Source organism: Stegostoma tigrinum, chromosome 1 (assembly GCF_030684315.1).
Source record: "Stegostoma tigrinum isolate sSteTig4 chromosome 1, sSteTig4.hap1, whole genome shotgun sequence".
Lineage (NCBI taxonomy): Eukaryota > Metazoa > Chordata > Chondrichthyes > Orectolobiformes > Stegostomatidae > Stegostoma > Stegostoma tigrinum.
In genome coordinates, this window is record NC_081354.1 from 36,291 (window position 1) to 164,281 (window position 127,991).

At 43.7% G+C, this 127,991-nt stretch overlaps 1 protein-coding gene across 1 annotated transcript; it reads right to left on the minus strand.

Moving 5' to 3' along the window:
* Nucleotides 1-4,399: 4,399 nt before the first annotated feature.
* Nucleotides 4,400-116,788, minus strand: srp72 (signal recognition particle 72). The gene is made up of 19 exons (XM_059645511.1): nucleotides 116,589-116,788; nucleotides 116,166-116,286; nucleotides 111,235-111,358; nucleotides 88,559-88,702; nucleotides 76,286-76,397; nucleotides 72,672-72,703; nucleotides 67,286-67,410; nucleotides 67,118-67,175; nucleotides 65,038-65,169; nucleotides 58,377-58,505; nucleotides 54,128-54,200; nucleotides 53,129-53,193; nucleotides 45,904-45,999; nucleotides 43,115-43,218; nucleotides 38,435-38,512; nucleotides 37,803-37,940; nucleotides 22,799-22,836; nucleotides 11,238-11,397; nucleotides 4,400-4,858 (listed from the first exon to the last, which is right to left on the minus strand). The coding sequence occupies exons 1-19, from the start codon at nucleotides 116,683-116,685 to the stop codon at nucleotides 4,690-4,692; spliced, it is 1,995 nt and encodes a 664-aa protein (XP_059501494.1). The 5' UTR covers nucleotides 116,686-116,788; the 3' UTR covers nucleotides 4,400-4,689.
* Nucleotides 116,789-127,991: the final 11,203 nt, after the last annotated feature.

Here is a 127,991-nt window from a genome sequence, read left to right on the forward strand (position 1 = left end):
ATTCATATATAAAGAGCAAGAGGGTAACTAGAGAAAGGATTGGCCCACTTAAGGACAAAGAAGGAAAGTGATGTGCTGAGTCAGAGAAAATGGGTGACATTCTTAACGAGTACTTTGCATCAGTATTCACCAATGAGAGGGACACGACAGATGTTGAGGTTAGGGATAGATGTTTGATTACTCTAGGTTAAGTTGACATAAGGAAGGAGGAAGTGTTGGGTATCCTAAAAGGCATTAAGGTGGACAAATCCCCAGGTCCGGATGGGCTGTGTCCCAGGTTATTGAGGGATGCAAGACAGGAAATAGCCGGGGCCTTAACAGATATACTTGCAGCATCCTTCGATACGGGTGAGGTCCCAGAGGACTGGAGACTTGCTGACGTTGTTCCCTTGTTTAAGAAGGGTAGCAAGGATAATGCAGGTAATTATTGACCGGTGAGCCTGACATCAGTGGTTGGGAAGCTATTGGAGAAGATACTGAGGGATAGGATCTATTCCCATTTGGAAGAAAATGGCTGATCAATGATAGGCAACATGGTTTTGTGCAGGGAACGTCATGTCTTACCAACTTAATAGAATTCTTTGAGGACGTGACAAAGTTGATTGATGAGGGAAAGGCTGTAGATGTCATATACATGGACTTCAGTAAGGCGTTTGATAAGGTTCCCCATGGCAGGCTGATGGAGAAAGTGAAGTCACATGGGGTCCCGGGTGTGCTAGCTAGATGGATAAAAAAAACTGGCTAGGCAACAGGAGACAGTAGTAGTAGAAGGGAGTTTCTCAAATTGAAGACCTGTGACTAGTGGTGTTCCTCAGAGATCTGTGCTGGGACCACTGTTGTTTGTGATATACAATAATGATTTGGAGGAAGGTGTAGGTGGTCTGATCAGCAAGTTTGCACATGACACTAAGATTGGCAGAGTAGCAAATAGTGAAGGGGACTGTCAGATTACAGCAGAATATAGATAGACTGGAGTTGGGCAGATAAATGGCAGATGGAGTTCAATCCAGGCAAATGCGAGGTGATGCATTTTGGAAGATTCAAGGGCGAACTATACAGTAAATGGAAAAGTCCTAGGAAAAATTAATGAACAGAGATCTGGGTGTTCAGAACTTTTGTTCCCTGGAGGTGGCAATGCAGGTCAGTAGGGTGGTCAAGGCGGCATACGGCATGCTTTCCTTCATCGGATGGGGTATTGAGTACAAGAGTTGACAGGTCTTGTTACAGTTGTATAAGACTTTGGTTCGGCCACATTTAGAGTATTGTGTACAGTTCTGGTCGCCACATTACCAAAAGGATGTGGACATTTTGGAGAGGGTGCAGACGAGGTTCCACAGGATTTTGCCTGGTATGGAGGGTGCTAGCTATGAAGAGAGGTTGAGTAGATTCGGATTATTTTCATTAGAAAGACGGAGATTAAGGGGGGACCTATAGACAGGGTGGATAGCATGAAGCTTTTTCCCCCCCAGAGTGGGGGACTCAATTACTAGGGGTCATGAGTTCAAAGTGAGAGGAGGCAAGTTTAAGGGAGATATGCGTGGAAACATCTTTACGCAGAGTGTGGTGGGTGCCTGGAACGCATTGCCAGCGGAGGTGGTAGACGCATGTGTTAGCGTCTTTTAAGATACTTCTGGACAGGTACATGGATGGGCAGGGAGGAAATGGACACAGACCCTTAGAAAATAGATGACAGGTTAGACAGAGGATCTCGATCGGCACAGGCTTGGAGGGCCGAAGGGCCTGTTCCTGTGCTGTAATTTTCTTTGTTCTTTGATTCTGCTCTGCCAACAAGATGATAATTGATAAAAACTGAAAGAACTGTACATGCTGTAAATCAGGAACAGGAACAAAAAGAAAATTGCTCGAAAAACTCAGCAGGTCTGGCAGCATTCGTGAAGGAAAAAACAGTTAACATTTCGGGTCCAGAGACCCCTCCTCACAATGATAATTGATTTGATTGTAACTCCACACCTTGTATTCACACCTACCTGTGATAACTTTTCATACGCCTGGTTAACAAGATGTATCTGCTTCTGCCTTAAAAATATTCAAGGATTTTGCTTCCAAAGACTCATGACCCTCAGAAAAAAATTGCCTCATCTGTTTTGAGGGAATCCTAATTCTAGATTCACACTTAAGAGGAAACATCTCTTCACAGCCACCTTGTTCACAACTGCTGTTACAACACAGGGATAAGCAAGCCAAACCAAACCAGACTGACCAGCACAGATTCACACAGTGAACGTAAAACCTTCAGTGACCCTTAAAATTTTGTAATAATTTCTATCTGGACTTTATAAATTACAGAAACTAGACACCAAGTAACAATTTATTCTTTATCCTGTAATTTTAGCAGAGGAAAGTTAGACACGTTAACCTAATTACTGATAATAAAATGTGAGGCTGGATGAACACAGCAGGCCCAGCAGCATCTCAGGAGCACAAAAGCTGACGTTTCGGGCCTAGACCCTTCATCAGAGAGGGGGATGGGGTGAGGGTTCTGGAATAAATAGGGAGAGAGGGGTAGGCGGACCGAAGATGGAGAGAAAAGAAAATAGGTGGAGAGGAGAGTATAGGTAGGGAGGGGATAGGTCAGTCCAGGGAAGACGGACAGGTCGAGGAGGTGGGATGAGGTTAGTAGGTAGGAGATGGAGGTGCAGCTTGGGGTGGGAGGAAGGGATGGGTAAGAGGAAGAACAGGTTAGGGAGGCAGAGACAGGTTGGGCTGGTTTTGGGATGCAGTGGGTGGAGGGGAAGAGCTGGGCTGGTTGTGTGGTGCAGTGGGGGGAGGGGACGAACTGGGCTGGTTTTGGGGAGATTTTGAAGCTGGTGAAGTCCACATTGATACCATTGGGCTGCAGGGTTCCCAAGCAGAATATGAGTTGCTGTTCCTGCAACCTTCGGGTGGCATCATTGTGGCACTGCAGGAGGCCCATGATGGACATGTCATCTAAAGAACGGGAGGGGGAGTGGAAATGGTTTGCGACTGGGAGGTGCAGTTGTTTATTGCGAACTGAGCGGAGGTGTTCTGCAAAGCGGACCCCAAGCCTCCGCTTGGTTTCCCAAATGTAGAGGTAGCCACACCGGGTACAATGGATGCAGTATACCACATTGGCAGATGTGCAGGTGAACATCTGCTTAATATGGAATGTCATCTTGGGGCCTGGGATAGGGGTGAGGGAGGTGGTGTGGGGGCAAGTGTAGCATTTCCTGCGGTTGCAGGGGAAGGTGCCGGGTGTGGTGGGGTTGGAGGGCAGTGTGGAGCGAACAAGGGAGTCACAGAGAGAGTGGTCTCTCCGGAAAGCAGACAAGGGTGGGGATGGAAAAATGTCTTGGGTGGTGGGGTCGGATTGTAGATGGCGGAAGTGTCGGAGGATGATGCGTTGTATCCGGAGGTTGGTAGGGTGGTGTGAGAGAACGAGGGGGATCCTCTTTGGGCAGTTGTGGCGGGGGCGGGGTGTGAGAGATGTGTTGCAGGAGACGCGGTCAAGGGCGTTCTCGACCACTGTGGGGGGAAAGTTGCGGTCCTTGAAGAACTTGGACATCTGGGATGTGCGGGAGTGGATTGCCTCATCGTGGGAGCAGATACTGTCTGATTTAAACCAAGCGTCTTTGATTGTAACCCCCACTCGCACAGGCAGCCAGACAGAACTGAGGGATTAATTGAAAATAAGACTTGCAATTTGCCAGTTCGATAATCATTTCAACAACAAGCACCAGGTCTCTGTGGAATCCTTGATGCATTGTCGTCTCAGGATAAAAGACCGCATCTTTCCAAAGTCACTCATCAATACAAAGTTTCCAGCAGGCGCCAAGGAATATTCACAATTTTCATAAACTGGGTTTCTTTCCTAGAACATTCAACAATTCTTTAACTGAATATAAAACTAGGGAGAATAAAACAAACTCAGCACTCCAATCCTCAAGTTTCTAAGCAGATAGCCTTCTGTCCAAAAAATCCAAATAAACCTGGTTTGTTCTATGTTTTCTTTACGCTTTTTCAACGTTCGGTGCTTGGCTGGCCAGCACTGGCCTTTCCTTGATTGACCAATGCAACATTCAACCAGCTGCCAATCCTGAGCATAACACATGCTGATGTCAAAATATCTGCAGTATTCTTAGAATAATAATTAATGTGCAATTATCTTGCTGGGCCAGTTCCCATATGAAAACATCAGTTTGTTTGTTTGTTCTGTTTTTTGAACAAGGTGTTGGTCAAAGTTTGATTCTTAACTTCAGCTCCCAGTTCCAAACCAAAAATGAGGAAAGTAAAGAAATATCGATAGTCGCAATACCCCTCAGGATCTTCTATCTGTTGATCAACGGTGAATATTTACATTTCACCAGTTTTGAATAGTAACGAAACAGAACTTAACAACATGTTTAAACAAGCACAACAATTGCTTCACGTTAACTTTATTTTAGATTTTGGTAACAATTCTGCTAGACATTTCATTGTGTGACCACAAATCGAGCTAAGATAAAAATATACACTGATATCAATTACTTGCTTGGTTTTCAAACTAAAACTAATTGTCGTAACCAGAAGAGACTACATTTGGTATAAATTAAACAGTTAAATGAACTTCACATCAAATCCTTTATTATTAAGGTTTCCAACGTGTAGTACAATGATTAAGATTTAACAGTCTCTATACGCATATAGAATAGGTATTCCGCAATCTGAGCATCACCAGCCCCCTTTCCCACCTTTTTTCTTTTTTTGTTGCTGTTTTTTCTTGGAAGCAGCAGAAGGCTTCTGTTGCCGAGGTGGCACAATGTTGCTTGAAGATGCAACTGCTGCTGCAGTCCCAGGTCGTGGGGATGTGGGTGGGCTGTTCACAGTCTTGCTAGCATCGCTGGAGTAGACAGCAGAAAAGTCAGTAACGTAAGCTTTAAAGTACATTAACTGAATACATTCAATCATCTTGCCCGTACATTATAACATACTAAATTTACTAAACTTTTTTTAAGAGTTGTAATAATCTTGGGAAATCCCAATTTGCAACAATGCCAATACAAGGAAAACATTTACACTGTTTCAGAGATAAGTGCCAATTGGTTGGTATGAGATCAGTGATTGATAGAGGCATTAACATGCTGCAGTTAATAATTACTGACTATTAACTGCCAACAGTTAATAATATTTTAAACTAGGCAGGTTGACATGAGTGGTCAAGGAATTGCCCTGGTGGATGAACCAGTGAATGGTTGTCACCTGTTTCATTGAGTTGAAACAAGTGAAATGTACGCACAAGTTCTTTCATTTGCTGGACTTGGGTCAGGGCAACAAAGTGCTGGGTAATATGCACAACTTGGGTCATCTATGTATGTACAGGCTACCCAAGGTACACAAAACTGATGACCCTTTACACAAGACTTTATCTATAACTGGTTCTGCACAGCACTGTGACAATACAATGGCTTTAAGAGTTTTTTCTGAACAGCAGTTTTAAGACAGAAGTACTAAGCTGTCCATCCAGATCCAATAACGTAAACAGTTAGCAAGGCCTTGGATTTTTTTTCTTAAAAGTCGAAACAACAGAAGCAGCCTGAATGGGTGTGGTCAAGCTCATACAGAACCAGGATTCTTACCTTTCAGTAGTTGTTGCTAATGAGGTCTCAGCAGGGTTTGGAAGCTGCAGTATATCTCTCCCCGCTACACAGTTTCATGCAATTCCAGAAGCAGGAAAACACCAAGAAAAACAATCTATTTTTCTGAACTGGCTTTTTGCCAAGGGAGTGTTTATGGGATATTACTATATTGGAACAGTTATTGTTTACAGGAAGTTGTATGCACAGCCCAGACCATCAAGGAAGCCAACCTCCCATCCGAGGACTCCAAATGATATTTTTCATTGCTACAGAAAGGCTGCCATCATCATCCAAGACCTCTTCCACTGTTGATGCTCTGTTCGAAGCTTGAACACACACACCAACAGGTTTAAGAATGCTTCTTTCCTGACGTTATCAGACTACTGAATGAACCTCTCCAACTTCAAATAATGTTGATCTTGCCTTGTGGACCTCATGTGCAGCCACAACCTTTTATGCCTTGCTCTGTCAAAGCTCCCTATGATCGGTATATCCTTATTTACTATGATCTGGCTGGACTGCTCACAAAACATTTCACTACTTCGGTACATGTAACTACAATGAATCAAGCTAAGTTTTCCAAATACAGGCTTCTTTCTTCTGTCATATTTTAAGTATAGTGTACAAATAAAGTGCATTTTGCTTCAAATCTGGTAGTTTGACCAACTGAATTACATGCCAAATGCAACACCTTACACTACCTTCAAAATAAGAAAACTTGAACGACTAGACTATCTTCTGAATAAATTTTTAGGGGGGTAGTCTGGTCCATAACAACACGAACTGGTCAAATGTTGAGTAAATTGCTATAACAAATTTTATGCAAGTTTTCCACCTTTCTTAAAGATCATACAAATAGTGACCGTGTATTCATTTGACATTGCTAACCTATTTACTAACGTACTGAACATTGTAGAAAACAACACCATGTATGTCTGGAACAAAAACAGAAGTTGCTGGAAAAGCTCAGCAGGTCTGGCAGCGTCTGTGAAGGGAATAATCAGGAGTTAACGTTTCGGGTCCGGTGACCCTTCTGTTTTTATTTACCAACCCCCTCTAGGTCCTGCTGTCTCAAACATTTTTGTATAGATTCCAAACTAAACACATCTTCAATGGAATGGCACCTAATTTCCTATCCCTCGCATAGTTCCAATACGTAAATGTTTAAATCTGCAGCTGCATAGGAGAATTTTCTTTTATGTTTTAATGAGTTCCAACATGCACCATAACTTACATTTGGAATGGAACAGTCTAACAAGTTCTCTTTCCTCAAGGTCTTGTTGAGAAATCAGCCAGGGGATTCTCTACTACTGGCTACTGCAAACCTACCCTCAGTGGTCAGGATTGGGTTTATGGTTCCTAAACTTCCACATGAGCAACAGATGAAGCTAACTGTTTCACACTGTTACAGTGCAGTAGACATATGCATCATGTTCACAACTAATAGCATGCTGCTGTCAAGACAAAAAGACATTCTGACTATGAGAAACAGGAACAAAATTAAGATGTTTGACCCCTTAAGCCTACTCTGTCATTCAACTGGATCATGGCTGACATTCCTCACACCCACTTTCCTTGTTACCTTTGATTCCCCTACTGATCAATAATCTATCTCAGCCTTAAATATACAAAAGGACTCTGCCCCCACGGTTCTCTGTGGCAAGGAGTTCCAAAGAATCTAAAACCTTCAGAGAAGTAAATCCTCAGTATCTCAGTCTTATTTTGGAACCCCTTCATTCTGAGACCATTCCCTCTGGTCCTAGACTCTCCCATGAGAGGAAATATCTTCTCAGCAATTACCCTGTCAAGCCCCTTAAGAATCCTATATCTTTCAATGAGATTACCTTTCATTCATTCAAACTCCCATGAGAAAGTCCAAATCTGTTTAGCTTTTGCTCATAAGACAATCCCTCGAGACCAGGGATCGTCCTTGTGGACTTTCTCTGAACCATCTTCAATGAATAACCTCCTTCTTTCAATAAGGAGACCAAAGCTGCTCTCAGTATTCCAGATGTGGTCTCTCAAGCACCTTGTGCAGTTGCTGTAAGACTTGCTTATTCATATAATCCTTTGGTTAGACCGCACTTGGAATACTGCGTCTAGTTCTGGTCGCCCTATTATAGGAAAGATGTGGATGCTTTGGAGAGGGTTCAGAGGAGGTTTACCAGGATGCTGCCTGGACTGGAGGGCTTATTTTACGAAGAGAGGTTGACTGAGCTCAGACTCTTTTCACTGGAGAAAAGGAGGAGGAGAGGGGCCCTAATTGAGGTCTACAAGATAATGAGAGGCATAGATAGAGTTGATAGCCAGGGACTATTTCCCAGGGCAGAAAAGGCTAACACGAGGGGTCACAGTTTTAAGCTGGTTGGAGGAAAGTATAGAGGGGATGTCAGAGGCGGGTTCTTTACACAGAGAGTTGTGACAGCATGGAATGCGTTGCCAGCAGTTGTGAAAGCAAGGTCATTGGGGTCATTTAAGAGACTGCTGGACATGCATATGGTCACAGAAATTTGAGGGTGCATACATGAGGATCAATGGTCGGCACAACATCGTGGGCTGAAGGGCCTGTTCTGTGCTGTACTGTTCTATGTTCTATAATCCAACCCTCTTGATCTAAGGACGTGCCTTCCATCAGCCATCCTAATTATCTGCTGCACCCAAGTGCTCATTTTCTGCTTTTCATAATATGGACCCCCCAAGTCCCTTTGTATTGCAACTTTCTGCAGCTTTTCTCCATTTAAGTAATGTTCCCTCTTCAAAAATGAACAACTTCACATTTTCACAAAGTATACTCCATTCGCCAACTTTTTGCTCATTTAACCAATCAATATCCCTCTGTAAACTGTTTGTATCCCTCTGCATTAGGTATTGTTTCCTGGTGCTCCATGGTATATTGCTAATCAAGGAACATGCTTTCTTGGATCTGGTAATGGGCAATGAAGCAAGTTTAATAAATGACCTCAGAATAAAAGATGCCCTAGGAAGAAATGATCATAGCATGAAAGCATTTAATATTCAGTTTGAGTATGAAAAGCTTGGGTCAGAAACAACATACTTTAAAGGGAACTACAAGAAATTATAGAATTTTTCAAGGAAGTCTCAACCAGTGTGGATAGAGGGGAACCAGTAGATTTGTTGGGCTTAGACAAAAGGCATTCAACAAAGTAGCTCACAGCAAGTTAGTCATAAGAGGCCACAGTAGTGGAGGTAGCATATTGGCATGGTTAGAGAATTCATTAATGGGGAAGAAGCAGCAAGTGTGGGTAAATGGTTCTATTATAAGTTGATAATCTGTAACCAGTAGGTTCCACAGGAATCAGTGCTGGGTCTGCAACTGTTTACAATATATAGTGCAGGATTATAGGGAAAAAGGCAGGACTATGGCACAAAGTCATAAAGTTAAATTTTAGAGCCAATACGAACACTGATCACCTATTTTTTCTCTACAACTGTAGTCCTGCCAAAATAAACAAAATTAAATATTTAATTAATTTCTTATTTCCCTTCTGCAATTGTGTCTTAATTATTAGGTAAGAACTTAAGGCCTGTTTAAACTTTTACTTTATTTTTCTAAATTACAACATTTTACATTTCCTAAAGCAGTGACTCATGAACTGATCAACTTACAGCTTTCCTATGATGTGACTATTTTTCAAACTCAGCTTCTTCAGTGTTTTTTCAGCTCTGGGTCCACTCTCTCGTTTTAATGTTCGGGTCTAATTTCTCAATCTCTCTCTGTTTTCAGGCTTTTGTCCTTCTCTTTCTCACATTTTAAAGTTCTGGACCCACGCCCCCTCATGCAATTTTGAGGATGAGAATCCTCTCTAGCTTGCAATCTGTTTTAAGTCTCTGGGTCTGTTCTACATGTGTTGTTTTAAAGCTCAGGGGCAACACATGCTTGTGTTATATAAGAGCTCTGGGTGTCCTCTCCCTCCTGTGCTATTTTAAGGCTCTGGGTTCACTCTCCCACTCTCTGATTAAAGGTGCTGGGCTCTCCCAAATTGTGATCACGTTAGGTGGTTATTTTACTAATGGAATCAGCTCTCTCCAATTTTGCACAGTTCCTCAGATGTTACTCAGAAACACTTTTAAGGTCAACTGAGCAGTTGTGCCTTTCTGATGTCCTAGTCGAGTGCTTCGCCTGTTTTTCTTGATCAATGATTCTGGACTGGTTCAATAAAATTAGATAGCTAGCTAGGTAATTTCAGAGGGCAAGTAAGAGTCAATCATATTGTTTGACTATGGACTCTGACCTAGAAGTCATTCGTGGCCCAAATCCTCCAAATCCAGACCTTAATCCCAGATAATCTTGACCCACTTGCACTCATAGGGTGAATGTTAGGTGGAATAAGGGGCATCGGGGTATACTGCTCTGGGGCAGCATGGTGGGTCAGTGGTTAGCACTGCTATCTCACAGCACAGGGACTCGGGTTTGATTCCAGCCTTGCGTGACTGTCTGTGCGGAGTTTGCATGTTCTTCCTCCAGGTAGTCCAGCTCTCTCCCGCAGTCCAAAGATGTACAGGTTAAGTGGATTGGCCATGCTAAATTGCCCATAGTTGTCCAGGGATGTGTAATTTAGGTGGATTAGCCATGGGAAATTCAGGGTTACAGAGATCGAGTTGGGGGGTCACTTTGGGTGGGATGCCATTTGTAGGATTGGTGTGGAACTTTTGGGCCAAAAGGCCTGTTTCCACACTGCAGGGATTCATTCTTAATACTATGCTCCCTCAACTCCCCTTTAAAAGCCTAACTGTAACCCTAACCAAGCAGAGAATGGGGCTTGTACTCTTAAGTGCAACAAAAATCCTGCTCTCGAGAGCAGCTGGTCAATCTGTTTTGTTTGCAGTTCTAGTAGTCTCAACAGTGCCACTGTTCAGTAGGGGTTTTGTCGGGATGATAAGCAAGCCCACAGACGAGTGACAAGTCTGGGATCTTTTGGCAGGGACGAATCTGCAAGTCTAAGGAGTGCAGCAAGAGTGGTGATAAGGGCAGCTTTTGGAAGATAGATGGAGATGCACAGAAGAACAGAGTCCCCAAATTGCAAAAGGCATCATTGAATAGTGCACCCACTTCCTTTCTATTAACTCCGCATCCTTGCCCACCTGCAGCATGTTATTCGAATCAAGTGGATTGTTAACAAGCTCAATTATTTGGGAATCGTCATTGAAAACGGCAGGTGATAACTCCAGCACCCACTCACTCACTGGAAGCTGGTTGGCTCTTGCGCTTAAGTAGATTTGGAAATGTAAAATGTGGATCATGTCCCTTAATTACTGATCTGACTTGCTTAGACTTTCCAAATGGGGAGGTCTGGAAAGAGATTTGGTCTGACTTGGATTTATTACTTGGAAATTTGTGGAAACATGGATCTGAAGTTTCTGGGGCTGTGACAAGGCAAAAAACATGTATATCCCATAAGTTGTTCAAGCACTGGCTGTATTGTCTAAAACAGCTAAAAACAGATCATAGAGAAAGGTCAAAAATGCATGCTCCGAGAATCCTGGAATCTTAAAGCATAGGAAGATGTTCTATGCATCTGATGCAATCAGATTTCTTCCCTGTTCTTTGCCAAACACTCCGCAAATTTTTGATTATAGTATAGTTATTTTGTGCGTTAAAGTCATATCATGAGTAAGACTCACAGTTCTGCTGCTGCAGACAATGTTGCTCCTTGAGTTCCTTTCCCTATTGGTTCCTTCTTCTTCCCCTTCTTTCTCCCACGATAGTACGAACGTTCCCGCATGGGAAGCCATCGTTCTGGATCCGGAGGCACTTTAGGATCATAATTTTTGGGAAGCTTACCTACACAAAAGAAGATAAAGAATGATGTATGATGCGCTTTAATTTAATTCAATGAAGTGGTATCAATGTGAATATTTTCATCAGGTAATTTCACGTTGAACCAGGAGACTTCTCCAGATAGTTGCATGTCTACCAAAATTATTTAATTTTAAAACTCAAAAGCAGAAATAACCTTGGTGGCTAATGATAATAAGCAAAACCTGCTAATATTGAAGCAGTTCCTTCTACTGGTGAAGTTTGGCAAGACTATTACAACGCCAACAAATTTTCACACGATAAGTTCAACCATATCGTATTTGTTCAGGGGTCGGGTGAGATAGTAATTAAGCAGAAGAATGCAGTACTTGAACTTTTTTGGAATCAGTACAGATGCAAGGGGAGAAAAAGAAAGTTTCAATTAGCAGCATAATTGAGATTAGCTTTGTTGTTGTCTTCACATCTCTGCTGTTTTGAGAAGTGGCTGAGCTGAAACCAACTGTCACAAATGGAAGAGGAGACGTGGAAAACAAATAGAGTTGGTTGAGGGCTGGAGGACAAGTGGACAGGGAAGAATGGGCAGGTGATTGGAGGAAAGGGAAAGCTGCCTTGCTAACTGTATAGAAGGATAGACAAGGCAGATGAGCTCAGAGCATGGACAGGCTCCGAGGACTGTGATATTATAACCATAACAGAACCATGGCTGAGAGAAGGGCAGGACTGGCGGCTCAATGTTCCAGGATACAGAAGCTACAGGTGTGGCAGAAGTACAAGTAAGTGAGGAGGGGAGTTGTTCTTTTGATAGGGGAGAACATAACAGTGCTTAGAGAGGATATTCTGAAGGGGTCATCATGTGAGACCATTTGGTTAGAACTTAGAAACAAGAAGTGGATGGTCACTCTGGAGGGACTGTACTACAGACCCACAAATAGCCAGCAGGTGGCAGTGGAGCAAATGTGTGGATAGACTGCAGTTACCATTACGAACAATACAGTAGTATTGCTTGGAGATTTTAATTTCTCTTGTATTGACTGAGCCACCCACAGCATAAAAGGCCCAGACGAAGTGATATTTCTCAGATGTGCCCAAGAAAGTTTCCTAAATCAATACGTAGTGGGGCCTATCCGGGAAGGTGCAACACTGGACCTCCTTTTCGGAAATTAGGCCAGGCAGGTGACAAGTGTCAGTCAGAGAGCACTTTGGCTCCAGTGAGCATAACTCTCTAAGTTTTACCATAGTTACGGAGAATAATAGGACAGGTCCACAGGTTAAGGGGCTGAACAGGAGCAGGGCCAACCTTGGGACCATGAGGCAGGATTTCACAGAGGTCGAACACACAAGTCTGTTTGGAGAAAAAGGAACAACTGCCAAACTGGAGGTTTTCAGAAAGTGTGATATCAAGATTCCAGGCATTTTGAGGCTCTGGTCAGGAAAAAGAACAAGGCACACACTGCGTTTAAGCTATCGGGCTCAAGTGGATCCTTAGATGACTCTAAAGAGTATAGGAGTACACTTAAGAGGGAAATCAGAAGAACAAAAAGTAGGTAAGAGATGGACCAGGGAGATAAGGTGAAAGATAATGCCAACAGGTCCTACAGCTATATCATAGAACGTAGAACAATACAGCACAAAACAGGCCCTTCGGCCCACGATGTTGTGCCAACTGGTGAACTAATCTAAGCCCATCCCCCTACACTATCCCATCATCCTCGATATGCTTATCCAAGGACTGTTTAAATGCCCCTAATGTGGCTCAGTTAACTACATTGGCAGGCAGGGCATTCCACACCCTTACCACTTTCTGAGTAAAGAACCTGCCTCTGACATCTGTCTTAAATCTATCACCCCTCAATTTGCAGCTATGCCCCCTCATACAAGCCGACGTCATCATCCTAAGAAAAAGACTCTCACTGTCCATCCTATCTAATCCTCTGATCATCTTGTATGTCTCCATTAAATCACCTCTTAGCTTTCTTCTCTCCAATGAGAACAGACCCAAGTCCCTCAGCCTTTTCTCATAAGACCTTCGCTCCAGATCAGGCAACATCCTGGTAAATCTCCTCTGCACCTTTTCAAATGCTTCCACATCTTTCTTGTAATGGGGCGACCAGAACTGCACACAATATTCCAAGTGAGGCCGCACAAGCGATTTGTACAATTGCAGAATGACATCACGGCTCCGGAACTCAAACCTTCTACCAATAAAACCTAACACACTGTAAGCCTTCTTAACAGCACAATCAGCCTGGGTGGCAACTTTCAGGGATCTATGCACATGGACACCAAGATCCCTCTGCACATCCACACTGCCAAGAATCTTTCCATTGACCCAGTATTCTGCCTTCCTATTATTCTTCCCAAAATTGAATCACCTCACATTTATCCGTATTAAACTCCATTTGCCACCTTTCGGCCCAATTCTGCAGTTTATCTAAGTCTCCCTGCAACCTGCAACATTCTTCCACACTGTCCACCACTCCACCGATTTGTGTCATCTGCAAACTTACTAACCCATCCACCTATGACTGTGTCCATGTCATTTATAAAAATGACAAACAGCTGTGGTCCCAAAACAGATCTTTGAGGCACACCGCTAGTAACCTGACTCCAGGCTGAATATTTTCCATCAACCACCACTCGTTGCCTTCTTACAGAAAGCCAGTTTCTAATCCAAACTGCTAAATCTCCCTCAATCCCTTGCCTCCGCATTTACTCTATTAGCCTACCATGTGGAACCTTATCAAAGGCTTTACTGAAGCCCATGTACACCACGTCAACTGCCCTACCCTCATCCACATGCTTGGTCACCTTCTCAAAAAACTCAATGAGGTTTGAGAGACACAACCTGCCCTTGATGAATCCGTGTCGACTATCTCCAGTCAAATTGTTGCTTGCTAGACGATTATAAATCCTATTTCTTATAATCCTTTCCAAAACGTTTCCTACAACAGACATAAGGCTCACTGGTCTATAATTACTTGGGTCATCTCTACTGCCCTTCTTGGACAAGGGCACAACATTTGCAATCCTCCAGTCCTGTGGTACTAAACCTGTTGACAATGATGACTCAAAGATCACGGCTAAAGATTCCGCCATCTCCTTCCTAGCTTCCCACAGAATCCTCGGAAAAATCCCGTCCAGCCCAGGGGATTTATCTACCTTCACACCTGCTAGAAATGATAACACCTCCTCCGTACTAACCTCAATCCTTTCAATTCTAATAGCCTGTAACTCAGTCTTCTCCTCTACAATATTCTCCTTTTCCTGAGTGAAAACAGATGAGAAATATTCTCTGATCTCCACAGGGTCCACACACAACTTCCCACTTCTGTCTTTGACTGGCCCTCTCCTTAGCCTAGTCATCCTTTTATTCCTCAAATACCTGTAGAAATCTGTAGGGTTCTCCTTTATTCTACCTGTTAACGACTGCACGTCCCCTCTTTGCTCTTCTTAACTCTCTCTTTGAATCCTTCTGAGCTAATCTGTAGACTTTCCATTGCCTCATCTGAAACATCTCATCTCAACGTCACATAAGCGTCCCTCTTCTGCCTAACAAGAGATACAATTTCTTTAGTAAACCGCGGTTCCCTTACTTTATCACTTCCTCCTTGCCTGACAGGGACATATCTATCAAGGACATGCAATATCTGTTCCTTAAACCAGCTCCATGTTTCAAGTGTCCCCACCCCCTGCATTTTACTACCCCATTCTATGCCTCCTAAGTCTTGCCTAATCGCATTATAATTGCCCTTCCCCCATCTATAACTCTTGCCCTGTGCCATGTTCCAATCCCTTTCCATCGCTAAACTAAACGTAACTGAATTATGGTCACTCTCTCCAAAGTGCTCACCTACCACTAAATCAAACACCTGGCCTGGTTCATTACCAAGTACCAGATCCAATGTGGCCTCCCCTCTTGTCAGCCCTTCGACATACTGTGTCGGGAAACACTCCTGCACACATTGGACAAAAACTGATCTATCCGACGTACTAGAGTAATAGCATTTCCAGTCAATGTTGGGGAAGTTAAAGTCTCCCATAATGACCACCCTGTTCCTTTCAATCCTGCCCAGAATTGTTTTGCCAATCCGCTCCTCCACATCCCTGGAACTTTGCGGAGGCCTACAAAAAAACTCGCAGCAGTGTGGCCTCTCCTCTCCTGTTTCTGACCTCAGCCCATACCACCTAAGTAGACGAGTTCTCATCAAAAGTTCTTTCAGCCACCGTTATACCGTCCTTGACTAACAAAGCCACACCTCCCCCTCTTTTACTACCTTCCCTGATCTTTATGAAAGATCTAAACCCTGGAACCTGCAACATCCATTCCTGACCTTGCTCTATCCATGTCTCCGAAATGGCCACAACATCGAAGTCCCAGGTACCTATCCATGCTAAAAGCTCACCTACCTTATTCCAAATATTCCTGGCGTTGAAGTAGACACACTTCAAACTAGCTTGCTGTCTGCCAGCACACCCTGTGACAGTGAAATCCTGTCCATGTCCTCCCTACTCTCATCCTCCTGTGTACTGGAACTACACCACAGGTTCCCATCCCCCTGCTGAGCTAGTTTAAATCCACTCGAATAGCACTAGCAAATTTCTCACCCAGGATCTTAGTACCGCTCTGGTTCAAGTGAAGACCATCCTGTTTGTACAGGTCCCACCTTCCCCAGAATGAGCCCCAATTATCCATATACCTGAAACCCTCCCTCTTGTAGCTTCCGTGCAGCCACATGTTCAGCTGATATCTCTCCTTGTTCTTCGCCTCGCTATCACGTGGCACAGGTAACAAACCAGAGATAACAACTCTGTTTGTTCTAGCTCTCAGCTTCCACCCTAGCTTCCTGAAATCCTGCCTTACATTCCTATCCCTCTTTCTACCTATGTCGTTGGTAACTATGTGGACCACAACTTGCGGCTGGTCACCCTCTCCCTTCAGGACCCCAAAGACACGATCCGAGACATCAATGGCCCTGGCACCTGGAAGGTAACACACCAACCGTGAGTCTCTTTCGTTCCCAACAAACCTTCTATCTGACCCTCTAACTATTGAATCCCCAATGACTAACACTGTCCTCCTTTCCCCCGTTCCCTTCTGTGCAAGACAGACAGACAGACTCTGTGCCAACGACGTGCAGCCCAGCGCATGCCCCTGGTAAATCATTACCCCCAACAGTATCCAAAACAGTGTAATGAAATGTGAGGCTGGATGAACACAGCAGGCCCAGCAGCATCTCAGGAGCACAAAAGCTGACGTTTCGGGCCTAGACCCTTCATCAGAGAGGGGGATGGGGTGAGGGTTCTGGAATAAATAGGGAGAGAGGGGGAAGCAGACCGAAGATGGAGAGAAAAGAAGATAGGTGGAGAGGAGAGTATAGGTGGGGAGGTAGGGAGGGGATAGGTCAGTCTAGGAAAGACGGACAGGTCAAGGAGGTGGGATGAGGTTAGTAGGTAGGAGATGGAGGTGCGGCTTGGGGTGAGAGGAAGGGATGGGTGAGAGGAAGAACAGGTTAGGGAGGCAGCCCAGTTCGTCCCCTCCCCCCACTGTACCAAACAACCAGCCCAGCTCTTCCCCTCCACCCACTGCATCCCAAAACCAGTCCAACCTGTCTCTGCCTCCCTAACCTGTTCCTCCTCTCACCCCAAGCCGCACCTCCATCTCCTACCTACTAACCTCATCCCACCTCCTTGACCTGTCCGTCTTCCCTGGACTGACTTATCCCCTCCCCACCTATACTCTCCTCTCCACCTATCTTCTTTTCTCTCCATCTTCGGTCCGCCTCTCCTTCTCTCCCTATTTATTCCAGAACCCTCACCCCATCCCCCTGTCTGATCAAGGGTCTAGGCCCGAAACCTCAGCTTTTGTGCTCCTGAGATGCTGCTGGGCCTGCTGTGTTCATCCAGCCTCACATTTCATTATCTTGGATTCTCCAGCATCTGCAGTTCCCATTATCACTGATACAATCCAAAACAGTGTAGTTGTTTTTCAGGGGAACGACCACAGGGGGTCCCCGCACTGACTGTTTCTCCCCCCTTCTAAAGGTTACCCAGCTGTCTTCGTGCCTCGAAGTAACTACTTTCCTGTAACTCTTATTTATCACAGACTCTGCCTCCCAAATGGTCCGAAGTTCATCCAGCTCCCGCTCCAGTTCCCTAACGCAGTATTGGAGGAGCAAGATTTGGGTGCACTTCCTGCAGATGCATATCGAGGTGGCTAGGGAGAGAATAGGTCCACTTTAAAGATCAGCATGGCCGACTATCTGTGGAGCCACAGGAAGCAGGGGAGATTTTTAATGGATATCTCTCCTCCGTAAATACTGAGAGAATGATGGATGCTAAGGAAGAGGGGAACAAGTGGGGCTGTTTTGGACCGCACAGATTTACCAGACAGGAGGCGTTTCCAGCCTTAAAAAGTGCACTAAGTTGGATAAATTTCCTGATCCATCCTTGGACTTTGTGGGAGGCTAGGGAAGGAACAATTGAAATGTTTTGCTTCAGCTTTAGCCACTCGTGAAGTTCTGGAAGACTGGAAGGTTGCTAATGTTGTTCCACTGTTTAAGAAAGATAGCAAAGACACGCAAGGAACAACAGGCCAGTGAGCCTGCCATAATAGTAGGCAGGTTATTGGAGAGGATACTGAGTGACAGAATCAACCAGCATTTGGATAGTCCAGGTCTGGTTAGGGATAGTCAGCACGGATTTGTGCACAAGAAGTCATGTCAGACAAACTTTTAGAGATTTTTCATGAAGGTAACTAAGAGGATAGATGAAGATAAGGCAATGAATATTGTCCATATAGAGTTTACAAAGGCCTCTGATACGGTTGTCCACAGCAGGCTAGTCACAAGGGTTAGGGTGCATGGGATCCAGGGAGAGTGTGCTAATTGGATTCAAAATTGGCTCGAAGTAAAGGGTGATGGTTAAAAGCTGATTCTCGGACTGGAGGCCTGTGACTAGTGGTGTGCCACAGGGGTCAGTGCTGGGACCTTTGTTATTTGCTATTTACATAAATGATCTGGATGTGAATGTACAAGGCATGATTAGTATGTTTGCAGATGATACAAAATTAGGAGGTATCATTGATAACGAGGGAGGTTATCAAAAATTACAGAGGGACCTTGAACAGATGGGGAAGTGGGCTGTGGATTGGCAAATGCCAACTGGGGCGGGCAATGGCCTAATGGTATTATCGCTGGGCAGTTAATCCAGAGACCCAGATAACGTTCTGGGGACCCAGGTTCGAATGTCACCACGGCAGATGGTGGATTTGAATTCAGTAAAATATCTGGAATTAAGAATCTAATGATGACTGTGAATCCATTGTTGATTGTTGAAAAAAACCTATCTGGCTCTGACTCCAGACCCACAACAATGTGACTGACTCTTAACTGCGCTCTGAGCAATTAGGGATGGGCAATAAATGCACCCTAGCTAGCGACACCCTCCTCACATAAACGAATAAAGAAAAAAATGGAATTCAATACAGGTAAGTCTGAAGTGTTACACTTTGGAAAGTTAAACCAAGATAGGTTATACAATAAATGCTAAGGTCCTGGGGAGTGTTGTGGAACAAAGGGACCTAGGAATACAAGTTTGTTGTTCGTTGAAAGGGGACGTCACAGGTAGATAAGGTGGTGAAGAAGGCATTTAGCGTGCTGGCCTTCATCGGTCAAGGCAATGAGTACAAGAGTTGGGATGTTATGTTACAACTGTATAAGTCATTAGCGAAGCCACACTTGGAGTACTGTGTACAGTTTTGTTCACCCTGTTACAGGAAAGACATAGTTAAACTGGAAAGTGTGCAAAGAAAGTTTGAGGATGGTACGAGTACTAGTCAGCCTCAGTTAAAGACACAGGTTGGCCAGGATGTGACTTTATTCCTTGGGACATAGGAGAATGAGGGGTGACCTTATTTAGGTTTATAAAATCATGAGGGGCTTAAATAGGATAAATGCATACAGTCTTTTTTCCATGGATGGGGAATTGAAAACTAGAGGGGATAGGTTTAAGGTGAGAAGGGAAAGGTTTAAGAGGGGCCTGTCGGGCAGCTTCTTCATGTAGAAAGTGACTGTGTATATGGTACGGGCTGCCAGAGAAAGTGATTGAGACAGGTACAATAGCAATATTTAAAAAACATTTTGATAGGAGCATGGATGAGAATCGTTTAGAGGTATATGGACCAAATGGGGGCAACTGCAACTGGTTAAGTGGGCACCATGGTCAGCATGCACCAGTTCGGACGAAGGGCCTGTTTCCATGCCGTATTACTCTATGACAGAGGGACACTAGGAGTGTAATGTAACATAGGAGGTAGGGGATCAATAAGGAATACAGAGGTGAAAGAGAACAAAGAAGGATAAGGAAACTTTTCATTATTTTCAACATCAAATAGTTTTGCAAAAGTGCTACCTCTGAACAGTGCCTATGGTTACGGTAAGAGCATGTTGCGATTGAGGCAGGAGCTACTCTACCCAAAATAAGATATCCTATATTACAGACTATAAGAAATGGGGGTAAAAGTCAGCCATTCAGCCCATTGAGTCTGCTCTACCATTCAAGGAATCACGGCTGATTGGATAATCCTCAAATTATTTATAAAAGGGATCTGGGTGCCTGTGCATGAATGACAAAAAGTTGGTGTGGGGGTGCAGCAAATACCAATAAAGACAAACGGAGTTCTGACATTTATTGCAAAAGGACTGGATTATAAAAGTAAAGAACTTATGCTATAATTATATTAGGCATGGATGAGACCACACTTGGAATACTGTGTCCTGTTTTGGTCTCCTGACTTGAGGAAAGATGTGGCAGCACTAGAGGTAGTTCAGAGGAAATTCACCAGGTTGGTTCCAGGGAAGAATGGGCTGTTGTACAAGGAGCGATTGAAAAGCTTCGGTTGTACTTATAGTTCAGACGAATGAGAAGGTGGTATGAAATTGGGTAGAGTATTCGTGGACTGTAAAGTAGGCCGTTACAATTTGGTGTTTGTAAAATGCTCAGGGGAAAGATGTGTGTGATCCCTTTAAAAGATGATGTGCTTTTTCTATGCCTAGAGTTTAAAAAAGAATGTTTATGGGCAGCAGCTTGTGGGTTTTCAGGTGCACAGACAGCACTTGAATTGAAATGTTTGTATCAAAAGGCTGAGGCCTGTTGAGGAAGGGCCACCAGGCCCAAAACATTAACGCTGATTCTTTTCTTCACAGATGCTGCCAGACCTGCTGAGCTTTTCCAGCAACTTTGTTTTTCTTCCTGATTTACAGCATCTGCAGTTTTTTTTTTTCGGTTTTTATTTTGAAAGGTCACACAATCTGGAGTGAGAGGATGTAGGTTCAAAATTGAGGCAAGGAGAAACTACCTCTCTCGGAGGGTTGTGAATCTGTGGAACTCCCAGCCCCAGAGTGCAGTGGCAATAGATTCAATGAACAGATTCCAGAAAGAAATAGATATGCTTCTGTGGAAAAGCAGGATAAAGGACTACAGCAGCAAAGTAGAACATAGAACACAGAACGCAGAACAATACAGCACACAACAGGGCCTTCGGCCCTCGATGTTGCGCCGACCTGTGAACTAATCTAAGCCGCTCCCCCTACACTATCCCATCATTATCCATATGCTTATCCAAGGACTGTTTAAATGCCCCTAATGTGGCTCAGTTAACTACCTTGGCAGACAGGGCGTTCCATGCCCTTACCACTCAGTAAAGAACCTGCCTCTGACATCTGTCTTAAATCTATCACCCCTCAATTGGTAGCCATGCCCCTTGTACAAGCTGAAGTCATCATCCTCAGAAAAAGACTCTCTGTCCACCCTATCTAATCCTCTGAGACCCAGATAAGATCAGCGATGATCGTGTGAAATGGTGGAGTGGCTTTGAAGGACTGAATTGCCTGCTCCCACACCTGATTCCTGTGTTATGTTCATAGAACATAACAGCACAGTACAGGCCCTTCGGCCCTTGATGTTGTGCCGACCTGCCATACCAATCTGAAGCCCATCTAACCTACACTATTCCATGTACGTCCGTATGCTTGTCCAGTAACAAGAAACTGATATAGTGCTTTCAAAGAAACAAAGAAACCTACAGCAGAGGAACAGGACTTTCGGCCCTCCAAGCCTGCGCCGATCAAGATCCTCTGTCTAACCTGTCATCTAACTTCTAACGGTCTGTGTCCATTTGCTTCCTGCCCATCCATATACCTGTCCAAATATATCTTAAAAGACGCTAACGTGTCTGCGTCTACCACCTCCACTGGCAACCCATTCCAGGCACCCACCACCCTCTGTGTAAAGAACTTTCCACGCATATCTCCCTTAAACTTTCCTCCTCTCACTTTGAACTCATGACCCCTAGTAATTGAGTCCCCCACTCTGGGGAAAAAGCTTTTTGCTATCCACCCTGTCTATACCCCTCATGATTTTGTAGACCTCAATCAGGTCCCCCCTCAATCGCCATCTTTCTAATGAAAATAATCCTAATCTACTCAACCTCTCTTCATAGCTAGCACCCTCCATACCAGGCAACATCCTGGTGAACCTCCTCTGCACCCTCTCCAAAGCATCCACATACATTTGGTAATGTGGCGACCAGAACTGTACACAGTACTCCAAATGTGGTCGAACCAAAGTCCTATACAACTGCAACATGACCTGCCAACTCTTGTACTCAATACCCCATCCAATGAAGGAAAGCATGCCATGTGCCTTCTTGACCACCCTATTGACCTGCGTTGTCACCTTCAGGGAACAATGGACCTGAACACCCAGATCTCTCTGTTCATCAATTTTCCCTAGGACTGTTCCATTTACTTTACAGTTCGCCCTTGAATTTCAACTAATAAAATGTCCCAAGAACCATTTTAAAACAAAACTTGATACTGAGGAAAAATTACTTGATACATAAGGAAAATTTAGATTAGAAAACTTCGGCCAAAGAGGCATGTATTAAACACTATATTAAACTTGGAAACTGAAGCAGAGTGGGAGCTAATTTCACAGCTTGCGGCATAAGCAACTTGGAGCATGACCCCTATGATGAAGCAAATATAATTTGTGACACACAAGAGGACAGAATTAGGAAGTGGATATCTTGGAAATGTGTTGGGTTGCAGCAACTTATAGTTGAGAAGGGACAAAGCCATAGACGGATTTAAAATCAAGGCTGAGAATTCTTAAGTCAAAATGCTGCTGAGTGACACAGAGGTATTAGTTGAGACGTAGCAAGTTAAAACATGGTTTGTTGAGTTTGAGGGGTGACCTCAAGCTTAACAACAGTAGAATTGGGAGGCCAGCTTTGTACTGGGAATGCACAAGTCTGGAAGTAGGTCAGGTCAATAAAATGTTCAACACAGCTTGTCATAAAGCACACAAGAGAGGTTATTTCAAAATGATTACTGGGAGAGAGTAGAGGGTATTATAAATTTAAAACCTTTCTTTTTCTTCTTTTTTTTCTTTGTGTCTCCTTGTCTGGAAAAGAAAAGAAAGTAGAGTAATACTTTGAATAGTGCATGCCAAAGAGAATAGATTAAGCTTCTTAGCTTTGCATGTTTCCAGTTAAAGGAGCAAAGTAAAAATGTATTACCGTGGAAACTTCAAAGAAATGAAGTTTTATATACTAGATAATAAAATGCGAGGCTGGATGAACACAGCAGGCCCAGCAGCATCTCAGGAGCACAAAAGCTAACGTTTCGGGCCTAGACCCTTCATCAGAGAGGGGGATGGGGTGAGGGTTCTGGAATAAATAGGGAGAGAGGGGGAGGCAGACCGAAGGAGAGAAAAGAAGATAGGTGGAGAGGAGAGTATAGGTGGGGAGGTAGGGAGGGGATAGGTCAGTCCAGGGAAGACGGACAGGTAGGAAGGTGATGTGGCTGTGGTACCTGGTTTGGTTCAGGACATAGTCAAGCAGTTTCAAGGCTGAAGAGATTACAAGAGAGTTGCAGTGGGAGAGAGATTCCCTGAGGTTGGTCCGGAAGGAGGAGGGTAACTTCTTCAGGTTAGGCATCCCTGGTAGGGGCTTCGCAGTGAGGTTAAAATTGTATCAGTGATAATACTGAAGCAAACCAGGTACCACAGCCACATCACCTTCCTACCTGTCCGTCTTCCTTGGACTGACCTATCCCCTCCCTACCTCCCCACCGATCTTCTTTTCTCTCCATCTTCGGTCCGCCTTCCCCCCTCTCCCTATTTATTCCAGAACCCTCACCCCATCCCCCTCTCTGAAGAAGGGTCTAGGCCCGAAACGTCAGCTTTTGTGCTCCTGAGATGCCGCTGGGCCTGCTGTGTTCATCCAGCCTCACATTTTATTATCTTGGATTCTCCAGCATCTGCAGTTCCCGTTATCACTGATACAAGTTTTATATACTACAGCATTCAGTGACATTCTCAAAACCACGCAATATCAAATCAAAGTCAGATATAAAAGAAGTCCAACCATTACCCAGTAGTCACAAATCTTTCTAGCAGAGCACAATACTCACAAGGAATGTAGTTTACGAAACTGAAGGAATTCACAGCAGTGACTTTCTGCTCATTAATTATACTTAACGGTTAACAACAGGCAACTGTAAAACATTGAAATGCACACCATACAAATACAATTTGCTAATGAAGTCATCCATAAATATATAAATAAATAAGTTTGCTCGCTGAGCTGGAAGGTTAGTTTTCAGACGTTTCGTCACCATTCTAGGTAACATCATCAGTGAGCCTCCGACGAAGCGCTGGTGTTATGTCCCGCTTTCTATTTATCTGGTTAGGTTTCCTTGGGTTGGTGATGTCATTTCCTGTTCTTTTTCTCAGGGGATGGTAGATTGGCTCCAAGTCAATGTGTTTGTTGATGGAATTCTGGTTGGAATGCCATGCTTCCAGGAATTCTCGTGCATGTCTCTGTTTGGCTTGTCCTAGGATGGATGTGTTGTCCCAATCAAAGTGGTGTCCTTCCTTATCTGTATGTCAGGATACGAGTGATAGTGGGTCATGTCATTTTGTGGCTAGTTGATGTTCATGTATCCTGGTGGCTAGCTTTCTGCCAGTTTGTCCAATGTAGTGTTTGTCACAGTTCTTGCAAGGTATTTTGTAAATGACGTTCGTTTTATTTGTTGTCTGTATAGGGTCTTTTAAGTTCATTAGCTGCTGTTTTAGTGTGTTGGTGGGTCTGTGGGCTACCCTGATGCCAACGGATCCGAGTAGTCTGGCAGTCATTTCGGAAATGTCTTTGATGTAGGGGAGAGTGGTTATGGTATAACAAAACGTCAGGAAACTAACGTTCCAGCTCAGCGAGCAAACTCACATCCAGAACCTCAACCTGAGCTACAAATCTTCTCAAAACTCGCTCTAAGTAAATAAGTCTTTGCATATGACTAGCAGTATGTCTGTACAGTTCAGCACTCTCACAAATTCAGTATTCATTCGAACCAAACTGCTTTAGTGTCAGCGAGTTTTGAGAAGAATGCTTTAGTGTCAATTCTCATGACCCAAGCTAGAAAGTATGCAGTCTTTCAAGTCTCATGACATCACAAGTCACAATATGAAAATCAAAATACTTGTCTTGCAATTACCAGAACGACCAAATAAATACCTTTTCTGCATCACATTTTAAACAAAGATCTATCAAGATGATTTTTTTTAATAAACACAGTTATGGCCTTAAATAGAACACAGAATAATACAGCACACTACAGGCCCTTTGGCCTGCGATGGTGTGCCAACCGGTGAACTAATCTAAGCCCATCATCATCCATATGCTTATCCGAGGACTGTTTAAATGCCCCTAATGTGGCTCAGTTAACTACATTGGCAGGCAGGGCATTCCACACCCTTACCACTTTCCGAGTAAAGAACCTGCCTCTGACATCTGTCTTAAATCTATCACCCCTCAATTAATAGCCATGCTCCCTTGTACAAGCTGAAGTCATCATCCTAGGAAAAAGACACTCACTGTCCATCCTATCTAATCCTCTGATCATCTTGTATGACTCCATTAAACCACCTCTTAGCTTTCTTCTCTCCAATGAGAACAGACCCAAGTCCCTCAGCCTTTTCTCATAAGACCTTCGCTCTTGATCAGGCAACATCCTGGTAAATCTCCTCTGCACCTTTTCAAATGCTTCGATATCCTTCCTGTAATGGGGCAACCAGAACTATACACAATATTCCAAGTGAGGCCGCACTCGCGTTTTGTACAATTGCAGAATGACATCACGGCTCCAGAACTCAATCCCTCTACCAATAAAATCTAACACACGGTAAGCGGCCTTAACTGCACTATCAACCTGGTTGGCAACTTTCAGGGATCTATGTACATGGACACCAAGATCCCTCTGCACATCCACACTACCAAGAATCTTTCCATTGACCCAGTATTCTGCCTTCCTATTATTCTTCCCAAAAGTGAATCACCTCACATTTATCTGCATTGAACTCCACTTGCCACCTTTCGGCCTAATCCTGCAGTTTATCTAAGTCTCCCTGCAACCTGCAACATTCTTCCACACTGTCCACCACTCCACCGATTTTTGTGTCATCTGCAAACTTACTAACCCATCCACCTATGACTGTGTCCATGTCATTTATAAAAATGACAAACAGCTGTGGTCCCAAAACAGATCTTTGAGGCACACCACTAGTAACCGAACTCCAGGCTGAATATTTTCCATCAACCACCACTCGTTGCCTTCTTACAGAAAGCCAGTTTCTAATCCAAACTGCTAAATCTCCCTCAATCCCTTGCCTCCGCATTATCTCTAATAGCCTACCATGTGGAACCTTATCAAAGGCTTTACTGAAGCCCATGTACACCACATCAACTGCCCTACCCTCATCCACATGCTTGGTCACCTTCTCAAAAAACTCAATGAGGTTTGAGAGACACAACCTGCCCTTGACGAATCCGTGTCGACTATCTCCAATCAAACTGTTGCTTGCTAGACGATTATAAATCCTATCTCGTATAATCCTTTCCAAAACTTTTCCTACAACAGACATAAGGCTCACTGGTCTATAATTACTTGGGTCATCTCTACTGCCCTTCTTGGACAAGGGCACAACATTTGCAATCCTCCAGTCCTGTGGTACTAAACCTGTAGACAATGATGACTCAAAGATCACGGCTAAAGATTCCGCCATCTCCTTCCTAGCTTCCCACAGAATCCTCGGAAAAATCCCGTCCAGCCCAGGGGATTTATCTACCTTCACACCTTCTAGAAATGATAACACCTCCTCCTTACTAACCTCAATCCTTTCAATTCTAATAGCCTGAAACTCAGTCTTCTCCTCTACAATATTCTCCTTTTCCTGAGTGAAAACAGATGAGAAATATTTTCCGATCTCCACAGGGTCCACACACAACTTCCCACTTCTGTCTTTGACTGGCCCTATCCTTACCCTAGTCATCATTTTATTCCTCACATACCTGTAGAAATCTGTAGGGTTCTCCTTTATTCTACCTGTTAACGACTGCTCATGTCCCCTCTTTGCTCTTCTTAACTCTCTCTTTGAATCCGTCTGAACTAATCTGTAGACTTTCCATTGCCTCATCTGAAACATCTCATCTCAACGTCACATAAGCCTCCCTCTTCTGCCTAACAAGAGATACAATTTCTTTAGTAAACCGTGGTTCCCTTACCTTATCACTTCCCTCCTGCCTGACAGGGACATATCTATCAAGGACACGCAATATCTGTTCCTTAAGCCGGCTCCATGTTCGAGTGTCCCCACCCCCTGCATTTTACTACCCCATTCTATGCCTCCTAAGTCTTGCCTAATCGCATTATAATTGCCCTTCCCCCATCTATAACTCTTGCCCTGTGCCATGTTCCAATCCCTTTCCATCGCTAAACTAAACGTAACTGAATTGTGGTCACTCTCTCCAAAGTGCTCACCTACCACTAAATCAAACACCTGGCCTGGTTCATTACCAAGTACCAGATCCAATGTGGCCTCCCCTCTTGTCAGCCCTTCGACATACTGTGTCGGGAAACACTCCTGCACACATTGGACAAAAACTGATCTATCCGACGTACTAGAGTAATAGCATTTCCAGTCAATTTTGGGGAAGTTAAAGTCTCCCATAATGACCACCCTGTACCTTTCACTCCTGCCCAGAATTGTTTTGCCAATCCGCTCCTCCACATCCCTGGAACTTTGCGGAGGCCTACAAAAAAACTCGCAGCAGTGACCTCTCCTCTCCTGTTTCTGACCTCAGCCCCTACCACCGAAGGAGACGAATTCTCATCAAAAGTTCTTTCAGCCACCGTTATACCGTCCTTGACTAACAAAGCCACACCTCCCCCTCTTTTACCACCTTCCCTGATCTTTATGAAAGATCTAAGCCCTGGAACCTGCAACATCCATTCCTGACCTTGCTCTATCCTTGTCTCCGAAATGGCCACAACATCGAAGTCCCAAAGAAAAATTTATTCAATAAAGATGCAACAGAAGTTCATTACTGTAAATATCACCAAAATAGGCATGTAAAAACACTCTCCAGGAAAATAGAAAAAGGCAGATTTCTCTGCAGAGGTGGGCTTTCTGAACATACACTTTAACCAATGGATAATTCTTGAAGGCAAAAGGATAAGTGTAGGATGCTCTGGACTCTGTTGCTTTGATGTTTTGGCACATGTGGTCAAGTCACCAAGCTTGCATAATTCCTTCCAAATTCTTGCAGATGCAGCTCCCTTAGCCAATACAATCAATCATACTTTCAAAAGAACAGATAAGTTTCACAATGTAGAGGGTCATCTTTTCAAAACTGGAAGAGATTGTAGGATAGCTCATCCACAGCAAGCTTCAGTTTCCTGCTCCTTTGATGCTGCCTGACCTGCTGTGTTCCTCCAGCTCCACACACTATCCCAAATTCTCCTAGCATGTGACTGCAGGCCCACAGCAACATGGTTGACTTTTAACTGCCCTCTGGGCAATTAGGGATGGGCAATAAATGCTGGCCTATCCAGTGACTCCCACATTCCATGAATGAGTAAAGAAATAAAAATTCCAGTTCAGCTTGTCCTTAGCAGGCTTCCCTCCAACACGCACTGATCTGACACTTAGCTCTACTTCTTCGAACAGGAATTCTCTTCCCACCTCATGGACCCATTCACGCGCCTCCAATACCTCTCCTCCACCTGGACGCTCCTCCCTGGCCTTTTACCACTTCACTGCGAACTGCAGATGTGATACTGGCCACTTAATTTCTCCGCTCCACTCACCCACGTCTCCCTCTGAACTTGCTAAACTCCATTCCCTCGAGTCTAAATCCAATCCGATAAGGCGGTTGCTGTTGTCATCTGGCATGATGACCTCTACCAGGTGGATGCTGAGCACAAATACTCAGACACTTATTCATATCTCATCCTGGGTCTTGACCCTGCTGTTTAGCTGGTTGTAGTTTCGATGACTCTCACAGGCCTCATCTCTTTTGGAGATCTCCTGTCCCACAGCTTCCCACTTCATAGTCCCTCAGCCCCGAACAGCCTACTTCTAACTCCTTCCTAAAATCCACAAATAAGACTATCATGGCAAACCCATTTTTTTCAGGCTGTTTCCTCCCACTGAATGTACCTCCTAATACCTTCATTATATGTTTTCCCCACCTTGCTCAGCCTCTAAGTCAAAGGTATGGCTAAGTATGCTCCTTTGTGGGGTTTCTGGCTCATAGAACATAGAAAAGTACAGCGCAGAACAGGCCCTTTGGCCCACAATGTTGTGCCGTGGAATAATCCTAATCCAAAAATAAAATAACCTAACCTACATTCCCCTCAATTCACTGCTGTCCATGTGCATGTCCAGCAGTTGCTTAAATGTCACTAATGACTCCACTTCCACGACTACCACTGGTAAACTATTCCATGCGCTCACAACTCTCTGGGTGAAGAACATCCCTCTGACATCTCCTCTATACCTTCCTCCTAACACCTGAAAACTATGACCCCTCGTGGCAGTCAATCCTGCCCTGGGGAAAAGTCTCTGGCTATCGACTCTATCCATGCCTCTCATTACCTCGTACACCTCTATCAGGTCACCTCTCTTCCTCCTTCTCTCCAGAGAGAAAAGTCCGAGCTCAGTCAACCTCTCCTCGTAAGACAAGCCCTCCAGTCCAGGCAGCATCCTGGTAAACCTCCTTTGCACCGTCTCCAAAGCCTCCACATCTTTCCTATAATAGGGCAACCAGAACTGGACACAATATTCCAAGTATTCCAAGCTCCTTCTTTGTTCCAATCCTACTGAGAGTCACAACAGATTCAAAATGTTAACTTTGTTTCTCCCTCCATAGATGCTGCCAGACCTGCTGAGTTTCTCCAGCGTTCTGTGTTTGTTCCCTTCATCTCAGTTTGCTCGAAGCAAGCTTCTCACTAACTGAAACAGATAAAACAAAAACTCTCCAACCCAGCCACTGTTCAAAACAGGCCTAGCAGGATCTACAGCCAACAAAGTTATTACTAGTCATTTAATTTCCAAGAAATCTTATTTAAAGAAAACCTCATGTCCACAGTGAACTTTCGATGATATCTTTGAAAATAAAACACTCCAGATATGTACATAAAACTTGCAGATGCATATTCTTTCCTCCTCAAACCTTCAAAACTTAAGCTCTCCAAGCAATATTAAATAGTGTTTCTTTGTAGTACAATGCTAAACTTGGGAAGACGAAATATTTATCAAGGTCCAAGCTAACTGTAAAGTGAAGGAATAATTGACTCCTGTTTCCACAGAGATCCACGCTCCTTCATTCTAGGTATTATAAGGTCTGGCTGTGAATCTGGATTTGGACTGCACTTACATTATATTCTCACCAGAGTGATACAATCACAAGAACAATAAAGCGTTTTCATACCAGTGGCCCAATTCTAGTGTGAATGCAACTTAGTTATACAACTACTGGCATGTTACCTATAACAAAAGCTGAATTTAATATTGTTATCACCTCAGCTGATATTAAAACTGGTCAAGTCAAAATCTAGAATAAAATCAAGGTTTGCTGGGCCATAAAGTTTTAATTCTTTTAAAAATTAGTTAACGTGGTGGTTAGTTATTGAAATATTTACAAAAGACTGCAAATTTATTTTAACCAACTAAACTTAAATTACACCAAAGTAAACAAATTGAAGTTTCAACTCATTTCTCAACACAATCCATTGGAGACTCAGGTCCATAAAACTAGACACCCATCTCACTCAGTTTCTAATGAACTAAATTCTTCCAGTTACTTTCTTAAACTATAGAGACAATATTACAAATCCTTTCCAATTCTAGTGAGATATGTTTTCTCAATTCTAACAACATTAAGGTTTCCATCCCAAACACTCCTAGATTGGAAACTTGACAAAGTAGAAATCACTCTTGAAATGACTAGTTCCTTTGAACTGAACCGAACAAGCTCCTGACAAGAGAAAACCTTTTCCCTATTGAATTACAGTCTGGCTTTCTTCTGCATTGAAATCAACACAAAACTAAATGGCTTTTTATGATTATGCTGCCCATCATACAACCCATAGTAGAAACATAATTTCCATTAAGACTTCAAGGGTTTACAGGAACTTTACTGCGGTTGTATGACTTCTTGAAACTAGTGCATTTAGGGCACTGTTCCAAAATGACATTCTGACCTATAAAAATAAGAAAAAATAGAAATATCTATGACACATCTTTCATCACAATATAGTATAATTAACATAATGGCTGGTCAAGACTGGAATCCTTGAACCCGTAGGCTATCGTACCAGTGATGTAGAAAGATGAATCAGTATGCATCTGCAACAAATTTAAGGTCACTATTAATCTGGCACTGTGTGCTGAGCACTATCTTCAATCAATGACCTATTTGTTGGACTGGCTGTAAGTCAGCTTTTTAGTAATATTGACCTGAGTAAAGCCTACCTCCAGGTGAATCCAGGTCCTGAGTCACTGAAATACTTGACAATTGTAACACAAAGGGCTATTCAAATACAAGTGACTTCCATTCAGAACCACATCTGTACTTGTGTTTTTCCAATGTGCCATGGATCAGATTTTAAGTGGATTGGAAGCAGTCCGGCATTACCTGGATGATATTTTAGTCAGACAGAAATGGAAGACCATCCCCACAGGTCAGATGCTACATCTGCTGAGATGTCAAGATTATGGCCTAAGAATGTGAAAGACAAATGTGAATTTTTTTGTTTTAAATCCTCCATCATTTTGGTCATGTCGTTGATGCTAAAGGACTACACAAATCACCCTCAAAAGTAAAAGCCATAACTGAGGAACAGTGCCATCAAAAGAGAAAAAGATTATCCTAAGAAGCCAAGAGACAAGATACCATCTTGTGATCACAAGCAAAAGCAAATTGCTGAAAGCCTTAGCAGGTCTGGCTGCATCTGTGGAGAATTAACACTTTGGGTCCAGTGGCCCTTCTTCGATGTCTTCTTGTGATTATTTGTTCAGGCCTGCAGGTGAAGACGACAAGAAGAAAAACCTCGATATTCCTGAATAACTCCTCAGAATTCTTTAAAAGCTACCCTGAAAGTTGGAAGACAATGTCTAGCAACAAAAAGGCTAAATTTGAAGAACCGGTTAAAGTCGGTAATGCACATTATGACCGAGGACTGAAAAATTATGTGCCATATAAAGGTAAGAATTCATAATAAACTGAGAAGGAATACAACCAATAGATTATAAAAGGTTGTGATAATGGGAACTGCAGATGCTGGAGAATCCAAGACAATAAAATGTGAGGCTGGATGAACACAGAAGGCCCAGCAGCATCTCAGGAGCACAAAATTATAAAAGGTTCCTAGCTTTACACATCAGTAACTCTTTACTATTTGGCCTCCCTCTGAATACTCCTTGTTTTGCTCAGAACACTGACCAATGATCAAAACTGAATGTCCTGCCTACTGACTGGTAAGTGAAGAATGCATTAAGTGAATTAGCAACTGAAGGAGGCACATGATAAGGATGCTGTTGGACACTGTGCCAAATGCAAGGTGATAGTGCAAAGCTGCCCCCCGGTAAGGAGTTGTATCATGACAATGACAATTGATGTATACGATAATGATCAAACTGTACATTTGCCACAGCTTAATTGTTTACTAAATAAAAAAATGAAAGAGCTGTGGATACTGTAAATCACCAACAAAAACAGAAGTTGCTGGAAAAGTTCACCAGGTTTGGCAGCTTCTATGAAGAGAAATGTTCTGAGTGTGGTGCCCCTTCTGAGGGTCCTGCACATTCACCCATGTCTGTGTGGGTTTCAGCTAGGCGCTCCCATAGTCCAAGGATGTGCAGGTTAGGTTAACTGGCCACGCTAAATTGTATGGTTACAGGGAAAGGATAGGGAGATGGGTCTGGCTAGGATGCACTTCACAGTGTTGGTGTGGACTTGTTGGGCTGAATGGCCTGTTTCCGCAGAGTGGGAATTCTGTGCTAAGGCAAAACCCAGCTTGAGTTTTCAACTGTACAGCATTTTTTTGTAATAGTCACACAACAGTAAGCGTTTTAAGCCTGCCTTGCTTGCAGGCAACATTGCTCAGTGTCTGTCCCATTTACTAGTATAGTTGTGCAATACACTTTTGCCTTCATACAGAATGATTAAAGAAATGGAGTAGCAAGATGGTAACCACCATGGGTAGTGCTCAGTTATTCTCAACATTAATTGAAAAGGAGGTAAACATCATTCAACGTTGATCTCCTGTGCCTATATGCATCATGCTACGGCACTCCCAAGAAATGTTGACAAGCAGACACCAAATCCAAAGGTGATAGTCAATGAGTCTGTCCATTTCAGTGAAATGTATATGTACTTTTAGTTACCACAAACATTTTCACCACAGGAACCTCTGATGTGAAGGGAAAGGAATATTGTCTACTTATGTACATAAAAGTCACCACAGTCCTGCCAGAACATGGGGTGCTCGCTCATTTGAGAGAAATGGCTGACGGCAATTAAACCTGAGTTTCACCACACCTCAGGAGAGTGGAGAGGTTGTGAAGGAAAGACCTTCATACTAACGTCAGCTGGTGTGGGAACCAAACCCATTCAGCCAACTCAGCTAAGTGAACACCTGAAGTATGTAAAAATGTATTCGACTTGATATCATGGGCCATTACTTGCACACACTGCCTTCTAAAGTGAGCACTTGCTCAATAAAAGCTCTTACGTAAGAGAAGTTGAAATGCCCATCAGCCATGATTAAATGGCAGAGTGGGCTCGATAGACTGAATGGCCTTACTTCCACCCCTATGTCTCACAATCTTATTCTTTCGAATGTTGCAGCCCCTAGTTGTTCTTAAAATCTTACAGACTTGGAGGTAAAGTTTACATTTGCTACAGTTACATACGAAGTGTGACTTTCTTGAGAGCTTTTTTCAAATCTTTGGTAGGGCGGAAATCTAATTGGAAGGATTAAACCTGAGAATTCCAGGAAGGCTTTACTAAAAGTCCAAGTAAACAATGTCTACAGCCTTTATATTCAGCCTAATCTTCAGAGAAGTTTTTTCTGAAGAAGGGTCTAGACTCGAAACATCAGCTTTCCTGCTCCTCTGATGCTGCTTCACCTGCTGTGTTCATCCAGCTCTACACCTTGTTATCTCAGATTCTCCAGCATCTGCAGTTCCTACTACCGCTTCTTCTGTAATGCGCACTGTTTTTAAAACATCAACATTTATTTCCCGAAGTTCTCTAGCCTCCATTTCTTTCTCCACAGTAAGAACTGAAAATATTCATTTCTCTCCCATCCCCTAGGATTCAACACAAAGCTGACTTCCTTGATCTTAAAAGGAGCTCTACCCTCTCTCTAGTTACCCTCTTACTCAATGCACTCGTAGAATCATTCTGGATTGTAGACCATAGAACAGTACAGGCCCTGAGCCCACGATGTTATGCCAACCTATTATCCTACTCTAAGATCAAACTAACCTGGCATACCTTACATTTTACTATCACCCATGTGCCCATCCAGAGTCACTTGACTGTCCCTAATGTATCTGACTCCACTACTACCACCGGCAGCACATTCCACACACCCACCACTTTCTGATATCCTCCCGTACCTTCCTCCAATTACCCTTAAAATTATGCCCCCTCACAATATTCATTTCCCCCCGGGAATAAGTCTTTGACTACCCACACTATCTCTCATTACCTTGTTGACCTTTATCAATTCACCTCTCATTCTTCTTCGCTCCAATGAAAAAAGCTCAAGCTCCCTCAACCTTTCCTCATAAGACCTACCCTCCAATCCAGACAGCATCCTGATAAATGTCCTCTGCAACCTCTCTAAAGCTTCCACATCCTTCCAATTATGAGGCGACCAGAACTGAGGGTTTTTTAGAGCTGCAGCATATCCTCGCAGCTCTTAGACTCAATTCTCCTGCCAATGAAAGCTAACACACCATACGCCTTCTTAACAACCCTATCAACTCAGGTAGCAACTCTGAGGGATCTATGGACCTCAAGATCCTTCTGTTCCTCCACATTGCCGAAAATCCTACCATTAACTCTCTATTCTGCATTCAAATTCGACCTTCCAAAATGAATCACTTCAAACTTTTCTGTGTTGAATTCCATCTGCCACTTCTTTACCAGGCTCTGCTTCCTGTCAAGGTCCCATTACAACCTACAACAGCCCTCCACGCTGTCTACAACTCCTCCAACCTTTGTGCTATCGGCAAACTTACTAACCCACCCTTCCACTTCCGCATCCAAGTAAGTTATAAAGATCACAAAGAGCAGAGGTCCAAGAACAGATTCCTGTGGAACACCATCGGTCACTGGGCTCCAAGCTGAATACTTTCCATCTACTACCACTCTCTCTTCTATTGGACAGCCAATTCTGTTTCCAGACAGCCAAATTTCCCTGAATCCTATGCTTCCTTACTTTCTGAATGAGCCTACCATGGGAAACGTTATCAAATGTCTTGCTAAAATCCATATACACCTCATCTACTGCTCGATTTTCAATGTGTTTTGTCACATCCTCAAAGAATTCAATAAGGCATGACCTTCCCCTCATAAAGCCATGCTGACTATTTCTAATCAAACTACTTTTCCAAATAATCATAAATACTATCTCTCAGAATCCTCTCCAATAATTTGCCCACTACAGGATTAAGACTGACTGGTCTGTAATTCCCAGGATTATCCCTATTCCCTTTCTTGAACAAGGGATTGACATTTGCCACCCTCCAATCATCTGGTACTACTCCAGTGGATAGTGAGGTTGCAAAGATCATTGCCAAAGACGCAGCAATCTCTTCCCTCGTTTCCCGTAGCAGCCTTGGGTACATCCTGTCTTGCCCAGGGGACCTATCTATCCTCATGTTTTTTAAACTTTCTAGCACATCCTCCTTCCTAACATCAATTTGTTCGAGCAGATTAGCCTGTTTCACACTGTCCTCCCAAACATCAAGGTCTCTCTCATTGGTGAATACTGAAGACAAGTATTCATTAAGGATCTCTCCTATCTCCTCCAACACAAGTTCCCTCCACTATCCCTGAGTGGTCCTATCCTCACTCTGGCCATTCTCTTCTTCCTCACAAAAATATAGATTGCCTTAGGGTTTTCGTTAATCCTACCCATCAAGGCTTTTTCATACACCCTTCTAGCTCTCCTAAGTCTATTCTTCAGTTCCATCCTGGCTACCCTGTAGCCCTGTCCGATCCTTGCTTCCTCAAACTTAAGTAAGCTTCTTTCTTCTTCTAGATTAACCTTACTTAACGTCATCTGCCAATTCTCTGATATTTCCTCTTTACCTTCCTGATTTCTTCATTAAGAATGCACTTACACTCTTGACATTGAATGAGAGATTCAATTAAGTCATGTTGTCTATATCTAAAATAAGATTCTCTTTTATTCTTGACTAGAACCTCAATGTCTTTAAACATCCATTGTTCCTTAATCTTCAAGCCTTACCCCTCACTCTTAACAAGAACATAACCTCTCTAAACTCTCATCATCACACTCAAAGCCTCCCATTTGTCAGACATTGATGGGAGTAGACTGTTGGCAGGTAAAACAACTTTTGAAAGCTCGTCTCATAACCATTAAAATTTGCTTTACTCCAACTAAAAAACTTTTATGGAAGGCTATCCTTTTCTATAACCATTTTGAAACTAATAGAATTATAATCTCTAGACCCAAAGGGTTCCCTTATTTTTACTTCAGGCATCTGCCCTGCCCAATTGCCCAAAAGGTGCTCAGGTTTTGCTCCTTCTCTAGTAGGAGCATCTACATCTTCACAAGAAAAAATTTTTGAATACATTTGACAAATTCATCACAATCCATACCTTTAACACTATGGTAGCCCCCCCCCCCGAGTCAATGTTTGGAAAATTAAAATCCCTCATTATTACAAACCTTACTTTGCTTACATACGTCTGAGATCTCCCTACATAGTTGTTCCGAAAACCGTCTGACTGCTGGGGAGGTGGAGCTATAGTACAATCCCATAATGATGATCTTTCCTTTCTTATTTCTAAGTTCTACCCATACGTTTTCACGGGATGAGTTTTCAGAAATATCTTCTCTGAAGTTTTGGCAAAGATCTGTAGATCGGATTGTGGCTGAGGTTGTTGACTTGCTCACCAAGCTGGCTTGTTTTTGTTCAGACATTTCTCCGATGATTATGTCACCTAGCATGGTGACGAAAAGTCTGAACAAAAACAAGCCAGTTTGGCAAGCAAGTCAACAACCTTGTATCTTCTCTAGTTACAGCAGTAATGTATCCTTTCATCAAAAACACTACTCTCTCCTCTCATGCCTCATTTTCAATCCTTCCTATAGCATTTAAAGCCCAGAACACGGAGCTGCCAATCCCGTCCATCTCTCAGCCAAGTTTCTGTAATAGCTAATTTTTAGTTAGCTAATCGTTATTTGGGAGGATGATTAAAAGATGATAATGTTCAAGGAGGTTAGGAGTCAGGTGGAGAGGTAAGGGTTCAGGTCAAGGTGTGATCTGGTGAAAAGTACCACACTGCCACCACGATGGCCTTGAGTTTCAATCAGGAGAAAGGTCTCATCACTCCTAAACCAGGTGTCTGTAAGACTTGATGTCGACATAATCGCCCACAGTAAGTTCATTGGCAAAGGTCTTGTTCACAAATGAAAGTGCATTTTGGAGGTTTGGTTTAGATGCATAGAGGATCAATGACAAATGATACGCTGGCAGAGTCTAGAAAGCCAGTAGGGTGGAGTGAGACAAAGAAAGCCCCCTGTGCATTACTGGGTGGGAATATCAACAACAAAGCACGTGGGTAAGCTGCAGTTATTGCAAATAATAAGCCAATCCCTAATAATTAAATAAGCTCATTAGAGGTTACCACGAATGGCACAAGAAGCAGCTAACCTTATAGGGAATTAAACGTGCTGCTTTTGATTTCAAGATGGTTCGTTCAAAATCAAAATTGCTACATAAAATAAGAAAAGTAAGCGTCTTTCCAATTCTTTTTCACATACCCATATTCTTTCAACTGACTTTCACCTGCCACCTTTGCGGCCTTCTTCCTTATATACGTGGCACCATGTGAATTTTCTAAGGCATCAATATCAACTTTGAAAGACATAGTATCAGGTGATGGCAAGTGCTTGCTCAATCTGGACACAGTGCGTTTAGGATTTAATCATTTCACTTTAGGTTCTTTAAGTTATTAATCTACCAACAGAAAATTCAATGACTTCTGCCTCCATTCATTTGGGAATCCTTTCAAACCACATTTCATTCTCAAGTCACTCAAGCTAAACTCTCATTTGGGTTGGCATTTGTTTCCCTCACTCAGAATGCTTTGTATTGGATTTTCTTTTAAAATTCATTCACGGGATGAAGGCATCGCCATCTAGCCCAGCATTGCCCCGGGGACAGTAAAGAGTCAACGACACTGTTATGGGTCTGGAGTCACATGTAGTCCAGACCAGCTAAGAAAGACAGTTTTCTTCCCTAAAGGACAATACTGAGCCAGATGGGTTTTTCCAACAATTGGTAATGGTTTCATGGTCATCATTCGACTCTTAATTCCAGATTTTTATTAACTTCCACCATCTGCGCACATGTGCTATATAAATGCAAATAGTTGTGTCATAAAAAAGGATACGTCTTGGCTTTTTCTGAATTCACCAATGAATATGCAGAAATGAGCTGTGCCAAAGTCCGAACATCCTCAGGATTTTGCCTGGAAAGACAAAACGAGCAGCGTTCTGGTGATTATCCCAAAGCGTTTTAGTTTCATTTTACCTTTTACCTTCATGAATGCAAACACCAAATATTCTGATCTTAATACTTAATACTCTTAAAATGGACTTAGTTAAAAAAGGCACAGGACTGTTTTCTATGCATTGTAGATGTTTTGTGCATTCATTTGCAGCACTCTAATTCACCGTATGTTTACAACTGGCAGAAATAGAAACATCAAAAATAGGAGCATGTGTAGGCTATTCAATCTTTCAAGCTTGCTCTGCCATTCAGTATGATCATGGCTGACCATCCAATTCAATATTCAGATCCTGCTTTCTCTCCACACCCTTAATTCCTTTTGGCCTAAGATTTGTATCATTGAATCTTCTTGAAAATGTTCAATGTTTTGGCCTCAACCACTTTCTGTGGCAGACAATTCCACAGGCACATCTTTCCCTGGGTGAAGAAATTTCTCGTCATCTCAGTCCTAAATGGCCTACCTCCCCGACACCTCGGTTCTAGATTCCCCAGTCACTGGAAACATCTTTCCTGCATTTAATCTGTCTGGTATTGTTATAATTTTATAGATTTCTATGAGATCCCCCACCACCCCCATTCTTCTAAATTCGAGTATTGTCCTAACCGATCCAATATCTCTTCGTATCTCAGACCTACCTTCCCAGGACTCAGTCTGGGTATTCTTCACTGCACTCTCTCCACAGCCACTACATTCCTCCTCAGTTAAGGAGGCCAACACGGCACATACTACCCTTGGTGTCATCTCACTAAAGCCCTGTACCATTGCAGCAAGAGAGCTCAGCTCCGATATGCAAATCCTCTTGCTATAACAGCCAACGTAGTACTTGCCTTCTTCACCAGCTGTTGCATCCGACTGCTTATTTTCAGTAACTGGTGCACAAAGACTCCCAAGGTCTTGCTGCACCTCACTCTTTCCTAATTGCCATTAAGTCAATAATCTGCTTTCCTGTTTTTGCTACCAAAATGGAAAACCTCTCAATTACCCACATTATACTTCATCTGCCATATCTTTACCCACACTGCAACTTATCCAAATCACATTGAAGTGCTTCTGCAACATCCTCACAGCATCCCTCCCACCCAGCTTTGTGTTGTTTGCAAACTGAGGTGTTGAAACGCGTAGAGCTGGATGAACACAGCAGACCAAACAAGTCATTCTGAAGAAGAGTCTAGGCCCGAAACATCAGCCTTCCTGCTTCTCTGATGCTGCTTGGCCTGCTGTGTTCATCCAGTTCTACACTTAGTAATCTCAGATTCTCCAGCATCTGCAGTTCCTACTATCCTGGAGGTATTACGTTTAGTTCCCTTGTCTAAATCATCAATTTGCGTTATGAATAGCTGGTTTCTAAGTACTGATACCTGCAGCACCCTACTCGTCACTGCCTGCCACTTAGAAAAGACCCATTTATTCCTAACCTGGGTTTCTTGGCTACTAACGAATTTACATTCCGTGTCATTAGACTAGCCCCAATTCCATACGCTTAAATGGTCAATATTCAAAAATTAATGTCTGAATACAATATGATGGAGCCCTTACAAACGGCAGAATAATGTCCTGAGTTACTCACCTACTGATTTTTCCTGTCTTTGCATTAAAGAAGAGTTTAAACTTTATTTGGTTAGTATCATACAGGCCAATAAATAGTTGTTATTTCAATTGCATAACAAATTAGACACTAGTGAACTCAAATGCCAGCCTGCTTCATTGCCCTGCATCATGCTTTGCAGTTTTATACCAAATTAACAAAATAACAAACAACTCTTTTCTCATGTGAAACACTTTTCAGGACTGATTATACAAATATGGAACCTCCTTCCAGCTCCTCACCGGAATTAAATAGGACGGCTTTTCACAAGAGAAAATTGAAATCTGCACAACCATCTTATCACATTTTATAATACCACAAATCAGTATACATATCCACTAATAACACGAAAAATCCACTTTCCAATGAAGATGATGCTGCTATTCACTTCATCTGTCCTTCAATCTATCACATACCTTCTGTTTCTTTTCCTCCCTTTCCCTCCATACAAAAAAAACCTCTATACCTCATGTCTGGCAAAATGATCAGAGTCGTGAAAATTCACTCTACCCCCTCTCCAAAGATGCGCCCACTTGCTGAGTATTTTCTGCATTTATTGTTTAGACAAAGAAATGCAAATCCTTTACACTCATTGATTCTTTAGGCTTGTCTGATTTATTTAAAATGGGCACAAAATCCAAAATTTTGCTGTTCACATCAGCATGAATGATCTTTTACTGTTTTAAAAGTGTTCTAATTTGTTCATGAGTGTTTAAGAGGGAACCGCATGTTAACATGTTGTATACTTTTATAAAATTATATAAATCTCTGAGCTTCATTTCCAACCAAAGCTCACAGCTATGCACTTCCTACCAATGCAGCACGAAGAACGATGAACTGAAGATCCCTTTAAAACCACCAGCTTCAATCAAGTTTATAAAGCATACCTCTTGGCCGAACATGATGGTTCTGTTTGGAAGTCCTTGTCCTTAAAAAGGAACAGTACATTCCAGCAGCATCACCCAATTGACTAGGAGCTGGAGTATGGCTGTAAAAGTGGACCAGATTTAGTTGAAGAGAATCATCTTCTCCCTAAGGGTTGTGATTCAGTGGAATTCCCTGCCCAGAGAAGCAGTTGAGGCCACCTCATTGCATGTTTTAATGCAAAGACAGATAGATTTTTTGAATAGTAAAGGAAACAAGGGTTATGGTGAGCAAGCAGGTAAGTGAAGCTGAGTCCATGAAATGATCAGCCATGATCTTATTGTACGGCAGAGCGGGCTCAACCGGCCAGATAGCCTACTCCTGCTCCTATTTCTTATTTAATGTAGTTCAGCATTTACCACTTTCTCAAGCTACAGTCCATTCTCTGTTTTATTTTCAACCTTTGTGTCAGCATATTACTTGCTGTTGGAGGGAACAATCACTACTTTTAGTGGACTTTCATCAGATAGTCCATTCAGTTGTTTAAAAAATGGCAAAGTGACTTTACCATTCATTTGAAAACAAGTGCACCAAGTCTCAAATTCATATTAAAGTATTGCTAAAACAAAAAGGTGCTTTTGAAGCTTTTTGTCTTCCTATCATTAATAACAAAGAAAAAAAATGGAGAATTTCAAAGCCAGCTACAATTTACACAACATCAGAAAAGGTGCCGATTCGTTGTCAAGTCATCTGATTGGTTGTGATGTTGCCAGGAAAAATGCATCAGGGAACTATTGCTTTCAATGCTTGTTTTATTTTTAAAAAGTGCAATGCCTGAATGGAGTCCTGTTTTCTGCAGATGTCAGTGCCTGTGTGTGAACATACATAGCTTCTTAAGAACTGCGAGTCAGCCTTTCGATCTTGAACTGAGTTTTTGAGTAATTTTTAGCAATATTTGAAATGTTCCAGCAATTGCAGTCAAAGTTCTGAATCACATTAAACACTGGAATTTATGTTTGGAAGCACAGGCTACTTGAACAAGGTCTGCACTCTGCCTATTGTGAACTGTTAAAAAGGCATGCTCTTTGATAAAGTCTTCCAGTTATTGGAATACATGGCCAATGCACTTAACATGGTAGATAGGCAACTGATAAGCCACATTGCTGCAGGTAAAAAGGTTCAATCTTCTAAGTGATAACCACAGACCTTTCATAAGTGAACCAACCACCTTATGTTTCTTAACAACCAATGAAAGCGTCTGGAGAAAGACTGTTAAGGCAAAGTCCTGGTCAGCAGAAATCTGGTTGGTAGTCAGTCAGATGACTTGCTTGTCAAACAGCACTCAGCCTTTCAAACACTGTTTCCAAAACAGATCCTTCTCATTTCAGTCCACATTAGATTATAGTTTTAATTATTTGTATATCAGGTAGCCCGATTCTAATTCCTTGTAATTAATAGTAATTCTTGTTCAGTACAAAAACTTGGTCCCTACTTACTATCAACCTGGGTCTGAAAGTCAGGTATATTGGAAACTTTGCGTACATCATAAAATCTTCACCGTTTATGATGACTCGGAATAACAGATTCGATTTCCCAGTACACTATCCCAATAACTCATGAGAGAATAAAAGTAAATTGTCAACTAGCAGCTCAAGGAAAGGTAGGTCATTACTCTAATCCATTTCAAGGATGAATTTGAGCATGGGATGGAGCCCAGTGAGGATATAAGATGATATTTACATGCAGTTGAAAGAATCCTTACTGTGAATGCAGAACGTATGCTCAGAACTAGTTCCATTCTCGGACCCGGTCAGTATTCATGTTTGGTTCTGCAGCTCCAGAATCTTTAAGATCAATCTCAAATGGGCTAATATATCTAAAATCATTTCAGCAACAGGTAATGCTAGCCATTTGACACTGATACTGTGATATTATAAACCTGAAAGCCTATCAGCAGCCTTTTCTCATGCAGGTGAAAAGAGCCATTCTTTTGTTTGTCCTGCTGAGTTTAAGACAAAAAGTTTTGAAATCAATACTGAAAGTTGACATTTGAATTACTCATTTTATTACAATCTAAAATGCTAAAAAAAATGAAAATAATTAAACCATACCTCCAAAGTTGCTCCAAATCACTGATTGCTTCCTTCTGCCGCCCATACTTCAACTTAAAATTGGCTGCTTCTCTGACTAGTGATAAATGAACTGTGGTATTTGGCTATATTTAAAAAGATAATAATTCAAAGTTCCATATTAGAAGGTCCACTTTTCAAATGCTGTTTATTCTTTGAATGTAGGGAAACAATGAGGGAGAGTTCGGAGACTTAACTTGAACATAATCCAACATCGACTAACCGTTTGGTGCAGGAATCCATTTTCCCACCAGCTGCACAAGAGTGGCACTGAATCAAACTACATGACCACAAATACTCAAGATCCTCTATGGCCTACCGAAAACAGTACAGAATACAAGGTCATCAGCCACTTTCATCCTAAAGCATCACTCCTCCCAGTTTAAACAACCTGGATGCAACAACACATTCCACTGACAATCACCATGCAGTCAGGGTACAAAATAACTCCAAAAACTGTGACTGGCAATGCACAATTGTAAAATTGTGTACAATTATACACTTAAGAGCATTCTAATAGCCGGTGTGTTTGGTTGCAGATGTTTCGTCACACTGCTACGTAACATCGTCAGTGCACCTCTGGTGAAGCATTGGTGTTCTGTCCCACTTGTTATTTATATGCCTTGGTTTGGTGGGGTGGTTGGTATTACTTCCGGTTCTGTTTGTCAGCGGTTTGTATATTGGGTCTAGTTCAATGCATTTGTTGACAGAGCTCTGAATGGAATGCCAAGCCCCCAGGAATTCCCTGGCATGTCTTTGTTTGACTTGTGCTATTATGGATGCATTGTTCCAGTCAAATGTGTGTCCTTCTTTGTCCGTGTGTATTGTGACCAGTGAGAATTGGTCTCGTCGTTTGGTGACGAGTTGGTGTTAGTGTATGTCATTGCCAGATTTCTTCCAGTTTGTACTGTGTAATGTTTCTCACAATCTTTCCCACAAGGTATTAATTACTGTGTAAAGTGTACAATAGCCTACCAGCACAATCTTCTAGCCCAGAGGTAAGAGTGGTACTGACTGAGCCAAACTGACAAGTAACACCTTAAATGTCTTCGGCAAATTCAAATAGATTGCAGTCACTGCATTGTGCAGTTCAGTTTTACCTGTTCAGCTATCTCAACCGTTCAAGCAGAACGGTAAGACGTGGTTTCTTAATTCATGCTGGACGTGCTTATTGAATGTTCAATGGGTGAACAACTAAGAAGGCTAATATTATTAATATTGAGGCGTAAAGTAAATACTGAGTTATTCAACTTGTTAACATTTCGAATCCAGTGATCCTTCTTCGAAATGCCTAGGTCACTAGATTTGAAATGTTAACTGTGTTTTTTCTCCAAAGACGTTGCCAGACACGCTGAGTTTCTCTAGCATTTTCTGTTTTTGTTTCAAAGTGCTTAAGTGTTTACTGCTGACTGGATAGATAAGAATAATAACAGAGAAGTCCACATCTGGAGTAGTGTGGGCAGTTTTGCCCTTTATTTAAGGAAATACATTATTTCTTTGGAAGCAGTTTAGAAAAGGCTCACTCAGAAGACCCTGGGACATAGGAACTGCCTTACGAGCAAAGGCTAAAATGTTTGGTACGTCATTCATTGCAGCTTAAAAGAACATGAGGTGATCTCATGTAAATATATAGGATTCTCAAGTGGTTTGACAGGGTAAACGCTGATAGGATGGTGCCCATCACAGGAGATTCTTGGACCATAACACACAGTCTTAGAATAAATGATTGCTAACTGAAGCTGAGAAGAGAAATTTTTTCTGAGGGTTAAGATTCTTTGAATCTCTTGGTCACAGAGCAGTGGGGTAAGAGTTCTTGTACATATTTAAGGCTGAAATAGATAGATTCTTGATCAGTAGAGGAATCCAGGGTTACAGGAAAAACACTGGAAACTGGATATGAGGAATGTTAGATGAGCTATGATCCTATCGAAAGGCAGATGAGTCTCAATTGGCTGAACTGGCTACTCCTATTCTCATTCTGTACAGATTTTAACTCAACCCAACCTTTGGATCTAAAGGCTGTCTGCACAGTCATCATATAATTGTATTCTTTATGACCGTCTCATTGTAAGCCATCAATGTCTGCTTATTATCTCTGGTAAAGAAAAGCCTTACATCCAAGGCTGTAGATAAATTGTTATCTTGCCAATACCATGGGAATATTTGCTTTCTTACTAACTTGAGGCAGAAACAAGCTTCAGCTTTGCTTGGAACGTGCGTCACTCAAGGCATTAAGTAAATTCAATTTCACAAAAGGTACACATGGAGTGAACAAAAGTAAAGCATACAATAAAGCTATAGGACTCATCTACAAAATAGTTTCTCAGCTACATTGAACATTAGAAAATTGATCTTGCCTAAAATTATGCAGAAATCATTGTCTGATTTACAAGCATGGAATGGTGTAAGATGTTTATCAATCTAAATGTAGAGTTACAACATAGATATCTTTTGCCAGTTCAAAATTATATCACTGACTGCATTTCCAATGATTAATTCATCTTTGAGATAGCTTTTTGTTCTCCTTTTATTCAGCCTAGTCCTGGTTTTAGAGCCACATAATGATATATATACTTGGGAAAGCCATATTTGCATTAACTTTTTGTTTTAAACAGTCTGGCCTTTTCCCATGTATTAGCAATCACATTTTATAGGCCTCATATTTCAGCTTGAATTAATAATCATTTTGGTAGTGATGTGAGCAAGATCTTTATCTCGTAATTAACATTTTGTTGTCATATTTGCACACAAGTGCATAGAAAGATATTTACCTGGTGTTCTTGGTACCAGTGGATAGCTTGGCAGAAAATCTCTATTGCACTATCAATATCTTCCTCGTGGCTATACATAGTAACCAATGCAGAAACCTGTAAACACAATATTGCAATGCCATTGCTCAACGTTTAACCATAACTTCAGAAAATCTGCTCATCTTTCTAACTGAAACTACTAATTTCAGACTAGGAGAATTTCCAAAAACATGTTCAAAATAATTAGAAAATCATTATTTGGTGCACATCTGTTCATAAAGCATTGAAAAGTATTCACAAAATGTAAATTATATCAATACCTTAATAATTAAAACTTCCTAGATGTAATTATTCAAAAACACAAACTTATATTCATTAAAAAAAACTCTCAAAAAGAAATCAAACCCTACCACAAAACTGCCAAGCAAATCTACGAGAGAATCTTATGCTCCAATTGAACCATGGACTTGTCTTCACTTATCTTCAGTTCCATATTCTTTCTAAGATATCCATAGATGCACCAAGCATTTGAAATCAGTTTCCCCTGCCTACTCGCCATAAAACAAGTTATTGTTTACTTGGTACAACCATCTTAATGCTGCTGACTATTTATATAAAACGCATCTGGCGAGAAAACAGAACCTGTACAAGCTGCAGGTGTTGGATACCACAAGACACAGCAACAGCATCTGAACTGACAGCACCCAGAACTGATGCTACAAAAAGGCAGATCTAAGGAACTTTCCACACTACTCAATTTTAGTGCCATTTTGCAGATTTTTTTTTAACTTTTTTTCCCACAGAAATCATTAGGAATCGCAAGTTAATTTTTAATATTTGGGCTTAGGCAACATATACTCTCAACGTCAAAAATACACAGCAAAGCGAATGGTGGTTACATTGTTAAATTAACGTTTTCTATACAGCCTAAGCATCGAGAAATTTGCAAACTTGTCTAGGTAATTAAAACGTCATCTCACACCCTAGATGTTCTTGAACTCTTTGATCTCCATCTGCCCATGAACAAAGGAAACTAGAAAATAACAATTCAAACAAAGATAGGAATAATATCAATTTCTGCTGTGAAACACAATCCTGCACAGGCAGTTATATTTTTACAGCAGTGCTTGGTTCATTATGTGGGACCTGACCAAGTAGGCGTAGAGAAACCCATCCCATTGGCAGAAGGTTTGAGCACCAGAGGATACTAATTAAATGTTAGTAGAAGAACCATAGGTGACATGGGAAAAACAATTTGCACTACAATCTTTACATCTTAAGCATTCAGTGGAAACAGAATAAATTATGGCTTTCAAAAGAGCACTGGTAATTATCTGAAGAAAACAGATTTACAAGCCTGTGGGGTAAAGGCAGAAGAGTATGACTATTTGAGTGGCTGTCACAGATAGCCAGCACAAACACGATGCACAGGATGGTCTCCTTGTGAGATTTTACGATGCTACGAAAGCACTAGCTTGAAGCAGATAGTCAAAGATGCTTGAAGAACTTTAGAACTGTTAACATTATGGAACACCAGAGGTCACAGAGCATGCAAATCTGGCAAGCAGCTGGACAGAACAGCATAAAAACTTTTTAAAAGGAGCAGCACAGCATTACATTCACTCAAGATAATAAAATGTGAGGCTGGATGAACACAGCAGGCCAAGCAGCATCTCAGGAGCACAAAAGCTGACGTTTCGGGCCTAGACCCTTCATCAGAGAGGCTCTCTGATGAAGGGTCTAGGCCCGAAACATCAGCTTTTGTGCTCCTGAGATGCTGCTTGGCCTGCTGTGTTCATCCAGCCTCACATTTTATTATCTTGGAATTCTCCAGCATCTGCAGTTCCCAGTATCTCTGATTACATTCACTCAATACAGCTCCTCAAGTGATTTCAGAATTTAAAAATGATATGGGACAAGTAGGAGTGTCCAAAAGCAGACGGCATAGGTTTGAGGTGAGGGGAAAAGCATTTGAAAATGACATCGGGGAACTTTTTCCACAAGGAGATTGGTGTGTGTATGGAGCGAGCAGCCAGAGGAAGTGGCACAGTTGGGTACAAATTACAACATTCAATAGGCATCTAAATGGGTATATAAATAGTAAGGGTTTAAAGAAACATGGGCCAAACGCTGGCAAGTGGGACTAGATCAATTTATGATATCTGGTTGGTATAGATGAGTTAGACTGAAGGGTCTGTTTCCAAGACTGTGGCAGAGGATCATTTGTAGATCATAGAACACACTGTTAAGAGTCACAGAGTCCTTAAAGTGTGAAAAGAGGCCGTTCAACCAATTTAGTTTGTACCAATTCTCTTAAGAGTATTCCATCCAGACCCCCACCCTATTCCTGTGATCTCACATTTACCATGGCTACTCCACCTAATCTGCACATCCCTGGACAATTCAGAATGGCCAATCCACTTAACCTGCACATCATTAGACTTGGGAGGAAACCGTAGCACCCGGTGGAAATCCTTGCAGACACGGAGAGAACTTGCAAAATCTACAGTCACCTAAGGCTGGAATTGAACCTGTGTTCTTGGCACTGTGAGGTAGCTATGCTAAACTATTTTGCAGCGGTCTTACAAAGTAAGATACTTTGAACATCTCATTAATACAAAAGAATAAGGAGATGAATTAACTACTATCACCATCACTACGTAAGTAATATTAAATAAACAAATCGGGCTAAAAGCAGATAGGACCCTGGACAAGATGGGCTTGCATCCGAGAAACCCAAAAGAAATAGCTACAGGGTTAGTGAATGCACTGACTGTAATTTTCCAAAAATCTTTAGATTCTGGCAAAGCACCGGTGGATCGGAAAAGTGCCACCATGACACCCCTATTCAAAAGGAGAGAGGGAAACAAAAATCAGCTAACTATAGCCAATTATGCTTTTATCTATTGTTGGAAAAATGTTGGAATCAATCAGCATATTTTGAAAATCATAATCTAGTCAAACAGAATCAGCGTGGCCTCATGAAATGACAACAAAATCTCATTCAGAGTGGATCGAGGGGAACGAGTTGATGAACTTCCTGAACTTCCCAACCTTGGCCAGGTCCCTCACAACAGGTGAAGTTATAAGACAAGAGTCCATCGTACTGGAGGCAGTATAGTGGCAGGGATAAAGAACTGGCCACAGGTGCAAAACCGGAAGTGAAAATAAGGGGTTATTTCTTTCAGGATGGCAAACTAGTGGCAATCTACAGGTATCAGTGCTGAAACTGCAACTATTTACAATATATGTACAAAGGACTTGGAGAAAGGAAGCCTATGTACTGCCACCAAATTTGCAGATGGCACAAAACAGATGCTTGTGAAGATGATACAAACAGTTTACAGAGAAATAGATTGGTTAAACAAATGGGCAAAAGCTGGCAAAGGAATTGTAATTTTGGCAAAGGTGAAGTTGCTCATTTTGGAGGGGAGAATGAAAGAACAGATTATTATTTTAACAGAGAAAAACTGCAGAAAGACACAACACAAAAGGGACTTGCAGGTACTTGTGCACAGCTGTAGTTGGTATCAGGAAGCCTAATGAAATGTGGGCCCTTATTTCATGGGGGCTAGAGTATAATGATTAGATTCCCTACAGTGTGGAAACAGGTCCTTGGCTCAACAAGTGCACACCACCCCTTGAAGCATCCCACCCAGACCCATCCACCTATAACCCACACACCCCTGAATACTACGGGCAATTTAGCGTGGCTGATCCATCTAGCCTGCACATCTTTGGACTGTGGGAGGAAACTGGAGCACCCGGAGAAAACCCATGCAGACACGGGGAGAATGTGCAAACTCCACACAGACAGTCACTTGAGGCTGGAATTGAACCTGGGTCTCTGGTGCTGTGAAGCTGCAGTACTAACCACTGAGCCACCATGCCACCCTCAAAGAATAAGAATCTAAGAATAGGGAAGTCCTAGTGCAACTATATGGAGTGCTGGTGAGACTATATCAGAGTACTGAGTGTAATTTTGGTCCCGTTTTATACAGCAGAATCCCTCCAGTATGGAAACAGGTCATTTGACCCAAGAGGTCCACACTGACTCTCCAAAGAGCACCCCATCCAGAATCACCACCACGCGCCCCCCCCCCCCCACACCCCCTCCCCACCCACCCACCCCCCACACCCCCCCCACCCCCCCGCCACCCCCACCCCCCCCCACCCCCCCCCACCCACCCCCCCCCCACCCCCCCCCACCCACCCCACCCCCACCCCACCCCCCACCCCCCCCCACCCACCCCACCCCCCCCCCCCACCCCACCCCCCCCCCCCACCCACCCCACCCCCCCCCCACCCACCCCCCACCCCCCCCCACCCACCCACCCCACCCCCCCCCACCCCCCCCACCAAGACAGTGGTTTGGCGTGGAATGAACTTCCAAAGGAAGTGGTGAATGTGGGTACAGTTACGATGTTAAAAAACATTTGGATAATACACACAAATAAGAAATACTTGGGCGGATCTGGACCAAATGCAAGTAGGTGGGACTAGTTTAGTTTGGGATTGTGTTCAGAGCAGACTAATTAGACCTAATGGTCTGTTTCTATGCCGTATGACTCTATGACTCTCCTTCTAATTCAAGCCTCCAGATCCAGCAACATCCTGGTAAATCTGTAATGCATCATCTCCAATTTAATAACATCCTTCCTGCAGCAGGTCTAACAGAACTGTACACAGCACTCCAAAATTTGCCTTATCAATATCCTGTTTTTGTTAATGATTTCCAGCATCTGCAGGTCTTTTCGGTCTTTTGTTGCTACTGAAGAGGTGGACGGTTTGGGTTTAAATTTATTAATAACACAAAGTGTAGCAGTAAATTAAGTTGTAAAGAGGACATAAGAAAACGATAAAAGGTTATAGACATGTTAAGTGAGTGGCAGTGATCTAGTAAATCGAGTGCAATGAGGGAAAATGAGGAGTTGGCCATCTCAGCAGAAACACTGATCGAACGAAGCATATTCTCTAAATGATGACAGGTTGCAGAGATCTGACATGCAGAGGGACCCAAATGTCCTACTGCATGAATCAGAGAAGATTAGAGTGCAGGTACAGCAGGTAATTAGGAAATCAAATGGAAAGGCCAAGATCCAGGGTATACTGCTTAAACAGCAAGAGTCGCCAATTTAGAAGGAGCAAATATTTTCTCAGAGAGGGTCATGAACCTTTGGAACATTCCTCCTTAAAAAGATGATGGAAGAAAATTCTTTTAATATTTGCAAGACAGAGGGCGAGGGATTGGTGATAAGCAATATGGGTGAAAGGTTATCGGGGTGGGGTGGGAGAGGAATGTGAAGTAATCAGAACAACATGATCCGATTGAATGATGGAGCAGGCTCGACGGGCCAAACCGACTACTGGCTACTCCTAAACTGTTTGTCAGTGGGTTTTAATTAGTGAGGAAGAATACTGCAGCTCCAGAATGGTTTTAGAGAGTATCTGCAGTTCAGAGATAAAGGAGTGCCAATTTGAAACTGAGATGAGGAGGAATTCTCTCAGAGATTGTGTCTCTTTGGAATTCCCTGCCACAGAGCACTGTGGGTTAAGAATCCTTCTGTACATTTAAGGCTGAAATTTATAAGATTGTTGGTCAGTATTGGAATCAAGGGTTATGGGGTAATTGCAGAAAAGTGGATGAGAGGATTGTCGGATCAGCCATGAGCCAACTGGTAGAGTAGACTCCAGGGGCTGAACAGCTTACTCCTATTCCTATTTCTACTTCTTATGATCTTACAGGAAAAACACAAGTTGCACTATTTCTTCTCTCTCTTCCTCAGCATTACAACATATTTTTGTGTTATGGTTTCACAGAACTCTCTTAATTGACTTAAACAGAGCTTGGTGTGCTACTTTAGATTCTGGTACCTAGGTCAATGTCGGTCAGTCTTCCACTTTTAGCTTGTTAGGCCACATCAGAGGGCATTTAAGATGATATCAGAAGGCAGCAGTTTCACATGACATGTAGGCCAGACTAGATAAAGACAACAAGCAAGTTCCTTTCCAAGCCCCTCATCATCATTATTTGGAACTATATTACCATTCCTTCACAGTCGCTGAGTCAAAATCCAGGAATTCCCTCACAATACTGTCAGTCTATTATAGGACATGGAGTGCAGTGGTTCAAGGAGGCAGCTCATTACCACCCTCTCAAGGGCAACTAAGAACGGGAAACAAATGCTAGCCAGCAGTGATGCCCAAGTCCCAGACAGATTAAAAGAAAGATTCATGAATCAGATCAGTTTCCATTACAACTGGCAATGTAAGTTATACAAAGTTCTGGTTACACTACACATGGAACACTGAACAGTTCTAAGCACCAAATCTTAGGAAGTATATACTAGCCTTAGAGGGAGAGTATTACAGTATAGATTTTTGAGAATGATTTCTGGACTCCAAATGTTAATTTACAAAGACAGACTGTACAAACCAGAGATGTATTCCCTGAAATTTAGAAGTTAAAACGGTGGTTTGATCAATGGTTTCAAGATATTAAGGGAAGCCAATAGAGTAGAGAGATAAGGTATATCCACCAGCTGAGGGTTGTGAGGCAGTGTCTACAAATTAGAGGTAGAAGAGAAAATAGAAAATATAAAGAAATACAAAGAGTGGTAGAAGTTTGGAACACACTTCCATAAATGACAACTGATGCTCAACCAAAGGAATTTAAACCTGAGATTGCTTGATTTTTGCTAACCAAAGATATTAAGGAAAATGAGGCAAAGAAAAACATATAGAATTAGGTTGCACAAGTGATTCAGTAGCCCCTGTTCCAGTGGATCACCAAGTACACTGGTTATACACCTTAAAGCATAAAATATCTCAATATGACATCAATTTGACATTCAGTCACTGCACTTGGACAGTAATCCAGAGGCCCAGGCTAATGCTCTGGGGACATGTGTTCAAATCCCACCATGGCAGCTGTTAAAATTTAAATTCAAGGCTAAATTTTTAACCTCAGCAATGGTAGAGATGGAAAGTAATATCAATTGTTCGAAAAATCCATCCAGTTCACTCATGTCATTCAAGGAAGCAAATACGCTATCCTTACCTCATCTGGCCTACAGGTAACTTTAGACCTGCAGTAATGTGGTTGATTCTTAACTACCTTCTGAACTGGCCTAGCAAGCCACTAATCTCAAAGACAGTTTGGGATTGGCAACAAATACTGAGCTTGCTAATAAAGCCCACTTCTCAAGGGAGAACTGTTTTTGAAGTTACTGATTTTACGACTTACCATCCCTGGTTTATTTAACTTTTCATCAATCGATCTTAAGATGTTACATGCCTTTATAATGTGACCTTTAGAGAAAAAGCAAAAGCACAAAGATGCTTAAGAAATAGTTGGAAATAAAAAGGACTGCAAATACTGGAGGCCAGAGTCTATAGGTGAGAGGCTGGAAAGGGTTGCAACACCAGCCCCACTCCCCTCTCGTCTCTGTCCAAGGCCCCAAACAATTCTTCCAGATACAGCAGGGATCCACCTGCACTCCATCCAACCTGGTCTATTGCATCAGTTGCTCCTGATGTGGTCTCCCCTAAACCGGGGAGACCAAACACAGACTTGAGGACCAGTTCACGGAGCATCTGCACACATCAACCAACACAACCTTCTGGTTGCCATCCATTTTAATTCCCCTGCCACCCCCTGACAACATATCCATTCTTCGCACCCTCCATTGTCAAAGGCCAAACATAAACTAGAGGAACAACATCTGATATTTCACCATGGGAGCTTACAGCCCAATGGCCTCAACAGTGACTTCACCAGCTTCAAAATCCCTCCACCCCCAGCCTTATCCCCTGTTCAGCCAGCCCAGTCCTCCTCACCTCCCTGACCTGACCTAACCTGTCCACGTTCCTACTCACCTATCCACTCTCATTTCCCACAGGCTGATCACAATAACCCCCTTCCTGCATCCTCTTATCATCAACTCTCCTATCCTTTCCCCGCCCCAACCACACTCCTTTTTATTTCTGGGCTCCTCTCCCACTCCCCAGTCATGATGAATGGTTTCAGTCCTGCTCCTCTGAAGCCGTATGACTTGCTGTACTGTTCCAGCCTCACACCTGTAGACCTTTAAGAAATAATTCAATAATGAGAAACATTTCACTTACACTCCAGGAGAAACCGGGAAAAATACTTAAACAAAAAGTACTTAGCCAAAAATCAAGAAATGAGCTTCTATAATATCAGTATATCACAGCACCAATATCTGTAAGGAAGGATACTAACCTTGGACCAAATATAGCTGTGCTATTGTCATCTTAATTTCAACTGCACTTTCCGGATGCTGCTCCAAGACTTCCTTAAAGTTAAAATAAAAGTTAAAAATCACTGATTAATAATTTACTTAACAACTCATTAGTGACCCATCAACTAAACAAACTTACTTAACTGAGAAATTTTAGGTTTAAAAACAATGCACTGCATATTTAAATATTACAACCAGTATACAGATCCATGTGCTCAGCTCTCTGTCCCCACCTTCTGTACAGGTACAGTTCAAAATACACAGCTCACACTAAATCAACCACACTGTATTGACCCAGACATAGACACAGGACAAAGATACAACCAAACTACACAATGACACAAAAGTTCCATCAGTGTGACTGGCTCAAATCTGGAGCACTATCTAACAATGTGACAACGTCATCACATGGACTACTGAGATGCAGAGCGTCAGCTCATTAACACATGACCAAATAGAGATGGGAAGTAGTTGCAAACCTCGAACAAGTAAAAATAAGACACTGAAACAGTCATATCTGGTCCTGAACTTCCAAAAACGTGCCTGAAGAAATGTTATGGATAAATCAAGGACACAACAATATTTTGGTTAGACACATTTATCGCATTTTGCGCAGTGCTTTCATTTATTCTTGAAGTTCATGATAGAACATAGAACAGTACAGGCCCTTCGGCCTATGTTGTGCCAACCTATTATCCTACTGAGATTAATCTACACTGCATTTTACTATCCTCCAAGTGCCTATCAAAGAGTCACTTAAAGGTGTGTAAAATACCTGGCTCCACTACCACTGCCAGCAGCGCATTCCACATGCCTACACTCTCGGTCTGTAGAACCTACCTCTGACATCTCCCCTATACCTTCCTCCAATCACCTTAAAATTATGCCCCCTCGTAATAGTCATTTCCACCTTGGGAAAAAGTCTCTGACTATCCACTCTATCTATGCCTCTCATCATCTTGTGCACCTCTATCAAGTCACCTCGCATCCTTCTTCGCTCCAATGAGAAAAGCCTGAGCTCACTCAACCTTTCCTCATAAGACTTGCCCTCCAGTCCAGGCAGCATCCTAGTAAATCTCCTCCGCACCCCCTCTGAAACTTCCACATCTTTCCTATAATGAGGTGACCAGAACTGAACACAATATTTCAAGTGTGGTCTAACTAGAGTTTTATAGAGCTGCAGCATAACCTCACAGCTCAAACTCAATTCCCCTGCCCATGAAAACCATCACACCATACGCCTTCTTTACAACCCTATCAACTCGGGTAGCAACTTTGAGGGATCTAAGAACATTGACCCCAAGATCCCTCTGTTCCTCCACACTGCTGAGAATCCTGTCATTACCTCCATATTCTGCATTCAAATTCGACCTTCCAAAATGAATTACTTCAAACTTTTCTGCATTGAATTCCATCTACCACTTCTTTGCTCAGCTCTGCTTCCTGTCAATGTCCCGTTGCAACCTACAACAGCCCTCCACGCTGTCTACAACTCCACCAACCTTTGTGTTATCGGCAAACTTGCTAACCCACCCTTCCACTTCATCATCCAAGTCATTTATAAAGATCACAAACAGCACAGGTCCCAGAACACATCTCTGCAGAACACCACTGGTCACCGAGCTCCAGGCTGAATACTTTCCACCTACTACCACCCTCTTGTCTTCTTTTGGACAGCCAGTTTTGTATCCAGACAGCCAAATTTCCCTGAATCCCGTGTCTCCTTACTTTTTGAATGAGCCAACTGTTATAACACAACTTTAGATATCTGCACTAACAATAGATAGACACCAAGGCTTGGTGCGAAAACAGAACATATTAACATGGCAATGAATTATCCAGATTAACAAGAGTTTACAATTGGATGGAAAATAAAAACTGAAAGAATCACAGATTTTGTAAATCAGGAACAAAAACAGAAGTTGCTGGAAAAGCTCAGCAGGTCTGGCAGCATCTGTGAAAAAAAATCAGAGATAGTGTTTTGGGTCCAGTGACCCTTCCTCAGAATCTGTTCTGAGTAAGGGTCACCTGACACAAAACGTTAACTCTGATTATTTTTCTTCACAGCTGTTGCCAGACCTTGATAAAGTGTGGAGCTGGATGAACACAGCAGGCCAAGCAGCATCTCAGGAGCACAAAAGCTGACATTTCAGGCCTCGACCCTTCATCTCTGATGTAGGGTCTAGGCCCGAAACGTCAGCTTTTGTCCCCCTTAGATGCTGCTTGGCCTGCTGTGTTCATCCAGCTCCACACTTGGTTATCTTGGATTCTCCAGCATCTGCAGTTCCCATTATTTCTGCTGCCAGACCTTGTTGAGCTTTTCCAGCAACTTCTGTTTTTGAGCTGGATGGATTTCAGCTCCAATGAAACTGATTATTTAGTAGCTCTGTGCATTATTGTAACATAAAATACTAAAAACCTAGGATTTCTCTGCCAAGTCAAAGTCCCATATATTGAGATTGCAACACATGTATTTTGAAGTACCTGAACATTAATCACCATGTCAGGTTTGTTACGGTGCTTCTGAGTTTGAGAAATCTCCATAATAATGATCATGTTGATTACACATGGTGTACTGCTATATTTTAGAATTTGGCTTTTGTCATAGAATCCCTACAGCACGGAAGCAGGCCATTTGGCCCATCAAGTCCACATCAACCCTCTTAAGAGCATCTCATTCAGATTCACCCTCCTTACATGTCCCTGTAAACCTGCATTTTCCATGGCGAATCCAACTTTTTGTTTTATTTATTCATTTTGTGGGATGTGAAGGTCACCAGCTGGACAGCATTTATTGCCCATTCCCAGTTGCCTTTGAGAAGGTGGTGGTGAGCTGCCTGTTGAACCACTGGAGTCCACCTGCTATACTCACAATGCCATTAGGGAGGGAATTTCAGGATTTGACCCAATAACTGTGAAGGAATGGCAATATATTTGAAAGTCAGGATAAGAATGTGGCCTGGAGGGGAACTTGCAGGTGGCGACGCTCCCATCTACCTGCTCCTCTTGTCCTTCTAGTTGGAAGTACTCATGGATTTGGAAGGTGCTAGACTGAGGACAGTACACAGTACTGCTACTGAGCATCGGTAGTGGAAGGAGTGGATGTTTGTGGATGCAGTACCAATGAAGTGGGCTGTTTTGTCCCAAATGGTATCAAGCTTCTTGAATGCTGTTGGGGCTGCACTCATCGAGACAAGTGGGGAATATTCCATCACACACCTGACTTGTGCCTCGTCGATGGTGAACAGGCTTTCGCGAGTCAGGTGGTGAGTTACTCACTGCAATATTCCTGGCCTCTGACCTGCTCTTGTAGCCACCGTGTTTACGTGGTGAGTCCAGTTGAGTTTCTGATCGATGATAGCCCCCAGAATGTTGATAGTGAGGAATTTGGTAAAGGTAACAACATTGAATGTTAAGAGTTGGTGGTTAGATTGTCTCTTATTAGTGATAGTCATGGCCTGGCATTTGTGTGGCACAGAAGTTCCTTGTCACTTGTCTGCCCAAGCATGGATATTGTCCAGATCTTGTAGCATTTGGACACGAACTGTTTCAGTGTTTGAGGAATCGCAAATGGTGCTGAACATTATGTAATTATCTGCAAACAACCCACTTCTGACCTTATGATGGAGGGAAGGTCATTGATGAAGCAGCTGAAGATGATTGGGCCTAGGACCTCCTACTGAGATGTCCTGGAGCTAACATGGCTGACCTCCAACAATCACGGCCATTGGCCAAGCATATCCTTTAGGAAACTGGAGGAAACCCAATCAGACACAGGGAGAATATGTAAACGCCACACAAATACTTGCCCAAGGGTGGGGCAAAATTCGAGTCCCTGGCGCTGTGAGGCAACAGGCTAACAATTAACCACCACTCCAAGACCGTTTACATTTCCAATGGTTTGACTTGTCAGCTGTTTTGAAGCTCAGATCACATGAGAAAGCCAATTTATAGCAGCTCATTACTTCTTTCATAAGCAACCTAAAGCATTTTAGAAACAATTCAGCATTTTTAACAGCTATCAGCAATAATTCACAACCAGCAAAGAGATAAATAAACACAACTTGCTTTCAGTGACATTCTGTATGTAAAATATGTATTGGATGCAAGAATAAATGCTAAATCAAAGGAGCCTAATTTATGAAAGTGATGTCACTGCAGGTTTGATATATACAACACTAAATCAATATTATTTATAGCCAATGGTTCTACATCTCCTAACTGACTTACCTCCAGGAGCTGAATAGCTTTGGTATGTTGTTTCTCACGGCAATGTTGTGCTGCCTGAATTAATACTGGTAGTGGAGACTCAGGATTCTGCTTCTGCAAACCTAATGTTAGTTTGCGACACTGATCAGCCTGTACACAAACAATGTACAATTTTTATTTCCAAGATTTAAAACCACACAGACACTTATCAGAAAAACACAAATGCAACACTGAAGAACTTTTATCACTGGGTCATTTTATTTAACCAATAATGTCAAATATACTGACTCATCTTCCACGAAAGTGATAATTAGTAACTGCACACTGTCAAAAAGGACAGTGAGAAGCTGGAAGTTGTTATACACATTGAGAAGAATTATATGGTGAGGGAAAGGGTTAGGCTTTGCAGAATGAATACAGAAGTTGGGTAGGAGGTTGAAAAGCAAAACCTCAAAAGAACTAATATCTGGATTCTTCCTGTCCCACATCCAGCAATAGTCGGAACAAGAAGAGAGGGCAGAGATATTTATATCATCTACAGCTACGGGTTAAGTGTTTCCTAGTGGAGGGTAGCTAATGTTTATTTAATCAAGCCTGTAAAGAGAAGCCTGGGAACTATAGACTGGTGAGTCTAACATTAGTGATGGGTAGGTTATTGGCGGGGACGGGGTTGGAATTTTAAGAGGTAGGATTCATAAGCATTTGGAGAGGCAAGGGCTGATTAGGGATAGTCCGCATGGTTTTGCACATGGGAAATTATGTCTCACAAACTTAATTGAGATTTTTGAGGACGCATCTAAAAGGACTGAGGGCAGAGAGGCAGACGTTGTCTAAATAGGCTTGAGTAAAGTTTTTGACAATGTTCTGCACAGTAAACTGATTGGTAAAGTTAGGTCAGATGGGATTCAGGCAGAGCTTGCTAGCTGAATACAAAATTGGCTTGGCAGCACAAGACAGAGGGTGGTAGTGGAGGGCTGTTTTTTGAACTGGAGGCCCATGACCAGCAGGTTTCACAGGGACTGGTGCTGGGTCCACTGTTGATTGTCATTTATAAAAGCGATTTGGATGAGAATTTAGAAGGCATAGGTAGTAAAATTTGTGGATGATGCCAAAATCAATGGTATAGATGACAGTGAAAAGGGCTACAAAAAGTTCTTATCAATTCGGCCAATGGGTTGAGGAGTGGCAGGTGGAGTTTAATTTGGACAATGTGAAGTATTGCATTTTGGAAAAACGAACAAGCGCAGAGCCTATACAGTTCATTGTAGAGCTCTGGGCAGTATTGTCAAACAAAGACCTACGGTTCAGGTACGTAGTGCTTTGAAAGTTGTGTCACAGGTTGACGGGGTGGCTGAAAAGGCATGTAGCATGCTTGCCTTCAATGCTCAGACCACTGAGTATCGGAGTTGGGATGTCATGTTGAGGTTATACAGGACATTGTTGAGGCCACTTCTCGAGTACTGTGCACAGTTCGAGTTGCTCTGCTACAGGAAGGACATTATTAAATTGGAGCGGGATCAGAAAAGATTTACCAGGATGTGGCTGGGACTTGAGGGTTTGAAATATAAGAGCAGGCTGGGACATTTTTTCCACTGGAGATTAGGAGGTTGATAGGGACTTCACAAAGGTTTTATAAAATCATGGAGTGATAGATAAAGTGAACAACAAAGATCTTTTCCCTACGGTGAGGGAGTTCAAAGGGGGCGTATTTTTCAGATGAGAGAAGAAAGATTAAAAAAGGGACTTAAGGGGCAGCTTTGTCACACAAAGGGTGGTTCATTTGAGCAATGAACTGCCTGAGGAAATGGTAGATGCAAGTGCAGTCACAACATTTAAACGTCATTTGGAGGGTACGTAAATAGGAAAAGTTGAGGAGAATATGGGCGAAGTGGGCGGGTAAGTGGGACTAGTTAAGTTTGAATACTTGGTCAAAGGGTCTGCTCGGATTGTTACGAAGTTGGGTAGAGTAATTGCGAGATGGCAAGTAGGATGCTAAAATGTGTGGTTCCTTTAAGAGATTTGTGCTTCGTCTGTACTTAGGGTTTTTTTAAAAAAATTATATGTCTGTGAGCAGCAGCTAAAGTTGCCACTACAGAGAGTCTCAAAATATGAAACAAATGTATTAAAAAAGAAGCCTTACAGGTGGCAGGCAAAACAGTCTTGTTTTGATTGTATCAGTGATAATGGGAACTGCAGATGCTGGAGAATCCTAGATAATAAAATGTGAGGCTGGATGAGCACAGCAGGCCCAGCAGCATCTCAAGAGCACAAAAGCTGACGTTTCGGGCCTAGACCCTTCATCAGAGAGGGGGATGGGGTGAGGGTTCTGGAATAAATAGGGAGAGAGGGGGAGGTGGACCGAAGATGGAGAGAAAAGAAGATAGGTGGAGAGGAGAGTATAGGTGGGGAGGTAGGGAGGGGATAGGTCAGTCCAGGGAAGACGGACAGGTCAAGGAGGTGGGATGAGGTGAGTAGGTAGGAGATGGAGGTGTGGCTTGGGGTGGAAGGGATGAGTGAGAGGAAGAACAGGTTAGGGAGGCAGAGACAGGTTGGACTGGTATTGGGATGCAGTGGGTGGGGGGGAAGAGCTGGGCTGGTTGTGTGGTGCAGTGGGGGGAGGGGACGAACTGGGCTGGTTTTGGGATGCGGTGGGGGAAGGGGAGATTTTGAAGCTGGTGAAGTCCACATTGATACCATTGGGCTGCAGGGTTCCCAAGCGGAATATGAGTTGCTGTTCCTGCAACCTTCGGGTGGCATCATTGTGGAACTGCAGGAGGCCCATGATGGACATGTCATCTAAAGAATGGGAGGGGGAGTGGAAATGGTTTGCGACTGGGAGGTGCAGTTGTTTATTGCAAACCGAGCGGAGGTGTTCTGCAAAGCGGTCCCCAAGCCTCCGCTTGGTTTCCCCAATGTAGAGGAAGCCACATCGGGTACAGTGGATGCAGTATACCACAGATGTGCAGGTGAACCTCTGCTTAATGTGGAAAGTCATCTTGGGGCCTGGGATAGGGGTGAGGGAGGAGGTGTGGGGGCAAGTGTAGCATTTCCTGCGGTTGCAGGGGAAGGTGCCGGGTGTGGTGGGGTTGGAGGGCAGTGTGGAGCGAACAAGGGAGTCACGGAGAGAGTGGTCTCTCCGGAAAGCAGACAGGGGTGGGGATGGAAAAATGTCTTGGGTGGTGGGGTCGGATTGTAGATGGCGGAAGTGTCGGAGGATGATGCATTGTATCGGGAGGTTCTTCTTTTATCTTTCGATTCCTCCCACTTCCTACAGACTAAGGGGGTGGCCATGGGCACCCGCATGGGCCCCAGCTATGCCTGCCTCTTTGTAGGTTACGTGGAACAGTCCCTCTTCCGCACCTACACAGGCCCCAAACCCCACCTCTTCCTCCGGTACATTGATGACTGTATCGGCGCCGCCTCTTGCTCCCCAGAGGAGCTCGAACAGTTCATCCACTTCACCAACACCTTCCACCCCAACCTTCAGTTCACCTGGGCCATCTCCAGCACATCCCTCACCTTCCTGGACCTCTCAGTCTCCATCTCAGGCAACCAGCTTGTAACTGATGTCCATTTCAAGCCCACCGACTCCCACAGCTACCTAGAATACACCTCCTCCCACCCACCCTCCTGCAAAAATTCCATCCCCTATTCCCAATTCCTCCGCCTCCGCCGCATCTGCTCCCACGACAAGACATTCCACTCCCGCACATCCCAGATGTCCAAGTTCTTTCAGGACCGCAACTTTCCCCCCACGGTGATCGAGAACGCCCTTGACCGCGTCTCCCGCATTTCCCGCAACACATCCCTCACACCCCGCCCCCGCCACAACCGCCCCAAGAGGATCCCCCTCGTTCTCACACACCACCCTACCAACCTCCGGATACAACGCATCATCCTCCGACACTTCCGCCATTTACAATCCGACCCCACCACCCAAGACATTTTTCCATCCCCCCCCCCTGTCTGCTTTCCGGAGAGACCACTCTCTCCGTGACTCCCTTGTTCGCTCCACACTGCCCTCCAACCCCACCACACCCGGCACCTTCCCCTGCAACCGCAGGAAATGCTACACTTGTCCCCACACCTCCTCCCTCACCCCCATCCCAGGCCCCAAGATGACATTCCACATCAAGCAGAGGTTCACCTGCACATCTGCCAATGTGGTATATTGCATCCACTGTACCCGGTGTGGCTTCCTCTACATTGGGGAAACCAAGCGGAGGCTTGGGGACCGCTTTGCAGAACACCTCCGCTCAGTTCGCAAAAAACAACTGCACCTCCCAGTCGCAAACCATTTCCACTCCCCCTCCCATTCTTTAGATGACATGTCCATCATGGGCCTCCTGCAGTGCCACAATGATGCCACCTGAAGGTTGCAGGAACAGCAACTCATATTCCGCCTGGGAACCCTGCAGCCTCATGGTATCAATGTGGACTTCACCAGTTTCAAAATCTCCCCTTCCCCTACTGCATCCCTCAACCAGCCCAATTCGTCCCCTCCCCCCACTGCACCACACAACCAGCCCAGCTCTTCCCCCCGACCCACTGCATCCCAAAACCAGTCCAACCTGTCTCTGCCTCCCTAACCGGTTCTTCCTCTCACCCATCCCTTCCTCCCACCCCAAGCCGCACCCCCCGCTAACTACTAACCTCATCCCACCTCCTTGACCTGTCCGTCTTCCCTGGACTGACCTATCCCCTCCCTACCTCCCCACCTACACTCTCTCCACCTATCTTCTTTACTCTCCATCTTCGATCCGCCTCCCCCTCTCTCCCTATTTATTCCAGTTCCCTCCCCCAGGCCCGAAACGTCAGCTTTTGTGCTCCTGAGATGCTGCTTGGCCTGCTGTGTTCATCCAGCCTCACATTTTATTATCTTAAAACTGGTGTTGACAACCCGAAACCAATCATATTATAGGAATTTGATTGTCATTACGGGTATATAAGACGAGGGTAGATCAGGGAGAGACAACTGCCTTCTGAAAGAGAGACCCATCCGCCACCTGCCAGAGTTAACACCATTCAACTCCCAGAGAAAGCCCATCTAATTACTCAAAGGTACCATGGTATTTTAGCTCAAAGTCCTCATTGAAGAAATTATGGAGATAAAACATTCCTGACAGGAACAAAAACTAAGTTGCTGGAAAAGCTCAGCAGATCTGGCAGCATCTGTGGAGGAGAAAACAGAGTTAACGTTTCGGGTCCAGTGACCCTTCCTCAGAACATTCCTGACAGCAGGATTAACGGAAGAAAGGTGCTTGTGAAGACAGCAGAGATGACAGAATATTCCAGAAAACAGTCTGTAAGAACTAGGACAGACTAAATTATAATTTATTGTTTCTTATTAATTGGGTTTATATTAGTGATACTCATTTTAATTTAAACAGCATTCCAATAAAATTTAGACCAATTAGGGAGTAGCTAGTAGTCCAAGGGGGATTTGTCGGTTTGTTAAAAATTTGGTAAGTTGCTCGTTGTTGAGTTAAATAAATAAATTGTTCCTAGTTACTTGTAAAGCGAAGCGACTTACTTTCTTTTAAAGATTACAAGGGGGAAAGACGAGCTTCTCTGGGTACTTCAGGGGTAATTATTAGTGCAGAACCTCTACTCCTGTCATAACAGGACGGGGCTACTAAGAACTGCTGGTGCTAGAGTTAGAGATAACACAGCGTGGGGCTAGAGGAACACAGCAGACCAGGCAGCATCAGAGGAGCAGGAAAGTTGACATTTTGGATCAGGATCCTTCTTCAGAAAAAAAGGGTCCCAACCCGAAACTTTAACTTTCCTGCTCCTCCAATGCTGCCTGGCCTGCTGCGTTCCCCCATGTCCACACTATGTTATACCTTATAACAGATCAGGGCTTGTGTTTTAGTTTTCCTGTTATAATATCATGCTGTATGACTATGTATCGTTGGCTTTAACAATTATTAGCTAATTACCATCAGCATACTACAAAAAGGGTTAATTAAAATCTTGGATTTCATTTTGATGCTAATGAGTGAATAACAAGTTCCCCAAAATGCAAGATAATAAAGTGTGAAGCTGGATGAGCACAGCAGGCCAAGCAGCATCTCAGGAGCACACAAGCTGACATTTCGGGCCTAGACCCTTCCCCAAAATGCAGCAGTGATTTCTCACGTTCTCTTGCTTAAGAGCAGGTCCAGAAATCTCACTCCCAATAGCAGATGCACATTGGTGGGCCACATCGGATACCAGAATTCACATATATATTAATTTAAAATTTCTGGGTTAGCCAAAATCTGGAATATATATTACAGACTTGAATGAGTAAAGTGAAATGAACTAAAACCAGGTTTGAGGATGACACAAAAAGGCTGCAGAGGGACACAGACAGGTTAAGCAAATGGGCAAAAATCTGGCTACTGGAATATAGTGTGGGGAAATGTAAGATGGAGGAGTGAATATTGCTTACCTGGGGAAAGACTGCAGAAAGCTACAAAACAGAGTCCTCTGCATGAATCATAAAAAGTGTATCTATCTACATTTACTATTGACATTACAATACAATCACAGTTGTGTCAACAGTTTGCAAACATTCAGCCTGCACAAATTTACAATTAGTAAAGTGGTCAAATATGTGAGGAAAAGAAACTTATCAAGTTAGCAGGTAGTTGTGGTGAGCAGTTCTTATTTAGGAAGTAGTAAATTTTCACATTACCTGATTTGTATGCATAGCCAACAAAGCCTTGTTGAATTCAACAGCTTGTAGTTGTTTCTGGGTGAGCTTATGTTCCACGCCCTCTGTATTGGTTAATTTTACTTTCTTCTTTGAATCAAACACATTTTGGTCCTACAAAAAAAGTTCCCTTTTGGGTTAGAAGATTCAGCTCACTGGCATGAAAGTGCAAACAGGACAAACTATTAGTTTCACTTTTGATGCGAGGCAACTGAAGGATTGAAAAATAGTAGAAAAGTATATCATGAAGCTCATGCAGCCTTGAGATATGAGCATCAACTCAATGTTTTTTTTTCACTATGAAACACAACTTTTGTTTTCTTTATACTCCACCCTATACGCTATCCATAAGTTGAACTGGAGCATAGAAAGAGAAGGCAAGTAGGTCGTTCATCTCTTCACACCTGCTCTGTTATTCGTTACAATCTTGGCTGAACAGCCATCTCAATAAACTGTTCCTGATTTCATCCCCAACCCTTTGGTGTCTTTAGTCCATGAGCTATATCCAATTCTTTATTAAAACTGTACAATGTTTTTACCTTAACTACTTACTGTTCCACAAGGTTGCCACTCTCTGGCTGAAGAAGTTGCCCTTCATCTCAGTCCTAAACGATTCGCCCCGTGTCCTTAGAGTGTGACCTCTCCGGTTCTGCACTTTCTCCACCATTGGAAATATCCTTCCTAAATCTACCCTATTCATTCCTGTTGGAATTTTATGGGTTTCTGTGATCTCTCTTCATTGTTCTGAACTCAAGCAAAAATAATCATAACCAATTCAACTTCTCCTCATACATCAGTTCTGCCATCCTAGGATTCAGAATGGTAAACCTTTGCTGCACTCCTCTACACTGCAAGAATATCCCTCCTCAGATAAAGAGACCTGCACAGAATATTCTGGGGGTGGCAGGGTGGCTTAGTGGTTAGCACTGCAGCCTTACAGCACCAGGGACCCGGGTCTGCGTGGGATTCCGCCACCAGTCCAAAGATGTGCAGGCTAGGTGGATTGGCCATGCTAGATTGCATATACTGTTCAGGGATGTGTAGATTAGGTGGGCTATAGGGAGATGGGTCTGGGTGGGACGCCCTGAGGGTCAGTGTGGAATCGTTGGGCAGAAGGCCCTGTTTCCACACTGTAGCAAATCTATGATTCTTGTATAGTATCACCAAATCCCCATATAATTGCAGCAAGACATCCCTACTCCTGTACACAAATCACATTGCTATGATGGCCAACAGATCATTTGCCCTCTCTATTATTTACTGCACCTGCATGCTTAGCTTCAGTGACCGGTATGAGTGGTCTCCACTCACAATTTATACCAGTCAGAAAATAATCTGCCTTCTTATTTTTGTTCGCAAATGGATAACCTTAAATTTATCCACATTATACTTCACCTAATAATACGTTTGCACATTGTCTCAGCTTGTCCAAATCAAATCTCTGCATCCTCCTCAAAAGCTCACACACCCACTCAGCTTTGTGTCATCTGCAAATTTACAGATATTACAGTTAGTTCTCTTGTCCAAATCATTTATATATAATGTGAAAGACTGGGGTCCTAGCACTGATCCCTGTGGTACCCCATTAGTCACTGCCTGCCATTCAGAAAAAAGATCCTTTTATTGCATATTTTGCTTTCTATCTGCCAACCTGTTTTCTATCCACCTCAAAACACTACCCAATCCCTCGACCTTTCATTTTTCACATTATTCTCTGATGTGGGATTTTGTCAAAAGCATTCTGGAAGTCTGAATAATTTACATCAACTGGCTTCACTTCAACACTGTTAGTTAAATTCTTGAAGAATTCCAATAATTTGTCAAGCCCGATTTTCTCTTCAATAATACGTGCTGGTTATCCGATCCTGCCACCATAAACGGTACAATAGTCGAATCATTTAAATTCTGGAAAGAGGTAAGTCAACTGGACTCATGGGAGAGTAAGGTGTTTTTTTTTTAGAAAAAGCGTTTGATTAAGTTTTGGCACCATGTTGCTAATTAAACATCAATCCTCAGTCCTTGCAGTAAATTAGGCATGAACATAGACTCATGGATGAAGTACCTTGTTGAGGGTGATGATGTTATTGGCAGTTACAGCAAGCAGTCCAACATCTGAGGGCCTTCAAAACAGGAACAAAACTTAGACACTGAATATACATTATATTCATACATACAGTGAATGTACATTGAAACATTCTAAATTTACGATCTCCAACTTTGTAGTGCTTACTTCAATTTGATCACTTGATTGTAAAGCTGCAACGCGTCATCATTCCGCCCCTGGAGTTGCATAACATAAGCCATCTGAGCGTGAATTATTGCCAGTTCGGCATCAATCTCCTCATCACTTATATCCTATAAATGATATTGATTATGAGTATGTTAGAATCATTTGTGTTCCGGAGGAAAATACATTTATCTTTTGAAATTAAAAGCAACATTTGGAAACCTTTTACAGAAAATACACTCCAAGCAAGTATCACACAACTGTTAAGAACCAGATTTTGTATCACAATTCAGCCTGGAATCAGAGATAATGGGAACTGCAGATGCTGGAGAATCCGAGATAAAAAAGTGTGGGGCTGGATGAACACAGCAAGCCAAGCAGCACAAAAGCTGACGTTTCCAGCCTAGACTCGTCATTAGAAAAGGGGGATGGGGAGAGGATTCTGAAATAAATAGGGAGAGAGGGGGAGACGGACCAAAGATAGATAGAGGAGAAGATAGGTGGAGAGGAGAGTATGGGTGAGGAGGTAGGGAGGGGATAAGTCAGTCCAGGGAGAACGGACAGGTTAAGGGTGCGGGATGAAGTTAGTAGGTAGGAAATAGAGGTGCAGCTTGAGGTGGGAGGAGGGGATAGGTGAGAGGAAGAACAGGTTACGGAGGCAGGGGCGAGCTGGGTTGGTTTTGCGATGCAGTGACGGGAGGGGAGATTTTGAAGCTGGTGAAATCCACATTGATGTCATTGGGCTGCAGGGTTCTCAAGCGGAATGTGAGTTGCTGTTCCTGCAACCTACGGTTGGCATCATTATGGCACCGCAGGAGGCCCAGGATAGACATGTCATCTGAGGAGTGGGAGGGGGAGTTTGAAATGGTTTGCGACTGGGAGGTGCAGTTGTTTATTGCGAACCGAGCGGAGGTGTTCTGCAAAGCAGTCCCCAAGCCTCCACTTGGTTTTCCCAATGTAGAGTAAGCCACACTGGGTACAGCAGATGCAGTATACGACATTGGCAGATGTGCAGGGGAACATCTGCTTGATGTGGAAAGTCATCTTGGGGCCTGGGATGGGGGTGAGGGAGGTGGTGTGGGGGCAGGTGTAGCACTTCCTGCGGTTGCACGGTAAAGTGCCGGGTGTGGTGGGATTGGAGGGGAGTGTGAAACGAACAAGGGAGTCGCGGAGAGAGCGGTCTCTCCGCAAGGCAGACAAATGTGGGGTTGGAAAAATGTCTTTAGTGGTGCGGCTGGATAAGGCATTTTTCCAACCCCACCCTGGTCTGCCTTCCAGAAGGACCCACTCTCTCCGCGACTCCCTTGTTCGCTCCAACCCCACCACACCCGGCACTTTCCCCTGCAACTGCAGGAAGTGATACACCTGCCCCACACCCCCTCCCTCACTCCCACCCCAGGCCTCAAGATGAATTTCCACATCAAGCAGATGTTCACCTGCTCATCCGCCAATGTGGTATACAGTATCTGCTGTACCCAGTGTGGCTCCACACTTTATTATCTCAGCCTGGAATCAGTTATCCTTTTTAAAAAAACAGACAGAAGAGAGTTGCCAGGCATTTAGGAAGCGAACAAAGCAACAATATTTGAACAAGCGACGATACTGTTACAATACAAAGTTAGAACAGTAATACAAACACACACAACTTGTATTCTAACATCTAATGAGAACTAACCTAAGGTAAATAATGGGTCACAGAAACACTGGGGTTGAACACTCCACAGAGCACATCAAATGGCAACCATGGTCAAGACAGATCCTCACCACAGATTTTTCACTAGTCATCCAGACATTAATGTCACCGAGGGTCTTCAAATCTTGTCAAACTTTTCAAAGGATTTCCATTTCTTCATTTTCAATGAGCTAGCTCCAGAATTTGCTTAAAAGCCACTTCATCATATACTACCTCAATGAAAGCTCACTTTCTGATATTTCACTCTCCAATCAGGGCTGCACTTCCCTGGATTCGGGAAACTGTAATTCAGTACCTAATCAAAGGCACATCAGTTTATCTGCAGACAGCTAACCTTACTAAGCTGCTACTTCCTCTGCCTTTCTCTAATCTCTAATTCTGCTCAGCTAAACAATGCCATTGCTGCTTGTTGACTCTCTTCACTTTTGCTCTCACCCAAACTGAGCACTTAACGACATGGCCTTTCTAATAGCCCGAACAACTGTCAGAGCTTCTCCTGAACTTTAACTCCAAAGTCCAACTGTGCTTCTGAACTGCCTGTATGTCTCCTGAGTCCTAACAGCTTGGAGCAGCACCTTTTTGGGATGCAGCCTCTTCTTCCTGTGCCTCAGCACCTGCCTGACTAACAGCCCAATAGTATCAACACTGTATTTTGACTGCTTCCATCCAACTGCCCAAAACTGACTGCTCAGTTATCACTGAATGTTGAGTGACCTGTTGAATCACAATATGCCAAACTGTTGCACAACAGTTTTCAAAGTTTGAAACAATAAACCAATCATGTATGTAACACCCAGTAAAACCTCAGATAGACTATCAAATGCTATTCACATTGTCACTGGGACCAACACTCACAACTTCCAATGCAACTGGTCCAGCTACAGACTGAGATTAACATGGTCCTTGTTCCAAAGTAATCTCTCTGGCATTATATTTTAGAATTAGAAAAGAAAGCATTAAGAGATAAGCATCACATAATGAAGTAATAAAGGGTGAGTTGAAGGGGGACTTTCCAATCTACCCCAAAATGACACCAAATGGAAGCAGAGTATCCTTCTATAATTAAAGAATTCCGAAGGATCGCATGCGGTTATGTGGAGCTGCGAAGAAGGAGCTGCTGCTGCTGTGAAAACAATATGTGGAAGCACTGATTAGCAAGAACTGCAGATGCTGTAGTCAGAAATAACCAAGTACGGAGCTGGAGGAACACAGCAGGCAGCAGGCCAAAGTAAAAAAGCACTGAAAAAATAAATGAAATGCAAATACTGAAGCATTTGGGAAAAATATTCACACTACTGTAGGCAACTACACAATAACAGAATTGTCAATTATAAATTAAAACATTTTAAAGCACTGAAAAATGTCAAAATCAAAGCTGTTTCTAGTAATCATAATTTACAATCTAAAAATATTTGCCTTGCATCTAAACTAAAAGTCGGACAGAAATCTATTGAAGCACAGTGTTTAAAGTCTTCTAGCAAACATACTTCTCATCGTAACTTTTTGATCATCCTTTCTTAAAGGTGATCCTTTCTGTTGCTAGGTGGTCTCACGGACACTGACAGCACCTCTTTCGATTCCTCCCACTTCCTACAGACTAAGGGGGTGGCCATGGGCGCCCGCATGGGCCCCAGCTATGCCTGCCTCTTTGTAGGTTACGTGGAACAGTCCCTCTTCCGCACCTGCACAGGCCCTAAACCCCACCTCTTCCTCCGGTACATTGATGACTGTATCGGCGCCGCCTCTTGCTCCGCAGAGGAGCTCGAACAGTTCAGCCACTTCACCAACACCTTCCACCCCAACCTTCAGTTCACCTGGGCCATCTCCAGCACATCCCTCACCTTCCTGGACCTCTCAGTCTCCATCTCAGGCAACCAGCTTGTAACTGATGTCCATTTCAAGCCCAGATAATACAATGTGAGGCTGGATGAACACAGCAGGCCCAGCAGCATGTCAGGAGCACAAAAGCTGACGTTTCGGGCCTAGACCCTTCATCAGAGAGGCCCCGACTCCCACAGCTACCTAGAATACACCTCCTCCTACCCACCCTCCTGCAAAAATTCCATCCCCTATTCCCAATTTCTCCGCCTCCGCAGCATCTGCTCCCACGATGAGGCATTCCACTCCCGCACATCCCAGATGTCCAAATTCTTCAAGGACCGCAACTTTCCCCCCACAGTGGTCGAGAACGCCCTTGACCGCGTCTCCCGCATTTCCCGCAACACATCCCTCACACCCCGCCCCCGCCACAAACGCTCAAAGAGAACCCGCCTCGTTCTCACACACCACCCCACCAACCTCCGGATACAACGCATCATCCTCCGACACTTCCACCATCTACAATCCAACCGCACCACCCAAGACATCTTTCCATCCCCACCCTTGTCTGCTTTCCGGAGAGATCACTCTCTCCGTGACTCCCTTGTTCGCTCCACACTGCCCTCCAACCCCACCACCGCAGGAAATGTTACACTTGCCGTCACACCTCCTCCCTCACCCCTATCCCAGGCCACAAAATGACTTTCCACATTAAACAGAGGTTCACCTGCACATCTGCCAATGTGGTATACTGCATCCACTGTACCCAGTGTGGCTTCCTCTACATTGGAGAAACCAAGTGGAGGCTTGGGGACCGCTTTGCAGAACACCTCCGCTCGGTTCGCAATAAACAATTGCACCTCCCAGTCGCAAACCATTTCCACTCCCCCTCCCATTCTTTAGATGACATGTCCATCATGGGCCTCCCGCAGTGCCACTATGATGCCACCCGAAGGTTGCAGGAACAGCAACTCATATTCCGCTTGGGAACCCTGCAGCCCAATGGTATCAATGTGGACTTCACCAGCTTCAAAATCTCCCCTTCCCCCGCCGCATCCCAAAACCAGCCCAGTTCGTCCCCTCCCCCCACTGCACCACACAACCAGCCCAGCTCTTCCCGTCCACCCACGGCATCCCAAAACCAGTACAGCCTGTCCTTCCTCTCACCCATCCCTTCCTCCCACCCCAAGCCGCACCTCCACCTCCTACCTACTAACCTCATCCCACCTCCTTGACCTGTCCGTCTTCCCTGGACTGACCTATCCCCTCCCTACCTCCCCACCTATACTCTCCTCTCCACCCATCTTCTTTTCTCTCCATCTTCGGTCTGCCTCCTCCTCTCTCCCTATTTATTCCAGAACACTCACCCCATCCCCCTCTCTGATGAAGGGTCTGGGCCCGAAATGTCAGCTTTTGTGCTCCTGAGATGCTGCTGGGCCTGCTGTGTTCATCCAGCCTCACATTTTATTATCTTGGATTCTCCAGCATCTGCAGTTCCCATTATCACCTCACTGTGCATCATCATTTGCTGGGTCCACCACAGCAAGATCCACATATAAAACAGGTATCCCTCAAAGATAGCCTAATCCAAGAGTGCCAGAAACCATTACAGTACCTTATCAAAAATACACTAATTCTGGAGAAAAACAAATTAAACCTTGGATCTTCCTGTCAATACCATGGCATTAGCAATACCTTGCATGGAAAATTATATCATTCTTAAGGAACTTTCATAAAATTGAGACACCGGTCCATCCTTGTTGGAAAAATGAGACCCAAGTTGTATTCAATGCCACAATTATAGAGAGATCCTAAATCAATCTGCATTAAAATCAACATATTTTAGTCATTCCAAGATCATCATTTTGAAATACTCACAGTATCCTCTGAATAAGACTGCCGACAGAGTTCTGAAAGCAACAAGTACACAATGAATACAAGACTCAAATTTTTATTGACTACTGCTTGTGCTTGGTACTTTGTTGGGCTTTTATCATAACAATAAAACGTACATAATCATAAATCAATTTGTAGGAAATTAGTGACAGTGTTAACGCCATTGGATGAATAAACCAGGCTAATGATCTGGGAACTTGGGTTAACAACTGGTGGAATTTTTTTTAAATTAACCCAAGGGATGTGGGCTTCACTAGCTGGTCAGCATTTATTGCTCATCCCTAGCTGCCTTTATGAAGGTACTAGTGAGCTGGCTTCTTGAACCGCTGTCGTTCATATGTTGTAGGTTGACCCACAATGCCCTTAGGGTGAGAATTCCAGGATTTTTACCCAGCAACAGTGAAAGAATATTTCCAAGTCAGGATAATGAGTGTCTCGGTGAGGAACTTGCAGGTGGTAATGCTGTCATGTACCTGTTGCTCCTATTCTCCTAGACAGAAGTAGTCATGAGTTTGGAAGGTTATGTCTAAGGATCTTTGGTGAATTTTTGCACTGCATGCTGCAGAGAGTAGCACTTCTAAGGCCAACAGTATAATCTCATCGTAGTGATTCATCTTTTTTATAATCAAGTTCCATTCTATCAAATGAGTCCTCCAAGACTGCCTCTTGTAGTACAGCGGTAACATTCTCCTTAAATCAGTAATCTAAGTCTCCAATGCCTTTTGCAGTCCTTTCTATTTTGACTGAAACATCTAAACCCTGGAAACTGGAGCTACCAGACTAGCCCTTTTCTTAACCAAATTTCTGTAGCGGCTACATATATTGATCCAGTCCCATATACTGATCCAGACTCTATGCTCATCTGTCTTACCGGTTATACTCCTTGCTTTAAAGTAAATACCTAGACCACCAGTCCTGCCATGTTCATTAACCTGGCTCTGCCTGCTCTTCTTGTTTAACTTATTTGACAACGTTGACCTTCTCTTCAATCACTCAAATGCTGACCTACTGTTCCACTTCCCACCCCTCTGCCACATTAGTTTAAACCCTTAACATAGCTCCTTGAAAGGACATTGGTGCCCCTCCAGTTTCGGTGCATCCGAGGATCACTGGTGGAAGTCAAGGTGCATCACCCACTCAGCATTTCTGTATGAAGACTGCTACAAATGCTTCAGACTTATCTTTAACACTGGTGTGTTAGGCTACGTCACCAATGACGATAAGGATATTTGTTGAGCTTCCTCTTCAAGTGGGTTGTTTAATTATCCATCACATTCACGACTGGATGTATATAGCAGGACTACAGAGTTTAGATCTGATCTGTTAGTCGTGAAACACTTAGCTCTGTCTATCACTTGCTGTTTATGCCTTTTGGCATGTAAATAATCCTGTTTGGTAGCTTCATCAGGTTGACACCCTATTTATAGGAATGCCTGATGCTGTTCCTGGCATGGTCCTCCTGCACTCTCCATTGAACCAGGGTTGATCCCCTGACTTGATGGCAATGGTTGAGTGCGGGTTATGCTGGGTCATGATGTTATAGATTGTGATAGATTACAATTCTGCTGCTGTTAATGGCCCACACACATCATGAATGCCCAGTCTAGAGTTAATAGATCTGTTTGAAGTCTGTGCCATTTAGCATGGTGATAGTGCCACACAACATATTGAGAGTATTCTCAAGGTGAAGGTGGGACTTTGTCTCCAAAGGGCTGCTCAGTGGTCACTCTTACTGATACTAACATGGACAGGTGCATCTGCATTAGTAGTTTGGTAAGGATAAGGTCAAATAAATTTTTCTCTCGTTTGTTCCCTGTCCACCTGCCACAGACTCTGTCTAGCAGCCATATCCTTTAGGACCCCACCAACTCAACCAGTGGCGCTGCAGCTGAGCTATTCTTGGTGGTGGACATTGAAATCCTCCACCATAGCCCATCCTTGCCATTGTTAGAGCTTCATCCAAGTCTTGCTCAACATGGCTGAGTAGTAATTCATCAGCCAAGGGAGACAGTATGTATAAACCAACAGGAGGTTTCCTTGATAGCAGGAACTGCAGATGCTGGAGAATCTGAGATAACAAGGCATAGTGCTGGATAAACACAGCAGGCCAAGCAGCATCAGAGGAGCAGGAAGGCTGATGTTTCGGGCTTAGCCATGAGACTTCATATGGTCTGCAGTCAATGTTGAGGATGTCTAGGCCAATTCCCTCCTAAATGCATATTATTGTGCCACCACCCTGCCAGATTTGTCCTACCAGTGGGACAGGACATCACCTGATATGATGATGATGGTGTCTGGGACATTGTCTGTAAGGTATAATTCCACAATTATGACTTTGTCAGGTAGTTGCTCGACTTGTCTATGAGGCAGCTCTGCCAATTTTAGCACTAGATAAAATGTTAGCAAAGAGGGCTCTGCAGCATCAACAGACTTGTTTCTACTTTTGTCTTTTCTGGTGCCTAGATTGATGCCAGGTGATCTGTCCAGTTTCATTTCTTTACTGCATCTTCATAGTAATTGACACAACAGAGCAGTTTGCAAGGGCACTTCAAACGGCAGTTGAGAGTCAAACATTGCTGTCGGTCTGAAGTCACATGCAGGCCAGACCAAGTGAGGATGGTGGATTTCCTTTCTTGAAGGATATTAGTGAGCCTGATGGATTTTTCCAACAAGCGACAATGGTTTCATGTCATCAGTAGTCTTAATCCCAGATATTTTTTGCTGACTTCAAATTCTACCAGCTACCATGGCAGGATGTGAACCTGGATCACAAAACATTAGCTGAGTTTCTGATTTAACAGCCTAGCCAGAATATGTGGAGGCATTGGATCCCCATATTCAAATTCAGTTAATAAATCTGAAATGTAAAACTTACCTCAGCAATGGACAACTGTTGACTGCCATAACAGCCATTCTGATTTACTAAGATAATAAAGTGTAAAGCTGGATGAACACAGCAGGCCAAGCAGCATCTCAGGAGCACAAAAGCTGACGTTTCGGGCCTAGACCCTTCATCAGAGAGGGGGATGGGGTGAGGGTTCTGGAATAAATAAGGAGAGAGGAGGAGGCGGACCGAAGATGGAGAGAAAAGAAGATAGGTGGAGAGGAGAGTTCTGGAATAAAATTTTTTATTTTTATTCCAGAACTCTCCTCTCCACCTATCTTCTTTTCTCTCCATCTTCGGTCCGCCTCCCCCTCTCTCCTTATTTATTCCAGAACCCTCACCCCATCCCCCTCTCTGAAGAAGGGTCTAGGCCCGAAATGTCAGCTTTTGTGCTCCTGAGATGCTGCTTGGCCTGCTGTGTTCATCCAGCTTCACACTTTATTATCTTGGATTCTCCAGCATCTGCAGTTCCCATTATCTCTGATTTACTAATGTCAGTAAGGGAGTGACATCTACCATTCTTACTTGGTCTCGTCTTTATTGGACTCCAGAACTACAGCAATATGGTTAACTCTTCACTGCCCTCTGAAATGGCACATTAAGACGTTTAGACTATGGGCAATGAGTGACGAGTAACAAATTCTGGACTTCCAGTGAGCCCCACATCCCATGAAGACAATAAAGAAACTTCCTTCATGAGAAATGTTCTTACCTTCAGCCTTCTGAAGCTTAACCATGGCCTGAGGCAGCTTGCCCTCACCAATCAAGGTGCAGGCAGCATTGTAACACAATTCATATGCAGTTTCTGGTAAACCCAAATCATCCTGTGTAATGGAACAAACATGTTGTTTATCAAAAATTGCAGCATAAGTTACATTCAGTTACTACAAAGAAACTTTGAGATCACTTTTAAAAAATTGACATATCATCAAATTCCATGCACAATAGCTAAGAATTAACAGAAATTCAATATTTCTAGAACCAAGATTGAGACTTTAGTGGCATGCTCCCAAAAAAAAAATCAGTCTTTATCTGTCTTACATTCCTAATGCTCAGTGAATCACTGAGTAATTCGAAGTTTATTCATTGATTCCAATTTGTGGTTTGCTCCGGTTTCTTGTAAAATGAGGAGAAAGAGAGATAGGAAAATTGAGTCACAGGGATATACTGCACAGAAACAGGCCCTTCGGTCTTACTCGTCCATCCCGACCAGATATCCTATATAAATCTAGACCCATTTGTCAGCATTTGGTCCACATTCTTCTAAACCCTTCTTATTCATGTACCAATCTAGATGCTTTTTAAATGTTATGACTGTACCAGCCCCCACTACTTCCTCTGGCAGATCATTCCAGACACAGCACCCTCTGTGTGAAAAATTTGCCCCTTAAGTCCCTTTTAAATCTTTCCCCCTCACCTTAAACCTATGCCCTCTAGTTTTGAACTGCCCCCCACCCCAGGGAAAAGGCCCCATCTATTTATCAAATGCAAGCTCCTCATGATTTTATACATCTCTGTAAGGTAACTCCTCAGCCTCCAATGCTCCAAGGAAAATAGTCCCACCCTCTCCCTATAGCTCAAACCCTCCAAACGTGGGAACATCCTCGTAAATCTTTTCTGAACCCTTCCAAATTTTACACATTCTTCCTATAGCAGGGAGACTCAAACTGTACAGTATCAAACTCAAACAGTATTCCAATAATGGCCTAATCAACATCCTGTACAGCCGTAGCATGACATCCCAACTCCTATACTCAATGAACTGACCAATAAAGGCAAGCATACCAAACACCTCCTTCACTATCCTGTCCACCTGCAACTCCACCTTCAAGGAACTATAACCTGCACTCCAAGGTCTCTTTATTCAGCAATATTCCCCAGGTCCTTACCATTAAGTGAAGATGCCCTGCATTCATTTGCCTTTCCAAAACGCAGCAACTCACGTTTATCTAAATTAAATGCCATTTGCCACTCCTCAGTCCACTGACCCATCTGATCAAGATCCCATTGCATTCCAAAGTAACTTTCTTCGCTGTGCACTACACCTGCAATTTTGGTGTCATCTGCAAACTTACTAACCACAACTCCTATGTTCACAGTCAAATCATTTGTATGAATGACTAAAAGCAATGGATGCAGCACCGATCCTTGTGGCACACTTCTGGTCACAGGCCTCCAGTCTGAGAAGCAACCCTCCACCACCCCTCATCTTCTAACTTCAAGCCAGTTCCGTATCCAAATAGCTAGTTCTCCCTCTATTCCGAGTGATCTAACCTTGAACTTAATTACAACTAGGAAGGAAAAGGAGCCAAGAATCATATTAGCATAAATAGCTGACAATTTCTCGGATTCTGATGGGCTTCATCGTAAAGTCTTATAAGAACTAACTGTAGAGACATTGATAAATCAGTTTTGATTTTCTAAAATTCCTTAGATTCCAGCAAGGTCCCATCAGGAGTGAAAACATCCAAAAAGTGAATGCTGTCTAAGCCAGCATTTATTCCCATTGCTAATTGCTCTTGAGGTAGTGATAATAAGGTGACTTCTTGAACCATTGCAATCTATTTGGTGTAGGCACACCCCATCACCATTTGGGAGGGAGTTCCAGAATTTTGGACCCAATGGCGCCAAAGCATCAGGCGTACAGTTGCAAGACAGGACAGCAAGTGACCTGGAGGGAAACTTGCAGGTGACATTGTACTCATTCACCTTGTATTTCAAAAGTGTTCTTTAAGGAATCGTGGTGAGTTGCTAAAGTCCATTTTGTAGGTAGTAGAGGGTGTCAATGAAATGGGCTGTTTTGTTCTCAACAGTGTCAAACTTCCCGAGTGTTGTTGGAGCTGCAAGCATCCAGCCAAGAGCAGTGTATTCTATCACACTGCTGATTTGTGCCTTAAGGCCTGCATCAGGCTTTGCTGGCTCCATTGCTTTTAGTCATTCATACAAATGATTTGATGTGAACATCGGAGGTATGGTTGGTAAGTTTGTTGCAGGATTCCTAGCCTCCAAGGAGCTCTTGTAGTCCTGGGATATTAATAGTGGGCGATTCTATGATGCCAGTGCCATTTAATGCCAAGAGACAAAAGCTCGTTTTCATTTTATTGGAAATAGTCACTGCACCATTTGTGTGGCATGAATGTTACTTGCCAATTGCCAAACAAAGAATTTAGTCCAGGTATTGCTGCATTTGGATGGAAACTGCTTCAGTATCTGAGGAGTCATGAGCACAAAATAATCAACACTAATCATTACTGAATTTGAAGATCCCACTCTGACCTTAACACGGATGTCATTGATAAAGCAGCTGAAATGGTTGGGTCCAGAACACTACCCTGAGGAACTCCTGCAGTGCTGTTCTGGAGCTGAGATGACTGCCCTCTAATAACCACAACCTTCCTTTATGCCAGGTAGACTCTATACAGTGAAGAGATTTCCCCTGATTACTAGTAACTCAATTTCTACTTTATCCTTTTGATGCCATTCTCAATCGTAGAGGCATAGAGTCATGCAGCAGGGAAACAGACACTTCGGCCCAACCTGTCCATGCCAACCAGGTCTCCCAAAGTAAACTAGTCCCATTTAAGACTTGATGTCAAGAGCAGTCATTTTCACCCTACTTCTGGAATTCAGCTTTTTTACCCATGTTTGATCTAAAGCTGGAATGAGGTCAGCACCTGAGTTGTCCTGGCAGAACCCAAATTGAATATAAATGAGCAGGATATTGCTAAGCAGGCACTCTTGATAGCCAGGTTGTGGACACCTTCCATAACTTAAAAACAGAACTGAAATTGGTGGAAAAACTCAGTAGATCTTGCAGTATCTGAGGAGAGAAAGCAGAGTTAACATTTTGGATGCAGTTGCACTTCTTCAGAAATGAAGAATTGCATAAATCAAATTAGCTGAAGAATGACATCTGTAATGCTGGGGGCCTCCGACAGAAGCTGAAATGGATCGTCCGCACATGAAACTCTGGCTGAGATCACTGCAAATGCTTCAGCTTTATCTTCATGCACTTATGAGCTACACTCACTCATTAATGAGGATGAAGATGTTTGTACAGACTCCTCCTTGACTGAGATAACACTGTGTGGAGCTGGTGGAACACAGCAGGCCAGGCAAGGAAGTTGACATTTCAGGTCAGGACCCTTCTTCAGAAATGGAGAGGGGGAAGGGAGCTCACAAATAAATAGAGAGGAGGGGTGGGGCTGGGGCTGGGGAAGGTAGGTGGGATGGTGATAGGAGGGTGCAGGTAGGGAGCGGTGGGGATTGGTCAGTGAGATGGGAGGGGCGGATAGATGGGAAAGAAGATGGACTGGTCAGAGGGTCAGACCAAATTACTGACCTTCTGACTCTCCAAAGCCTGACAACTATTGACAAGACTTAAGTCAAGAGTGTGATGGAATACTCCTCACTTGATTTGATGGGTGCAGCTCCAATACACTCAAAAAGTTTGACACACTCCAGGGCAAAACAGCCCGCTTCATTGGCACCACATCCACAAGCACCCACTCCTTTCACCAGTGAAGCTCTGTAGTAACAGTGTGTACTATCTACAACATGCACTGCATTCACGGTTCCTTTGACATAACCTTCTAAACCTATGAGCACTTACATTTAAAAGGACAAGGGCAGGAGAAATATGGGACCACCAATCCAAGCTTCTCTCCAAGCCACTCACCATTCCGACTTGGAAATATATCACCATTCTTTCATCGCCGCTGGTCAAAATCTTGGAAACCCTTCCCTAACAGCATTACTACAGCACATGGACTGCAGCAGTTCAAGAAGCCAGTTCACCTCTGTCATGATTGTAATGAGGTCAGCCAGGTGGACCACAGAATATGAGTTCCCTGAGTGGTGCTGTTAACTTGGTCAAATCAGGAAACCCTGGCTGACAGATAAAAACTGGAGCATCAGAGGTTTTGCTTACTCTGAGAACTGGTTCTGAGGAAACCAGATCAGTGTCAAGTACTATGTACATGAATAGAAAATGTGACTTGCTGATGGGATATAGGCCTCTGTGGAGTTTTTGTGGCGACAAGAGAAAAAAGTAAGCTGATGAAATTTGCTCACAACAGTTGGCTTTGAGTTGTGATAACCATTTCTGGCATCATCCTGTTAATTGGGAAGCTTGACTCGTTCAATACTGCCTTCAAAGTCTGGCCCAAGTACGTGAAAAGTATGCACTTTTTTTTTCCAGGCAAATGACTGTGGGACAGATGAAAAGCAACGACTAATTCTCCTGACAGTCTGTGGACCCACAGCTTTTTCAGTTATTAGGAGCCTAGCATTTCCTGTGGCACCAGATACTAACACCCTTCAAGAGTTAACAATGTGTAGAGCTGGATGAACACAGCAGGCCAAGCAGCATCAATGGAGCAGGAAAGCTGACGTTTCAGGCCAAGACCCTTCTTCAGAAAACATTCTTGGCCTAAAACGTCAGCTTTCCTGCTCCTCTGATGCTGCTTGGCCTGCTGTGTTCATCCAGCTCTAAACCTTGTTATCTCAGATTCTCCAGCATCTGCAGTTCCTACCACCTTTCAAGAGTTGACAGATTTAATTAAGGAATATTATGACATCAAATCTCCTCTAATTCTGAGAGTGTCAGTTTTACTCAACAGCTGGCAAATCAAAGGAATCCGCGTTGGGGTTTTTGGCGAAGTTAGAATGACTGGCAGAGGCATGCGACATTGGTTTAATCCTTAATGAGATGCTGAGACACCTGACAGTATGTGGGATTAACAATGTAATAATGCAAAAGCACCTACTAGCTGAAGCCCATGGACTTCAAATCGGCATTACAATTTGGAGACAGCAAAAACTGCAGATGCAGTAAGTCAGACTTGCTACAGTGTGGAGCTAGAGGAACACAGGCAGCATCAGAGAAGCAGGAAGGTCAATGCTTTGGGTTGGGACCCTTCATCACAGCTGGTCTTTTTGGAAAGAGGAGGTCAACTTATTCAAGGAGGGCATCCTTAGAACAGGCTTCACAGTAGAGTTTTAAGACACAAGGAATATTTGAAGAAGTTGTCCTCCTCTGTCCAGAAAGGCCAGTTCTGATGAAGGGTCCCAACCCAAAACGTCAACTTTCCTGGTCCTCTGACTCTGCCTGACCTGCTGTGTTTCTCCAGCTCCATGCTGTGTTGACTGGGCACGACAATGTATTTTGTTATTAGAAAATACAGCAAATGGATCATAGGAGTTACAGGATATGCCAACAGAAGTGGACACCCTCGGGAAGCCGACAGAGCTTCGGGAACACCACTTGAGTGAGGCAATTGCATAGGCTCACTCAGAACACATCCCGAACAGAGGAGCCTTTTAGTTCTTCAGGCTAAAAGGATTCATGAGTTCAGGGAGAAAGCAGGGACAGAGTAGAGTTAGATGCTCAACTGTGATCACATTCAATGGCAGAACAGGCTTTGAAGGGCCAGATGAACTAATACTGCTCTTATTTTCTATGTTTCAATATCCTGGTTAAAACGTGGGTAGTTAAAATCTCCTAATATTCCTAAACTTCTTTGAAATTTATTACACGTTAGATTCTCCATTTTTCCCTGACTATTTGGAAGTTTATGTTACACATGAAACAATGTGCTTGCCCCATTGTATTACCTATTTCTACCCTCTTTTCTGCCTTCTGAGATATCCTTATTGTTACAATTGTTCCTTGATTAACATTGCGACCTATGTCCTTCTGCTATCATTCTATCTTGTTTGAATACCCAACGGGCTACAGTGAGCTTCCGATCCTGCCCATCTTTCAGAAAAGTCTGGGTTACAGTTATATCATAACCCCATGTGGCTGTGTCCTCAGGTCCTCCTTTAGACTCTGCACTAAAGTATATTTAGCCTTATTAAACTCAATTTTTTCTTAGCTAGCCTACATTTCTTCTGCTTTCCAGACTAATTTACCAGCAGTTTAATTCCAGCTCCACGTCTGTCCCCATTAAGCTACTTGTCAGGAATCCCCCCCCTTACGAATCTAGTTTAAATCTACACCAACAGTGTTAAGAAACTTCCCAGTGAGGCTTTTGGTCTCATCCTGTTCAGACTGGCACAGGATCAGTACTTGCACCTCAACTATTTTAATGACTCGAATGAGGGAACCGAATTTATACTCTTCAAATTTACTAATGACACAAGGAGAGCTGAAAGTTGTGAAGCGGACATAAGGAGTCAAAGGGATATCGGTAAACTGAGCAAGAGGCAAACTTTTTGAAAAGGATTACATTGAATTATAATTAGTAATTTCAGATTAGTAATGTTGAAAAATGTGAAATTATCTACTTTGGCAGTAAGTCAAAGCAGCAGCACGTTATGTAAATGAAGAAACTGTAAGAACTCAGAGGTACAGAGAGATCTGCGCATTCTGGCACAAATTATAGAAAAAAATCAGAATGCAAAAATTGCAAATGATAGCCCATTGAATCTGCTCATCCATTCAATGTGACCATGACTAATCTGATAGTCCTCAATTCAACTTTCCAACCTTTTTCCCATAATCTTTTATTTCCTTACTGATTAAAGATCTGTTGATCACAGCCTCAAGGATATTTAACAACCCAGCCTCAATAGCCCTGACACAAAAAATTTGACCCATTCATTAACCTCAGAGAAGAAATTACTCATATCTAACTAGAATACATGATCCTTAATCTGATTTTACACTCTCTGGTCCTAAGCTCTTCCACAAGGAAGAACAACCTTGCTGCATGTACCCTGTCAAGTGTTTCAATAAGGCTACCTTTTGCTCCTATAAACTCCATGAGTACCGGCTCATCCTGTCAACATACCCCTGCCTCCTCTTTGGGTCATCCTCCTACTTGTCTACCCACCTATTTTTGTGTCATCTGCAAACTTGATCTAGTACATTCACTTTTGTCATCCAAGTAATTCATATATATTTCAAATAATTGTAGCCCTACAGTAACCCTGTGACATACCACTAGTTATAGGTCACCATCCAAAATGTTCTCCTTATCCTAATTCTCTAACCTCTAACAGTCAATCAATCTTTTATCCACACAAATATACTACTGCGAATCAAAAGGCAACTGAGAGTCATCACAGTGGAATTCTGGAACACCGCCAGTCATCACAACTGTGCAGAAGACCTCTGCAGGACACACTCCATGAAACAGCAAAGTCTCATGGGCAGCGAATCAGAGGACAGCTGAGTGTCATCACAGTAGACTTTAGGGAGACATCACTACAGCCATCACAACTGCACAGCAGGTCAGAGAGAACCTGGTGTCAAGATATGGACTGGCAGCTCAACGTTCCAGGATAGAGAAGCTACAGGCATGACAGAGTACATGTAAGCGAAGGGTGGGCGGGGGGGGGATGTTGAACTTTTGACAGGGGAGGACATAACATTGCTTAGTGAGGATATTCTTAAGGGGTCATCAAATGAGTGCATACGGTAAAAACTTAGAAACAAGGAGGGGATGGTCACTCTGTTGGGACTGTATTATAGATCTACAAATTGCCAGCGGGTAGTAGCAGAGCAAACATGTAGAGAGATTGCAGATACCTACAGAAATAATACAGCAGAACTGGTTGGAGATTTTAATTTCCTCTGTGTTGACTGGGCCACCCAGAGTATAAAATGCCCAGACAACATGGAATTTGTCAGATGTGTCCAAGAAAATTTCCTAAATCAATATGTAGAGAGCCCTAATTGGGAGGGTGCAACACTGGGCCTCCTCTTAGGAAATGAGGCCAGGCAAGTGACTGAAGTGTCAGTCAGAAATCACTTTGGCTCCAGTGGCCATAACTCTCTGAGTTTTAACATAGTTATAGAGAATGATAGTCCACGAGTTACGCGGCTGAACTAGAGTGAGGTCAACTTTGGGGCCTTTGACCTCGCTCTAGTTCAGCCCCTTAACCAGTGGATCTGCCCTACCATTCTCCATAACTATGTTAAAATCTAGCACAGGTCAACTGAGCAAGTCTGTTTGAAGAAAAAGGAACAACTGGCAAATGGGAGGCTTTTAAAAGTGTGGTATCAAGATTCCAGGGACAAAATGTTTCTGTTAGGGTAAAGGAAAAAACTGATAGGGTTAGGGATCCCTGGCTGATAAGGGATATTGATAAAGGTCAGCATGGCCATCTATGTGTGGAGCCACAGGAAATGGGGGAGATTTTTAATGAGCATTTCTCCTCAGTACATTCTGAGGAGAGAATCATGGATGCTAAGGAAAGGAGGGGAACAAGTGGGATGTTTTAGGTCACATACATACTACCAGGCAGAAGGTGCTTTCAAGCTTAAACCATATTAAGGTGAATAAATCCCCTGGGCCTGATGAAGTCTAACCTCGGATGTTGCGGGAGGCTAGGGAAGAAATTGCACAATGAGGGAGGGGAAGGGGGTTATAAAATATATAGGGAGACGGGGGAGGCGGATAGAATGTAGGTTAAGGGGAAGACGGCTGGAGAGAGGACAGACAGGTACCAGTGGTGGGGGGGGGAGCCAGTAAAGGTGAATGTAGGTGGGGAGATAGGGAGGGGACATCAGGCCAGGGAGGATGGACAGGTCAAGGGGGCAGGATGAGGCTAGTAGGTAGGAGATGGGGATAGGTGGGAGGAAGTACAGGTTACGGAGGTGGGAACAAGCTGGGCTGGTTTTGGAATGCAGCGGTGGGGGGGGGAGCGGATTTGAAGCTTGTGAAGTCCACATTGATACCATTGGGCTGCAGGTTTCCCAAGCGGGATACGAGGTGTTGTACCTGCAACTCTCGTCCTTACTCTCAACAACTTCTCTTTCAATTCCTCCCATTTCCTACAGACAAAGGGGGTGGCCATGGGCACCCGCCTGAGGAAAGATATGCCTGCCTCTTTGTAGGCTACAATCCCTCTTCGGTACCTACACTGGCCCTAAACCCCACCTCTTCCTCCGTTACATAGACGACTGTGCCAGCGCCACCTCATGCTCCCAGAGGAGCTCGAACAGTTCATCCACCTCACCCCAACCTTAAGTTTACCTGGACCATCTAAATACCTCTCTCTCCTTCCTTCACCTCTCTGTCTCCATCTATGGCAACCACCCAGAAAGCGATATCCATTTCGAGTCCACCGACTCCCACAGCTACCTAGAATACACCTCCTCCTACCCAACTTCCTGCAAAAATGCCATCCCCTATTCCGAATTCCTTCGCCTCTGCCGCTTCTGCTTCCAGGATGATGCAGTCCACTCCTGAACATCTCAGATGTCCTCGTTTTTCAAGGACCCCAACTGCCCCCCACCCAGTGGTCTAGAACACCTTCGACTGAGTCACCTGCATTTCTGCAACTCATCCCTCACACCCTGTCCCCGCAATAACAACCAAAAATGATTCCCCCTCATCCTCACATACCACCCCAGCAATCTCCAGATCCAACGCATCATTCTCCAACACTCACACCATCTGCAATCCGACCCCACCACCTAAGACATTTTTCCCTCTCCACCCTTATCTGCTTTCTGGAGGGACCATTCTCTCCATGACTCCCTAGTGCACTTCATACTTCTCTCCAGCCCCACCACCCCCGGCACTTCTCCCTGCAACAGCAGGAAGTGCCACACCTACCCCTACACCTCCCCCCTCACCCCCATCCCAGCACCCAAAAAGACCTTCCACATCAAGCAAATGTTCACCTGCACATCTGCCAATGTGGTATACTGCATCTGCTGTTCTCGTTGTGACCTCCCCTACATCAGGGAAACCAAGCAGAGGCTTGGGGACCACTCTGCAGAACACCTATGCTTGGTTCACACTAAACAACTGCACCTCCCAATCACGAACCATTTCAACTGCCCCTCCCATTCCTCAGACGACATGTCCATCCTGGGCCTACTGCAGTGCCACAGCAATGCCACCTGGAGGTTACAAGAACAGCACCTCATATTCTGCTTGGGAACCCTGTAGCCCAATGGTATCAATGTGGACTTCACAAGCTTCAAAATTTCCCCACCCCCAGCCACAAGCTTCAAAATCCCCCTCCGCCGACCGCATCCCAAAACCAGCCCAGCTTGTTCCTTGCCTCCCTAACCTGTACTTCCTCCCACCTATCCCCTCCTCCCACCTCAAGCCCCACCCCCATCTCCTATCTATTGGCCTCATCCCGCCCCCTTGACCTGTCCGTCCTCCCTGGACTGACCTATCCGCTCCCTAATTGTCTACCTACACTCATCTTTACAGGCTCCATCCCTGCCTCTTTGACCTGTCTGTCTCCTCTCCACCTATCTTCTCCTTTATCCATCCTCTATCCGCCTCCCCCTCTCTCCCTATTTATTTTAGAACCCCCTACCCATCCCCCATTTCTGAAGAAGGGTCTAGGCCCGAAACATCAGCTTTCCTGCTCTTCTGATGCTGCTTGGCGTGCTGTGTTCATCCAGCTTTATAATTTGTTATCTCAGATTCTCCAGCATCTGCAGTTCTTACTATCTCTTGGAGCACTGTGTACAGTTTAGGTCATTCTGTTGTCGGAAAGACATAGTTCAACTGGAAAGTGTGCAAAGAAGGTTTGAGCATGTTGCCAGGACTAGTAGGCCTCAGTTATAGGAAGAGATTGGTCACAATATGACTTATTCCTTGGAACATAGGAGAATGAGGGGTGACCTTATTGAGGTGTATAAAATCATGAGGGGCATAGACATTCATCATATGTCTTTTCCCAGGGATGGGGAACTGAAAACTAGAGGGCATAGGTTTAAGGTGAGAAGGGAAAGATTTGAGAAGGCCCTGAGGAGCAACTTCTTCACATAGAAAGTGGTGCATATATGGAATGGGCTACCAGAGAAAGTGGCTGAGGCAAGTACAATAGCAACATGTAAAAAAAATTTGGATAGGTACATGGATGGAAAGGGTTTAAGAGGGATATGGACCAAATGGGGGCAACGGGAGCTAGCTGTGTGGGCAACATGGTCAGCATGGACCAGTTTGGACCAAACAGCCTGTTTCCACAGTGTATTACTCTATGACTACTTCAATACCAAGGGCTCTTATCAACCAGTCTAAGTTGGGTGCATATTTGCTAGTTACAGAGGGCACTGGTGAGATCAAATCTAGAGTAGAGTTGATTGAATTGAAGTTAAAATACGTGAAGTGTTTCCTCTGGCTGTAGAACCTATAACTATCTGTTGGCCCTCTGTTACTAAGATTAAGAAATATTTCTTTACTGAAAGCATTGTCAATTTCTGAAATCCTCTATCCAAAAGTAGTATGGATCCTCAGTATCAAGCAGGGTTATCTTTCATGATGCTCAGACGCCAGACCATTAAGGGTTTCCATCCAGCTCCAAAACCAAGACATTAAAAATAGCTAAACAGAAGCAACAGATTCTGCAAGAATCCGTTTCTCCAACCAGAAGCCGTTTCTCTCCCGCACCTGCTTAGTGAGCCTACAAACTGCAAAGTGGGAGTGAAAGATTCTGCAATTAGAGGAACAGCTTGCTACACCAAAGTGATTAGCTTAATGTTCATTTGCACAGCCCCAATGTATTCTGGGTAATGTAACCTGTGTCTGCTCATGGGCAGCGTTTGCTTTCCTACAGCTTTCCCTTGCCAGTCCCCTGAAGGAGTGTTGTAGGTAAGATTTCTGAGCAGGTTTCAGAGGAAATGAACAACAGCAACATGAACAACAGCAAGATCTGGACTGCTGTAGTGTTATAGAAACCGAAAGAACTGCAGATGCTGTAAATCAGCGGAAAATAAACAAAGTTGCTAGAAAAGCTCAACAGGTCCAGCAACATCTGTGAAGAAAAAAATGGAGTTAACATTTCGGGTCCAGTGACCCTTCCTCAGAACTTTTTTTTTGCTGTAGTGTTATGGTGGAGAGGAAGCGCGTCTTAACAGCTCCACAACCATCTTGAACTACTCCTGAATAATTAAAAGCTCCAAACATCATGGCAGATTTGTGTTGAAAGGAAATAACAGATGAAGCAATAACAGATACCAACATAAAACGTCTGATATCTTATTCGATAGAAGATTAACACTTACAGGAAATGAATTTTCCCAGATACTTAAAGCTGCCACAACAGCAGAAAGGTTGGTCTTCCTTTCCTCTTCATATTCATCTTGCGAGTTTCGAATTAAATCTCGATAAACTGATAAACATTCTTCATAGCGTTCCAATCTATACAACTGAAATTACAAAACCAGTTAATTCACTGGCTCAACAATTTAGATTTGTATAGCACCTTCAACAGAAGTAAATATTGCAAACCTCTTCTTGGGAATACTCTACAACAGCTACGACATTGAGCCACTTCAGCAGATATTAGATTAGATAAAAAGCAGATAGTTTTTGAAATATAGGCACTTAAGGTAGAGGGTTGTAGAGGTGTAGCAATTCTGGAGTTTGGGAGTGAGACAACTGAAGGCATAGCCACCAATGGTGTAGAATTATGCCTGAGAATGCAGAAAAGTGGCAGAATTAAAAGATTCTGGAATTGGAAATATCCACAGAGATAAAGAGGGGCAAAGCCATGGAGTAATTTGAAAGCAAAGAGGAGTTTTAAGAGGGATATGGACCAAATGGGGGCAACGGGAGCTAGCTGTGTGGGCAACATGGTCAGCATGGACCAGTTTGGACCAAAGGGCCTGCTTCCACAGTGTATTACTCTCTGAGTCAAGAAAGCTTTTGGTGAGGGAGAAATAACGTCATCAACGTAATGAAAAATTAACTGTGTGACTTTGTAGATGAGAAATAGGAGGAGCCAAAGATTGATGTTTGGGTCCAATAGAGGTAACAATGCATGAGCAGGAAGAGAAGTCTCTAAGAGGTTTTCTGGCTAGTATTAGAGACATTAGAATAAACCATCTGAGAACAATCACAACCAGTTGGATATGAATGAAGAGGCACTGAGGAGGGCAGCTTGGTCAACTGTATCAAAAACTTCAAGTGCATAGAGAAACAAGTGGATTGTCAAAAGCAATGCCTTCAGAAAGTGTGCTGATATGCAAACCCCACTATACCCCTGGTCATTTCAAAAGGTTGAATATTTAATTAAATTGTACGAATGTCCCCAGTTTAGTCATCTAATGGACTCAGGTTGACAGAAAACACTGATCAGGTTCTGTATTTAGCAAGAACTGCTTTTTCTTACACATAAATAAATAGTAATGACAAGTAAACAACAATGAATTATCAACATATAACTACTGTTGAAACTCCCAAACTCTTTAAAACCTCTACACAGAGAGGAAAAAACTCACTTCAATAGAACCAATCCACAGGTTTGATAACGTTTGTTGCTGTTCCCCACACATTCTTCTCTATATCTCTCCTTCCAGATTATTTCAGTTCTTGCTTGTGACATAGATTTAAACATTAACTATGCAATTTGATAGCTTAAGAGAAATCCATTTACAAAGTATTGGCTCACAGAGATCAGAAGTTCAGTGGAAACATTAGTAGCAACAGGACCAAGGGAGTTGCAATTGGGTCTCATGTACAAAATGAACTGAGAGGGGGCATGGAGTTAGGAGAGAAATGAGAAGATGATGCAAGTTCTGGCCAAGGACAAGGAGGAACATTAAAGTAAGTTTAATAAGACAGACCAGTGAAAGCAGAGGACACAACAGAGGCAGCTGATCAGACTGTTCCATACTTAATGACAAAAAAGTCCATGGGTCCTCACATCTTTTGCTGGAGAAGAAAGAGGTTTAAGACAATGGTCTACAGTAAAGAAAAACGAGTGGGAATCCTTACATCCTAATCTCTGAATTGCTGCCCGAGCCACATGCAAATTGGCATAGGGAGGCGAGCATCAGGGAAGTAAGCATAGAATACAGCGCAAAGCAGGCCCTTCGGCCCTTGATATTGCGCCGAACTGTGAACTAATCTAAGCCCGTCGCCCTGCACTATCCCATCATTATCCACACACTTATCCAAGGACTGTTTAAATGCCTCTAATGTGGCTCAGTTAACTACATTGGCAGGCAGGGCGTTCCACGCCCTTACCACTCTCTGAGCAAAGAACCTGCCTCTGACATCTGTCTTAAATCTATCACCCCTCAATTTGTAGCTATGCTCCCTTGTACAAGCTAAAGACATCATCCTTGGAAAAAGACTCTCACTTTACACCCTATATAATCCTCTGATCATCTTGTATCTCTATTAAATTCCCTCTTAGCCTCCTTCTCTCCAATGAGAACAGACCCAAGTCCCTCAGCCTTTCTTCATAGAGCCTGTGCTCCAGACCAGGCAACATCCTGGTAAATCTCCTCTGCACCTTTTCCAATGCTTCCACATCTTTCCTGTAATGGGGCGACCAGAACTATACACAATATTCCAAGTGAGGCCGCACTAGCGTGTTGTACAATTGCAGAATGACATCACGGCTCCGGAACTCAATCCCTCTACCAATAAAACCTAACACACAGTAAGCTGCCTTAACAGCACTATCAACCGGGGTGGCAACTTTCAGGGATCTATGTACATGGACACCAAGATCCCTCTGCACATCGACACTACCAAGAATCTTTCCACTGACCCAGTATTCTGCCTTCCTATTATTCCTCCCAAAGTGAATCACCTCACATTTATCCGTATTAAACTCCATTTGCCATCTTTCAGTCCAATTCTGCAATTTATCTAAGTCTCCCTGCAACCTGCAACATTCTTCCACACTGTCCACCACTCCACCGACTTTTGTGTCATCTGCAAACTTACTAACCCATCCACCTATGACTGTGTCCACGTCATTTATAAAAATGACAAACAGCTGTGGTCCCAAAACAGATCTTTGAGGCACACCACTAGTAACCGACTCCAGGCTGAATATTTTCCATCAACCACCACTCGTTGCCTTCTTACAGTAAGCCAGTTTCTAATCCAAACTGCTAAATCTCCCTCAATCCCTTGCCTCCGCATTTTCTCCAATAGCCTACCATGTGGAACCTTATCAAAGGCTTTACTGAAGTCCATGTACACCACATCAACTGCCCTACCCTCACCCACATGCTTGGTCACCTCAAAAAACTCAATGAGGTTTGTGAGACACAACCTGCCCTTGACGAATCCATGCTGACTATCTCCAATCAAATTGTTGCTTGCGAGATGATTATACATCCTGTCTCTGAAAAACCTTTCCAAAACTCTACCTACAACAGACATAAGGCTCACAGGTCTGTAATTACCTGGGTCATCCCCACTGCCCTTCTTGAACAAGGGCACAACATTTGCAATCCTCCAGTCCTCTGGTACTAAATCTGTAGATAAAGAGGACTCAAAGATCAAGGCCAAAGACTCCGCCACCTCCTCCCCAGCTTCCCAAACAATCCTTAGAAAAATCTCATCCAGCCCAGGGGATTTATCTACCTTCACACCTTCTAGAATTGATAACACTTCCTCCTTACTAACCTTAATCCTTTCAATTCTAGTAGCCAGTAACTCAGTCGTCTCCTCTACAATATTCTCCTGTTCCTCAGTGAAAACAGATGAGAAATAATCATTTAGCACCTCTCCAATCTCCACAGGGTCCACACACAACTTCCCACTTCTGTCTTTGACTGGGCCTATTCCTACCCTAGTCATCCTCTTATTCCTCACATACCTATAGAAAGCTTTAGGGTTCTCCTTTATTCTACCTGCCAATGTCTGTTCATGTCACCTCCTTTGCTCTTCTTAAACTCTCTCTTTAAATCCTTCCTAGCTAATCTGTAACTCTCCATCACCTCACCTGAACCATCTTGTCTCATCGTCACATAAGCCTCACTAACAAGAGATACAATTTCTTTCATAAACCACGGTTCCCTTACCTTATTGCTTCCTCTCTGCCTGACAGGGACATATCTATCAAGGACACGCTATATCTGTTCCTGAAACCAGCTCCACATTTTGATGGTCCCCACCCCCTGCATTTTACTAACCCATTCTGTGCCTCCTAAGTCTTGCCTAATCGCATTATAATTGCCCTTCCCCCATCTATAACTCTTGCCCTGTGGCATGTTCCTATCCCTTTCCACTGCTAAAGTATACACAACCAAATTATGGTCACACTCTCCAAAGTGCTCACCTACCACTAAATCAAACACCTGTCCTGGTTCATTACCAAGTACCAGATCCAGTATGGCCTCCCCTCTGGTCGGCCCTTCGACATATTGAGTCAAGAAACCCTGCTGCACACACTGGACAAAAACTGATCCATCCGACATACTCGAGTTATAGCATTTCTAGTCAATGTTAGGGAAGTTAAAGTCTCCCATACTGACCACCCTGTTCCTTTCACTCCTGCCCAGAATAGTTTTGCTGACCCGCTCCTCCACATCGCTGGAACTTTGTGGGGGCCTATAAAAAACTCCCTGCAGTGTTACCTCTCCTCTCCTGTTTCTGACCTCAGCCCATACCACGTGGCAACAGAGTGGTGTGGGAAAGAGGGTTTCCTTTTCATGGGGCACTGGCATCAGTTCTGGGACAGGAGATTAGATTAGAACCCCTACAGCGTGGAAACAGGCCCTTCAGCCCAACAAGTCCACACCACCCCTTGGAGCATCCCACCCAGATCCAACGCCCCCTCTAACCCACACACCCCTGAACATTACAGGCAATTTAACATGGCGAATCCACCGAGTCTGCACATCTTTGGACTGTGAGAAGAAACCAGAGCACCCAGAGGAAACCCACACAGACACGGGGAGAATGTGTAAACTCCGTACAGACAGTTAACCAAGGCTGGAATCGAACCCGGGTCCCTGGCACTGTGAGACTGCAGTGCTAACCACTGAGCCACCATGCGTAGGACGGACCTATACCACTGGGATGGACACCACCTGAACAGGGCCAGGTCCAGTGTCCTGGTGAAAAGCATACATAGGGTGATTAAAGGACTTTAAACTAGTAAGTGGAGGGGAAAGGGAGAAGTGAGTGTAGTGGGAGAATAACAATTAATGTTAGACAATGCAGCAGGTTAGCAGGTGATGAAGAAGCTTAAACTCCATTGAAAAATAGTAAAAACGTTAAAGGGAAGGAGAACTCCAGTTCCAGAGATGTAGAGGAAAGGATAGCAAAGATGATTCTCAATAGGAGCGAGAGAGACAGGGTAGTTGTCATGGGGGACTTCAACTTTCCAAATATTGACTGGGAACACTATAGTTCGAGTACTATAGATGGTTCAGTTTTTGTCCAGTGTGTGCAGGAGGGCTTCCTGACACAGTATGTAGACAGGCCAACAAGGGGCGAAGCCACATTAGATTTGGTACTGGGTAATGAGCCCCGCCAGGTGTTAGATTTGGAAGTAGGTGAGCACTTTGGTGATAGCAATCACAATTCTGTTATGTTTACTTTAGCGATGGAAAGGGATAGGTGTATACCACTGGGCAAGAGTTATAGCTGGGGGAAAGGCAATTACGATGAGATTAGGCAAGATTTAGGGAGCATAGGATGGAGAAGGAAACTGCAGGGGATGGGCACATTCTAAATGTGGAGCTTATTCAAGGAAAAGCTCCTGTGTGTCCTAGATAAGTGTGTACCTGTCAGGCAGGGAGGAAGCTGTAGAGTGCGGGAGCCGTGCTTTACGAAGGAGGTGGAATCTCTGGTCAAGAGGAAGAAGGCAGTTCAGTTAGGGCACTTGAAGGCTATGAGGTAGCCAGGAAAGACCTAAAGAGAAAGCTCAGAAGAGCCAGGAGGAGACATGAGAAGTAGTTAGCGGATAGGATCAGGGTAAACCATAAGGCTTTCCAAAGGTATTTAAGGAATAAAAGAGCGATGAAAGTAAGATTAGGCCCAATCAAGGATAGTAGTAGGAAGTTGTGTGTGGAGTCAGATGAGATAGGGGAAGCGCTAAATGAATATTTTTCAATCGTATTCACTCTAGAAAATGACAATGTTGTCTAGGAGAATACTGAGATACAGGTTACTAGACTAGGTGGGATTGAGGTTCACAATGAAGAGGTATTAGAAATCCTTCAGAGGGTGAAGATAGATAAGTCCCCTGGGCCAGAAACGGAATTGTGGGAGATACAGCAGTTTGGATCGGAAATTGGCTTGCTGAAAGAAGGCAGAGGGTGGTAGTTGATGGGAAATGTTCATCCTGGAGACCAGTTACTAGTGGTGTACCGCAAGGGTCAGTTTTGGGTCCACTGCTGTTTGACATTTTTATAAATGACCTGGATGAGGGCGTAGAAGGATGGGTTAGTAAATTTGCAGACGACACTAAGGTCGGTGGAGTTGTGGATAGTGTAGAAGGATGCTGTAGGTTGCAGAGAGACATAGATAAGCTGCAGAGCTGGGCTGAGAGGTGGCAAATGGAGTTTAACGCAGACAAGTGTGAGGTGATGCACTTTGGTAGGAGTAACCAGAAGGCAAAGTACAGGGGTAATGCTAAGATTCTTAGTAGATGAGCTGAGAGATCTCGGTGCCCATGTACACAGATCCTTCAAAGTTGCCACCCAGGTTGACAGGGCTGTTAAGAAGGCATACAGTGTTTTAGCTTTTATTAATAGAGGGATCGAGTTCCAGAACCAAGAGGTTATGGTAAAGCTGTACAAAACTCTGGTGTGGCCGCACTTGGAGTATTGTGTACAGTTCTGGTCACCGCATTATAAGAAGGATGTGGAAGCTTTGGAAAGGGTGCAGAGGAGATTTACTAGGATGTTGCCTGATATGGAGGGAAGGTCTTACGAGGAAAGGCTGAGGGACTGGAGGCTGTTTTCATTAGAGAGAAGGTGGTTTGAAAGGTGACTTAATTAAAACATATAAAATAATCAGAGGGTTAGATAGGGTGGATAGGGAGAGCCTTTTTCCTAGGATGGTGACGGCGAGCACGAGGGGGCATAGCTTTAAATTGAGGGGTGAAAGATATAGGACAGATGTCAGAGGTAGTTTCTGTACTCAGAGAGTAGTAAGGGAATGGAACGCTTTGCCCTCAATGGTAGTAGATTCGCCAACTTTAGGTACATTTAAGTCGTCATTGGATAAGCATATGGATGTACATGAAATAGTGTAGGTTAGATGGGCTTGAGATCGGCATGACAGGTCGGCACAACATCGAGGGCCGAAGGGCCTGTACTGTGCTGTAATGTTCTATGAGCTCAAGAGCTGTTAGTAATGGAGGTAATAAGACCCAAAAAGAAGGTGCAAAAGCTGGCATAAGGGCACTTTATCTGAATGCTCCGAGCATTCAAAACAAGGTGGATGAGTTGACAGTGCAAATCATGGCAAATGGGTATGATTTAGTGGCCATTACAGAGACATGGTTACAGGATGGTCATGACTGGGAGTTAAATATTCAGGGGTATCAAACTGTTTGGAAGGACAGACAGGAAGGTAAGGGAGGTGGTGTTGCTCTAATTTTTAAGGATGCTATCAAGGCAGTAGTGAGAGATGATATAGGTTCTACCGAACAAAATGTTGAATCCATTTGGGTGAAAATTAAGAACAGCAGGGAGAGGAAGTCACTGATAGGTGTGGTCTATGGGCCACCAAATAACTACATCGTGGTGGGGCAGGCAATAAACAGAGAAATAGCTAATGCATGTAAAAATTGTGCAGCAATCATCAAGGGGATTTTAATCTACATATCGACTGGCCAAACCAGGTCAGTCACGGCAACCTTGAGGAGGGGTTCATAGAATGCATCCGCTATAATTTCCTTGAACAATACATAATGGAACCTATGAGGGAGCAAGCTATTCTAGATCTAGTCCTGTGTAATGAGACAGGAATAATTAATGATCTCATGGTTAGGGATCCACTGGGAAAGAACAATCACAGTATGGTCGAATTTAAAATACAGATTGTGAGATGGTTAAATCCAGTACCTCTGTCCTGCGCTTAAACAAAGGAGACTATGAAGGAATGAGGAAGGAGTTAGCTAAGGTAGAATGGGAGCAAAAACTTTCTGGTGAGTCAATTGAAGAACAGTGGAGGTCTTTCAAAACAATTTTTTTACAGTGCTCAACAGCAGTATATTCCAGTGATAAGGAAGAACTGTAGGAAAAGAGAGAACCAACCATGGATGCCTAAGGAAATAAAGGAAAGTATCAGATTTAAAAAAAACACATGCAAAAAAGCAAAGAGTAGTGGGAAACTAGTAGACTGGGAAATCGTTAAAGGCCCACAGAAAGCCACAAAAAAGTTATAAAGAAAAGTAAGATAGATAATGAGAGTAAACTAGCTCAGAATATAAAAACAGGCAGCAAAGGTTTCTATAAATATGTAAATCATAAAAGAGCGGCGAAGGTAAATATTGGTCCTTTAGATGATGAGAAGGACAATTTAATAACAGGAATGAGGAAATAGCCAAGACATTAAACAATTATTTCGTGTTGGTCTTCACAGTGGTAGACACAAATAACATGCCGAAAACTAATGGCAAGAAGGTTATATAACAGGTGAGGACCTAGAAACTATCATTATCACTGAGGAGGTTGTACTGGGCAAGCTGATGGGGCTAAAGGCAGTCAAGTCTCCTGGCCGTAATGAAATGCATCCCAGAGTACTTAAAGAGGTTATGGGGGAAATAGCAAATGCACTAGTAATTATTTACCAAAATTCACCAGACGATGGAATGGTTCCCACAGACTGGAAAACAGCCAATGTGACATCACTGTTTAAAAAAGGAAGGAGACAAAAAGCAGGTAACTATAGGCCAGTTAGCTTAGTTTCAGTAGCGGGGAAAATACTGGAATCTATCATTAAGGAAGAAATAGCAAAACATCTGGATATAAACTGTCCCACCCAGCATGGGTTCACGAAGGGTAGTTCTTGTTTAACTAATTTGGTGGAATTCTTTGAGGACATTATTTGCATGTTGGACAATGGGGAACCTGCGGATGTGGTGTATCGGGATTTTCAGAAGGCATCTGACAATAGACAATAGGTGCAGGAGTAAGCCATTCGGCCCTTCGAGCCAGCACCACCATTCATTATGATCATGGTTGATCATCCAAAATCAGTATCCTGTTCCTGCCTTATCCCCATAACCCTTGATTCCACTATCTTTAAGAGCTCGATCCATCTCTTTCTTGAAAGTATCCAGAGACTTGGCCTTCTAGGTCAGAGCATTCCATATATCCACCACTCTCTGGGTGAAGAAGTTTCTCTTCAACTCTGTTCTAAATGGCCTACCACTTATTTTTAAACTGTGTCCTCTGGTTCTGGGCTCACCCATCAACGGAAACATACTTCCTGCCTCCAGAGTGTCCAATCCGTTAATAATCTTATATGTCTCAATCAGATCCCCTCTCATCCTTCTAAACTCCAATGTATACAAGCCCAGTCGCTCCAATCTTTCAACATACGATAGTCCCGCCATTCCGGGAATTGACCTCGTGAACCTACGCTGCACTCCCTCAATAACCAGAATGTCCTTCCTCAAATTTGGAGGCCAAAACTGCACACAGTACTCCAGGTGCGGTCTCACCAGGGTCCTGTACAGTTGCAGAAGGACCTCTTTGCTCCTATACTCAATTCCTCTTGTTATGAAGGCCAGCATGCCATTAGTTTTCTTCACTACCTGCTGTACCTGCATGCTTGCTTTCATTGACTTATGTACAAGAACATCCAGATCTCGTTGAACGTGCCCTTTACCTAACTTGGACTCCATTTAGATAGTAATCTGCCTTCCTGTTCTTGCCAAAGTGGATAACCACACATTTATCCACATTAAACTGCATCTGCCATGCCTCCGTCCACTCACCTAGCCTGTCCAAGTCACCCGTTATTCTCATAACATCTTCCTCATATTTCACCCTGCCACCCAGCTTTGTGTCATCAGCAAATTTGCTAATATTACTTTCAATACCTTCATCTATATCATTAATGTATATTGTAAATAGCTGCGGTCCCAGCACTGAACCTTTTGGAATGCCACTGGGTCATGCCTGCCATTCCGAAAGGGACCTGTTTATCACTACTCTTTGCTTCCTGTCAGCCTGCCAATTTTCAATCCAAGCCAGTATTTTGCCCCCAGTACCATGTGCCCTAATTCTGCTCACTAATCTCCCATGTGAGACTTTATCAAAGGCTTTCTGAAAGTCCAGGTCTACCACATCCACTGGCTCTCCCTTGTCCATCTTCTTAAGTACCCTGGGATGCAGACCATCAGGTCCCGGGGACTTATCAGCCTGGAGACCTAACAGTCTATCCAACACCATTTCCTGCCAAATATAAATTCCCTTCAGTTCATCCATTACCCTACGTCCTTCAGCCACTATAACATCTGGGAGATTGCTTGTGTCTTCCCTAGTGAAGACAGATCCAAAGTACCTATTCAACTCTTCTGCCATTTCCTTGTTCCCCATAATAAATTCACCCGTTTCTGTCTTCAAGGGCCCAATTTTAGTCTTAACCATTTTTTTTCTTTACACATACCTAAAAAAGCTTTTACTATCCTCCTCTATATTTTTGGCCAGTGTGCGTTCGTACCTCATTTTTTCTCCACGTATCGCCTTTTTAGCTATCGTCTGTTCCTCTTTAAAACTTTCCCAGTCCTCTGGCTTCCCGCTCATCTTTGCTATGTTACATTACTACTTTTTTTAATCTTTATACAGTCCTTAACTTCCCTCGTCAGCCACGGCCACCCCTTAGGATCTTTCTTCCTCTTCAGAATGAACTGATCCTGCACCTTCTGCATTATATCCAGAAATACCTGCCATTGTTGTTCCACTGCCATCCCTGATAGGGTCTTGAACCAATGAACTTTGGCCAGCTCCTCCCTCATAGCTCCATAGTTCCCTCTGTTCAACTGCAATACTGACACTTCGATTCTCCCTCCTCCCTCTCAAATGGCAGATTAAAACTCATCATATTATGGTCACTACCTCCTCATGGCTCCTTTACTTTGAGGTCCCTGATCAAATCCGGTTCATTGCACAACACCAGATCCAGAATTGCCTTCTCCCTGGTATGCTCCAGTACCAGCTGTTCCAAGAATGCATCTCGGAGGCAATCCACAAACTCCCTTTCTTGGGGTCCAGTACCATCCTGGTTTTCCCAGTCTACCTGCATGTTGAAATCCCCCATTACAACTGTAGTAATACCTTTGCGAAAGGCCCATTTCAACTCCTGATTCAACTTACACCCTACATCCAGACTACTGTTTGGGGGCCTGTAGATAACTCCCATTATGGTCTTTCTACCCTGAGAATTCCTCAGCTCTATCCATACTGACTCTACATCTCCTGATTCTATGTCCCCCCTCGCAAGGGACTGAATATCATTCCTCATCAACGGCGCCACCCCACCCCCACTGCCCGTCAGTCTGTCCTTTCGATAGCACGTATAGCCTTGAATATTCATTTCCCAAGCCCTGTCCACTTGAAGCCATGTCTCAGTTATCCCCACAACATTGTGCCTGCCAATTTCCAAATGAGCCTCAAGCTCAACCACCTTATTTCTTATGCTTCGTGCATTCATATATAATATTTTTAATTTGTTACTCCCCTCATCCTTCTTATCAATCCCTATTTCACCTGACCATTCTGTACGAACCCTTCTTGAGTTTTCTGCTCGGTTGATTCTGTTGTCTTTCCTAACTTCTCTTACTTTCACTTTCCCTTTAACTTCCTTCTTATATTTCCAGTATGTCCCCTTCCCCCCACTACTTATTTTAAACACACCTGCACTGCAGTGGCAAACCTGCCTGCCAGCATGCTGGTACCCCACCTATTAAGGTGCAACCCGTCCCTCTTGTATAATTTATCCTTACTGCAAAACATACCCCAGTGATCCAAAAATTTGAATCCTTGTTTTCTGCACCAGTTCCTCAGCCACACATTCAAGTCCATTATCTCCCTGTTCCTACCCTCTCCAGCCGGAGGAACTGGAAGCAAACCGGAGATTACCGCCCTGGAAGTCCTGCTTTTCAGTCCTCTTCCGAGTTCTATGAAGTCCCGCTGCAGAATGTCCCTCCTCTTCGTCCCGACATCATTTGTGCCAACATGCACCACCACCTCTGGCTCTTCACCTTCACCCTTGAGGATTCTCTGCACTCTGTCAGTGACGTCCTTGATCCTGGCACCCAGAAGGCAACACACCATCCTCAAATCCCGCCTGTTGCCGCAGAAACCCCTGTCAGTCCCTCTCACTGTGGAGTCCCCTATTACCACGGCTCTGAGTGATGTCTGCCTCCACCCCAATTTTCGATTGACTGCCAAGCTGATTCAGTGTGCTTCGTGCATGATGTGGGAAGTCAGGGACACTGATGATGCTACTGGCTCCTATAGCTGTGGAAAGTGTGAACACATTCAGCTTCCGAAGGAGCATGTTGCAGCACTAAAGAGCGAGCTAGATGACCTCAGGCTCATCCGAGAGAATGAGAATTTTCTGGACAGGACCTTCAGCGAGGTCATTACACCGAGGATACCAGAAGAGAGAAGGGAGATGACGATGAGGAAGGAAGAGATAATTCAAGTACAAGAGAGCCCGGGGGAAGTACCTCTCGTGAACAGGTTGACTGTCTCGGAAACTGTCGAGACAGATGACACTGCCAGTCCGAGATGCGACAGTTTCCGAGAGAGTCAACCTGTTCATGAGAGGTACTTCCCCCGGGGTCTCTTGTACTTGAATTATCTCTTCCTTCCTCATCGTCATCTCCCTTCTCTCTTCTGGTATCCTCGGTGTAATGACCTCGCTGAAGGCCCTGTCCAGAAAATTCTCGTTCTCTCGGATGAGCCTGAGGTCATCTAGCTCGCTCTTTAGTGCTGCAACATGCTCCTTCAGAAGCTGAATGTGTTCACACTTTCCACAGCTATAGGAGCCAGTAGCATCATCAGTGTCCCTGACCTCCCAAATCATGCACGAAGCACACTGAATCAGCTTGGCAGTCATGTCCTTCACCCTCTTCACCCTGGCGTAATCTCCTCACTCAGCCTCTTCACCAACACTCCAGAGCCAAAGACGTGCACTTCTCTCACCAGACACTTCCCTAGACCCCCTTTTTTCTTGCTGCAAGTCTGTGGACTCTTAATTAGGTTAGAGGAGGAGGGAGGGAGGGAGGCCCTACCGTGTAGGGCCTGGGGCCTAGAACACACCTCCTTAAATAGCACTCACCTACCTTCCCAACTGCCTCTGTACTGTGGCTTCAGTTCCGCACGGCACTCGCCGCTCTCTGCTGCAAAAAGGACTGCTGGCTTCGAGGTAGGTACTTAAATAGCACTCACCGACCTTCCCGACTGCCTCTGTGCTGCGACCTCACTTCCGCCTAGCACCCGCCGCTCTCTGCTGCCAGAAGGTGCATCACCAAAGGCTGCTACATAAGTTGCACGGTATTACAGATAATGTATCAGCATGGATAGAGGATTGTTTGACCAGTAGAAAGCAAAGAGTAGAGGTAAAGTGGTGTTTTTCTGGTTGGCGGTCAGTGGCTAGTGGTGTGCCTCAGGGATCAGTGTTGGGACCTCAACTGTTTACAATTTACATAGATGATTTGGAGTTGGGGACTAAGTGTGTCTAAATTTGCAGATGACACTAAGTTGAGTGGTGGAGCAAAGTGTGCAGAAGACACTGAATGTCTGCAGAGGGATATAGATAGTCTAAGTGAGTGGGCAAAGGTCTGGCAGATGGAGTACAATATTGATAAGTGTGAGGTCATCCATTGTGGTAGGAATAACAGCAAAATGAACTGTGTTTTAAATGGTAAAAAATTGCAGCACGCTGCTATGCAGAGGGATTTAGGTGTCTTTGTGCAGGAATCGCTGAAGGTGGGACTGTAGGTGCAGCAGGTGATTAAAAAGGCAAACAGAACTTTGTCTGCTATTGCTTGAGTGATGAGTTTAAAAACAGGGAGGCTATCCCACAGCTGTATAGGGTCCTGGTGAGACCACACCTGCAGTACTGTGTGCAGTTTTGGTCTCCTTACTTGAGAAGAGATATACTAGCACTGGAGGGGGGTGCAGAGGAGAGTCACTCGATTGATTCCAGAGTTCAGACGGTTGGATTATGAGGAGAGACTGAGTAGACTGGGGTTGTACTCATTGGAATTCAGAAGAATGAGGGGAGATCTTATAGAAACATATTAGATTATGAAGGGACTAGGTAAAGTGAAGGCAGGGAGGGCATTGCCTCAAAATAAAGGGAAGCAGATATAGGACTGAGGTCAGGAGGAATTTCTTCACCCAAAGGGTTGTGAATCGGTGGAATTCCCTGCCCAATGAAACAGCTGAAGCTACCTTGCTGAATGTTTTTAAGGCAAGGCTGGATACATTTTTGAACAGTAACGGAATTAAGGGTTATGGTGAGTGGGCAGGTAAGTGGAGCTGAGTCTCAAAGATCAGCCACGATCTTATTAAATGGCGGGGCAGGCTTGAGAGGTTAGATGGCCTACTCCTGCTCCTAGTTCTTATGTTCTTATTCCAGGATTACCCTCCAATCATGGGCAATTTTAGCACATGAGAGAGGACTCTATTTTCAGTAATTCCTGACTAGAACTCAAGGTTGATATATGCAGGTACGTCTCTGGTGGTTTCTGTTTGCATACCAAAAAAAATTAAAGCGTCAGAAAAATTAAAGCATCAGAGAGCCAAATTTCATTCATGCTTTGCACTCCTAGTTACTTCAAAGTCATCAGACATCTCACCGTGGACACAGACAAGTTTAATCTTATCATCCAATAAGGAAAGAATTTTGACAAAAATAGTTTAGGCACCTCGATTTGACAGCTAGTGTCATAAACCAGATGAACTGTCACAAGCTGGAGTTCGGTCTACGAACAGCAGAAGTGTTGTTTTGAGGCCTGTTATCACTAATTTTGAAAATTGGCACTTCTGTATTTTATTTAGAAACACTGAAAATAAGGATAGGCCATTTAGTCCATCAAGCCCAATCTGCCATTCAACGCGATTATGGGTGATCACCCAACATGGTACCCTATTCCCATTTTCTCCCACTTTGATCTCTTTAGTGCAAAGAGCTACATCTAACTCCTTCAGGCTGAAGCTAGGAGAGATATACTTGCCATAGAAGGAATGTAGCAAATGTTTACTTGGCTGGTACTAGGAATGGCAGAAAAATCATAAATGGAGAGATTGGGTCGACAGGGCCTGTATTCACCAGGGTTTTGGATGTAAGTTTGCTCACTGAGCTGGAAGGTTCGTTTTCAGACGTTTCGTCACCATTCTAGGTAACATCATCAGTATGCCTCCGGTGAAGCGCTGGTGTTATATCCCGCTTTCTATTTGTGTGTTTAGGTTTCCTTGGGTTGGTGATGTCATTTCCTGTGTTGGTGATGTCATTTCCTGTTCTTTTTCTCAGAGGGTGGTAGATGGGCTCCAAATCAATGTGCTTGTTGATGGCGTTCCGGTTGGAATGCCATGCTTCTAGGAATTCTCGTGCGCGTCTCTGTTTGGCTTGTCCTAGGATGGATGTATTGTCCCAGGATGGATGTGTTGTCCCAATCGAAGAGGTGTCATTCCTCATCTGTATGTCAGGATACTTGTGATTGTGGGTCACGTCTAGTATCCTTACATACAGATGAGAAAGGACACCACTTCGATTGGGACACACATCCATCCATCCTAGGACAAGCCAAACGGACACACTCACGAGAATTCCTAGAAGCATGGCATTCCAACCGGAACGCCATCAACAAACACATTGACTTGGAGCCAATTTACCACCCTCTGAGAAAAAGTACAGGAAATGACATCACCAACCCAAGGAAACCTAAACACGTAAATAGAAAGTGGGACATAGCAGCGCTTCACCGGAGTCTCACTGATGATATTACCCAGAATAGTGACAAAACGTCTGAAAACGAACCTTCCAGCTCAGCGAGCAAACTTACATCCAGAACCTCAACCTGAGCTACAAATCTTCTCAAAACTCGCTATCACTAGGGTTTAGATGGATTAAGAGGAGATCTGATTGAAACACAAACTTCTAATGGGAATCAACAGTCTAGATGTGAGGAGGATGTTTCCCTCGACTGAGCATTTAGAATTCGGGGTCACAGTCTCGTATAGGTAGACCATTTAGGGGTCAGGTGAGAAAGCATTTCATAGAGTGGTCAACCTATAGAACTCACTACTACAGAAGGCTGTCAAGGCTGCATCACTGAGTGTGTTTAAGACAGAAATTGACAATTTTTTTTAGATACTAAAGCATCAAAGGGTATGGAGAAGGCAGAAATATGGAGCTGACATCAAGACCAGACACGATTGTCTTGATGGAGCACGCTTCAAGGACTGTATGGTGTACTTCTACTCCTTGTTTCTATGCTAACCACAAGACACATGAGCAGCAATTAGACCATTCGGCCCATTGAGTCCTCTCTGCAATTCAATTATGGCTGATAAGTTCCTTAACGCCATTCTCCTGCTTTCTCCCCGTAACCCTTGATTCTCTTGATAATCAAGAACCTATCTATCTCTCTCTTAAATGTACTCAATGACCTGGTCTCCACAGCCTTCTGTGGCACTGAATTCCATCGATTCACCACTCTCTGGCTGAAGAAGTTTCTCCTTATCTCTGTTCTAAAAAGTCTTCCCTTTACTGTAAGGCTGTGCCCTCAGGTCCTAGTCTCTCCTACCAATGGAAGCATCTTCCCAATGTTGACTCTGTCCAGGGCATTCAGTATTTTGTAAGCTGCAATTGGATCACCCCTCATTCTTCTAAACCTCAATGAGTATAGACCCCCAGAGTCCTCAAACATTCCTCATATGTTAAGCTTTTCATTCCTGGGAACAATCTTGTGAACCTCCTCTGAACCTGCTCTCAGGTCAGTACATCCTTCCTGAGATATGGGGCCCAAAACTGCACATAATACTCCAAATGTGACCTGATCAGAGCCTTATTAAGCCTCAGTAGTACATCCCAGCTTTTATATTCAAGTCCCCTCAAAATAAATGTCAACATTGCATTTGCCTTCCTGGCTATTGGCTCAACCTGCAAGTTTACTTTGAGAGAATCCTGGACTAGAACTCCCAAATCTCTTTGCATTTCAGACTTGTGAATCCTCTCCCCATTTAGACAAGTGTCTATAGTTTTATTCTTACCAAAGTGCATGGTCTCACACTTTCCCATGTTGTACTCCATCTGCCACTCCTTTGCCCACTCTCCTAACCTGTCCAAATCCTTCTGCAGCCTCCTCACCTCCTCAATATTACTGCCCCCTACCTATCTTTGTATCATCTGCAAATTTAGCCAGAATGCTGACAATTCCTTCATCTAGATCATTAGTGTACAAAGTGAAAAGTTGTGGTCCCATCACCGAGTCTTGTAGAACACCACTTGTCACTGGCTGCCATCCTGAGAAAGACCCTTTTATCCCCACTCTCCACATTTTACCAGACAGACAATCTTCTATCCATTCTGTCCAAGTTGCATAGTGACAATCTCTAACACAGTATGCCCTGGAATGATTCAACCAGAAATGCAAACAAATTATTTTACACAGTCTTTGACTCTACATCTCACATAAATAATTTATATCCCTTAAGGAGTCTATAACTCTTTCTTAGAATTGCTAGCATTTGTCTCCTTAAACTGAGATAACAATGGACACCATGGTTCTATCCCAGTGTCCAGAAATGGACATTCATTCCACTATCAACTCTGTCATGGTAAATACATGTTAATTTAACCTTGGCATGTGTGGGTTATGTTCACTTGAGAGAATGTCCCTTTTTAACTAGATGACTCAATTTATCTAAATTAAAACTTTAATTCCTAAAACTGAAAGATATATTCTAATACACAAGATGCAATATGTAACATGTAGTTAGATAGTCACATTCTGAGTCATGATCAGACGACCACCGTTTCAGTCAATTAACTGAGACCGAGCTGCAGACACTGTGACATATCATGGAGGGGCACTATGTCATGTTTCAGGGGATGTCATACCCCTTAGGTTAATTACATCAAATTTGGTCTGTGGTCAGGAACTAAAGGGTGTGACTACAAGTGAGGCAGTTACTGGGATCCAGAATTTAGCTTTGGAGGAGCCCAAATCATCTCCACTATGTACCACAAATAAAAACAGATGTTGCTGAAAAAGCTCAGCAGGTCTGGCAGCATCTGTGAAGAAAAAAAAATCAGTATTAACATTTCAGGTCTGGTGATGCTTCCTCAGAAATGATGGCAGCTAGGAAAACGTCAGTTTACATGCAGAAAATAGGAGGGGGAGTGGGGTGGGGTAGGGTGTTGTCCGTGTACGAGAGAAACAGAGGAATTGAAAGAATCAGATAGAGTCTTTGTGTTCGGATGAGGCCAACTTTGACAAGGGAGTCTCTGAAATATCCACCTTCTTCCTCAATTGAGGATTCCCTAGCACCATTGTCGACAGGGCTCTCAACCGGGTCTGACCCATCTCCCACACTTTTGCTCTCACACCCTCTCTTTCCTCCCACAAGAGCGATAGGGTTCCCCTTGTCCTTACCTACCATCCCATCAGCATCCACATCCAGAGGATCATCAGACACTAGTTCCACCGCCTCCAGTGAGATGCCACGACCAGAGACATATTCCCCTCCCCTCCCCTCCCCTCCCTTGTCCACCTTCCGCAGGGACTACTCCCTCCAGGACACCCTGGTCCACACTTCCTTCACAATGATACTTTCAAACAGGAGAAAAGAGAGCAGCAGACTATCGGGGAGATTGTTCTGAGAACTGCTCTAGAGTTCAGGAAAAAAAGGAGCAGTGAACCTTCACAGCTGACTGGCTGTGAAGTTCCTAGCTTCTCTCAACATGGGAGTTCAGACCAACAAAAATCAACAAACTGTGAAATTTCACAGCTGATCTCAAACAGACCTCATCACAACTACTCACAGCTTGGGATCAATTTTCTAAGTCTTAAGAAATCTCAATTTTTTAAAAAATCTACAATGATGAGTAGGGTGTTTATATATGAATGTTCTATTGTGTTCTGTCTCCATTAAACTTTTGTTTAAAAATATAAAACACAGGTGTTAAGTTATTATAGGGCAGTGTCTTTAAGGACAGGAAAGCTGTGCTATTTTGTGGGCCTGTGGATTGTTCAGGTGCATAGATGGCCTTTGATCAAGTGATGTGCTCTTCCTTTTGGATGTAGGAGATTAGGGATTATGTCTGCAGGAAGTGTGTTTAGTTGCAAATCCTACTGGATTGCCTGGGTCGGTTGGAGCAGCAGTTAGACGCAATGAAGAATTTACAGGAGCCGGGGGAGTGTGATGGATGGCAGTTTCAGGAAGGTAGAAAGGCCACAATAGAGTTGGGTAGACAGGTTACCTTTAGGAAAGATAGGAGAAGTAAGCAGATAGTGCAAAAATCTCCTTTGGCTATCCCCACCTTAAACAAGTATACTCTTTTGGGTAATACAGGGAGTGATGGACTCTTGGGGGAATGTAATACTGACAGCCCAGTTTCTGACACCAAGACTGGCTCGACTGTAATTAGGGGTATGTCTGGTTCTAAGTGATCAATTGTGCCAGGGACTCTCCAATCAGAGGCAGAGACAGACATTTCTGCAGCCGACACTGAGGCATCAAAGCCAGGGTAGGGGAGTCCAAGACTAGAGGACACAGGTTTAAGGTGAGCGGGAAAAGGTTTAAAGGGGGCAACTTTTTCACACAAATGGTAGTGTGTATGGAACAAGTAGGCAGAAAAGATAGTGGAGGCTGGCACAATTACAACATTTAAAAGGCATTCGCATGGGTATATGAATAGGAAAGGTTGAGAGAGATATTGGCCAAGTGCGACAAATGAGGCTGGATGAATTTAGGATATCTGGTCAGCATGGATAAGTTGGACCAAAGGGTCTGTTTCTGTGCTGTACATCTCTATGACCTGATGGGTCACAATACTGAAGGAAGTAATTGAGGAAATCGATGGGGCTTTGTGGGAAAAGTTTGTATCCTCTCTTTAAGAGAGATCCCAGAGGAGTGGAGCATAGCCAATATCATTCCTTTGTTTAAGAAGGGCACCAGGGATAATCCAGGAATTTATAAAATGGTGAACCTTACACTCATGCTAAGGAAATTGTTGGAGAAGATTCTCAGGGACAGCATTTACTCACATTTCGAAAAATATGGACTAATGAAAGATAGGCAGCATGACTTTGTTCAGGAGAGGTCATGTCTCACAAACTTGACTAAATTTTTTTTAAGGAAATGACAAAGAGGGCATAGTCACAGGGTCACACACCAAACCATCCATCAACCAGTCTGTACCAACCATAATCCCAAACTAAACGAGTCCCACCTACCTGCATTTTGAACATATCCCTCCAAACATATCTTTTTCATGTACTTATCTAAATGTCTTTTAAATGTTATAACTGCACCCACATCTACCACTTCGTCTGGAAGTTCATTCCACACACGAACAACTATGTAAAAAAAACCTGCCTCTCATGTCTTTTAAAAAATTTTATCTCTCACCTTAAAAAAATGTCCCTAGTCTTGAAATTCCCCACCCTAGGGAAAATACACCTGCCATTCATCTTATATAAATCCTCAAGGTTTCTTTGCAATCTTGCTTTTGTATCTGCTTCAACTGTCTCCTCTGTGTAAAACAAAAACTTGCCTCTCACATTCACCTATAAACTTCCCCCCCTTTCAGCTTAAAATCTATGCTTCGTCATAATTGACATTTCTACCCAGGGCAAGGCAATGGATGTTGTCCACATGGACTTTAGCAAGGCCTTTGACAAGGTCCCTCACAGCAGGCTGATATAGAAGGTGAAGTCACAAGCGGCCTGCTATAAGCTGGGAAAATGGATACAGGACTGGCTTAGTCATAGAAGGCAGAAAAGTGGTCGAAGAGTGTTTTTCTGACTGGAGATCTGTGATCAGTGGTATTCCTCAGGGATCAGTACTGGGACCCCATTGCTTTTAAGATAAAAAAATGTTTTAGAGGAGAACTTAGGCGGACTGAGTAGTTAGTTTGAAGACGACACAAAGGTCGGGGGGAGCTGAGGATAATAAGGAGGGCTGTCAGAGGATACAGCAGGATGTAGACAGGCTGGAGACTTGCACAGAAAAATGGTATATGGAATTTATTTCAGACAAACGTGAAGTGATACATTTTGGAAGATCTAATGCAGAAGGGAACTATACAGTAAATGGTAGAACTCTTCGAACTCCTTATGTACAGAGGGATCTAGGCATATGGCATGCTTGTTTTCATTGGTCAAGGCATAAGTCTCAAAATCGGTAAGTCATATTGCAGCTATATAGAACTTTAGTTATGCCATATTCAGAATATTTTGTATAACTCTAATCATCACACAACTAGAAGGATGTGGAGGCTTTGGAGAGGATACAGTCCAGGTTTAGTAGGATGTATCCTAGTTTGAAGAGTATTAACCACGAGGAGAGATTAGACAAACTTGGTTTGTTTTCACTTTAGCATCAGAGACTGAGTGGCAACCTGATAAAAGTTTATCAAATTATGACCAAAATAACTTTAAGGTCAAAGGGGGAAAGTTTATAGGAGATGTGACAGCAAGTTCTTTTTCTTTTACGAAGACGGTGCTAAGTGCCTGGAATGCACTGCCACAATTGAAGCAGATTCAATCCAATATTTAAGAAGCACCTTGACAGATACATGAATAGGCAGGAATTGAGGGATACAGATTGTATCAAGGCAGAAGGTTTTTATTTTAGAAAAGCAACATATCATTGCAGGCTTGGAGGGTCTGTTCTTGTGCTGTACTGCTCTTTGTATTGGAGGCAGGATTTATAAAAGGGAACCAGTAGATGAAGCGTATTAGGATTTCCAAAAAAAATCAATAAGGTACTACATAAAAGATTTCGCATAAGATAGAAGCTCATAGTATTGGAGACAATATACATTTGAGGATATTTTAATACAGAAGACAAGTCAGCCTTTATCATACTGGAAAGACATTTTTCATGAAGTGCTACAGGGGTCAGTCCTAGAACATCGATATTTGCTTTCTAAATGAATGGCTTGGAAATGGTGGGCAGAGTTTAACGCATTCAAATTTGATGAGGACATAAGGAATATGCAAGGGCACATAGATGGGTTGAGAGAGTGGCAAAAAACGTGACACGTGGAGTTTAATACTATAGGGAAGCTACTTCTGATAAGGCAAGCTGTGGACTTGATGGCTTCAGAGGATGCAAGAATCTAAAGAATTATCAATAATATCACATCATAGACCTGAAAATCCTCAAGATGACTAACACCAGAACAATTCCAGCAGTAGAACTTCAGAGAACAACACGTCATGACGATCAAAATCTCCACATCAAAAGCCAGACACTGTTTGTTGGAATTGTACCTAAAGTCGGCCATTAATCAGGTAATAACCAAATTGAGCAATAAGGCTTAACTTGCCCACTTGAAGAATCTTATTTGGGTCACTACACGCAATAAAATTTAAATCATTTGTTTCTGTGCCTTTTGGCTGTGAGATTTCTTAATAAGTAGCTAAATTAAAGGTAACTCGTCCAGATTTACCCGCAACAGTTTGCACCTACCACACTCCCTGAAAGTACATTCCAGATCAAGCCCCTTATCTCACAGTGGTTTTTACTGAATCACCCTGACAAGACCACAGCAGATATACTTACTGACAGCCAGAACCATTAATAGATCTGACCATTTTGCACAGTTGTGGCTCATTAAACCTACTTTATATTTTAAATATATGCAGCTTACCTTACTTCGATATTGTGATTTAACGTTCAGAGCTTTCAGCAGTACTGCTAACTGCAATTGCTGTAGGTGAGATAATTCATTCACTTCAGCTGTCAACAGTTACCAAATGAGAAAGAAAATTTCATACCACTTGTCCATATAGCTCCTTTAACTTGTCAGTTTGTTGGTCTATATTTTCAATAGTCTTCAATGCTGTTTCTATTCGGTTCAGTCTGTATTCACAGTAAGCCTTCTCAAAGGCAATCACATCACTGAATAAAGGGAAAGAATAACAGGTAACAGTGAAGGACTCAATTAGAAGAATTATTTTTGAACTGGTGTAGTCAACACAGAAATACAGGATTTCCCTGCTATAAACAAATAGTGACACATATCTTTGAATTATAGCCAAAACCCAGGTGCGAACGGATTCCATTCTGGAAATTGTTCACAAGTTGATTTGTACGCAAATCAGAATGCACCACAGGATAATATAAAGGGGCCATTCATCAGTACAGGGAATGATCGTATGCAGGGTCTTTGAAATTACAGCCCACATGCGATCGCAAGTACGAGTGTTCATGAGTCGGACATTCATGAATTAAGGACTCCCTATAATCTGACTATCAAAAATATCATTTTACATGACAAGCTGGAAACCTAAAAATGCAATGTTATAACTGTAACCACACTTTAAAAGTGCTTAATTGATTATAAACTATTTTGGGATGTATTGAGGTTTATAAAATGCAGTAAGAAAATAAAATCACGAGGAGTAATGAGAAGGTGAATCATAGGTAACCTTTCCCTAGGGTGAGGGATTTCAGGAATGGGGGCATATTCTTCATTTGAGAGGAAAAAGATTTAAAAACGATATGAGGGGCAATTTTTTTTCACACAGGGCAGTTCATGTGTGGAATGAACTGCCAGAGGAAGTGGAGGACGTGGTTACAGTTTAAAAGACATTTAGATAAGTACATCAATAAGAAATGTCTGGATAGATATGGCCCAAATGCAGGTAGGTTGGACTAGTTTAGCTTGGGATTATGGTTAGACCAAAGGATCTATTCCCACGCTGTATGACTCTGTAACTCAAAGAATCAAGAAGCAGGAATAGACAATTCAGCCCCTCAAGCCTGCTTCGCTATTTAATACAGTTATGGCTGTGCGCATCTCAAGTCCCAACAACCACTGCATTCTGGATTAGTGAATTCCACAGACTCACTACCTTTTGAGAGAAGTAACTTCTTCTCATACAGTCATGGTGTAATACAGCATGGAAACAGGCCCTTCAGCTCAAACTGGTCCATCTTCTCATCTTGCAATTGTTTACAATTTACACAGATGATTTATTTTTGGGAACCAAGAGTCGTGTGTTAAAGTTTGCTGATGACATTAAAATGAGTAGTAGATCAAGTTTGCAGAGGGCACAAAGTCTGCAGAGCGATATAAATATGGTTAAGCGAGTGTGTAAGGGACGGCAGATGGAGTACAATATTGGCAAAGATGAGGCCATCCATTTTGGTATAAACAACAGCAAAATGGACTATTATTTAAATGGTGAAAAATTACAGCATGCTGCTGTGCAGAGGGATCCGAGTGTCCTCGTATGTGAAACACAAAAAAATTGGCTTGCAGGTGCAACAGGTAATTAAGGTGGCAAATGAAATATTGTCCTTCATTGCTAGAGGAATGGAGTTTATGTTGCACTGGCATGCACCAGCAGTGGAGGGGAGGAAAAGGAGGTTCACTAAGTTGATTCCGGAATCCAGAGGGATGGCTTATGAGGAGAGATTGAGTAGACTGGGACAATACTCATTAGAATTTAGAAGAATGAGGGGGAAATCTTACAGAAACATATAAAATTATGAAGGTAATAGAGAAGTTAGAAGCAAGGAGGTTGTTTCCACTGGTGGGTGGAACAAAAATGCGCAAGGGGACACATCCTCAAAATAAGGAGTGACACAGTGGCTCAGTGGTTAGCACTGCTGCCTCACAGCGCTAGGGACCCAGGTTCGATTCCACCCTCGGGGGACTGTCTGTGTGGAATTTGCACGTTCTCCCCGTGTCTGCGTGAGTTTCCTCCGCGTGCTCCTTTTTCCTCCCACAGTCCAAAGGTGTGCAAGCTGGGTGGATTGGCCATGCTGAATTGTCCCATTGTGACCAGGGGTATGTAGATTAGGGGGATGGGTCTGCATGGGATGTGCTGAGGGTCAGTGTGGACTTGTTGGGCTGAAGGATCTGTTTCCACACTGTAGGGATTCTATGATCTATTCTATAAGGTGCAGCAGATCTAGGACTGAGTTGAAGAGGAACTTTTTCACCCAAAGGGGTGTGAACCTGTGGAAGTGCCTGCCCAGTGAAGCAGTTGAGGCTACCTCATTGAATTTTTTTTAAAGCAAAGACAGATAGATGTTTGAACAAGAAAGGAACTGAGGGTCTTGGTTAGTGAACAGGCACATTTAGGTGTGAAATGTACTGTAAATGGCAGAACCCTTAGGAACATTAACATACAGATGGGTGTGCAGGTCCACAGTTGCCCACAAGTGGCCAAAAACGTTTAAGAAGGAACATGGCATGCTTGCCTCCATCGGCCAGGGCATGGAGTACAATAGTTGGCAAACCATATTGCAGCAATATAAAATCCTTGTGAAGCCACATTTGGAGTATCACGGGAAGTTTTGGTCACCATATTACCGGAAAGACGTGAAAGCTTTGGAGAGAGTGCAGAGAAGATTTACCAGGATGTTGCCCTGTCTCAAGGGCACCGGCTATGAGGTAAGGTTAAAAAGAGGAGGACTGTTTTCACTGGAAAGGTGGCAGCTGAAAGGAGACCTGATAAAGGTCTACAAAATTATGGGAGGCATAGTCAGCAACTTTTTCCAGGGTTGAATTTTCAATTACAAGGGGGCACAGGTTGAGGGTGCGGGGGCAAATGTTTAAGGGATATATGGTGTGAGGAAAGTTTTTCATGCAGAGTGTGGTAGGAACCTGAAATGCACTACCAGTGGCGGTGGTGGTGGAAGCAGGCACATTGGCAACATTGAAGAGGCTTATGGACGGTCACATTAATAGGGAGGGAATAGAGGGATATGGACTGAATAAGGGCAGATTAGTCAGGGCACGATGATCAGCACAGGCTTGAAGGGCCAAACAGCCTGTTCCTGTGTTGTACTTCTCTTTTGTCCCTTCTAAATCTTTCCCCTCTCACCTTAAACCTATGCCCTATAATTTTGGATTCCCCTACCCTGGGGAAAAGACCTTGGCTATTCACCTTATCTAAGCCTCTTGTGACTTTGAAAACATCTGTAAGATCCTGAGCCTCTTGTATTCCAGTGGAAACTAAGCCTACCTAGCCGCTCCTTATAACTCAACCCCATCTAATTTCAGTGTAATCCTCATAAATTTGTTTTGCACTCTTCCTGTCTAATAAGATCCTTCCTGTAGAAAGGTAACCAGAATTGTATGCAGTACAAGATAATAAAATGTGAGGCTGGATGAACACAGCAGGCCAAGCAGCATCTCAGGAGCACAAAAGCTGACGTTTCGGGCCTAGACCCTTCATCAGAGAGGGGGATGGGGTGAGGGTTCTGGAATAAATAGGGAGAGAGGGGGAGGCGGACTGAAGATGGAGAGAAAAGAAGATAGGTGGAGAAAGTATAGGTGGGGAGGTAGAGAGGGGGTAGGTCAGTCCAGGGAAGACGGACAGGTCAAGGAGGTGGGATGAGGTTAGTAGGTAGGAGATGGAGGTGCAGCTTGGGGTGGAAGGAAGGGATGGGTGAGAGGAAGAACAGGTTAGGGAGGCAGAGACAGGTTGGACTGGTTTTGGGACGCAGTGGGTGGAGGGGAAGAGCTAGGCTGGTTGTGTGGTGCAGTGGGGGGAGGGGACGAACGGGCTGGTTTTGGGATGCGGTGGGGGAAGGGGAGATTTTGAAGCTGGTGAAGTCCACATTGATACCATTAGGCTGCAGGGTTCCCAAGCGGAATATGAGTTGCTGTTCCTGCAACCTTCGGGTGGCATCACTGTGGCACTGCAGGAGGCCCATGATGGACATGTCATCTAAAGAATGGGAGAAAGAGTGGAAATGGTTAGCGACTGGGAGGTGCAGTTGTTTGTTGCGAACCGAGCAGAGGTGTTCTGCAAAGCGGTCCCCAAGCCTCCGCTTGGTTTCCCCAATGTAGAGGAAGCCACATCGGGTACAATGGATGCAGTATACCACATTGGCAGATGTGCAGGTGAACCTCTGCTTAATGTGGAATGTCATCTTGGGGCCTGGGATAGGGGTGAGGGAGGTGGTGTGGGGGCAAGTGTAGCATTTCCTGCGGTTGCAGGGGAAGGTGCCGGGTGTGGTGGGGTTGGAGGGCAGTGTGGAGCGAACAAGGGAGTCACGGAGAGAGTGGTCTCTCTGGAGAGCAGACAGGGGTGGGGATGGAAAAATGTCTTGGGTGATGGGGTTGGATTGTAGATGGCGCAAGTGTGGGAGGATGATGCGTTGTATCCGGAGGTTGGTGGAGTGGTGTGTGAGAACGAGGGGGATCCTCTTTGGGCGGTTGTGGCAGGGGCGGGGTGTGAGGGATGTGTTGCGGGAAATGTGGGAGACGCGGTCAAGGGCGTTCTCGATCACTGTGGGGGGAAAGTTGCGGTCCTTGAAGAATTTGGACATCTGGGATGTGCGGGAGTGGAATGTGGAATATGCAGTACTCCATGTGAGGCCTTACCTAATGCGTTGTACAGCCATAACATGACATCCTGACTCCTGTACTTGATGCTCTGGCAGATGAAGGCAAGTGTGCCAAATACCTTCTACACCACTCTCTCTGCCTGTGACACCATTTTCAAGTAACTATGTACTGTACCTCTGGGTCTCTCTTGATCAATAACACTTCCCAGGGCTCTACCATTAACTGGGTAAGTTCTGCCTCGTTTTGTCTTACCAATATGCAACACCTGCATTGCTTTACAAACCAACTGCAAACAGTGAGCCTGCACCTTTGGCATATTTTTCATCTGTAACAATTAAATCCACATCCTGAACAGATTTTCAGCCCGTGATTCAGGTTTTCTTATTTGAATCTTACCTGGTAAGCACCTTCGTATGAGTATGGATAATATTAAGTGCTTCTTTAAAATTTCCGGTATGGACCAAACAGACGACTTTACAATGCAGAGCGGTGACATCATCTTTATCATCCTGCAGTACTACAGAAAGAATCAAAGGCCCAACTTTCACATTAATCCATTTTATCGAAGTTTAGATTCATACTAGAAACGAATTCAAGGAACACAAAACACAGTTCTCCAACCCAGCCAAGCCCTTAACCTCAAATCATGTCTCGCCATCTAATTTTTCCACTAAAGCTCCACGTTTCCAAGCTCCCATCCCACTACTGTACTCCATCTCCCCGTCATTCCCGGTGTCTTTCTCTCTCGTTAACCCCGCTCCCGGTGCTCAGGCCTCACAGGGACACGTCGCCTTGGCCACAAACCTCGGCCTCTCTTACTTTTATTGAGTGACTTCAGGGCCCTGCTGTAATCCGCAGTTTGGCCGCAACGATTCACCTCCGTCCACAGAACCGTTATTGATGCGCCGCTGGCCATCCCCGAAACGCCCGTTTCACCCCCGAGAGCCCACCTCACCGGACCAGGAATCCGGAGCTGCCAGCGGGATCCGCAGCGGCCGCCGCCGCCACCACCGCCACCTGCCGGCGGGATCCGGAGCCGCTGCCACCGCCGCCGCCACCGCCACCTGCCGGCGGGATCCGGAGTCGCCGCCACCAACTGGCCGAATTAAAATTTCCAACCTTCCATTTCAAAGGCATGATTTGAAAAAGTTGAATGTTTATCTTTTCAACTCCACCGTGAACAATTTGAAGCAAAATTATAGATACATTTAAAAACACTGATTTTCTTCCTTTTTATTATTAACCATAAAGATCTTAGTTATTCTAAAATGTCGAAAACAGAAACAGAATTGGTGGAAAAGCTCAGCAGGTCTGGCAGCATCTGTGCAGAGAAAATCAGAGTTAACATTTTGGGTCTGGTGACCCTTCCTTAGAACTCCCGAAACATTAACTCTGTTTTCTTCTTCACAGATGCTGCCAGACCTGCTGAGCTTTTCCAGCAACGTCTGTTTTTGTTCCTGATTTACAGCATCCGCAGTTCTTTTGGTTCTCATGTAGGCCAGACCAGGTAAGGATGGCGGTTTCCTTCCCTAAAATACATTAGTGAACCGGATGGGTTTTTCAACAATCGACAATAAATACACAGTCATCCAATGGACTCTTTAACTCCAGATATTTATTGAATTCAAATTCCAAAAGACCCTAAGACCTAGGAGTGGAAGTAAGGCCATTTGGTCCATCGAGTCCACTCTGCCATTTAATCACGGCTGATGGGCATTTCAACTCCACTGACCCGCACTCACCCCGTAGACCTTAATTCCTTGCGAAATCAATCTCTGCCTTGAAGACATTTAACATCCTGGCCTCCATTGCCCTTAGTGGCATTGAATTCCACAGGCCCACCACTCTCTGGCTGAAGAAATATCTCATTTCTGTTCTAAACTGACCCACTCTAATTCTAAGGCTGTGCCCACGGGTCCTAGTCTCCGTGCCTATCGGAACCAACCTCCCAGCATCCACCCTTTCTAAGCCATGCATTATGTTGCATGTTTCTATTAGATCTCCCCTCAACCTTCTAAACTCTAATGAATACAATCCCATCATCCTCAGCCGTTCATCGTACGTTAGGCCTACCATTCCAGGGATCATCCATGTGAATCTCCGCTGGACACGCTCCAGTGCCAGTATGTCCTTCCTGAGGTGTGGGGCCCAAAATTGAACACAGTATTCTAAATGGGGCCTAACTAGAGCTTTATAAAGTCTCAGAAGCACATCAATGCTTTTATATTCCAACCCTCTTGAGGTATGTGACAATATTACATCTGCTTTCTTAAGCACAGACTTAACCTGCAAGTTAACCTTTACAGAATCCTGGACTAGCACTCCCAAATACCTTTGTACTTCTGCTTTATGGATTTTCTCACCGTTTAGAAGATAGTCCGTGCCTGTATTCTTTTTTCCAAAGTGCAATACCTCGCAAAAGCTCACGTTGAATTTAATTAGCCATTTCCTAGACCACGCTCCTAAACTGTCTAAATCTTTCTGCAGCCTCCCCACCTCCTCAGTGCTACCTGCCTGTCCACCTAACTTCGTATCATCGGCAAACTTCGCCAGAATGCTCCCAGTCCCTTCATCCATATCATTAATAAATAAAGTAAACAGCTGGGGTCCCAACACTGAACCCTGCGGGACACCACTTGTCACCGGTTGCCATTCCGAAAAAGAGCCTTTTATCCCAACTCTCTGCCTTCTGTCAGACAACCAACATTCAATCCATTCCATCATCTACCATCGTGGAATTTGAACCCAGGTCCCCAGAATATTACCTGGGTCTCCAGATTAACAGTCTAGCAATTATACTACTGCACCATCCACACCCAAAATGAAAGAGAATCTGAACCAGTTGGGAACTGTCGGGATTCTGCAGATGCTGAAAATCTAAAACAGTAATTGCCGCTTTTTAAGTCATTGTTTGATAGATGCCAGCAAGTGCAACACTATTATCCAAACCATTGACTGGATACAGGACATCCTGTATGGAAATTACTGAACAAGGTAATGCTGAATCGGATAACACCTTCACTATTACTGAGTCCTTACCATCTGGAAACTTTTCCTTAAAGCACTGAGGCTAAGCTGGTGTTGCAATGAAACAAAATGGTTCTGCAGTTCTTGCCATTCTTTCTTAATCTGTTCATTTTTGCACAAGACTGATTTGGTTCTTCTTCTACACTTGACATCATCCTCTGCTTTATCTCTACTCCACATTCTATCCCTCTGTCAAAGTAGTTTGAACCCCCCAAGAGGTGGTTGGTCCCCAAGGACCAACCCATTGGATTTGTACAGGAACAAAGACAGAAGTTGCTGGCAAAGCTCAGCAAGTCTGGAAGCATCGATGAAGAAAAAAAACAGTTAACATTTCAGGTCCAGTGACCCAAACATTAACTCTGATCCTTTTTTCAGGGTTTTCAGCAACACAGATGAATTGAAAGTGCTGATTAACATATTAGGAAATGATATTATTGCTATCAAGAAGACATGGTTGAGGGCAATGTTCCCTATAATTTTCTTCCCAGGTACAAGGATCACCAAGGCATCTTCCAGGAGTGGAAGCCAGTGCTGCGATCAGTGTGCGAACATTGATTGCCATGAGTGCATAGCTGTACAGCTTAGCTGGAATGTTGATTGAAAGAGGGACAGGACTGGCAGTTCAGTATTCCGGGGTTTGGTTGTTTTAGGAGGGTATAAGAGAGGAGGTGATATCACAGTATTGATCAAGGAATCAATTGTTGCAGTAGGGGGATGACATTTTTAAAGGTTACTCAAATGAGTGTAACAAAAACAGAAAGGGGCAAACACTATATACTACAGACCCTTAAATAGTCAGGATGAGAGAGAGAAAAATTATGTGGGCAAATCTCAGTGGAGTGCAAAAACACCAGAGTGGTGATAGCAAAGGATTACAACTTCCCTGATATTAGCACGGATAAACAATTTGTGAAAAGCTTAGAAGGGGCAGAATTCATAAAGTATATCCAATAGAGCTTTCTCAGCCAGCACATAAAGTTCTCAAAGAGGGGACAGTGCCAGGCTTAATTTGAGGGATAAAGCCAGGCAAGCAGCAAATGTAGCAAGTTATATAATCATGATTCAGTAACATTAATGGTAATGACAAGTAAGAACAAAAATGGACTAGAAACAAATGTTCCAAATTAGGGGAAGCCCAATTTCAATGTGGTAAGACAGGATCTGGTGAAAGTGGACTGGGAGCAGCCACTTGCAGGAAAATCCACATCAGAGCAGTGAGTCATTCAAAAGTTAATTTTGAGATTGCAGGACCAACGTGTTCCTGTAAAGGTGAAGGGTGAAGTATTTTTCACCTGTATTGACAATAGAGAAGGTGAATATCATTCTAGAAATCAGGGAGAGCAACTATGATGTATTTGAACAAATTTGCATTGAGAGGGATGGTATTTTCGGTTTTAGCAGGCTTGAGAGTGGATAAATGTCCAGGCTAGATGAGATGTATGCAAGAAGGGATACATCTGTGCTGTGGAAGGCAAAGGAGGAGATTGCAGGGGCTCTGACATTAATTTTCAAATTCTCTGTGGCTGTAGAGGAAGTGCCAGAGTACTGCGGTACAGCTAATGTGAAACCATTACGCAAACAGGGTGGTAGGGGGCAAGACTTAGTGAATAGACAGAACCCTGGTGTATAGACGCAAATGTAAGCAAATGTGAGGTTATCTAGAAGCAAATTAAAGCAGATGCTGAAATCTATAGAGAAAATGAAGTATGTTGGTGACTACATCGGATCAGACCACATCCATGGAGGGAAAACAGACTAACATTTTGAGTCTCAATGACTCTTCATCAGAGCTGACATGAAGTGTGAAGGGGGCAGCATTTATGTAATTGTGAGGTTGGGGGTTGGAGTGCAGAGGGAGAAAGGGTGATTGCAATAGTTGGGCGGGGGGAACGATGTTCAAGAAAGGATACATTCTAGGCAGCATGAAGTTAAATACACTGTTCAAAGAGACTTGAGTCTTCAGGTGCATAGATTTTTAAAGTGTCATAAACAGGTACAGAAAGTAATCATGAAAGGTGGTGGAATGATGGTTTTTATATCTAGAGGACTCAAGTACAAGGATGCAGATGTTATGCTGCAGTTACACAAAACCCTGGTTAGATCCCACATGGAGTACTGTCAGCAGATCTGGGCATCTAACCTTAGGAAAGATATATTGGCTGTTTTGGGAATACAAAGTAGGTTTACAAGAACAACACAGCACCTGGACTTCAGGGGTTATGTGAGAGGATATACAAATTTACCTTTTTTATTTATTCATTCATGGGATGAGGGGCATCGCTGGCTAGGCAGCATTTATTGCCTATCCCTAATTGCCCAGAGGGCAGTTAAAAGACAACCACGTCGCTGTGGGTCTTAAGTCACATGTAGGCCAGACCAAGTAAGGATGGCAGTTTCTTTCCCGAAAGGACATTAGTGAACCAGATGGGTTTTTTCCAATAATTGATAATGGATTCACATTGGGGACATTTAAGAGACTGCTAGACATGCATATGGTCACAGAAACTTGAGGGTGCATACATGAGGATCAATGGTCGGCACAACATCGTGGGCTGAAGGGCCTGTTCTGTGCTGTACTGTTCTATGTTCTATGTTATCATTAGATTCTTAATTCCAGATATTTATTGAATTCAGAGTCCGCCATCTGCAATGGTGGAATCAAACCCGGGTCTCCAGAACATAATCTGGGTCTCTGGATTAGCAGTCCAGTGATAATATCATTAGACCATCCCCTTCCCTCGGTTAAGGAGTGATCTGATTGAAGTCTTCAAGATATTAACAGGAAAATACAGAGTAGATAAACTATTTACACTGTTTGGGAATTCTAGAACAAAGAGCATAGTCTGAGAATTAGGAGCTGACTATTCAGGAGAGATGTGAGGAAGTATTTCCACACACAAAGGGTGGTAGATGTTTGGAACTCTTCCAAAAATGACAAGTTGAATGGTTTTTTTTGCTCAGCAAAGGTATTAAGGTATATAGGCCAAAGGCAGGTATAAAGAGTTAGGAAACAGATGAATCATGAGCTCACTGAATGGTGGAATAGGCTCAAGGGACTGAATGATCGACTCCGTTTTTCAAGTTCAATGGAAGGGAAATGACTAGAAAAAACAACATGGGGAACACAACTGATCTCCACACAGTAATGCAAGAACAAATCAAGTGTGGTCTAAGCACAATGAAAAGCTTTGTTTTGTGAGTACAGGCAGATCATAGCAAACAAGGCCATACAGATCTTAGGGTACTTAGATAGAGTGAGGCATACACTGCACAGGAGGTGCACAAAGCAAGATCAATTTTATTTGAAATTAGAGAGGTCCATTCAGCCTGACAATGGCAAGGAAGAAGCTGTTTGTGAACCTGTTGGTGCATGTGTTCAAGCTTCAGTACTTTCACCTGAATGGAAGAGGTTGTTGGAGAGAATTACCAAGATGGGAGTGGTCTTTGATGTTGGCAGTCTTCCCACAGCAACAAGAAGTGTAACTGAAGTTCATGGATGGGAGGTTGGCTTCCATGATGGTGTGGGCTGTGCACACAACCTTCTATAGTTTCTTACCTTCTGAAGTTGCCATACCAGGCCTTTTTGAACCTGGATAGAATGCTTTCTTTGGTCCATCTATAAAAGTTGGTAAGAGTCCTTACGGACTTGCCAAATTTCCAAAGCTACCCGAGGAAGAAGAGGCATTATTATGCCTTCTTGACTGTGACATCTACATGGTTAGTCCAAGACAAGTTATCAGAATCTGACGCTCTTGACCCTCTCAACCTCAGTTCCATTGATGTAGATGGGGGTGTGTCCTCCTCCTTTCTTCCTGAAGTCAATGATCAGTTGACAACAAAATGTGAGGCTGGATGAACACAGCAGGCCAAGCAGCATCTCAGGAGCACAAAAGCTCGATGCTGCTTGGCCTGCTGTGTTCATCCAGCCTCACATTTTGTTGTCTTGGATTCTCCAGCATCTGCAGTTCCCATTATCTCTCAATGATCAGTTGTTTTGTTTTGTTGACATTGAGCAAGGCTCTTTTCACTGCAGCATGACACCATACCCTCTATCTCCTTTCTATATTCAGTATAGCTTTGTAATGGTGAGATTTAGCAAATTTTATTGATTTTTGAGAAGAAATTCCTGGGTGTGTAGATAAGGGTAGTGTAGTTGATGTAGTCTACATGGATTTCAGTAAGGTCTTGTAGGGCAGTCTGGTTCAATGGGATCCCAGACAATCTTTTAAATTGGATCAAAAGCTGCTTTTATGGCAGGAAGAGGAAGGTCACAGGATATTTTTGTGACTGAAGGTACTCTTCAGTGGTCTACCACACAATTTAAAGCTGGGTCCCTTACTGTTTGTCGTGTAAATTAAGGATCTAGATATTAATTTTGTTTTCATTCACTCATGGGACATGGACGTCGCTGTTGGGCCAGCATTTATTGCCCATTCTGTGAGCTGTCTTCTTGAGCCGCTGTAATTCATGTACTGCAGCTAGACCCTCAATGCCATTAATTTATGAGGTGTAATCATCAAGTTCACAGGTGACTCAAAAACTAATGGTGTAGTAAAAGCTGAGGAGAAAAGCCTTCAACTGCAGAAAGGTATAAATGTGCTGGTCTGATAGGCTGAACAATGGCAAATGGAATTTGCCATTGTTTGAAGTGATCTATTTTGGGTGGACAAACAAGGCAAGGAAGTATATTTTGAAAGGAAGTACAGAGGTTTGGGGGAACCTTGGTATGCACGTTCATAGATTCTTGAAGACAGTAGATCGAGAAGATGAAATGGGCAAGGTGGCACATGGGGTACTTGCCTTCATTAAAGAGGTTAAGGTGGAGCTGTATAGAATACTGGCCACAACTGGAGTACCATATGCAGTTCTGGACACCACACTAGAGAGGGTGCAGAAGAAATTCATCAGGATTGTGACTGGACTGAAGTGATTCACCTATGATGAGAGACTACACTTTGCTTACTTTCATTAAAGCAGAAGAGGTTGAACTGAGATCTGATTGAAATATACAAAGTTCTGAGGGGCACAGGCAGGTAGATAGGGAGAAACATTTCCCCTTAATGAGGAGGGGTCTTATCCGTAAGCAACAGGCACAGTTTTAATGTGAGGAGCAGGAAGCTTAGAGGACATATGAATACGTTTTGTTACACACAGAGGGTGATGGGTTTCTGGAACTCACTATCTGATAGGGTGGTGGAAATGGGAGTATCTTGGCAGGGAGATTTAGTAGAGCTACTTAGGAGAGTTTAAACCAGTCTGGCAAGTTGGTGGGATGCCTAAGTAGTAGTAAGACAAGGCAGAAGGTTGAGAACAGTACAGAAATTACAGAGAGCAAGTTAAATAAACAAGGCAGGCAGAGAACAAGGTAAGAATGCTGAATTAAACCGCATTTATTTCAATGCAAGAGGTCTGACAAGTAAGGCAGATCAATTCAGGGCATGGATGGGAACATGAAATTGGGATAGAAACATGGCTGAGGAAGGAACAGGACTGGCAGCTCAGCAATATGAGATATGGACGTCATGAGGAGGACAGAAAGGGAGGCAAAAGAAGAGTAGTAACATTTTTGATCAGGAAAAATCATCTTGATGGGTTTGTACTATAGCCCCCAGTAATCAATGGAAAATCAAGGAACAAATTTGTAAGGGGATTGCAAAAACCTTAAAGAATAATAGGGTTGTAACAGTAAAGTATTTTAACTTGCCTAACATAGACTAGGACTGTCTTGGTATTAAGTGCTTGGATGGGGAGGCATTTGTTAAGTATGTTCAAGAAAACTTTCTCAATCTATATGTAGATGGCCCTACTGCAGAAGGAACAAAATTCAACCTCCTCATGAGTTTTAAATAGTTACAGAAAAGCATAGGTCTGCTGTACAAGTTTAAGTTCTAAATTGGGGTAGGCCAATTTTGATAATATTAGACAGGAACTTTCAAAAGTTGCTTGGGGGAGGCTGTTAGCAGAAAAAGGGACATCTGGCAAGTGGAAGACTCTCAAAAGTGAGATAACGAGAGTTCAAGGACAGCATGTTCCTGTTAGTGTTAAGACAAGGCTGGCAGGAGTAGGAAATACTGAATGACTAAAGCTATCGAGGTAACAAGGTGTGGAGCTGGATGAACACAGCAGGCCAAGCAGCATCTTAGGAGCAGTAAGGCTGACGTTTCAGGCCTAGACCCTTCAGCAGAAATGGGGGAGGGGAAGACGGTTCTGAAATAAATAGGGAGACAGGGGGAGGCAGATCGAAGATGGATAGAGAAGATGGATGGAGAGGAGACAGACAAGTTAAAGAGGCGGGGATGGAGCCAGTAGAGGTGAGTGTAGGTGGGGATGTAGTGATGGGATAGGTCAGTTCCAGGGAGGACGGACAGGTCAAGGTTGCCACCAAGGTTGATAGGGTTGTTAAGAAGGCGTACGGTGTGGTTAGAGGGATTGAGTTTCGGCACCATGAGGTCATGTTGCAGCTGTACAAAACACTGGTGCAGCCGCACTTGGAGTATTGCGTATAGTTCTCGTCGCTGCATTATAGGAAGGATGTGGAAGCATTGGAAAGGGTGAAGAGGAGATTTACCAGGATGTTGCCTGATATGGAAGGATGGTCTTATGACGAAAGGCTGAGGGATCTGAGGCTGTTTTCGTTAGGTTAGGGTTAGGAGAAGGTTAAGAGGTGACCTAATAGGGTCATAAAAGATGATTAGATAGGGTGGACGGTGAGAACCTTTTTCCTCAGATGGAGATGGCTAACACAAGGGGTCATAGCTTTAAATTGAGGGGTGATATATATAGGACAGATGTCAGAGGTAGGTTCTTTACTCAGAGTAGCAAGGGCATGGAATGCCCTGTCTGCAACAGTAGTAGACTCGCCAACTTTAAGGGCATTTAAATGGTCATTGGATAAACATATGGATGATAATGGAATAGTTTAAGTTAGATGGGCTTCAGTTTGGTTTCACAGGTCAGCGCAACATCGAGGGCTGAAGGCGTGGTGTTCTATGTTCGAAGGGTGCGGGATGAGGTTAGTAGGTAGGAAATGAGGTGCAGCTTGAGGTTGGAAGAGGGGATCGGTGAGAGGAAGAACAGGTTAGGGAGGCGGGGACAAGCTGGGCCGGCCCTGGGACGCAGTGGGGGAAGGGGAGATTTTGAAGCTTGTGAAGTCCACATTGATACAATTGGGCTGCAGGGTTCCCAAGCGGAATATGAGTTGTTGTGCCTGCAACCTTCAGGTGGTATCTTTATGGCACTGCAGGAGGGATGCCCAGGATTGACATGTCATCTGAGGAGTGGGAGGGGGATTTGAAATGGTTTGCGACTGGGAGGTTCAGTTGCTTATTGCGAACCGAGCGGAGGTGTTCTGCAAAGCGGTCCCCAAGCCTCCACTTGGTTTCCCCGATGTACAGGAGGCCACAACGGGTACAGTGGATGCAGTATACCACATTGGCAGATGTGCAGGTGAACCTCTGCTTGATGTGGAAAGTCTTCTTTGGGCCTGGATTCGGGGTGAGGGAGGTGGTATGGGGGCAGGTGTAGCACTTCCTGCGGTTGCAGGGAAAAATGCCGGGTGTGGTGGGGCTGGAGGGGAGTGTGGAGAGGAAAAGGGAGTCACGGAGACAGTGGTCCCTCTGGAAAGCAGACAAGGGCGGGGAGGGAAAAAATGTCTTAGTGGTGGGGGCGGATTGCAGATGGCGGAAGTGTTGGAGGATGATGCGTTATATCCAGAGGTTGTTGGGGTGATATGTTGAGGACGAGGGGGATTCTGTTTTGGTTGTCATTGCGGGGATGGGGTGTGAGGGATGAGTTGCAGGAAATGCGGTTGACACAGTTGAACGCGTTCTCAACCACTGGCGGGGGTGGCGGTGGTGGTGGTGGTGGGGTGAGGTTGTGGTCCTTGAAAAAACAAGGACATCTGAGATATATGGGAGTGGAATGCCTCATCCTGGGAGCAGATGCAGCGGAGGCGAAGGAATTGAGAATAGGGATGTCATTTTTGCAGGAAGGTGGGTGGGAGTCGGTGGGCTTGAAATGGATATTGCTTTCTAGGTGATTGCCCGAGATGGAGACAGAGAGGTCCAGGAAGGTGAGGGAGGTGTTAGAGATAGTCCAGGTGAACTTAAGGTTGGGGTGGAAGGTGTTGGTGAAGTGGATGAACTGTTTGAGCTCCTCGTGGGGTGGGGTTTAGGCCAGTGTAGGTACGGAAGAGGGATTGTTCCACGTAACCTACAAAGAGGCTGGCATAGCTTGGGCCCATGCGTGGCCACCCCCTTTGTCTTTAGGAAGTAGGAGGAATTGAAAGAGAAGTTGTTGAGGGTGAGGACGAGTTCGGTGAGGCGGATGAGGGTGTCAGTGGAGGGGGACTGGTCAGGCTTGCAGGACAGGAAGAATCAGCGGGCCTTTAGGCCATCTGCATGGGGAATGCAGGTATACAAGGACCTGACGTCCATAGTAAAAATGAACTGTTGGGGACCAGGAAATTGGAAGTTCTGGAGGAGGTGGAGGGAGTGGATGGTGTCACGGACCTAGGTAGGGAGTTCCTGGACCAAGGGGGAGAAAATGGAATAAAGATAAGTGGAGATGAGTTAAGTAGACAGGGTGTTGACGAAAGCATTTGGCACACTTGCCTTCATCTGTCAGATCACTGAGTGCAGGAGTTGGGTTGTCGTGTTATGGCTGTACAAGATGTTGGTAAGGCCACATCTAGAGTATGGCATACAATTCCTGTTGCCCTGCTATAGGAAGAAAGCTATTAAACTGGAAAGAGTGCAAAAAAGATTTACAAAGATCTTACCAAAGCTGGAGAGTTTAAGTTAAAAGGAGAGGCTGGGACTTTTTCCCTCCCAGAGTGCAGGAGGCTGAAGGCTGATGTTATAGAGGTTTGTAAGATCATAGAAAAGGCAAAGAACCAAGATCTTTTTGAGGGTAGGGAAGTCGAAAATTGGAGGGCATAGGTTTAAGGTGAGAGGGGAAAGATTTAAAAGGGATGGAGGGTGATGCGTGTAAGGAATGAGCTGTCAGAGAAAGTCTTAGAGGCAAGTTCAATACAACATTTAAAAGACATTTGGACAGGTACATTGATTGGAAAGCTTTGGGGAATATGGGCTAAAAGCAGGCAGATTGGACTAGGTGAATTTAGAAAACCTGGTTGACATGGACAAGCTGTCATGAATTCAATAATTGGATATATACAGGGCTTCCAGATGTCCC

Excerpts from the sequence above, each read along its gene's own strand:
- srp72 (XM_059645511.1), bottom strand. The coding sequence starts at position 116,685 with ATGGCCAGCGGCGCATCAATAACGGTTCTGTGGACGGAGGTGAATCGT. Across the intron at positions 54,201-58,376 it reads AAGCTATTCAGCTCCTGGAG|GAAGTCTTGGAGCAGCATCC; the intron begins GTAAGTCAGTTA and ends TTTAACTTTAAG. Across the intron at positions 22,837-37,802 it reads AGTCAGTTGAAAGAATATGG|ACAAGGAGACACAAAGAAAA; the intron begins GTATGTGAAAAA and ends TTTCTTTTCCAG.